Source organism: Polypterus senegalus, chromosome 18, assembly GCF_016835505.1.
Source record: "Polypterus senegalus isolate Bchr_013 chromosome 18, ASM1683550v1, whole genome shotgun sequence".
NCBI classification, from domain to species: domain Eukaryota; kingdom Metazoa; phylum Chordata; class Cladistia; order Polypteriformes; family Polypteridae; genus Polypterus; species Polypterus senegalus.
In genome coordinates, this window is record NC_053171.1 from 148,095 (window position 1) to 290,411 (window position 142,317).

Sequence of the window (142,317 nt, forward strand, 5' to 3'; positions counted from 1 at the left end):
AGCCTGGATCTCATAGTCTATCGTGTCAAAGGCAACTGTAAATCCAGAAGCATAAGTAGTACAGAGTCACCAGAGTCCACTGTTAAAAGAATTTCATTAAAAACCATTAACAGAGTGGACTCAGTGCAATGGTGAGTTTTAAACCCAGACTGGAACATTTTCAGAATTGCATGTTTGTCCAGGAATGACTTCAGTTGGGTGTAGATGACTTTTTACAAGAATAAGGACATAACAGATAGCATGGAAATAGGCCTAATGTTTGACATAACAGAGTGGTCTAGATCCATTTTTTTCAGCAGAGGTTGCACAGCAGTATGTTTAAATTTTTTAGGCACCACACTAGAGGTTAAACTACTATTAATTATAGTAAGAATAGATGGACCTGAGGTAGAAAAGACCTCCTTAAGAAGTTGAGGAGGGACAACATCAAGGGCAGAGCCCAGATGGTTTCTTTTTGTTTGATGCCCAACCTCTTATATGGCACTTTATCAAATACTTAATAAAAGTCCAGATAAATAATATCAAATGCTTGACTTTGATCGTATCCTTTTGTTGCTTTCTCCTAGAATTCCAGCATGTTAGTAAAACATGGCCTCCCTCTTCTGAACCCTTGTTGACTGTTCAGTAAAATTCCTGTTCTTGCCATCTGTTGCTCAATCTTCTCCTTGATAATTTCTACCATTAATTTACCCATGATGTACTTTAAGCTTACTGGCCTGTGGTTGCTTGGATTTGCCAAGTCATCCTTTTTATCTGCCGGCTCTGGTATGTCTGATTGCTTTTGTACCACCAATATTTCCAGCCTATATAACAGTCCCCAATGCTGCACTCCAGGACTGTGTCTGTGATATATATTGGTTTCCCTTCATTAGTTGACTTCAGCATGAAAGAACAAATCAGAATTACAGGCTGACAAAATGCTAGGCTGTAGCCTTGTGAGTCTGAACTAAATTAGGCAGATCCAATAGTGGAAGTGTGGATACTTTGTCAGCCTGAAAAAACTGATAAGGAACCTACAAATGTCACACATAAAGTCCAATTGAGAAATTAGCTGAATATACAAAAGAGTGGACCGACAGTAAGTGGTACAACTGTGAGCACAAGTACAGCCGATACAGGTGAGTCAGTTAAATAATAAAATAGGTACAGTGTAGCCAGTCTGAAATTGAAAAAGAAAAAGATTTGTTATTAGGCAGCATTACGTTAACAGTGAAGAAGCCTTATGGAATGAGACAAAGAAAACCCAATTCAGGAAAGAAGAAACATAAAACCGCATTGGCTAAGAAGTCAGCCAAAGACCAGAGAAGCAGAGAGCCTTCTGGAAGAGTCCGAGGTCACATGACAGTTTCTATAAAGAGATGCATTTTTGAGAAATCAGACGTTAAACTTACAGTAAACTGCTGTGATTTGTGAGTAAATCTAATTTAAACTCTGTGATCACAAGAATAGAAAATGTCTTCGACTAGAAGTAAGACTCTTACCTGATATTTGTAACTGTAAACGGTTACTATCTAATGAGTAAAGTATTGCTCTTTTAGCTTGGCACCAGTAAAACCCGCTGTGCGAGAGATGCACAGGACTGATGGTGAACATGTGGTTAGTTTGGTTTACATAGGGTACTCTCTCGTTGTTCCTGTACAGCTCATATGTCCACCCAAAAGTATCTCCATCAACATGACAGTGCAGATTGACCTGGTCTCCTTCAAATATCCTTCCGTATTTATTTACTGAAATCACTTCAAGGTGGGAGGTCCTCTCTGAAAATGAAAAGAAAACAGGATGAGAGTACAGGGGTCAATGAGAGGAGAAGAAAATGATGAAACCCGATAAACTGACCAAAATGGTGAAGCTGATCTTCTTGCAGTATTTCTAATTGAAGTATTTAACACTTTACCTCTACTTACAGACTCTTTAGAAATCTGCTCTTTAAATTCATATACAGTAAATTATTAAACAAGAAGCCATCAAACTTTTCAACAAGTTATACCTTCCTACTGAAAAGGCAAAATACGTAGAGAATGCCCCTCTATTACGCTATGCACACTTGACAGTGAGTGACCAGTCCTCACTACTTGCTCACATACTCAGCCTGAGCTGATGGAGTATGAGGAATGAGATGAATCATCTCTGTGGTCATCACACTGGTGCACTCTGTCGTCACACCTCCTAGGCTTTATCAATGTGCTCAGTGACTGCTTCAGTTACAACAACATTAGAAGAATCTACACAGCCCAACAAAGCTTGCCAGTCCTGTCCTCTTATTTCTTTTAAAGAGGTTTGAAAGAACCTAAAGTCCTATTGTCTACAACACTAGTTGGTAGCTTCCTAATGTTTGTGCTAAATTTACCCTTAACAAGTTTCTAACTATGGCCCCGTGTTCTTGATGATCTCATTTTAAAATAATAGTCTCGATCCACTGTACTAATTCCCTTCAAATTGTAAACACTTCAATTATGTCTCCTCTTAATCTTCTTTTCCTTAAACTGGAAAGGCTCATCTCTTTTAATCTTTCCTCATAACTTATCCCCTGATGCCCTGGAATCAGCCTAGTCACTCTTCTCTGGACCTTTTCTAGTGCTGCTATGTAATTTTTGTAGCCTAGAAACCAAAACTGCACACATTACTCCAGATGCCTGCGTTATAAAGGTTGAGCAGAACCTCCTGTGACTTCTACTCCACACATCAAGGCGCTATACAACCTGACATTCTGTTAGTATTGTTAATGGCTTCTGAACAGTGTCTGAAGTTGTTACCATAGACTCCACTACAACTCCTAAATCCTCCTCATAAGGTGTAATTTTGATTTTCCGACCGCCCATTGTGGATTCAAACCTGACATTTTTAGTTCTTATGTGTAATACTTTACATTTACTGGCATTAAATTTCATCTGCCACAAATCTACCCGAGCCTGTCTGCTGTTCAAGTCCATCTGTAATGATTCAACAGATTCTTGATTATCTGCCAATCCACCTACCTTTGTTTCATTTGTAACCTTACCCAGCTTGTTACTTAATTTCCTATCCAAATCATTTATCCATCCATCCATCCATTATCCAACCACTATATACTAACTACAGGGCCACGGAGGTCTGCTGGAGTCAATCCCAGCCAACACAGGGCACAAGGCAGGAAACATACCCCAGGCAGGGCACCAGCCCACTGCAGGGCACACCCACACATCAAGCACACATTAGGGACAATTTAGGATCACTAATTCACCTAACCTGCATGTCTTTGGACTGTGTGAGGAAAGCGGAGAACCCAGAGGAAACCCATGCAGACACGGGGAGAACATGCAAACTCCATGCAGGGAGGACCCAGGAAGCGAACCCGGGTCTCCTAACTGTGAGGCACCAAATCATTTATATATATTAAAAATAGCAGTGGCTGCAGCAGTGACCCCTGCAGAAGATCACTCTAAACATCACCCATTTCTGATCAGTTCCTCATATCATGAAAGTGTGCTTCCTGTGTCTGAGCCAATTCTGCTCCCATCTACACAGCACACCCTGAACTCCTCCTTCTTTTAGTATAATGCCCAACCTCTCATGTGGCACCATATCAAATGCTTTCTGAAAGTCAAGATAAATAATATAAAATGCTCAACTTTGGTCGTATCCTTTTGTTGAGTCGTCCTAGAATTCCAGCATGTTAGTAAAACATGGCCTCCTTCTTCTGAACCCATGCTGACTGTTCAGTAAAATTCCTGTTCTTGCCATCTGTTACTCAATCTTCTCCTTAATAATTTCTCCCATCAATTTACCTGTGATGTACGTTAAGCTTACTGGCCTATAGTTGCTTGGATTTGCCAAGTCACCCTTTTTATCTGTCAGCTCTGGTGTGTCTGATTGCTTTTGAAACACTGATATTTCCAGCCTATATAACGGTCCCCAATGCTGCACTCCAGGACTGTGTCTGTGATATATATTGGTTTCCCTTCATTAGTTGACTTCAGCATGAAAGAACAAATCAGAATTACAGGCTGACAAAATGCTAGGCTGTAGCCTTGTGAGTCTGAACTAAATTAGGCAGATCCAATAGTGGAAGTGTGGATACTTTGTCAGGCTGAAAAAAAAACTGATAAGGAACCTACAAATGTCACACATAAAGTCCAATTGAGAAATTAGCTGAATATACAAAAGAGTGGACCGACATCAAGTGGTACAACTATGACTGCAAGTACAGCCGGTACAGGTGAGTCAGTTAAATAATAAATTAGGTACAGTGTAGCCAGTCTGAAATTGAAAAAGAAAAAGATTTGTTATTAGGCAGCATTATGTTAACAGTGAAGAAGCCTCTCTGAAAATGAAAAGAAGACAGGATGAGAGTACAGGGGTCGACTACACGAAATTGTGGAATAAAGATCACATATCTCCATTACTTCTACAGGTTAATCTATGGCCTGTCATATGCTGGACTGCTGAGCAAGAATGTACTCTGTGCTTAAAGTGTAAACTGCTTTTTAAGAACTTTTGTTTTTGTGTTAAAATAGCTGTATGACTTATTAGCCATGAGATGACTTATGACTTATGCCAGAAAGCAAACAAGCACACACTGTAAGATGCTGTTTAGGGACTGTAAGGGTTTTTTGTTCTCTCTCTCTGGATTGCAAGCAGAGAACTCACAACTACTCACTTGTTGCTAATAAAAAGTATTGATTCATTTATGAAGCTCCTGTCTTCCTCAGCGTATTTCTTCCACAAAACGAAGAGCAGGAAACAGAGAGGCAGTACTTCCTCGTCCTCCACTTGACATTAGTAGAGTTACGGGGCATCAACCTTCCCATAGTAAACTCTCACCATTCAACAGTAAGCGCCTCAAACTTTCTGAGTATAAAGATGGAGACTTTACTCAGTACTGATGAAAGGTAATGTGGATAAGGATTTGAATTTAAAAATTTCCACTGCCAGTCTTACAGAGTGTGATTTTATATAGCACATGAAGGCAAACTGAGACTTATTGCATGAAAGAGCTTTATACAAATGCTCAGGCGATCACGTTACTCTTTCTCCTGGTAGAAATAATCAGTCTCAGAATTTTAGAAATCACTAAATTTTTCTTGTTGAGCTGAACATATAGTGATAAACTCAGCAGCGCAATCTTGGGTATGTTAAGTAGTCAGATTACTATACTACAGTATTTAAAGTAATGAACAACCTAATGCAGAAGTTAGTTTATTGAAGTAAACATACCTGCATTATTATTATTTTTCCAGCAGCACTGGGTGTAAGGAAAGAAGATAACGTAGTGGTATGCCGCTTCTTTGCAGGGCTCAGGTAAGGAGCCAAGCAGAAAAGAGTGTGCTACATGCAATCTGGTAACAGAAACCTATTTAATTTAATTTTTATACAGCTATTTTCTATAATTATGTTGAAACACTATAATCAGGTGATACAGTGGCACATTTTAATGATTTTTAAAGGGGAAGGATGTTATTTACCTCACAGGACATGAATAACTAATCATATTTATAAAACACAAAAATATTGTCACAGGCTTCAAGGTTGTTTTTGGATTTACGGTGGTCAATGATCTCTTTTCTGGGGACTTTAATGACATCTGAGCATTTTGCCAAAGAGGAACTGCAGTAGTGTACTTCAGCATGTACACTGAGTTTTTACGAGAATAGGTTTCTACCTTATCCTGGTTTTGTGTGTGCATGTAAATGCACTGATTGTGAGTCTGTGTTCCCCCTCTGTTTCAGAGAGAAAGAGTGGGGATGTCAACCATGAAATTTCTTTGCTATTTAAACAAATTTTGATTGTTGTGTTAATACTTGTGATTGTCAAGACACTATATATCAATCAAAGCAGACAAGGCCGGGTTTATACTTCATGTGATGTGATGTGTGCACCTGTGGATGCTACTTTTATACAAGCAGTGTACTATTTATAATGGTGATCATAATTTAGGTAAATCTGTAAAATTCCAGCAGGTGGCAGTGCGAGATATCATCACGGTGAGAAAACAACATTCAGCTTCGCTGTGTTGTGAAAATGGATGTTTATTGATTACATCCATCGGTCCAGGGAGATGCCAGTTCCAGCAAGCATCAAGAGCGAGGCAAAAAAAATCCCTGGATAGTGCATCAGCTCATTGCAAGGTGAAAACAAGCACACACATAAACTAGTGTCATTTTAGCAGTACCAAATTCCTAAATTTGCATGTCCTTGAAAGGAAACCAAAGCACACTGTGGAAACCCACCAGACCAACTTGCAAACTCGTAGCGGGGAACACCAGGGATGTGACTCTCTGTGACGCAGCAGCAATACTGTGCTGCCACCATGCCACCCACATATGTGTAACTATTAATTCAAAATTAACCATTTAAACAATTTATCTGTAAAATGTAACTTACATGCTTTAAAACATTTCGTCATGAAAATGACATGAAGTATAAATCTAAGGATTCTAAATGTGCAGATAGCTGAAATATCATAAATTTAATATGTTTGGTGTGGCAACTGCTGCCTGCTGCAGTCAGCACTAGAGTAACTCCTAGTTACATGTAGCGATTAACAACTGGGTCAGTTTAAAGATGATGTTTATGATCTTCTACTTTAATGACAAAATAAACTACAAGATTAAAGTCGAGATTTTCAATTTAATCACGAAATAGACTACTTTTTTTCTTCACTGTGACCCTAATTTTCTTTTCTCTGTGGTTCAAATACGCTGCCAAGCATTCTGAAAAAAAAAAAAAGACGTCACAGAAGATGCTATGTGAGACCTTTAAAATGTATTGCGTCATTGCCTCTTTTTAATAGCCAGGTATCTTGTCAGTCTTGCGGTGGTTCAAATAAAGTGCTGTGTTTACTGTGTGAGGACCAGGTCCCCACAAAAGATTATGAGGCAATCAGAATATGCCAAGTATGTTTTTTGAATAAGTGAACTGCAGAGAAAGCCTGACCATTGCACAGCAGTAGCAAACTGCAACTTAAATGTTGATGTGTTTGTATGTGTGAATTGCTGGTTTGTAGCTCTGCAAAAAAGCGTGAATCTGCTGCTCGGTCTGCACAAATAAAAGTAAAACATTAGTGTCTTACTGGGACTTTCATTTTGTTTTTATTATTATTATTTTATTCTTTTATTACTGGTGGTAAAATTAAAGGCAACATAACATGTGAAATGTGTATACTGCAACACAACAAGAAACATGAAAACCAACTCCTTAATGTGTGCAATGTTGGAATATGGTTTTCTTCCCTGAAATGTAATTAATCTGGGAAGTAGATGTTGTTAAATAAGCAGGATTCAATCAGGGAAGAGCCACACAATTAGCATGAACTAATTAGTGAGCAATTAGAGTATACATTTTCAAAAAAACTCTTCTTAATCCATTCATACTGAGCTGCTGTTTTGAGAAATATAGGCTATATATATATATATATATATATATATATATATATATATATATATAAATATATATATATATTTATATATACTGCTCATAAAAATTAAAGGAACACTTTTTAATGAGAGTATAGCATCAAGTCAATGAAATTTCTGGGATACTGATCTGGTCAGTTAAGTAGCAGAGGAGGTTGTTAATCAGTTTCAGCTGCTGTGGTGTTAATGAAATTAACAACAGATGCACTAGAGGGGCAACAATGAGATGGACCCCCAAAACAGGAATGGTTTAACAGGTGGAGGCCACTGACATTTTTCCCTCCTCATCTTTTCTGACTGTTTCTTCACTAGTTTCACATTTGGCTACAGTCAGGGTCACTACTGGTAGCATGAGGCGATACCTGGACCCTACAGAAGTTGCACAGGTAGTCCAACTTCTCCAGAATGGCACATCAATATGTACCATTGCCAGAAGTTTTGCTGTGTCTTCTAGGACAGTCTCAAGGGCATGGAGGAGATTCCAGGAGACAAGCAGTTACTGTAGAAGAGCTGGAGAGGGCCAAAGAAGGTCCATATCCCATCAGCAGGACCAGTATCTGCTCCTTTGGGAAAAGCAGAACAGGATGAGCACTGTCAGAGCCCTACAAAATGACCTTCAGCAGGCCACTGGTGTGAATGTCTCTGACCAAACAACCAGAAAAACTTCATGAGGGTGACCCAAGGGCCCCATGTCCTCTAATGGGCCCTGAGCTCACTGCCCAGCAGCATGCAGCTCGATTGGCATTCGCCATAGAATACCAGAATTGGTAGATGCACCACTGGTGCCCTGTGCTTTTTACAGATGACAGCAGGTTCACCCTGAGCACATGACAGAAGTGAAAGGGTCTGGAGAAGCCATGGAGAACATTATGCTGCCTGTAACATCATTAAGCATGAGCAGTTTGGTGGTGGGTTAATGATTGTCTGGGGAGGCATATCCATGGAGGGTCACACAGACCGCTACAGGCTTGACAAAGGCACCCTGGCTGCCATTAGGTATCAGGATGAAATCCTTGGACCCATTGTCAGACCCTATGCTGGTACAGTGGCTCCTGGTGCACAACAATTCCTGGCCTCATGTGGTGAGAGTATGCAGGCAGTTCCTGGAGGATGAAGGAATTGATACCATTGACTGGCCACCACACTTTCCTGACCTAAATCCAATAGAACACCTCTGGGACATTATGTTTTGGTCCATCTAATGCCACCAGGTTGCACCTCAGACTGTCCAGGAGCTCAGTGATGCCCTGGTCCAGATCTGGGAGGAGATCCCCCACAACACCATCTGTCATCTCATTAGAAGCATGCACCGATGTTGTCAGGCATGTATACAAGAACACAGGGGCCATACAAAGTGCTGCGTACAATTTGGAGTTGCTGCAATTACATTTTGGCAAAATGGACTAGCCTGCCACATCATTTTTTCACTCTGATTTTTGGGGCATCTTTGAATTCAGGGCTCTGTAGGTTGATCATTTTCATTTCCATCAAACGATGTGGCATCCTTTCGTTCCATCAAACGATGTGGCATCCTTTCGTTCCTAACACATTACCCAATCTATATCAGTATAAATATCCAGGAGGATTTCTTTTTCCCATTGAGATCTGATGTGTTTTCAAAGTGTTCCTTTAATTTTTTTGAGCAATTTATATATATAGTGTTTTCAAAAGTCTCCATTTTCAGGGTTTAAAAATGCTTGATAATGTAAACGAAAGGAGAAAATGAAGACTACTGACTGTGTTTTCAAATGATTGTGGACATGTTTTAGTGTTTTGCTTTTTTCTGTGATGTAGATTCTTTGTGAGTGAAAACGTAAGCCAGCGCATTGTATTATAAATCTAACTTGATTAATTCTAAATGAGCAACAAATAACATAACAACAGTCTTGCAGCATGCAAAAATACAATCATGGCAATGCTATGACTTGAGTCACCACTTCATGGAAATCTAGATCTCTTACCTCTGTCAATGATGTGATTATCAAAGGCTGTCAGTTCTAGAAAAAAATAACACAAAATAAGAGCAAGACACATGAAAAAGAGAAAACGGAAGAGGATTGATTGATGCTGCATATGTCAGGACTGTTTAATTTTCTTTACCCTTCACTACTCTAAGCCAGTTCATGAGATGACAGAGCTGCTGATATCAGGGGTATTTTCTGTCCTGGTCTAAAGATCACAGGGTTAGGCAGGGTGCTAAATTAAAGGAGTAAAGAAATGAAGTAATGCTACAGGGAAAAAGTAAAAGAAAAAAAAAAGTACAATTCAGATAATGTGCGACGTGTCATCTCTATGTAAACCTATGGTGCACTGGATACTGATTTACACCTACTGCATTCATGCAACATCTAATCAAGATAAAATAAAAGAGCAACCAAATCCAAAATGTAGAGTTAATGCCAAAGAGATGGCACAACTGACACAAAAAATGGTCACAGACTACAGAACCCTGATATCTTTACAATAAACATTAGAAGACCTGGATTCCATCCATCCATCATCCAACCCGCTATATCCTAAGTACAGGGTCACGAGGGTCTGCTGGAGCCAATTCCAGCCAAAACAGTGCACGAGGCAGGAAACAAACCCTGGGGAGGGAGGGCGCCCTCCCACCTCAGGCACACACACACACCAAGCACACACTAGAGACAATTTAGGATTGCCAATCCACCTAACCTGCATGTCTTTGGACTCTGGGAGGAAACCCACCCAGACACGGGGAGAACATGCAAACTCCATAAAGGGAAGTGAACCCAGGTCTCCTTACTGTGATGTAGCAGCCCTACCATTGCCCCACCGTGCCACCCTAGACCTGGATTGTAGAAAAGTAAATATGAATGGAAGACATTAGAGGAAAGCAAAAATGTGGAATCAGACAAACTACTGAGGAATCTAAGTGCATTGATATAATAAACACATTACACATCAAAATGAATAAATATGACATCTAGACTATTTCAGTTCTCTACACAATTTACAACACAAATCTGCGTACTCCAAGTTTTAAGAATCTGATTTTTATTTCTTTTTGACATACGCATCTTATGGGTGATTTCTGTATTTTTATGGTTGAATGCATGCAAAGTTTTATAAATAATAGTCATGCACTTGAAGTGAAAGTGTTATGACAGAATGGAAACCTGGATTATTGTAGTCATGCCTGACAAAAAAGTAAAACAGAATTTGATAAGGAATTGTTACTTGCAGTGGAAGTGTCACCACAGAATATAAATCTGGATTTCTTACCTGTAGTTCTGGCGTAGGGCGTCACTGACGTTTTGCCTGGAAAAAAGAAAAAGAGGTTGTAAGAATAGACACGTGAAAAAGAAAAACAAAACTGAAGAGAACTGCTTAATGCAATATGTATTAGGACTAAAAACTTGGATTATTGTAGTTATGCCTGACAAAAACGTAACACAGAATGTGAGAAGGAATTGTTACTTGTAGTTCAAGTGTCACCACAGAATAGAAATCTGGATTTCTTACCTGTAGTTTTGGGGTAGGATGTCACTGTTTGACATTTTATTCTCTCAGTGAAGTTTACGTGGTATAACGCACTTGCCTCTCCCTCTCTGAGTTTATGGCATTTATCTTCATTCTTTTCAGAATGGCAGCAATGAACGCAGTGGGTGTTGTGGCTGATGCCTGCTCAGAACTATTTGTTGTACCAGCATTCAAAGATACGATGTCCCGTGACCACTATCAGACTGGACAAAGGCAGGACCACAACAACAGACAGCTTCTTCACAGCACTTTCGCTGGCTAATAGACTGCCCAGCACCACAGCACAACTCTGCTTGGCACCAGAAGTAAAATGTGACTTCCACCTGCAGCTATAGTCACTTTAGTACGCAAGCACTTTGCAACGCTAGTGTTTAGATCTGACCGTGTCATGATAATGGTGTATGTGCCCAAAAAGAAGAAGTCTTTGATTTTAGTCTGTAACAGCCGGCGTAAAGTTTTGAAACCTGTAAAAGACATAGTTGGACGGGTATAAGCAGACATACAAATGCTGGTGAATCATGATTCATGGAATCTTGCTGTCACTTCAATTTTTGTTATTCAGTTTTATTCTTGAATAAAACCACACTTGTTTCATTATACCTTTGCAAAAGTGTTTATTTTATATTCCAGTAACCACTTGAATGAGATCAAATCTGTCCTTTGCGTCTTCTCGCACACATTCATACATAAAAAAGTCACTATTTGAATACACAATGCCATGGAGTACAGGCAAGACTGAAAAAAAAACGTCTAAATGACAACTCATGTTCAAATGCATAACATTTTCAAATAGTGATGTTTTTATGTATGAATGTGTGCGTGCGAGGCTTCAGGGATTCTAGTATTAAGAAGCACATAGTGTTTAATACACAGAACACATAGAATATGAAGCATTTCATGTGCTATTTTATTTACGATGGGATTTGAGAAACTCTATTAAATTAAACATCGATTTTAAGATGACGTTTACATTCTACTTTAATGATAAAATAAACTATGAGATGAAAGTGTAAATTTTGAGATTAAAGTCGACATCTTTAACTTTTTTCTTCAATGTTTCCCTATTTTTTTCTTTCGACTGTACCTTATTACTCCTTTTCACAGCAACTTTGATTTCTGACAATTTCTTAATTTTGGGCACTGTGCAACTTTCTGAACTTGAACTTTTGGGTGTCTTTGCCACTCAGAATCACTCAATCAACTTTCTTTTGTTGCTTATACCACTGCTTAAGCTAACAAATAGTACATTTTTCCTTGCATCCACTTCGCATTTGCTCAAATTCTGCTTTGCTTTTCCCCCGTGCTTTTGCCATTGTCTTTTCACAAAATGCTGAACTTAAAGGTCTATTAATATTGATTTGCATATTCAAAGGGGTGTAATTCTGGTGGAGGTCAGGTTAGGATGGCAGGCGCATGCACGTGCATTACATTTCATGCTGACCGAGATTTATGAAGTGGAATTGTGTGGAAGTTGGCTTACGCACGGTTTTGTGCATCTCAATTTTTTTGTGAGTACGCACATTTCCACTGTTGTCCATGCGCCATGTTTTACTGTGAGTTCTACGCACATCGTTATGCATGAGGCCCCAAGTCTCTACAAAAGAATATGGGGCAATCATTATATATCAGGTATGTTATTTGAATAAGAGAACTGCAGACAAAGCCTGACCATTGCACAGCTGTAGCAAACTGCAACTTAAATGTTCTTATATTGGTTTGTATATGTGAATTGCTGGTTTGTAGTTCTGCAAAAAAGCATTCATTTGCTGCTCGGTCTGCACAAAAACAAGGAAAGCATTAGTGTTTTACTACTACTTTATTATTATTATTATTATTATTATTATTTTATTCCTTTACTATTAGTGGTTAAATTAAAAGGCAACCTAACATATTAAATGTGTGCACTGCATTGAACCAAATATAATGAAGCCAGGAAAATGACCAAAGGCTTAAGTATACAACATGATGTATGCATAATACATATCTGTTTCTTGGGCGTTTTCACAAAAATATAGATATTTATTTGTCCCCATTAGAGAATTAAAACTTTACAGAAGGTCAAGAAAAAAAGAAAACATACACACAGTATTCTCAAACTTGCACATTTGAGTACCACCTTCTGGGTTCATCCATTGTAAGCAATACCACCCCGAGATAAGAAGGGGCACTTTCGTTAAAGGTATAGTCTCTTTCTATTCCCACAGCACCGAGAAGATGACCCAGTGATGGTAACTAACTCTGCCTCTTCTGTTTCAGAGAACTATAAATTTGAGGCTCCCGAAAGGTGGCAGCTCATTTGGATGAAAGCTCAGCCCAGAGCAGAGGTCTACTCCAGTCCTGACACACCGTTACAGAAGGCATTGCAACCCTGTGTAATAACTTGCCTGACCATATATATATATATATATATATATATATATATATATATATATATATATATATATATATATATATATATATATATATATATATATATATATATATATATATACACATATATAAAATACAATTTTTATAAACCATTGCTGACCGCTTTCTTTTATGTTTGTCATTTTAGTATCATGATGTGGCACTGGGTGCCATTGTATTTGGAAAGGAAAAGTATTCTGACATCCTGAGAGAATTGGAATCAACAGAAGGAAACACTCTGTTGTCAGATTAGATGGCTCAGGTTAGACTTTACTGTATAATGACTAGTGGGTGGGTGGTCAGTTTGTAACGGCTGACTCCTTACCCAGCCGGCAGCCACACTACCAGGTCCTGTGACCTAGATAAATTACTGAGGGAAATGTAAATCTACCAAGATGTACCCCTGACAAATAATATTTTCCCCCAATCGACAGTTAAACACAACCAAACAATATCAGAATGTAAATCAAGTGCAGTAATAGATTAGATGAAATAAAATTTAAAATACAATAATACAAAACCCCGGCGTAATATACACACATTATATGCTGTGTGTATATATATATATATATATATATATATATATATATATATATATCTCCACCAGACTACCAAAGAGAAAGGCAATATATATACAATAATAAATCCTCTCTTGTCCCTGCACACGAATAACAAACACACAATACAAATAATGACAACGAATGATTACTGAAATTATAATGAACGTGAAAATAAGTCCAGGTAAATAACTGTCCAAATTACTGATAGCTGTCCCAAAATGTTTGTGTTCGATTCAATGGTGGAAAATAATGTCCAACCCCGGGGTTTCCAGCAATGAATGTGTTGCAGTAATCCGGCCGAGTGAGAAGCAAACTGGAAAAATGTTGCGATGTAAATGAAAGCAGAAACTGATGATCTATTGAGGTTAGGTGAATCTCCTTCTCTCTCCTCTCTCTACTCTTCTCTTTCTCCTTCCCATGTAAATAATAATGAGCTGGATATAATGGAAAAAGCTCCGGTTCTGATGTTTCCAGGGGGTCCCTGCCTCCCTGCAACAACTTTCCCCATTTCTTCTTACGGGGGCGACATTTAAGCAATCACATACTAGTTTAAATGGGGTGATGTGACGAGATGTGACAGGGTGCAAACACAATAAACAACAACACTTATGTGGCCCCGCTACAAGATGTTTCTAAGACTCTGACCTTGTGATTGACTTTCTCTGTTATAATTGATTTTATACCCTCCAGTGTGTTTTTTCCTCCAGGTATACTGCTGACTGGAATGGTTTTCATCCTCTCCTCTGTTGTTAACTTTTTCGTAGTTCAACAATGAATTAATGGACATAAATTGCTGAGCCCCATATATGTTAATCAATTTTAAAGCATTTTGTTTCCGGTAAGTTTGCAAAAAATCAGTGTCTTTATGAGAACCATCCATCCATCCATCCATCCTCTTCCGCTTATCCGAGGTCGGGTCGCGGGGCAGCAGCAAGCAGAGGCCCAGACTTCCCTCTCCCGGCCACTTCTTCCAGCTCTTCGGGAGAATCCCAAAGGCGTTCCCAGGCCAGCCGGAGACATAGTCCCTCCAGCGTGTCCTGGGTCTTCCCCGGGGCCTCCTCCCGGTTGGACGTGCCCGGAACACCTCACCAGGGAGGCGTCCAGGAGGCATCCTGATCAGATGCCGAGCCACCTCACCTGACTCATCTCGATGCGGAGAGCAGCAGCTCTACTCTGAGCCCCTCCCGGATGACTGAGCTTCTCACCCTATCTTTAAGGGAAAGCCCAGACACCCTGCGGAGGAAACTCATTTCAGCCGCTTGTATTCGCGATCTCGTTCTTTCGGTCACTACCCATAGCTCATGACCATAGGTGAGGGTAGGAGCGTAGATCGACTGATAAATTGAGAGCTTTGCCTTACGGCTCAGCTCCTTTTTCACCACGACAGACCGATGCAGAGCCGCATCACTGCGGATGCCGCACCGATCCGCCTGTCGATCTCACGCTCCATTCTTCCCTCACTCGTGAACAAGACCCCGAGATACTTGAACTCCTCCACTTGGGACAGGATCTCTCCCCAACCCTGAGAGGGCACTCCACCCTTTTCGGCTGAGGACCATGCTCTCGGATTTGGAGGTGCTGATTCTCATCCCAGCCGCTTCACACTCAGCTGCGAACCGATCCAGAGAGCTGAAGATCACGGCCTGATGAAGCAAACAGGACAACATCATCTGCAAAAGCAGTGACCCAATCCTGAGTCCACCAAACCGGACCCCTTCAACACCCTGGCTGCGCCTAGAAATTCTGTCCATAAAAGTTATGAACAGAATGGTGACAAAGGGCAGCCCTGGCGAGTCCAACTCTCACTGGAAGCGGGCTCGACTTACTGCGGCAATGCGGACCAAGCTCTGACACGGTTGTACAGAGACCGAACAGCTCTTATCAGGGGTCCGGTACCCCATACTCCCGGAGCACCCCCACAGGATTCCCGAGGGACACGGTCGAATGCCTTTTCCAAGTCCACAAAACACATGTAGACCGGTCGGGCAAACTCCCATGCACCCTCAGGACTCTGCTAAGGGTGAAGAGCTGGTCCACTGTTCGCGACCAGGGCGAAAACCACACTGTTCCTCCTGAATCCGAGGTTCGACTATCCGGACCCTCCTCTCCAGAACCCCGAATAGACTTTTCCAGGGAGGCTGAGGTGTGATCCCTCTATAGTTGGAACACACCCTCCGGTCCCCTTTTAAAGAGGGGACCACCACCCGTCTGCCAATCCAGAGGCACTGTCCCGATGTCCATGCGATGTTGCAGAGGCGTGTCAACCAAGACAGTCCTACAACATCCAGAGCCTTAAGGAACTCGGTATCTCATCCACCCGGGGCCCTGCCACCAAGGAGTTTTTGACCACCTCGGTGACTTCAGTCCCAGAGATGGGAGAGCCCACCTCAGAGTCCCCAGGCTCTGCTTCCTCGTGGAAGGCATGTTAGTGGGATTGAGGAGGTCTTGAAGTACTCCTCCCACCGACCCTAGCGTCAGTGAGGTCAGCAGCGCACCATCCCACCATATCACGGTGTTGACACTGCACTGCTTCCCCTCCTGAGGCGCGGACGGTGGACCAGAATCTCCTCGAAGCCGTCCAAAGTGTTCTCCATGGCCTCTCCAAACTCCTCCCATGCCCGAGTTTTGCCTCAGCAACAACGAAGCAGCGTTCGCTTGGCCTGCGGTACCTATCAGCTGCCTCCAGAGACCCACAGGACAAAAAGTCCTATAGGACTCCTTCTTCAGCTTGGCGGCATCCCTCACGCGGTGTCCACCAGCGGGTTGGGGATTGCCGCCACGACAGGCACCGACCACCTTGCGGCCACAGCTCCGGTCAGCCGCCTCAACAATAGAGGCGCGGAACATGGCCCATTGGACTCAATGTCCCCACCTCCCTCGGGGCGTGGTTGAAGTTCTGCGGAGGTGGGAGTTGAAGCTACTTCTGACAGGGGACTCTGCCAGCCGTTCCCAGCAGACCCTCACAACACGTTTGGGCCTACCAGGTCTGACCGGCATCTTCCCCACCATGAAGCCAACTCACCACCAGGTGGTGATCAGTTGACAGCTCGCCCCTCTCTTCACCCGAGTGTCCAAGACATATGGCGCAAGTCCGGCGACACGACCACAAAGTCGATCATCGACCTGAGGCCTAGGGTGTCCTGGTGCCAAGTGCACATATGAACACCCTTATGCTTGAACATGGTGTTCGTTATGGACAATCCATGACGAGCACAGAAGTCAAATAACAAAACACCGCTCGGGTTCAGATCGGGGCCATTCCTCCCAATCACGCCCTTCCAGGTCTCACTGTCATTGCCCACGTGAGCATTGAAGTCTCCCAGCAAAGCGAGGGAATCCCAGAAGGTATGCCCTCTAGCAACCCCTCCAGAGACTCCAAAAGGGTGGATACTCCAAACTGCTGTTGGCATATGCACAAACAACAGTCAGGACCCTTCCCCACCCGAAGGCGGAGGGAGGCCACCCTCGTCCACGGGGTAAACCCCAATGCACAGGCTCCAGTGGGGGCAATAAGTATGCCCACACCTGCTCGGCGCCTCTCACGGGGCAACTCCAGAGTGGTAGAGAGTCCAGCCCCTCTCAAGGAGATTGGTTCCAGAGTCCAAGCTGTGCGTCGAGGTGAGTCCGACTATATCTAGCCGGAACCTCTCGACCTCGCGCACTAGCTCAGGCTCCTTCCCCTTCAGGAGGTGACATTCCACATCCCAAGAGCCAGTTTCTGTAGCCGAGGATCAGACCGCCAAGGTCCCGCCCGCCACCACCCAACTCACGCTGCACCCAACCTCCTTGGCCCCTCCCATAGGTGGTGAGCCCATGGGGAGGAGGACCTACGTTACCTCTTCGGGCTGTGCCTGGCCGAGCCCCATGGGTGCAGGCCCGGCCACCAGGCGCTCGCCATCGAGCCCCTTCTCCAGGCCTGGCTCCAGAGGGGAGCCCCGGTGACTCGCGTCCGGGCAAGGGAAAACGTTGTCCAAAGTTTTTGCTCTTCATCGGAGGTTTGTTGAACGCTCTTTGTCTCATCCCTCACCTAGGACCAGTTTGCCTTGGGTGGCCCTACCAGGGGCATAAAGCCCCGGACAACATAGCTCCTAGGATCATTGGGACACGCAAACCCCTCCACCATGATAAGGTGACGGTTCAAGGAGGAGGTCTTTATGAGTACTCATTATGAAATTAACAATTTGTAAAGTTTGTACTCATACCTACCTGTGAACCTGTCACAGCACTCTGGGCCTGCACTCAGTAAAGAAAACAATAAACTGAATTTAATGGAATTGAATGGATGTTTCTTAAAAATGGACTCACCTGAGCACAATTGACTTTTGCCTCTTTTTAATGGCCAGATATCTTGTCAATCATGCAGTGGTTCTAATAAAGTGTTGTGTTTACTGTGTGAGGACCAGGTCCCCAGAAATGATTAAAGGGCAAACAGCATAAAGTGAGAGCATCTGTGTCAAGTATGTTTTTTGAATTAGAGAACTCCAGTGAAAGCCTGACCATTGCACGGCTGTAGCAAACTGTAACTTAAATGTTCCCACGTCATTTTGTATGTGTGAATTGCTGGTTTGTAGTTCTGCAAAAAAGTATTAATCTGCTGCTCAGTCTGCACAAAAAGAAGTAAAACAGCATCATACTGGGACTTTCATTTTATTATTATTCTTTTATTATTAGTGGTTAAATTAAAAGGCAACTTAACATATTAAATATGTGTACTGCATTGATCCAAATTTAATGGAGCCAGGAAAATGACCAAAGGCTTAAGGATACAACATGATGTGACTCACGTAACCGACAGACATTTGTTGGCTATTCTATAATATTCTTGTGTTGTTAACTTTCCGTAGTTCAACAATTAATTAATGGACAGAAATTGCTAAGCTCCATATATGTTAGTCAATTTTAAAGCATTTTGTTTCCTGCATGTTTGCAAAAAATCTGTGTCTTTATGAATACTCATTATGAAATTAGCAATTTGTAAAGTTTCTACTCATACCTACCTGTGAACCTGTCACAGAACTTTGGGCCTGCATTCAGTAAAGAAACAAATAAACTGAGTTTAATGGAATTGAATGGATGTTTCTTAAAAAATGGTGCACTGGAGCACAATTAACTTTTGCCTCTTTTTAATGGCCTGGTATCTTGTCAATCATGCATTGAGGTTCAAATAAAGTTCTGGACCAGGTCCCCACAGAAGATTATGGGGCAATCAGAATATGTCAAGTATGTTTTTTAAATAAGTGAACTGCAGACAAAGCCTGACCATTACACCGCAGTAGCAAACTGCAGCTTCAATGTTCCTGTGTTTGTATGTGTGAATTGCTGGTTTGTAGCTCTGCAAAAAAGCATGAATCTGCTGCTTGGTCTGCACAAAAAGAAGCAAAACATTAGTGTCTTACTGGGACACTTTTATTTTGTTTTTATTATTATTATTTTATTCTTTTATTATTGGTGGTAAAATTAAAAGGCAACATAACAAATGAAATATGTATACTGCAACACAACAAGCGAAATGAAAAGCAACTCCTTAATGTCTGCTATGTTGGAATATGGCTTTCTTCCCTGAAATGTAATTAATCTGGGAATGAGATGTTGTTAATAAACAGGATTCAATCAGGAAAGAGCCTCACAATTAGCATGAACCAATTAGTGAGCGATTGGAGTGTACATCTAAAAAAAACAAATTCTTCTTAACCCATTCATACTAAGCTGCTGTTCTGAGAAATATAGGGCGCTGGAATGTGTTTTCAAAAGTCTCAAATTTCAGGGTTTAAAAATGCCTGAGAATGTAGATGAAAGGAGAAAATGAAGACTACTGACTGTGTTTTCAAATGAAAACATAGTATTGCAGACATGTTTTAGTCTTTTGTCTTTTTCTTTTATGTATCTGTAGTTTCTTTGTGAGTTAAAACATAAGCCAGAGAATTGTATTATAACTCTAACTTGATTAATTCTACATGAGCAACAAATAACATAACAACAGTCTAGCAGCATGGAAAAATACAATCATGGCAATGCTATGACTTGAGTCACCACTTCATGGAAATCCAGATCTCTTACCTCTTTCATGGTTGTGATAGTCAAAGGTTGTCAGTTCTAGAAAAAAGTAACACAAAATGAGAGCAAGACACATGAAAAAGAGAAAGCTGAAGACGATTGATTGATGCTGCATATGTCGGTTCCTAAGCCAGTTCATGAGATGATAGAGCTGCTGATATCAGGGGTATTTTCTGTCCTGGCCTACAAATCACAGGGTTAGGCAGGTTTAGGGTGGTAAATTGAACGAATAAAGAAATGAAGTAACACTACAGATAAAAACCAAGAGACGTCTAATGCGTGACGTGTCATCTCTATATAAATGCCCAAATGGTCATTGACAGAAAAACCTATGGTGCACTGGATACTGAGTTACTGAAAAGAGAAACCAAATCCAAAATGTAGAGTTAATGTCAAATAGATGGCACAACTGACACAAAAAATGGTCACAGACTCCAGAACCCTGATATCTTTAGCATAAACGTTGGAAGACCTGGATTGAAGAAAAGTAAATATGAATGGAAGACATTAGATGAAAGCAAAAACATGGAATCAGACAAACTACTGGGGAATCTAAGTTCATTGATATAACAAACACATTGCACCTCAAAATGAATAAATATGACATCTAGACTATTTTAGTTGCCTACATGATTTTCAACACAAATCTGCGTACTACAAGTTTTATGAATCATGATTTTTATTCCTTTTTGACGTATGCGTTTTATGAATGTTTTGTGTATTTTTATGGTTGAATGCATGCAAAGTGTTATAAATAATACTCATGCACTTGAAGTTAAAGTGTTATGACAGAATGGAAACCTGGATTATTGTAGTCATGCCTGACAAAAAAGTAACACAGAATGTGATAAGAATTGTTACTTGCAATGGAAGTGTCACCACAAAATATAAATCTAGATTTCTTACCTGAAGTTCTGTTGTAGGAACTCACTGACGTTTGGGCTGGAAAAAAGAAAAAGAGGTTGTAAGGATAGAAACGTGAAAAAGAAATACAAAACTGAAGAGAACTGCTTAATGCAATATGCATTAGGACGAGTGCGTCTTCAGTAACAATTCCTCCACCACCACCCGCACTGAATAGGAATATTCTGCAAAAACAGAGATATTAGATGGTGTCCTTCAAACTCATAAAGTCACCATATACTTTCTGATTCATGTTGAATAGTCAATCAAAGCATTTTAAGTTTTGATAAGAAGACCAAAGCAACTGACAGAAGGGAAATTTGCATGGAGATGAACGTGAGACCTGCGGAATGGAAACCTAGATTTCTTACCTGTGTGCTGTGGGGGGGGGGACATTACTGAAGTTGTGTTTGAAAAAAAACCCCACAAAATGTGAGGAGGAAGTGTGAAATGGAAAAATACTGAAAAGAATTGCTTGATGCTAGATGAATCAAGACTCGTGGGTTTTCAGCACCCCCAACCAGCTAATTCATGAGGTGAATGACCTACTAATATCAGGGTCATTTTTGTAATAGCATAAAAATGATAGGGCTGGGTAGTGTGTGAAATTTAAGGAAATAAAATAATTGAGTGACTTTAGAAAGATAAAGACAAAAGACTGCTAATGTGTGCTGTGTCATTTCTGTACATGTGCACCAGCTGGTCAACGTCAAATGAACTGTGGTGCACCAGATACTCAAATACTCCTGCTGCTTTTATGCATCAAAAAACCAAGGTAAAACACAAAAAACAAATGATTGGTAAAATGGAGAGTTAACATCAAATAAGATGGTACAGCCAACATAAAACCATCGTTACAAACTGCAGAATCCTGATATCTTCAGTCTAAATACTAAAAATCCTAGGGGTCCAGAATAGTCAATATAAATAATGGTAAAGACAGAGTCATGAGATGGTGTCCAACCAGATCAAAAAACTATGGATGACATTAGACTAAAGCAAGAATGAACAGTCAGGCAAACTGTAGGAGATTTAACGTCCAGCCACTATGAAGTTTCTTATCCATACTGAAGAGTCAATTAAAGTATCATAGGATTTGATAGGAAGACCAAAGCTACTTATAGGAGAATAATTAAGATGGCGAGGAACTAAAGACCTGGGGCTTCATGTATAAACGGTGTGTTCACACAAAAATGTTGTGTACAGCTGTTTCCACACTCACGATGTAGTGTATAAAAACTAAACATGGTGTAAAGCCATGCACATTCTCACGGCAGCATCCCCCCTTGTGTACGCACGTTTCTGCTCAGTTTTGCAAACTGGCACCACCCAGCATTGAGGCAGTGCTACTGTTCCTGTGTGGTTTGCGCTTCTTTTTTAGATTCATAACCATGAGGTGGGCTTCATCAAATACACTGAAATTAACCTCATATCATTTATTACCACTGTGTCACTGTGCCCCTCTATTTAATACATACTTTAATGCATTTCATCATGAAAATAATATCAAGTATACATCTTAGTATTCTAAAATATTCAGAGAGCTGTAATATTATGAATGTAATGTAATCTGTGTGCAGTTCAATGCCTGTACCCTCCTGTCTACAAAAGAGAAAATCTGTTTAATACTAGAATCCCTGAAGCCTACGAAAAAACTCGTAATCCCAACCCATCTTAAATCTCTTCGAACCTCTCCATCAGCATCTTTTGTTTCGTAAATGTGTTGATCAGCACAAGCAGCAAGTAGCCTGCTGTTGCATCGCCTTGACAGAGCTCAGCTCTTCCAACTCAAGTCAAGGCTCCTTAAGTGCATGTGAGGTTGTATAGGGTAAATAATACAGTATACAGTAATCACTCACTATATCGCACTTCGACTTTCGCGGCTTCACTCTATCGCGGATTTTAAATGTAAGCACATCTAAATATATATCACGGATTTTTCGCTGGTTCGCGGATTTCTGCGGACAATGGGTCTTTTAATTTATGCTACAGGCTTCCTCAGTTTGTTTGCCCTGTTGATTTCATACAAGGGACACTACTGGCGGATGGCTTAGAAGCTATCCAATCAGAGCATGTATTACATATTAATTAAAACTCCTCAATGCTATAAGATATGCTTCCTGTGCGGTGCTCGATTGTTTGCTTGTCTCTGCCTCTATCTCACCTTCTCTGAAATTCTCTGCACCTGACGGAGGGGCTGTGAGCAGAGGTGCTGTTTGCACAGAAGCTGTTTGCCTAGTGGATACCGACACACCTCTAAGAAATGCCGCTTTATCGCGGTGCTTTCAAAAGCACACTTATTGATTTTTTGATTGTTTGCTTTTCTTTGCCAGCGCTCTCTCTCTCTGAAATTCTCTGCTCCTGAAGAGAAGATCTATTTGCATTCTTTTAATGTCATCTCTGTCTTGTCATGGAGCACAGTTTAAACTTTTGACTAAAGGCTGTTATTTCATGTCTAGAGGGCTCTAATAATGTTAACAGAGTGGTAGAGTTTATAAGGGCTTAAAATGTATAAAAATAACTATACAAACATATGGTTTCTACTTCGCGGATTTTCATCTATCGAGGAGTGATTATTGTATCGTTATTTGGAATACATGCATTTCTTGTGTGTTCCGTGTCTACAAAGATCTATGTAAGTGTAGGATGAAAGGAAATGCGAGCAAAAAATGATGAACACATACTTAAAGCAGAAACTTTTTCCATGTTATACTAATAATGATGTGAAGTATATAATGTGTAAAGACTTTAGTCCAAATATCAAAAAAATATGTGCGCCTTCATTCAAGAACATAACCAAAGGAAAAAAAAGCATTTGATTTAGATCCCAATTGACAGCAGCTTATATATATTCTTGAATGGTGCAGAGGTAAGATCCGCTGCCTTATAGTGCATAAGTCCCGGGTTCAAGACTGGGTGCTCCACGTTGTGAGCTACTGTTATTATTATTACTATAATATAATAAAAACTTACATTTGATTTGAGTCTGTAACAGCCGGTGTAAATTTTAGCTATTTGTAAAAGTTAGCTCCTGTTTTGTTATTATTCAGTTTTATTCCCTCAGTTTTGTTTACCTGGTAAAACAAACTAGCCTCTCCCTGTCTGAGTTGATGGCATTTATTTCCATTTTTTTCACAAGAGCAGTGATGACCACAGTGGTTGTTCTGGCTGATGCCTGCTCAGAACTCTTTGTTGTCCCGGCAATCAAAGATACGTTGTCCCATGACCACTATCAGACAGGACAAAGGCAGGAACATAACAACAGACAGCTTCTTCACAGCACTTTGGCTGGCTAGTAGACTGCTCTGCACCACAACGCAATTCTTCTTGGCACCAGAAGTAAAATGGGACTTCCACCTGCAACTATAGTTAATTTAGTACACGAGCAATTCGCCACGCTAATGTTTAGATCTGGCAGTGTCATGCTAATGGTCATGGCACACACATTCCTACATGAAAACGTCATTATATGAAAAAGCTATGCCATCGAGTACAGGAAAGATTGAAAAAAATAAACATCAAATGATAACTCATGTTTAAATACATAACATTTTCAAATAGTGATGTTTTAATGTATGAATGTGTCTGTGCATGGCTTCAGGGATTGCAATGTTAAGATGCAAATTGTGTTTCACACACATAGAACACATAGAACAGGGCTACTCAAATATAAATTTGAAAGGTCCACTTACTAAGTTTCCATTCAGTCTGAGGTCCGGAAAAGTGACGGTCAAATTCCAAATAGAGAACTCCAAAAAAAGGCAATCCCCAAACTTTAGAACTATACACAAAAAAATGACATTGTAGGCCTTTTAGTGTGAAAGGTGACACCTTCTTTGTGCCACCAGTTGTTTGAACTTGGGCATAAAAGGTGTGAGGGCAAGGCGGAGGCACTGATGTAAATGTTCATTGGTGAGGGTGTTGCGGTATGTGTTTTTTTACCATGTTCATAGTGGAAAAGGCAGATTCACAGCAGTATGTTGAGGGAAACATTGTAAGAATTTGAAGGGCCATCTTCTGCAGGAGAGGAACACCTGCCGCAGTAACCATCTCCACGTATACTGTTGATTGGAGTTTTTTTTCTTCCTGTCCTCTGTTATTAACTTTCCATAGTTCAACAATTAATTAATGGACAGAAATTGCTGAGCTCCATATATGTTAATCAATTTTAAAGTACTTTGTTTCCTGTATGTTTGCAAAAATTCTGTGTATGAGTACTCATTATGAAATTAGCAATTTGTAAAGTTTCTACTCATACCTACCTGTGAACCTGTCACAGCACTCTGGGCCTGCACTCAGTAAAGAAACAAATAAACTGAATTTAATGGAATTGAATGGATGTTTCTTAAAAATGGACTCACCTGAGCACAATTGACTTTTGCCTTTTTTAATGGCCAGATATGTTGTCAATCATGCAGTGAAGTTCAAATAAAGTGTTGTGTTTACTGTGTGAGAACCAGGTCCCCACAAATAATTAAAGGGCAACCAGCATAAAGTGAGAGCATCTGTGTCAAGTATGGTTTTTGAATAAGAGAACTGCAGTGAAAGCCTGACCATTGCACGGCTGTAGCAAACTGTAATTTAAATGTTCCCACGTCATTTTGTATGTGTGAATTGCTGGTTTGTAGTTCTGCAAAAAAGTATTAATCTGCTGCTCAGTCTGCACAAAAGAAGTCAAACAGCATCATACTGGCCCTTTCATTTAAAACAGAATGTGATAAGGAATTGTTACTTGCAGTGGAAGTGTCACCACAGAATATAAATCTGGATTTCTTACCTGTAGTACTGGCGTAGGGCGTCACTGATGTTTGGGCTGGACAAAAGAAAAAGAGTTTGTAAGAATAGACACGTGAAAAAGAAAAACAAAACTGAAGAGAACTGCTTAATGCAATATGTATTAGGACGAGTGCGTCTTCTGTAACAATTCCTCCACCACCACCCACACTGAATAGGAATATTCTGCAAAAACAGAGACATTAGATGGTGTCCTTCAAACTCATAAAGTCACCATATACTTTCTGATTCATGTTGAATAGTCAATCAAAGCATTGCAAGTTTTAATAAGAAGACCAAAGCAACTGACAGAAGGGAAATTTGCACGGAGATGAACGTGAGACCTGCGGAATGGAAACCTAGATTTCTTACCTGTGTGCTGTGGAGAGGACATTACTGAAGTTGTGTCTGAAAAAAAACGACAAAATGTGAGGAGGAAGTGTGAAATGGAGAAAACTGAAAAGAATTGCTTGATGCTAGATGAATCAAGACTCGTGGGTTTTCAGCACCCCCAACCAGCTAATTCATGAGATGAATGACCTACTAATATCAGGGTCATTTTTGTAATAGCATAAAAATGATAGGGCTGGGTAGTGTGTGAAATTTAAGGAAATAAAATAATTGAGTGACTTTAGAAGGAAAAGTGATATTCAGATAAAGACAAATGACTGCTAATGTGTGCTGTGTCATTTCTGTACATGTGCACCAGCTGGTCAACGTCAAATGAACTGTGGTGCACCAGATACTCAAATACTCCTGCTGCTTTTATGCATCAAATAACCAAGGTAAACCAAAAAAAAAACCAAATGATTGGTAAAATGGAGAGTTAACATCAAATAAGATGGTACAGCCAACACATTGTTACAAACTGCAGAATTCAGATATCTTCAGTCTAAAAACTCAAAATCCTAGGGGTCCAGAATAGTCAATATAAATAATGGTAAAGACAGAGTCATGAGATGGTGTCCAACCAGATCAAAAAACTATGGATGACATTAGACTAAAGCAAGAATGAACAGTCAGACAAACTGTAGGAGATTTAACGTGCAGCCACTATGAAGTTTCTTATCCATACTGAAGAGTCAATTAAAGTATCATAGGATTTGATAGGAAGACCAAAGCTACTTATAGAATAATTAAGATGGCGAGGAACTAATGACCTGGGGCTTCATGTATAAACGGTGTGTTCACACAAAAATGTTGTAGACAGCTGTTTCCACACTCACGATGTAGTGTATAAAAACTAAACATGGTGTAAAGCCATGCACATTCTCACGGCAGCATCCCTCCTTGTGTACGCACGTTTCTGCTCAGTTTGGCAAACTGGCACCACCCAGCATTAAAGCAGTGCTACTGTTCCTGTGTGGTTTGCGTTTCTTTTTTAGATTCATAACCATGAGGTGGGCTTCATCAAATACACTGAAATTAACCTCATATCATTTATTACCACTGTATCACCGTGCCCCTCTATTTAATACATTCTTTAATGCATTTCATCATGAAAATAATATCAAGTATACATCTTAGTATTCTAAAATATTCTTAGAGCTGTAATATTATAAATGTAATGTAATCTGTGTGCAGTTCAGTGCCTGTACCCTCCTGTCTACAAAAGTGAAAGTCTGTTTAATAATAGAATCCCTGAAGCCTACGAAAAAACTCGTAATCCCAACCCATCTTAAATCTCTTCGCACCTCTCCGTCAGCATCTTTTGTTTCATAAATGTGTTGATCGGCACAAGCAGCAAGCAGCCTGCTGTCCCATCGCCTTGACAGAGCTCAGCTCTTCCAGCACAAGTCAAGGCTCCTTAAGTGCATGTGAGGTTCCTGGAGTTGTATAGGGTAAATAATACAGTATATCGTTATTTGGAATACATGCATTTCTTGTGTGTTCCGTGTCTACAAAGATCTATGTAAGTGTAGGATGAAAGGAAATGCGAGCATGAAATGATGATCACATACTTAAAGCAGAAACTTTTTCCATGTTATACTAATAATGATGTGAAGTATAGAATGTGTAAAGACTTTAGTCCAAATATCAAAAAATATGTGCGCCTTCATTCAAGAACATAACCAAAGAAAAAAAAACATTTGATTTAAATCCCAATTGACAGAAGCTTATACATATTCTTGAATGGTGCAGAGGTAAGATCCGCTGCCTTGTAGTGCATCAGTCCTGGGTTCAAGACTGGGTGCTTCACATTTTGAGTTGTGAGCTACTATTATTATTATTACTATAATATAATAAAAACTTACATTTGATTTGAGTCTGTAACAGCCGGTGTAAATTTTAGCTATTTGTAAAAGTTAGCGCCTGTTTTGTTATTATTCAGTTTTATTCCCTCAGTTTCGTTTACCTGGTAAAACAAACTAGCCTCTCCCTGTCTGAGTTGATAGCATTTATCTCCATTTTTTTCACAAGAGCAGCGATTACCACAGTGGGTGTTCTGGCTGATGCCTGCTCAGAACTCTTTGTTGTCCCGGCAATCAAAGATACGTTGTCCCATGACCACTATCAGACTGGACAAAGGCAGGAACATAACAACAGACAGCTTCTTCACAGCACTTTGGCTGGCTAGTAGACTGCTCTGCACCACAACGCAATTCTTCTTGGCACCAGAAGTAAAATGGGACTTCCACCTGCAGCTATAGTTACTTTAGTACACGAGCAATTCGCCACGCTAATGTTTAGATCTGGCAGTGTCATGCTAATGGTCAGGCGCACATACATTTGTACATGAAAATGTCATTATATGAAAACGATATGCCATCGAGTACAGGAAAGATTGGAAAAAATAAACATGCAATTGATAACTCATGTTTAAATACATAACTTTTTCAAATAGTGATGTTTTAATGTATGAATGTGTCCTTGCATGGCTTCAGGGATTGTAATGTTAAGATGCAAATTGTGTTTCACACACATAGAATATGAAGAATTTCACGTACTACTTTATTTACAATGGGATTTTAGAAACTCTATTAAATTAAACATCGATTTTAAGATGATGTTTACATTGTACTTTAATGACAACATAAACTACAGTGGAAATTTTCTGATTAAAGTCGACATTTCAAGCTTTTCTTCCTCACTGTTTCCCTATTTTTTTCTTTCCACTGTACCTTATTATGCCTTTTCAAAGCAACTTTGATATCTGACAAGTTCTTTCTTATTTTGGGCACCATGCGACTTTCTGAACTTGAACTTTCAATTGTCTTTGCCATTCAGTATCACTCGATCAACTTCCTTTTGTTGCTTATATCACTGCTTAAGCTAACAAAAAGTATTTTTTCCTTTCCACTTCGCATTTGCTGAAATTCTTCATGTTTCCCCATGCTTTTGCCATTGCCTTTTCACAAAATAGTGAATTTCAAAGGCTATTTATATTGATTTGCATATTCAAAGGGGTGTAATTCTGGGGGAAGTCAGGGTAAAATGCAGGCGCATGCACGTGCGTTACATTTCACGCAAACCGGGATTTATGAAGTGGATGTGTATGGAAGCTGGCTTGTGCACAGTTTTGTGTATCTGAATTTTTTTGGGCATACGCACATTTCCATTTTTGTCCATGTGACGTGTTTTAGTGTGAGTTGTACACGCAACCTTATACATAACGCCACAGGTCCCCATTAAAGAATATAGTGCAATTATTATATATCAAGTATGTTATTTGAGTAAGAGAACTGCAGACAAAGCCTGACCATTGCACAGCTGTAACAAACTACAACTTAAATGTTCCTATATTGGTTTGTATATGTGAATTGCTGGTTTGTAGTTCTGCAAAAAAAGGCCTTCATTTGCTGCTCGGTCTGCTCAAAAACAAGGAAGCATTAGTGTTTTACTATTACTTTTTTATTATTATTATTTCTTCCTTTACTGTAAGTGGTTAAATTAAAAGGCAGCTTAACACATTAAATGTGTGTACTGCATTGATCCAAATTTAATGTAGCCAGAAAAATGACCAAAGGCTTAACCATACAACATGATGTGTGCATAATACACATCTCTTTCTTGGCCATTTTCACAAAAACATAGATATGTATTTGTACCCATGGGAGAATTAAAATGTTATAGCAAGTTCAAGTATGAAAGAAAATTGAACTGCTTGCAAGCAATTAAGAGTTAAAAACGCTTTGCTATAATGGCAGGTTATTCATACAGGCGTCTCTCATAGGACAGGTTGCAGTAAGCTGACAGAAGAAAACCTTATTTTTTAGGAACTTGTCTGTTAGACACAGGAAACATGGCTTTTCCTTCTTTGTGGCCCTTCTTGACACCAAAAAGATAAAGTTGGCCAATTTGCGTAATAGAAGATGAAACGCTTAGATGAGAGTTGTTTCAAAAGTAAGTGGGGAGGGAGGAAGATTAATATTAAAAGCAGATTGAAACAGGGGAACTTTGCTCTTCTGCCTGGCAACATGGAATCCACGTACTCATCTGTGACTGAATAAAGGCTGATTGATTGAACTATTCCTGTCTTCCTCAGAGATCTCCTTACACAGTTTATTTGGCGCCTGAACAGGGACAGGTGGCGGTTGCAGGCTCCAGGTCAAAGTCCAACGGTGGGGATCCACAGAGGACCAGCAAAATAGTTAGACTGGTGGGACCAGCTCCAGGAAAAGTTAGGACTGGCTCTTTCCCGGACTAGGAGCCATGAGCCTCAGCTCCCCTCCTGCCAGAGAACCCAAGTGAAGGTGCAAATTGCAGACAGGAACAAAATCGGTGACCGGTGAGTACAACTGCTCTACTGTCTAGGAGAGTTACTGGGGATGTAATGATAAGAGCGCCTCTTGGAATGAGACGGAGTCCTAAGTAGTCTTGGAAATAGAAGGGAGAGGTGGAAGTTTAGTAAAAAGGGAAAGTACCTCCCGGTTGGGGGAATCACTAAAGTAAAGGACACTGGGCAGTGTGAACTGTGAATTAGTGAGGTGCTGGGAATGCTGAGTTAGTGTACTCCCTGGAACGAGTTCAACAATTAATTAATGGACAGAAATTGCTGAGCTCCGTATACGTTAATCAATTTTAAAGAACTTTGTTTCCTGTATGTTTGCAAAAAATCTGTGTGTGAGTACTCATTATGAAATTAGCAATTTGTAAAGTTTGTACTCATACCTACCTGTGAACCTGTCACAGCACTCTGGGCCTGCACTCAGTAAAGAAACAAATAAACTGATTTTAATGGAATTGAATGGATGTTTCTTAAAAATGGACTCACCTGAGCACAATTGACTTTTGCCTCTTTTTAATGGCCAGATATCTTGTCAATCATGCAGTGGTTCTAATAAAGTGTTGTGTTTACTGTTTGAGGACCAGGTCCCCACAAATAATTAAAGGGCAACCAGCATAAAGTGAGAGCATCTGTGTCAAGTATGGTTTTTGAATAAGAGAACTGCAGTGAAAGCCTGACCATTGCACGGCTGTAGCAAACTGTAACTTAAATGTTCCCACGTCATTTTGTATGTGTGAATTGCTGGTTTGTAGTTCTGCAAAAAAGCATTAATCTGCTGCTTGGTCTGTACAAAAAGAAGTAAAATAGCATCATATTGGCCCTTTCATTTTATTATTATTATTTTATTTTATTTTTTATTATTCTTTTATATTATTCTTTTATTCTTTTACTAGTAAAATACCCGCACCTCGCAGCGACGAAGTACTACCATAACATTTTTATTAATCAGAAAAGTAAACCTTTTTAAACTCAGGGAAAATATACCAATAATTATTTGTTAACGATATATTTTCATGCCAAGTTGTCAGTTCGGCCCTCCGGTTGTAATATGACCAAGCTGTGCACTGAGCTTACTCTTGAGCATGCAACGTACAGTTGGCCATGTGAACAGTAATCTTGTTTAAAATCACACAGCTTGGATTGCTGCTGTCATAATCGGTTTGAGTTTCATGGTTTGTTTCAATTATATTAGTATTTGCAGGACTTGTTGTGCTGAAGTGACATTTGGCATCTGTCAAGCGTTGTAAGCATACAACCGGTTTCATTGATAACTTCACATCCAGCTTTTTGAGAGTTTAAACATTCATAAACATCAAATTGTCCACTACTCAAATCGTCACCTGTAAATCTAAGATGTTTAAGAGGCATTGGCAGTTCTCCAAATGTGTAAAATATTTGGCCATTTCGGTACACTTGAAAGACAACCGAAGAATTCAGCGGCAGCCATCAACTCACATGCAGAACCATAGGTGAAGGGCTTAAGCTCCTGTGTAGTATAATAATCTCTTGTAGCCATCATCAGTCCACACCTTGAACCTGTCCCAGTCATTCAATACATAAGACACAATGTTCCTCCTGATATCAAGAGTGAGCCTGATATGGCCGTGCAATATGTAACACAGAGAATGGAAAAGGCAGGTGCCATCTCCGGGCATGGAAACCACTCGGTAAATGACAGTTCTTTGATCGATGGTGATCACCTCGATAGAGATGTTAATGGGGTTACGGTTGGAATGATAAAGGAAATGGGTACCTGAACAATGTAAAGTAAGTCTAAAATACCTACACAATAACTATAATCATAATAAACGAACAATAAAACAGCGGAGACGCCGTAGATTAAATAAAAAGGCTGCAGTTATCAGCAGGGAAACTTGAATCCCGTGGCGAAGCAAGGAAGGGAATTAAGAGACCAGAGCGACGGACAGCCTCATATAGGCACGCAGCCAACAACTTGGGAGGCGTGGGGATGGGGGACCCAATGCCGCCTCACATGGCGACCGAGTTGCAGGCTATGGACGTATATATGTACGTTAGTAGGATTCAGTTAGCGTTGGGAACCCGCGTACCAAATTTCTTAAAGATGGGCCCATAGGTAACAAAGACTGTTGGAAAGTTCAATATGGCGGCCGACAGTGGCGTCATACCACCAAAATAAGTACGTACTGTACATCGGTTTTCGGTTAGAGCAGGGAAGCCGTCTACCAAATTTCGTGAAGATGGGGCCATAAATAAGAAAGTTTAACATGGCGGACGTTATCGACTTTTATGACCGTTACGCGTTGAATTTCTAAATGAAACCTGCTTAACCTTGGTTTAGTAAACTGTAAGGAATGAGCCTTCTAAATGTCAGCCTTCTACCTACACGGGAAGTTGGAGAATTAGTGATCAGTGAGGGCAACAAAGACCATTGGAAAGTTCAATATGGCGACCGACAGTGGCGTCATACCACCGAAATAAGTACGTACATCGGTTTTGATTAGTGCGGGGAAGCTGCCTATCACATTTCGTGAAGATGGGGCCATAGATAAGAAAGTTTAACATGGCGGACGTTATCGACCGTTATGACTGTTACACGTAGAATTTCAAATTGAAACCTCCTTAACTTTTGTAAGTAACCTGTAAGGAAGGAGCCTGCCAAATTTCAGCCTTCTACCTACACGGGAAGTTGGAGAATAAGTGATGAGTGAGTGAGTGAGTGAGTGAGTCAGTCAGTCATTCAGTGAGTCAGTGAGGGCTTTGCCTTTTATTAGTATAGATTATTAGTGGTAAAATTAAGAGGCAACTTAACATATTAAATGTGTGTACTGCATTGATGCAAATTTAATGAAAATGACCAAAGGGTTAAGGATACAACATGATGTGACTCACGTAATCGACAGACACCTGTTAGCTATTCTATAATAATCTTTGGTTATCCAACTACTGAGCAACCTACATCAGTTTCAGATACTCCAAATGATTCATACCATTTAGGATGTAGAGCAGGGTGTGATCAATAGACTATCAAAGAGTACACATACACACTTAATTTGGAGAAGCAATGTGGACTAATGTTACACAAGAGACGGGTGCATTTGTTACCTTTTTTTTCACAGCTGTATTTCAGAAGAATGACAGTAGATAAAATGATGCAATAACATACATAAGTACAGTAAGTCTTAACGTGAGATTTGAACAAAGTGCTTCTTAATATTTGCTTTACAAAACACATAGTAAGTGGTTTATCTAGCTGATCTAATTTGTGGTAGTCTAGGACATGACTTATCAGTTACGCTCTCCCTGGCGCTTCTTTTAGTCTCAGCTATTTATTGACTGTTGTGACTTCTTAGCTCTTCTGAAGTGAAATGTTAATAAATAGTGTGTCTTTTTTTTCTGTTTTGAAAAAAAGAAAACAGAAAAGTCATTGCTGGGATGCACATTCTAGAATAAGGCCGCATAAATTTAATAAAGAAAAATAAGCCAATTGAAACAGAACCAAAATGTTTTGTTTCCTGAGAAAAAATTATGCAGTTGTGAATTATTTTATAATAAACCAATTACATAGTTTTATGGCATCCATATACTTATAAGTATGCTCAGAGTTTTCATGTTGAAGCTGCACAGTGCACAGAAACTCTTCTGCTGGTCCTTAAAAGCCTTTACTCCTAGGCTCCCCACTGACTTCAATAGTTTTGTAATAAGTGCATTATGGTGTTTGCACAAGATTCAAACTTTATATTTGTGGCATTATAGCCTTAAACAAAGTACAGGCAGTCCCCGGGTTACGTATGAGATTGAGTTGGAACAGGTATATTATTTTAATAAATGCTATAACCAAGTGCTCTGCCAATGAATGACGGAGTTTCACCTCTCTCTGACTTTTTTATTATTTCTACTTTATTTTCTATGGTGATGATTTTTCTCTTCTTTACTGTATCACCAGCACTTGCATCAGATTTGTGTTTCAGAGACATTCTTGAAGGGTGAAGACAAAAGGTTAAGATGAGCTCTTGTGCACAGTACTGTACATGCTATCACAGCAGGAAGGCACCCCTCGTCAGCAATTCTGGTGTACTGACGAGAGACAACTTCCTGCTATGTACGTAACAGTACAAGCAGGCATGCTATTAAGAATGAATGGGGGCAGCGAGGGGTGATTCACCACTCGCCCACCACACAGTCACCTCCACTTGCATACTGTATGCTGCCTGCAGCATCAGCCCACTGAGAACGAACAGGGTGCGGCTAAAGGCAGGTAGTGTATCGCCCACCACTGCCCCCACTCAACAGACAGCCACCCGAGGCACACTACAATGCTGCTCCCCACCGCCCCATTCATCCTCAATGGCCTCCGTTCAGCCACAACCGGGTCACCACTTACAGCATCACCATCCGCCCACCGAGAACAACTGGGCAGCCTATGGTGGGACACTATAAGGCTGTGTGGTGGGCAGGCAGTGAAATGCCCCCCTGTGCCCCATCCAGGCTCCATCCAGTCAGGAGCAGAAGCTGCGGCGGCATGGTGGGCGGGCAGCGAACCACCCCGTCAAGCCTCCGTCCTGCACACGAGTGCTTGCCACGCACCCAGCCACCCACTGAGAATGAATGGGGCCTCCACCGCCTCATTCATCAACCGAAGTCGCCCGAGGGACATTACACTGCGCAAGCAGCAAAACCACCCCCACTTCAGACACCGATTGCAGTGTCCCCATGCCGGAGATGACAGTGCGAAGTTACTGTGGAGCCTGCGTCACGTCCCTCAGATGAAGGGGCAGTAGCGGCCCCATTCGTAAGTCGTATGTCGGATGTCCGTACTACCTGTAATTCATTTTTGAAATAGCACAATCAATTGTAAAATGAGGCAATTAAAATCAAATTGTGGTGGAAATTATGTAGAGAAGAATAAAAATTAATCATAATAATAAGAAGAGGAAACTTAACAAGTCCTTGCGTTTAGTGGACTGGAGTTTAAAGTAAAAATTTTAACATCTGACAGCTATTTCTGATACTTTAAAAACTACATTTAAAAAATAAAACTCTGTGACTGAGTGAAGGAGGTGAGATCAGTTATTGTGTGGCTGTGAATTAAGACATATCATGGGGCAATTCAAGTGCTACAGAAAATGGTAGCAAATTTATGAGCTGTACTGTAAAGCCATGAACATGATTCACTTTGATGTACACATCCATTGCCTACGTTTCTTCATGGCAACAAACTTAGATGTTTCCTCTGGAGAAGTAAGCCTCTGGCTGTTTATACAACACTCATATTGACCGTGGGGGGAAAAAACTGAAGCCTGCTTCTTCTCAAATACATCTAGAAATTATTTATTTCCTAGAGTAAGAATGTCAGTAGAAAAACAGTGAATTACAGGTGGAGATACATAAAAGAAACAAGACGATCAGCACCCTGCTCGTTATGTAATGGCCTCTCTAGTGGACCAGTTTAGAGCAAGGGAATGTTTCTGAAACAATGAAAATCCAATTTTTTTTTGGTTCAAACATTTCAAAAACATAAAATGAAATTTTGCTCATGTCAAAGACATCCTACTTGCAATTGAATGGCAGAGTTTGTAAACTCAATTAAATACCCCACAATCGACCATATAACAATAAAAGATATATGCAATTTTATTTTTAACAGAAGCTTAGAGATATTAAATGTCTGCAGCCATCTGGAACACAAAACTATTTGTAGAGTCTCAATCAATCAATCAATCAATCAATCAATCAATGGTTTTTCCCAGTTGATTCTGGGGTTTGTCAGGGGTGTGTTTTGCTGTATTTATACAATTCATTGATTAGATCACAATTCCAAGGAATTCATTACATAATCAGAAAACTTTTAATATGATTGGTTATACCCGGTTTCTAACAGAACATTGCAAACATGGATACATTACATAACCACCATTAACCCTGTCCACTAGGTTGATTGGGAGAATGTGACTTTTCAAGAGTGTTAAAAGTACACTCCGTGCACAGGTTGCATGTTCATTTTTGTTTTGAACTATATGCTTCCTAAGTTTGCCATCAAAAGGAAACTTAGAGCATAACAATAAAACAATGATTAGGCCTTAAAATATAACCTGTTTTATTCTATAGAATCACTAAAATTCATTTATTATAGTGAACGATAAAATAACAGCTTCAGCCTTAAAGCATAAGGTCAGAAGAATATGAGACTCACCACCATCTTATATAGGGTGCTGTCATGCCATCATAAACCACACCTATGTCACCAGCGACAACTTTTGTTTTCTTAAGTAACACCACCAGATAGTGAAAAAACCAATCCAAAATAATTTTGAAATGATATTGTCATCATTTCAACAAAGTAAATATGTAATATGTAATACTTGCAAAAAAAAAAATTGATCTAGATATTCCAACATGAGGACTGATTACAGTTGTCACCTCAATATATGCACTTGTCAAATTAAAATGAGGGATGCAGGGGACCAGGCCTATTAAATTAACAACCCTAGACAGTGCCAGTCCATCACTAGGCTTGCACACTCAAATTCCCTAACACACTGATCCACTTTAAAGTCACCAGTTAACCTAATTTGCACATGTTTCCGGATGTAAATGGAGAACGGGACTAACTGTTATTAATACCTTGCTGGGAGAATATGCAATGTCTACATAGCCAGTAAATCCATTAAGGCCTGAGAACTGCCCATATTTGCCACCCTGTACCTGTAAGGCAAAATGTGACTCTGCTTCATTAGGAAAAACACAGCATACAAAACTTGTACTCTTACCAAAATAATAAGCTGAGGTCACCTTCAGCCCTGTAAAAAACAAAAAAATAAAAATGACATGAGAAAAGGAGAAAACTGAAGAGACCAAGTTGGTGCTCAATGTACAACATCTGCGAGGCTTTTAGGACTTTCAAAAGTATATGTGAGGAAAGAATTGCTGATGTTGGCGTTAACATCAGGCCTGATTGGTCCAGAAAGGGGTAAAATTATTAAAAGAAAGCAAGGTGGTGCCTTCTGTAAAAGAGAAGTGAGTGGCTATAGAAGGTTAAAAGTCAGCCAACTGACGTTTTGTATCTGAGAACTTATTTCTGCAAATGTGCATACAAAGTTGTTTTATAATACCCTGGAAAGGGCGCCGTTTACAATTCATGTTTCTATGTTGTTAATTGCACCCAGTTTAACGACTGATATACAAATTGTGAATTTTAGAATCATACAAACTTTGTATTTGTGTTTTTATGTCTGACATTTTTAACTGAATAGACATCATCAGTTGCAATGATGGAGAAATTAGCTTTGCAATCAGTAACAATTCTTATTACTTGCCTATGTTTTCTACAAGTTATATTTGACATTTAACAATAGGACTGTATCTTAAACAAACATTTTACTTTTATGATTATTTTAATCATTAAAGTTTTTTTTTTTTTTGGTTAGGAATTATTACAAAACTGACACGAAGTTCACTTCGGCCAAACACAAACCCTGTTACTAGAGTGAGATTGAGAAAACAAATTTAAAATTTACTTGCCTACAGTGACAATGACCTGCTCTGTTCCATTACATTAGTGGATAATAAAATCTCTAAAAGAACCTATTCTTCATTATTGCATACAGAAGTTGATATCACACTTCCATAAAGACAACATACAGACCATTTTTGATTTCTTCTCGGAACTTCTCCTCAGAGCTCAACTGTCTGCTGTAATTTTATCTTGAATTTTATTGCCATGCAACACCATTACTAGGAATTTCTCTTGGAGTTCCTTTCCATACCCATAACAAGGTACACATAATTAAACAACCCACTGTACAATACATGACACCGTCACAACAATATATGCAGTAATAATGAAAAATGTTTGCACAAATATAGTATAAAAGAATATAGTAAAGTAGAATTGTACACTAGTAACATATCAAACAGGTCCTTATAAAATAGCACAAAATAAACATAATTTAGATTGGATGGAGGAGTTTAGGAATCGGGAGAAGACTGTACATTTAGTATTATCAAGCTATTTAAAAAAAAAAGTAGATATCTAATTGAACAAGACAAAAATGCAAACATTACTGCACATTTGATTTTATGTTTATTTTTTAATTTAAATTTGTATATAAAGTAGCGAGGATAAGAGAATTTCAAATAAACCATAACAGAACCTCACAGCCTTTGATGAATGATTTATATTTAACAGAGTTAATTAGAGTTTCTTTAACTATGAAGGGGTGATGACATACACCTCCTATAAAAGTGAGAGACAGTAAGAGAAACACATACTGTAACATTTAGAGGAAGCACATGATGAACTTTTTATCTCCCTGCTCATTTTTTCCTTCTTTTTTGCATAAAATCCTCCACGAGGTACCATTATAGGGTCATGGAGACGTGCTGTTTTAGACCAAGATTGGACAAAAAGCCCATGACAGAGTACACTCATACACACAAATTTGTACTATACCCATTTAAAATCATTTTCTATATTAACATGCATGTCTCTTATGTTAGCTTCATATGCAGTGACTGAGCCAGGAATAAAAGTTGGTGTCTGGAGTTGTGGGTCAGCAATAGAAAAAAGGTGTCACTTACAGCATATTTTGGACAGTAAAATCCAATTCTTGTGAATACTGGCATATTTCTCTATTCTCGAGTGATATTTTACACTTTAATGTATGTTGCTCATCACAAAAGTTATCTGCACTGCTCAAAACCTTTTTACTGCTTTATAAGAACCTCCATTGCAAATTAAAAACAAATTGACTCCCAAATCTCTCGCACCTATTTGCTGTGTTATTTCACACCTTACATATGATCAATTACAAATAATTGTCATTTATTCATTGAAGATAATTTTTTACTACTACAAATTCAATTTAAACATTTACAATGAAAACCCATACTTACAAAGTAGGAGGTAAAAGACAGAAGTTTGCATCCTGCACTTGTCCTCAAACAGATGTTAACACTACTAATGTACATATATAATAAGAATGTCAGCGATTCAGTCACACTATTTATGCTTTCAGGAAGTGATCATTATTAGTCTGCTTCTGGAGAGAAAAACAATTTGAACACATTTCAATTTCTGAATAAGTCATTAATTTAGTCTTCAAATCAAATCAATTATTTTTTTTATTATTTTTAAGTTATATATACAGTACAATATGAAGTGAAATGCTTAATTGCTCAACTCCAATGATTATACCTTTAAGAAGAAAATAAAAGGACAATAATAATAATATTAATAATACATGATTTAAAAATCCAAAATCATAAACAGAATTTTACCTATGTGATAAATAATAACTAAATTAATTATGTAATACCATAATTTAAGAGAGATAACAATAGGGCATCATGTATTTCTCGACTCGTTCCTTAACATATGCTGGCAGACTGTGGGCAAAAGCTCTTCCTCACTCTCTGTCAATTGGACTTTAGGCAGCCATAGCATCTACCTGACTGCACCATCGAAAAAAGGTCACTATTGGGATGGCTGGTATCATTGATACAGTGTTTCCTCGAAAATAAGACAGGGTCTTATATTAATTTTTGCTCCAAAAGATGTGCTAGGGCTTATTTTCAGGGGATAGCTTATATGTATTCATGTACAACAATATATATTTATCCAAATACAGTCATGTCATCTTCTTCTGGAATATCGTCATAACTCTCCACATTCAAACCCTGAATTCCAGCCTGAATTTCTTGCTACTCCAGCTGCTTTTAGGAACTTCCAGGATTGATGTGCGTGATTCGATGTTTAATGAATGGTTCGATGTGGTGAAGCAAAATGTCGACATACAAATATTTATATATGGTGCTCATACTGTATATATTTAAGCGTCGCATATTCCCCAAAGTAATGATACGATACGTTTTAAACGTCTGTGCTGTCTGTTTTTTTTTTTTTTTTGCACCTTTACAGTACCATCAGAATGTACAGCGGCGTATTTGAGCCACAGAGAAAAAAAATAAGGATATAATGAAAATGTCTATTTTGTGATTAAAGTGGAAATTTCAGCTTTAAACTCGAATTGTCCTCTTTAATCCCGTAGTTTAGTTTATCATTAAAGATTGTCATAAACGTCATCTTAAAACCGACCCACTTGTTAAATCGCTACGAGTTTCTGGGGCTTCCTCCTGACCTGACAGCAATGGCAAGCAGCATCGCCACACAGAACACATTCAATTTATAATATTCCAGCTCTCTGCACATTTAGAATTCTTAGATTTATACTTGATATCACTTTCATGATGAAATACTTTAAAATATGTATGTTACATTTTACAGATAAATCGTTAACATTGTTTAAATAATGAGTACTGCTAAGAGCAGTACTAAGTAGCAATGCTGTCTTGCAGGGAGTCACGTCCCTTGTGATCCCTGCCTGGAGTTTGCAAGTTTTCCTGGTGGGTTTCCACAGTGGGCTCAGTTTTACATCCAAAGACATGAAGGTTTGGGGATTTGGTGAAGCTACAATGACGCCAATGTATGTGTGTGCTTGCATTCAACTTGTGATGAGCTGATGCCCTGTCCAGAGATTTTGTTTCCGTCTTGTGCCGATGCTCCTGGAATGGGCGCATCCCCAAATTGATCGATGTAATCATTAAACATCCTTTTCAGAGATATTGTGGCAAGGTGTCCTTGGAATTTAATGGATGTTCCGGGCACATGTATCGCATCTTCTGCGCCTTACTTTTCAGCTGGCAATCTAGACTAGAGCCTATTTTTGGGACAGGGCTTACATTACAGAGCAGCCTGAAAATCATACTAGGGCTTATTTTCAGAATAGGTCTTATTTTTGGGGAAACACGGTAATTTTCTTTGCCCTGGTCCAGCATCGCTTAGTGTAAATGTCGTTGAAAATTAGGGAGTGCACACCCAGTGATGCGTTCAGCTGACCGTACCACTATCTATAGTATCTTTTGGTCCTCTTGTGTGCCTTTCCCATATGTGGCAGTGATGCTTCCTGCCAGAATGCTTCGATGGTGGATGTGTAGTAGTTCTTTAGTAATTGAGAGGGAAGCATGCAAATAAATGAGGTGTCCAAGCAGGTAAAGACATTATTGTTGTGACTTGTCTACCAAGGTGTCTTCTGTGTTTGGACCATATTAGGTCACCTATGATGTGGACACCAAGGTATCTAAACTATCTGCCATCAGCATTCTCAGCTTCAGAGAAGTTGCACTTGATTTCTTGGGTACAGGAACAATAGTGGACCTTTTAAAGCATGTTGAAATAACACACTGGATTAAGGAGAAACATCTCATATGAAATATTCTGAAACTTACTTGGCTGCTTTGTCTTTTGACATGATGATTCAGTATAGACATATATTTTCCAAATTCTTTATCTCAATTGTATATACGTGGCCAACTCTAAATTTGGCCAAAAAGGGCTGGTGTGCAAAAGTGTGTCCTATGATGAACTGGCATTCTGTCCAGAGCTGGTCCTCCCCAGGTGTCTTATGCCACTGTATCTTAACAGTTGGTTATACAGTCAGTTATGACCAGCCAGTTGAATAGGGAATACAAACAGGTACTGCACATGGTGTAGAAACAGAGGAATCATCCCATTCCACATACAACCTTTGTAGTCCCTTAGGGTGTTTGTTTAGCAGGGTGTACAACTGAACTACTGCTGCAGGAAATACACATGGACAAGATTGAATACTTTGCACATTTTCACCAAATCAACTAATTATCCTATGCTTTTACAGTTGGGTGTAATCTTATTTAGTGATTTTTAATCACCATATACAATTTCTTGTATTAGGAATTTGGCAGTTTTCGCATATCCCCAGTTATTATCCAGTGAGTTTTTTGGGGTCAGAGCGGAGGGTCAGCTATTTGTGTGGTGCCCATGAAGCAATTGCAGGTTAAGGGCTTTGCTCAATGGCTCAACGGAGTAACATTCCTTCTGTCACTGGCAACCTTTCAGTTACCAGCCCAAATCCTTTAACCAAATAGCCACCACTATGCCTACCATACTAAACGTATAGAGACTTGTTTTTTATGATTTATTTCAAACACTTTATTATAACTAGCAACTGTCCATCTTTATAGTGGTTTACCAAGAAGCAACACTACACTTCTGGTAAGAGTACTGAACTTCCTCAAAGCACAGTTTCATGAACACCCGATATCTACTTTCTTAGGTGTCAATCATGCCATAAATAAATGGTAATGGTTTTCGTGATCGGTCAGATTAGAAGTTGTGGTTTATCTTCAAAAATATTTTTTTTTTCAAATGACATTTGTTTGAAGGATTAGTTCATTTTTAATTATACTCATGTATCAATTAGCAAACTTCTCATGCAATACCTTTCACAGAACAAGGGCCACCTTAAACTGCTTTACCAAAAAGTTAATTGTAACTCCTCAGAAGTGTCAACAGTACCTCACCTAATTAGGGGAAAGAAGGGAAAAGTTATAAATAACTTTTTTTTTTTTTACTAAATAAATAACTCTAGCTGAAACTTAAATAGGTAGTACACAAGAATAGCAAGCAGTCTTTGAGCCGAAAGAGAGAGCAGGTGATACACATTTCGACAACCAGCAAACCAGCTGGCAGTGATCCTGATGGACGTCTTTGCACCAAGTAAGCATTCCTTCATACTTCAAATCCTCCACCATTTACCAATTTCAAAGAAATCAGTTGTCTTTTGTCTCAGTGACTATCGTCCTGTAATGCTCACACCCTTCATCACCAGGTACTTCATGGGGCTGATCATGGAGCACGTAAAAACACTACTCTCTGCATCACATGACCACCTGCAGTTTGCCTACCACTCCAACTGGTCCACTGAAGATATTATCTGCCCTTCATCTGTTTTTGTCTCACCTGGACAAGAAAACACTTACATTAGAATGCTGTTTATTCACTTCAGTATTCAATACCATAATTCATCAGAGCCTGAGAGGAAAGGTGAAATTGCCGGGTTTCAGTTCTTCTGTTGGTATCTAGATTTTGGATTTCCTGGGAGAAAGACCATAAATAGTCTGCATCAGCAATAACATCTCAAGCATCAAAATGCTGAGCACTGGAGCCTCCCAGGGATGCATGTTCAGCCTACTTTTGTTCACCTTGTTCACTTATGACTGTACATGACATACTGTTCCAGTAGCATTGTCATGTTTGCTGATGTCATGACAGTAGTGGTGTCATAGTGGCAGAGATGATGAGTCAAAGTACAGCATGGAAATGGAGCAGCTGGTAGAGTGGTGCAAGTGCAACAACTTGTCTCTCAATGTTGAGAAAACTAGAGAGATGGTTGTTGATTTCAGGAAGACCCACTCTGCCCACACTCCACTTTACATAAAGAATTCTGTACTACAGAGTGTGAAAACCACCGAATTAATGTGTGCACATGTTGGGGGACTTGACATGGTCTATTAAAACTTCCTTCTTGACCAAACAGGCACAGCTAAACTCCACTTTCTGCACTGGCCAAAGAGGTAAAGATTTCCACACCATACACTCAACACATTCTACAGTGGCACCACTGAAAGTGTCTTAACCAGTTGCATCACTTTCTGGTATGGGAACTTTAATAGTTCTGATCACAAGTGTGCACTGCAGAGACCACCATCAGGAGTTTTCCCCCTTCCATCATGGACATGTTCACAAAGCACTGCATCTGAAATACTGTCAGCATTGCGGGGCATCCCTCCCACCATTCCCACAATCTCTTTTCTCTGCTTCCATCTGGCAGAAGAACCAATACTGCCAGACTGAACAACAGCTTCTTCCCACAGGCAGTCAGTCTCCTGAACACAATAATAAAATAGAATATACAGTAGAAAATGATGGTGGGGAAATGTAATAGAAATAACAATACAAAATCATAACAAACACAAAATGAAATGAAATGTGCAAGACGAGTGTAGAAGCGGAATCTGCACATTGCAAAATCCCTAAATAATGACACCTCTAATACTTTATTCGTGACACAATTGGGTTCTCCTCTAAAATTGTATTAAATCTTTCTCCCCATATATGTTTTCCTTTCTTTGTGTGACTATACATTTTTAAGGATTTTATTACCTACTTACTTTGATTTGGTGACTTAAAAAAGATTTCCCACTCCCAAACCCATTTGTCTTGTGTCTGTGTCTTGTTTCCCACAGGCAGTCAGGCTCCTGAACACAATATCACCACCCGTGCCTGCATGGGCACCCTTATCATTGTCTCGTACGTAATTATTGCTCTGTTCTTTTGTATTCCTTGGCAATAGTACATCTCCCATCATTATTAACCAGTAATGGCACAGAATACACTTGACTTGTAGTTTCCATCCTCTTTCTCTGTATGTTTGCCAGTCATTTGCTCAGAGGTTGATGCACTTGCAGCTTGCTGGGCATCTCTTGTTTTCTCCACTCTAGCGTCCTGCTTCTTCTCTTTTTCCATCAGCACCTTTCACTGATTAAGGCAGTGTTTGTGGTGCAATTACTTAGTCCTTTTTTTTCTTCATTTTTTTACTTAAGCTGGCACTTAAATGTTCAATCTGCCTCAAGAATGATTTAAGATACGAAGAGGCAGAGGAAGTGACGCCAAATGTGGTAGGGATGAGAACGGAGCCAATACGCATGCACTGCACGACCACACTGCTGGCCGCTGCCAAGAGTTGATTTGACAATGAAATAAAATAAAAACAAAAAGAGAAATAAAAAATCATCACCATGAAAGCAGACAGTAGAGATCACATAGTATTTGTGTACCAAATTTCAGGTCAATAGGTGAAACGGTTTGCGAGCTACAGGTGATTTAAAATCCTGGAAAGAAAAACGGACAGCCACGGTAGCATATTATATAAGAAGAATTGCTGTTTGTCAAAATAATTTTGATTCATCAGAGGTTGTTTCTTAATCTACATTCCTTAATGTAAAATGAATCACCCTATTGCATTGTTATATTTATTTTCTAAATATTACATTGTGGTACTGAAAAACATCATTTCCTACCACCACATACTGTACCAAGATATTTGTATAGATGTTGGCTCGACTTGACTTTTATGAAGAGTTTACTACTTTTTTATATTTTTGCACAACAGCACCATCTGCTGGGACATTAGGGATAGCGCTCCATTGAACCACTCTAGGTGCCTGTAACAGTGAAATATGATACGACTGTTGATCTCTAGTGGATGAACACTGAGATTGCTGAACACCACCTCACTGTAGTCATAGTATTAGCAATTATTGTTCCTATATTGGAATGTGTACCGAGTACAGTGTGATACTGAGAATAAATTTACCTACCGATGTTCATGGTGTAGAATGAATTAAGCAACCACACCGTACCTGTAAAGCTCCTTGAGTTATCTTCTCTATAGAAATTTGTTGTGGAAAGATTAAAGGAAGCAGTACATACTCAAAAGCTCTCACTTCGTATAAACTACATTATATTTCGCCGAAGAAATTTTGATCAAAACAGCGGCCATGTTGTGGGACTGCACAGTAGCACATCGGTAGCTCATTCTATGATGCTGAGTGAGTCATTTTACCTGCTAGTGCTCCCACTTTAGAAATAAGAAACTCAAAATTCTCAGCTTTGCCAGCTCTGTCCACATCACTAATCCACTGTATGACCCGAGTAAGGCTCTTTACCTGTCAGTGCTCAAACTGTAGAATTACTGAAACAGTTACACTGCTCCATTGAAGCTCTTTGGAATGGCATTCAGCAAAAGGCATTATATAAAATCTCAGTAATGCCCATTCGGTTTCAGACTGTGACTAATTCCTTGACCCCGAGTTATTTCACTTGTTTATTCTCCAATTGTAAAATATCAATTTAAAGCAATGACACTATGGCTGTGTACTTGTAAATTACCTTGGGATTCACATTCACAATGGAGTCTTGTTCTGTTTAAAATCAGAGTATCACTTTAGTTAAATAGCAAGTTCAATTAACGTCAAAGGTAGAGGGAGCAGTGAAATTTTTATCTCCATGACTGATTTAACATGCAACAAATGGCTCTGTGGTTAGCGCTCTTGGCTCATGGATCCCACATTCTCTGTTAAAATTCTATACCCAGTCATTGTCTCTTCTCGACTTGTCTTTGTTTTTACTCCAACATTATGATTTGATTTAACTAATGATTCTAAAATTGCCCGATGTGAGCATTTGTGAATGAGACCTACAGTGGACAAGACACCCTGTTAAAGATCAGTTCCTGTCTTGTGACTTAGTGCTGCTGGGTTAGGCTACAGCTCTTCATGACCATTAAGATAGGTTGAGAATTTTAGGTTGTTTAGGTTATCTATTGGCTACATCGTGGGATTACACATCAACAGATTGTTAGGCCCAACAAGTATTGCCTCACAGAATGGTGCTGTATGAATCACCTCATCTACTCGAAGTTCTAAAAATAATCGCTTAGAGTTCATTCAAGCACTATAACAAATCACAGCATTTGTACTTCCGGTCTCACCATTGTATGGTGAGTTTCTCAACTGAGTCTTTCCATCTGGGTTCTGGATTGTAGGCATTCAGAAATAACTACATAGTGATTGTGACACTCCTTCGCTTCTTAAGATGGGGCTCGTGTAAGGGGCACCATGTAAAATGACAGGAGTGTGGTGTCAATGTTTGCCCCAACATGGAGTGTAACACTGTCTAAGAAACTTTACATTACTTCTTTTCCTTTTCAAGCAATAATAATAATATGCAATTATTGCACTTTGTCTGCGTTTGTAAAGCAATTCAGTACAGAAAGGTGCTATATAAAATAAAGAGTGTTTGTTTATGTTGTACACAACAATGACCGAGAAAATTGCTTTTAAAATGCTTTTGGTTTTAACAAAGAACACTTTTCAACATAAATCTTTAGTAATTTGTAGTTCACAATTAAAAGTAAACTTGGGGCTGATAAGAGAATGACCAACCTGTGAAACAAAAAAGAATCTGTGGATTTTCCATCCTGGTTTATTTTTCTGAACAGTTGGTTTCTATTGTATTCCAGATGTGATGTCGCTCAGGCCATTGTTGTGGTTGAAATCGTTTGGACATTATTCTCTTTGTTTTTGTGCCTACATCCCTACTCCCTCTGCTGGCTTTACGCATTTCTCTGCTTTTATCTGTCAATATGTGGTTTGAGGCTATGCTCAGCCAATCAGATTTCCTTCTGTTTAGTATGGAGACGCCCAGTCCAGGGTTGGTTATTTCTGTTCCATTCTGTACCTCTTAACCTCACCTCTGTAATAATAATTTAATGTTTTAGCCTGGCTTTTTCCCTGGCTTAAGATAGCATTCTTATTCTACAGTTTTTTCATTTTCATTTGTGCAAACTCCACACAGGGAGGACCCGGGAAGTGAACCCAGGTCTCCTAACTATGAGGCAGCAGCGCTACAACTGCGCCACATTGCCACCCCAGTTGTATTTCAGGAAAGAGTTAATTGATTCTTTTTTTAGTTACTTTATCAGAGTTATTTATCAAATTTTTGTTCCCTGAATAGTTTTGTTAAAATAATTTATATATATTGTGGACTGGGACCCGGACACAGGCAGACGGACAACATAGTTCCACCCCACACTGTTTATTTACAATATATTTACAAATCTTTTGTGCACTCATACACCCCAGTGCCTCCAGCACCGATTCCCCCAATGTCCAGGCCTCACTCTTTCAGTGCCTTTTTCTTGGCCGCCTCCCGTCTTCTCTCCAGCTCTGTCCTCTTCCACCCGACATCCACTGCTGACTGGAGGGAGATGGCCCCTTATATGGGCTCCAGCTGCTTCCCGGCAATCAGTCATGGCCACACCCCAGTGTGGCGGAAGTGCCGGCTGCGCACCCGGAAGCCGCCCGGGTGTCCCCTGTTCTCTTCCCCCCAGCACTTCCTGGTGTGGCGGAAGTGCTGGGCTCCAGGGTTCCTCAGGCACCTGGGCGCCGCCTGGCGGTGGCCACGGGCCCCTACAGGGTTGGGCTTCCAAGCCCTCTACCCGTGGCCCCCAGTACAACCAGGGCGATCGCCCTCTTGTGGTCTGGAGGAGGCACAAGCCCTCCTCTGGTCCTCCTGGGTGTCCCGGCCGGGCTCCAGCCCTGACCGGGTCCCACACGGGATACTCCGGCATCGGGGTGCCGCCTGGCGGTGGCCACGGGTCCCTACAGGGCTGGGCTTCCAAGCCCTGTACCCGAGGCCCCCAACATAAGCAGGATGGACGCCCCCTCGCAGTCTGGAGGAGGCTCAAGCCCTCCTCTGGTCCTCCTGGGCGTCCCGGCTGGGCTCCAGCCCCGGCCGGGGACCACAATATTATATATATATATATATATATATATATATATATATATATATATATATATATAAGGACTTCATTAAATACACGCTTTTTAACAGAACTTTACATCTTGTAGCTAAAAGTGGAGACCAAATAAGCTTCAGTGGCTTAATAGTTTTCATACACAGCAAATTCCAATTTAAGGGATAAGGAGAGTCTGTGACTAATTATAGTTCAAAATTCTTAAACATAACATTTTTAAAAATACCCGATAGAGAGTTAAAATATCCATTGAAGTCTCAAAGTAAAATCATTGGCTGCTTTGGCTCATGACGGAAAACAGGTCTGGAGCTTTTCCTGATAAATGATAGTGTCTGAGAAATATTCCATCCATCCATTTTCCAACCCTTTGAATCTGAACACAGGGTCACGGGGGTCTGCTGGAGCCAATCCCAGCCAAGACAGGGTGCAAGGCAGGAACCAACCCCTGGCAGGGCGCCAACCCACTGCAGCTGAGAAATATTGAATCATTATAATGTGTAGATAATGCCGCTGTAAGGTTTTTCTTTATTGCTGGAAACATATTTGTTCACTCTGTGCTTACACAGTGACACTTGCAGTATTAATTTAATATTACATTTATTTTTAGATAAGTGTCTTTTTGCTTTTTTTAAACTTTTATGGCAATTTCCCTTAGTCAGAGAGAATGAACTCCGGTACCACCACATGTCTCTCCTGCTGTTTACGTAGCATACTCAGGATCCTTAATGCCATTAACTGAGGCTGTAAGATGAGTAAAAGAGGAAAATAAACTAAATAAATAAGCTAAAGTGACCCCTCACAGGGGAAGTTCAAAACAGTGAACTAAACCTTTACTGAAGTCATAAAGAATATTCTCTGGTTTAAGACAGATTAGTGTGTAAATTATTTTCTCTGCAGAAGATTTTGAAGCTCATGGAAGTCAAAACTGATCAGTCTCAACAAATTTCCTTGAAGAATAAGTGTGCCAAATTTCAAGAAAATCAGTCCACTGGGAGCTGCGTTGTTCCTTTTGGACTGACAGAAAAACAGACAAATGTGACAATGACAATAGGTGTTACTTGCGTTATATGTGAACACAACTAAAAATCGCAGACTTCCCAGGCATCATCTCTTTGTGCCCAATTAATCCAGAGAGCCTGATCAGCCGACATTGAACAGAAGTTACAACTTTCTTTGGTTGGGTTAACAGTCCACCAAAAGGCACACAGATGCCCTAACTTTATCAAAGACGTCTGATTTCAAATTTACTTAAAATGCACTGTACAGGACTCAAAGAAACTATTAGGTAGAAACAATAGTCACCATGGGCCACATGCATAACGCTGTGCGTAGAATTCACACTAAAACATGGTGTATGGACAAAAGCAGAAATGTGCGTACGCACAAAAATATCCAGATGCATTAATCTGTGTGTTCGCCAACTTCCACATTCTTCCGCTCCATAAATCCCAGTCAGTGTGAAACATAATTTACATGCATGCACCTGCTGGCCCACCCAAACTCCTCACAGAATTATGTCTCTTTGAAAATGCAAATCAATATAAATAGCCCTTAAGCTCAGCGTTCTGTGAAAAGACAATGGCAAAAGCTCAGGGGAAAATAGAAGAATTTCAGCGAATACCAAGTGAAGGCAAGGAAAACGTACTATTTGTTGGTTAAAACAGTGGTATAAACAACAAAAGGAAGTTGATCGAGTGACATAGAGTGTCGGAGAAACTCGAAAGCTCAAGTTCACAAAGTCGCACAGTGCCCAAAATGAAAAAGAAGTTGTCAGATATCAAAGTCACCGTGAAAAGGCGAGTTGTAGCCCACCGTCTGAGTGTCATATAAAAGCTTATTAGGGTACAGAGAAAAGAAAAAATAGGCACACAGTTGGAAAAAGGCTCGAAATGTCAGCTTTAATCTCGAAATTTCCACTTTAATCACGTACTTTATTTTGTCATTAAAGTAGAACATCATAAACTTCATCTTTAAATTGTTCAATTTACTAGCTTTTCAAATACCATTGTAACTAAAGTAGGAAATGCTTTGTTTTGTATATGTTCTTCTATGTGCTCTGTGTGTGTGTGAATCACTACGTGCTTCTTAAATGGGCTTTCTCTTCCTCTGACAGGACACAAAATACATTTCGTTCGTGATATTACAGCTCTCTTAATAATTAAAATACTGAGATATGTACTTGGTATCATTTTCATGATGATAGGAGTTAAAGCATGCTATTAAACATGGGAACACGGTGGCGCAGTGATAGTGAAGAGCTGGTGCCCCGTCTGAGATTGTTCCTGCCTCCCGCAAGATGCTTGCTGCGTCGTGTGCGACCTTCGATTAAAAAATTTATTGCAACACTACTGTCCATTTCAAATGTACTAACCTCAAATTCCTGTCCTTACTTTACTTTCTCCAAGTAACCAATCACCACACAATCAGCTCTGCAATAGATATTAAGCCATCTATAAGCTTAGAACGCAGATTCTTCAAAACTTTTAAGGAACATTGAATATCTTTGTAGTACATGTTTAATTATTCCATCCGTCTATCCATCCAGGGTCACGCCAGCCGCAGCGTGAGGCAGGAATAATCCGTGAATGAAGTGTCAGATCATTGCAAGCGCTGCACCACTGTGTCCTCACATGTTTAATTATTAAAAATATAGATTATTTAAATGATGTTAACATTTTATTTGTATAATATAATAAACATATTTTGCTGCATTTCATCATAAAAATGATATTGTCATCATATGTAAATACGCGCTTTATAAAGTGGCTCAGGTTGTGCAATATTATAACTGTATCGCAAGTTTACAGTGAGGTAATTGTACTAATAAGTACAAACAGTTCTACAAGGAGTACTTGATGGACTGATTGAGTGCATTTATAGTTCTTGGGATGAAACTGTTTCTGAACCGTGAGGTCCATACAGGAAAGGCTCTGAAGCGTTTGCCGTATGAGAGCAGTTCAATAGACAGCATGGCTGAGGCAGCATATACTTGATACTGCATACCGATAATTTTACAGTTAAGGTATTTGGAATAGTTTGGCCATTCCATGAACCATTATATTGTTACAGGTTAATTACATTCAGATGCCTTAAACTAATAAACAATATACAGTTAATTTCAGTGTAAAGCCGCATCAGGGATGTGGATCTAAAAAAGAAAGGGAAACCACACTGGAATAAAAGCACCGCTTTGGCGCTAGGTGCTGCCACTTTGATAAACCGAGCGGAGAACTTGGGTACAGCAAGCATTTACCTGGCATGAAAATGTGCGTGGCTTTGCGCCAAGTTTAGGTTTTACACATCGTGATGTGAGCGTGGAAACATGCTTACGCAACATTTTTGTGCATACACACCATTTATACATGAGGCCCCTGGACCTTTTTCTGAGAAAATTAAAGGGTCCAAAGTGGGTGTACAGCATTGCTAAACCCTTAATTAGCCATGTTTCTTTCTTTCCACTCCAAAAACAAAACTGCATGTAAAATGAATTTTAGGCCAATGTTGCAAAACTGTATGCAAAGGAAAACTCAGGTGTTTTGCTCTTTGCTTTGTATTATATTTTATGATTTTATATATTTGTCTGTAGTGCCTAACCTATAGACCAAGCGGAGGTGTGGTGTTACATGTTGGTCTTGACTGTAAAGAAGAACTTTTTGTACTCTGTGCATGAGATACTAAATCTGAAATGAACTGATGAAGCTATGTTTTTATTATTACCATGCTTGTTTTTAACTCACCTGTTTGTTGTCTGGTACAAATTTTGTAATCGATATTTAACCAATTTCCTATTGTCCAAGTGACTTGCAATTTTGCACACTTACTCACTTCTGACGACAATGCAAGAATCAATAATCAGTTTCACCAATTGGTCAATTAATTCATGTTAATTAAGAAATGAAATTTTCATATGAAGAATAGTTCAAGATTTCACCAATAGATGGCACTAGTAACATATAGAAATATTAAAGGAAGTGTTAAAATATTGATTACAAAATTATACTAAATCAAACCCAAGACTAAAAAGTTGAAAATAATATATATATATATATATATATATATATATATATATATATATATATATATATATATATATATATATATATAAATACTGTTTAAAACCATGCTTATATTAAGTTAAAAAGTGTATTAAAAAGTAAAAAATAAGTCTCTCATACATTGCTCGTAAAATAAAAGCGTGGACGCTTTTCATCAATCAACATTCAAAAAACACTTCTTAAAATCTTAGCAAAAGTGCTTACCTTTTATTTTACGAGTGATGTATGAGTGATGTATGAGAGACTTTTTAGTTTTAAGTACACTTTTTAACTTAATATAAGCATGGCTTTTAAAAAGTAGTATATATATATATATATATATATATATATATATATATATATTATCAAAGCCAAGCCTTTTAGTTTTTATAAAGCCAATCTAAGGCAAATCTAATTTTACAGTTTGAGGCCAATACAGCATTATGATTTGTGGCTATTTCAAATCAGACTTTAAGATCATCTTAATAATATAATCAGACGCCCCTATGTGAACTGACCTGTAGTGATCTCTATGAGACAACACCCCAGCTTTGCCCCAGGCCCAATCTACTGTAGATTCTTTCCACAATGTATGGGATACTTTCTTATATGGTCATTGAATCATCTGACCTACCAGTGATCAGCTTGTAACAATAAACCCTTAGTTTTCGGGCACTATTTATAAAATCACAGTATCAGTCGTTCAGGGTTCTCCCAACATGCTCTGCACTCGAGTCCGTCCATCTGCCAGTGCTCCAATTGCAGGTATTCAGAAATAAATGTATTATTAAGGCTCTCAAGATGTAAATATCATGTAAATATCACAATGCCATTCAAAAGTATTACATGAACTCGACAAGTTTCCAAGTGCCTTCCCGTGTTCTTGATGAAAAATGTAACATAACAGCTGGGATCCACTGTACTAATTCCATTCACAATTTTAAACTCTTCAATTGTGTCCCCTCTTAATCTCGGTTTGTTTAAACTGAAAAGATTCATCTCCTTCAATCTCTCTTCATAGGCCACACCCAGGATTGACAATGAAACTAATGAAGCTTAAACTAATAGAGGACGGTCACCTAAAAATTTATGTGTCTACTGTATTAGAAGGAGTTTTTAAAAAATAATATTAATAATGTACTGTAGTTCAATGCAAAATAATAGTTAAAATAAAAATAAAAAGTTTTTGTGTAGGCTAGCCATAAACGAAAAAAAAAAAACATTAAACTTTTGAATTTACAGTCTAAATATATTTCATTTAAAATAATTCTACATAATTTAAAACATGATTAACATTTATGACAGAAATTAAAATGTTTATTAAAATGATTTTATCAAAGAAATAAAAGCATGCGAGGGTTGTTTGAGAAGTATAGTAAAAAAGCAAATTAAACACAGTTTTTTTGGATAAATTCGCTTCAAATGACTATACAACATAAATAACGCGTCACTTCTGGCAGTGAAGATGATAACAGTGGTTACCCAGACCTTGTTGCTTGTTGCGAAGGGGCCACCATATAAGTTCTACCTTCAAGGTCCCAGAAATGTAGGTCTGCCTGCCACTGCTCCTACCACTTAGTCCCAGAATCAGCTGGTCACACTTCTCTGGAGTTTTTCTAGTGCTACTTTGTGTTTTTGTACTATGGAGACCAGAACTGAACACAGCACTCCAGATGAGGCCTCACCAGTGCATTACAAAGGTTAAGCATAGTCTCCTTTGACTTGTACCCCACATATCAGGGGTGGTATGTAACCTAACATCATATTAGCCTTCTTGATCTCTTCTCCAGTATTTCTGGGTATAGATAGTGATGAGTCCACTAGGACTCCTAAATGCTTCTCATAATGCTGACATTAAATTTCATCTGCCCAAGCCTATACTCTGTCCAGGTCCCTCTGTAATTACTTAGCTAATTCTACACTCTCTGCCCTTCCACTTAGTTTGGCATCATCTGCCAACTAACCCAACTTATTGATTATATTCTTGTCCATATAAAAATGCAGTGGCTCCAGCACTGATCCCTGAGGGCCCCTACTCTTAACATCACCTAATTTGGAAAAAGTTACACTTACCATAATTTTTTGTTTCCTGTGCTTGAACGTAGGCGGAATGGTGGCTCAGAGGCTAGGAATTTCCACCAGCAATCGAAAGATTGCCAGTTCAAATTCTGTAAAACACCATAAGTGACACTACTCCATTGGGCCCTTGGGCAAGGCCCTTAACCTGCAATGCTCCATCCTGGGTATGATGTTAATCTGCATTTAGCCCTTCAAGCAGGTCCTCCAACATGTGGTTGGTGGCAAGATTGGCACTCCAGCCACTGTAAAAAAAAAACTCACACTCTTTTGTGTGGTGCTGAGCTGTCACCCGTTGAACATCTGCACTTGGATCTCAATCTGGGTGGTTTGTTGTGTGGTGGGTATGGCAACACGCTGAAATCAGCACATGCTCCCAACCTCTGTGTTTGAACCAATCTCGTACCCACCTACAGACCATGTTCTGAATTCCTACTTCTTTTAGTTTGATCACTAACCACTAATGTGAAACCTTATCAAAAGCTTTCTGAAATCATTATAAATACTGTAATATACATCTCTCTTATCAAATTCTTTTGTTGCTTCCTCAAAGAATTCCTACATGTTGGTTAAACATGACCTCCCTCATTTGAACCCATGCTGACTGTTCCCTAACACTCCTGTTCTTTCCATGATCTGTTCGATCTTCTCCTTAGTAATTCCTTCCATTAATTTAACTGTAATGGATGTTAAGCATACTAGCCTATAGTTACTGTGATCTGCCGATTACCCTTTTTATACAAAGGGATAATATTTTAAAGCCTCTAGTCTTTAGGAATTTCTCCAGTGTCCACATGTTTATGAAAATTGTGCACTGAAATACCCTCCTTATCACTAACCTCCTTAAGCACTTGAGCGTAAATGTTATCTGGTCCTAATGATTTGTTAGATCTCAGCCTATTTAATCTAAACTGTCTCTCTCTACAAAGTTTCTGTTCACACAGAGAGCCACTGAGACATGGAATAAGTCACAAAGTAGTGTGACAGTAGAGTAGAACTTCAGAGACCTTTAACATTCGACTTGATCTCATTTTAGAGTAATTAGGTGAATAGGTCTAGTGAGCTGTTTGGGCTAAATAGTTTGTTTTCAACAAAACTAGGGGGCTTTGCTTGCCCACCCCCTCCCATCCCCCCGCTTGGCACGCTACGCTCCAGCCATTTTGCATCTCTACCACTCGCGTTGTCGGCTGGGGTCTGAACGCATGCTGAGGAGATGCAGTCTGATCAGCTGCTGTCTTTCTGCTGCTGCTGCCTTGCTGCGTGTTCTGCTTGTCTCGCTGCGTGTCGATCATTTAAAAGCCTGTACAGCAGCTGTCCTTTTATCTCACTGCCTTGTCTCGCGTGACGTCAAATTATCTTCCGAGAAGATGATGTATCATCTCCTTCCAAGCCTTCCAAGATTTTTTTTTAATAATAGAGAGATTATTCCAATGTTCAGTTGAAGATAAATAAGACATATTGACGTTCTTCAGACATACATTAAAGTGAATGCACTGTTGAGCCTTTTTTGAAAATATTGGTGGTGTTGATAATTGATTGTGACTTAAAGTACCGATTTATAGTGAAGTCTGCCACAAGAGAAGTTCAATGGAAATAAACAAAGACAATGAAAATGCAAATCACAGTATCATTTTATTTTATATGTCATGTCATGTCAAACAAAACCAAAAAATTTAAAACTATCCTGGAAAAAAGTTATCAGAGAAACTAGAATACATATAAATTTTAGTCCTACTTACTAAACTACAGTAAAACAATTCTGTAGAGAAATCTAAAATCAAAATGCTTGTAATTTGTAGTAAAGGATGAGCTTATTATAGGTAAAATGAAATCTCTCTAACTAGCCACAGTATATAATGAGAAAAAACATTTAGGACTTTTGCACTACCAGGGTGATTTTTGTAAGTTTGCATAAGCAGAGATCTTCACGAGCCACCACTAGTATAAAGAGCGCAAAATGTCAAAGAAAGGAGAGACAAAAACTCACGTCAGGTCAATAAAATGGTTAAGTTATATAATGTGGTGAAACAGAGATTCTTGTTGGCAGCAGCACCCTGAGTATCTTCATATCTTAGCTTGAATAAGATGTGATCACTTTTGTTGTGTTGAATGGGTTTAGTCTCAGCCAGTGTTCCTTGCATTGCTCTGTTTTTCCTTTTGAATGCTTCCATGTTAAAAACATCGAGATGGGTTTAACTGCAGCCTGAAATACCTATGATGTAGTTCAGGTAATGCCTGAAACATTAGCCACGAAATGCTCTTTGAGTCAGATAATCCTCCCACAGCCCTAATCTTAACCATAGTGTAATCCAATGGGCATTTCGTAACTGATGTTGAGGGCATTTTTGTGATGTTGGGGCATTACATGCTTGACCTCATAGGTACTGCGTTCTATAATTACATTCTGTATGGAAATACCACACAACCAGCCACTCCATGCAGATGAGAACAGGCCAGCTTGGTAAACCACAAATAGAAGACAAGCAGAGGTCTGTCAGATGAAGACCTTGAGGTAGCTTCGGCTTCATAGATGTGACACAGGAAACCACAATCTGTTTACTTCTGTCAGCCAAAACAGAAAGAGAGATAAAATCAGTCAGACACAGTGACCAAGGGAAGGAAATGTGGGTGGCGGTGAGCAGTGATGGAGTGATAGTTGTTGTTTTACTGTCAGCTTTTACATTTATTAAGGAAGTGAGCTCATTTTCATTCTCAAGCTGTTATATTTCACAAAATCTTAACACCATCACATTGTTTACCCTGATATGTATAAAAAAGAAATAGCAGCTCAGATTTATGTGGTTTACCAACTGCTTATTGATGCGAAGCTTAAGGAAATCACCAGACCTCTTTGTGGTTAACCAAATATTGAAGTCAATTACCTTGTCTTTTCTTGGAATAACTGAAGCATAAAGAGAATTTGGATCAGCAGCAGGGGAGGCACCTGCAAAAAAAATGTGTGTTCATTAGCAATTCTCAACAAAGATAAAAAGTAGGACTGTGGAAAACATTTGGAATACCAAAATGGTTCGTTCGGAGAGGAAAAGTGAGGGACACACTTGAATAGTGCCTATGGGTGGATGCTATCCCATTGCATCATTAGCATTCTTTCTTCCCTCATTTCTGTTTTATCAGTCCGCCCCCCACTCCATTCAGTTTGTCTTATCCGTGATATATTTAATTTGGGGGTAAATGACTTTTTTGATGATACTGGCATTTTGCCTGCCTGGGTAAACAAATTCATAATACTGTGCTCATCCATGACTCTTAAACAAATACTAAAGAAAGGAATTAATAACTGTAAAAAAAGTAAAAGCAGCACTTCGTAACGTATGCCGTTAATTTATATTGGGAAGCAAAATCAGCCTACAAGATGTTAAAACTTCAATGTGAATTGTAAGATGTATAAGAGCCTGAGGGCAACCATTAGGAAGGATATTAGGAAAGTTAAAACACAGTTAGAGAGGAATATAGCAGATAAGGCAAAATATGAGCCAAAGAGATTCTTTCAGTATTTTAGTAGTAAAAAAACAGTCAAGGAGGAGGTCAAGTGCATCAGGAATATTAAAGTGGAATTAAAAAAATACAAACAGTGAAATAGCAAATGCTCTAAACTCACATTTTTCTGAGGTCTTTACATATGAGGAAGTGGATAATCTCCCAGCAGTAAAAGGGACTACTAAAGAGGTATTGAGAGATTTGGAAATTGTAGAGAGAGAAGAGCTGCTTAGATTAAATATGTTGAAATCAAACAAATCACCAGGACCAGAAAATATTTACTCTTGAGTTCTTAAGGAGGTTAGAGAGTAGACATATAAATCTTTGACACATATTTTTAGGAAGTCACTGAACATTGGCGAAATTTTGAAGGACTGGAAAAAGGCAAATATTATCCCATCATTTAAAAAAGGTGATTGGGCAGATCCAAACAGCTATAGGCCAGTAAGCTTAATGTACATCAAGTCAAGTTGGGGAGCATGCACTAGTACAGTGCGTTGCTGCACCCACTACACAACGAAACAACTCAGGATCCCGGTTTGCAATCCCTCAGGCAGACGCACGGTCCAGTCCCACCCTCCAGAAATGACCCTCTATCTGCTGCAGCCAGGTGTTACGTGGGCGACCCCTTGGCCTGGTCCAGCCACGGGTCCCCAACAAAGAGGATCTTATGGGCCAGATCACCCTCGGGAAAACGCGCCACATGGCCGTAGTGCCGTAAGTGATGGTCCCTCACAATGCAGGTAATGTGCCTCATTCGGGACTCCATGAGCAACCGCTCATTCAACACAAAGTCAAACCAACGGTACCCAAGGATTTTTTGGAGAGACACAGTACCAAAGGAGTCCAGTCTTCATCTCAGGTCACTGGATAGCGTCCATGTCTCGCAACCATATAGCAAGACAGGAAGCACCAGGACTCTAAAGACTTGGACTTCGTCCTTTTGCATAGATATCGGGAGTGCCACACACCCCTTTCCAGTGACCTCATGACCCCCCATGCTCTCCCATTCCGTCTACTGACTTCATAGGAAGAGTCACCAGAGACATGAATATCACTGCCAAGGTAAGTAAACCTCTCGATGAGGTCTACACTCTCTCCGCAAACAGACACACTGCTGATGGCTGTTCCTAAGAGGTCATTAAAGGCCTGGATCTTGTTTTTTTATCCAGGACATTTGCAAGCCCAGACACTCAGGCTTCTCACTCAGTCTCTCAAGTGCCCCGATCAGAGCCTCCTTTGACTCTGCGAAGATCACAGCATCATCAGCCGCTGGACCCCCATGACCTTGCCCAACACCCAGTCCATACAAGCATTGACCAGAGTAGGAGCAAGAACACACCCCTGACGAACCCCAGAATCAACTGGAAAAACACAGAGGTTCTGCCTCCATTCTGCACAGCACTCACAATACCAGTGTACAGGCCGGCGCCATGATATCCAGCAACCTTGAGGGGATCCCGTGAACCCTCATGATGTCCCACAGGGCAGCTTGATCAATTGAGTCGAACACTGTGGGCAAGAGTTTGTATAAACCATTCTTGTTTATGGCAGACCAAGCAGTGGAATGGTGACAAACATTTTGTGTTATGTTTGTTAGCAGCCTGTACCACATTATCAGGGGTCTGTTCCAGAAAGCAGGATTAGTGTGAAATCCACTTAAATTATGTCAGAAAACTGGGCTAATTCAGTGGAGAACACTGGAGAAAACCTAGATTTGAACTAGAATTACATGATCCATAAGGCCAAAGATGTCAGTAACTCGCTAATCCTACTTTTTGAATCAGGCTCAGGATTTGCCTGTTCCAGAAGAAAAGATTTCACAAAGTCTGGCTCAATTACTGGGGCAACCAATGCTCTGAAACTAACCTGCAAAAGAACAGGTTTAACATGAAGGATTAATGTCTTGCAGTCTCAACAATTAAGGAGATGAGCATCCAATCATTAGATCAAAGTCTGCTAATGTCCTGTCAGAAATACTGATCCCAGCTGCACTATTGTACTGTTGTAGTTTATTGGTACATTACAAGTTCAATCTTCCTCACCAATTTAGTCTTACCTGTGGCATTCTTCAATTTGATATCTGAGTACATCACTTCTGGGGATGCTTCTGGCATTTCCTCTATCAAAGTAAACAGATTCAGATTACTGCATTCAGAGGCAAATCTTCATGTTATAAAGGAGTTAAAAAATAATTAATGACTCAAAAATCACATAGAATCATATTTGGACACATTAAATGATGAATTACAGTAGAGGGACGCTTTGCAGTAAATTTTGCAGTTAGTGTCTTTGTGCATGGAAAAGGTCAATCAGCCTGATGGGCTATTTGACTGAAGTAGACCCACCTCTCTTCTTCATTAATTTTTCTTTTACAAGGTCAGAATAAACAACATCATCATGGGACTCTACAGCAGCACCTAAACAACAGAAAAAAAGAAAACATTAAACAGCTACTTTATATTGCAAATTTCAGTGTTTTAGATTTCACAGAACGTATCATAGATAGCTCTTATAATATTCAGGGTGTTCCTCATCACAGTGTATAATGTAGCCACATAATGGTGCCTATTAGATACCCTGATTGTCCACTTCATTAGGTCTAGTAATCGATTAACCCCTGTCAGTCATGTGACTTTTGGAAATTCCTGGTTTTACTCTCCCTGGATTCCATCGGATTTTGCTTCTCCATAAATGCAAGAGTGACCCGGTAATCTCCCAAATCAAATACTTTCACTCATAAAACACTCATGTTGTGTAAGGTGTGGATTTTCTGAAAGTATATGTAAGATGTATCCAAGTCCAGCTCCACTAGTGTATTTTTTTCCTGGAGGGAGTTGGGTTGTTGGTCTGAAAATATCAGTGCAGTGTCAGGACCAAAACTCTCTTTATGTAATCTTCACCTCTGCCTACTTAAAGACAACGTGTTAACAAATTCACAATTATGTGTAAAATAGAAAACAGAGCACTGCCTATCACAACTATCTCCTAAGTGTTAGGTCAATTACTGCTCCTCTTTTTGGACTTTCTGGGATTGCTGGGTGTCCTGGTTTGGGCAATCCTCAATTTTTGAACTGCACACTGTTTCTATTATATTTTAATTATGTTATTATTTTGCTCATGTAAAAAAGGATGAACTGACATTAGAAAACTTTAATGAAAGGCATTGCAAAGATTTTTCTTGTACATTCTTCCCGTGTTGTACTATTCTGTGTTATTCAAATAACAAGTTGATAGTGGAGAGAGAAAAGAATGGAAATAATAACAAATGCCACAGAACCCATATTAATTAATTTATAATCTGTGAACTAGATATTACAGAATTAGTTTACAGTTTGAGAAAGGAAGGACTGAGGAGGTAATGAAAAGATCAAACACTTTGATCAGAGTCATTCGTCATAAGGATAAAATTTCTAGTCAAATGTGTTGAATGTCACATGTCCAGAAACCCCATGGGTGCATTTTAACAAATAAAGGGAAAAAAGAAGATGAGAAAGACAGAAGGGCAACACAGGTCAGAGATCAAGAGACGTGGGACCATCTGATTTGGATGTCAGAAAACATAACCTGCGAAAAACACCAATTGCTAAGCAAAAGTCGCCCAGGTCAACATCTATACCAAAGGTACTGTAAATGGGAAATTAATAACGACAATTAAAAACTTAAGAATTCAGTCCAACAGGGCTGCTGTTTATAAGAGGCAATAAGAAGAAATAACAGACCTGTAAGAAAGAGAAAATCACTCTCACCTTTGCTCTTGTCCATAGGAGGGTCCACCAGCTCAGAGTACAACTTGCCTGGATCTTCTTCTATAGAATGGAGAAAGCAGGAGGTAACAGTTTATTTTATTTAAATTTCTACCTTCATATTCAATAAATAATAAGATGCAACTTTCTGACATACATTTACATTGTGGTTAATTTTGGTTTAGGTGATTAATATTAAAATTATTAATGAAGTTTACTTATGACCAAGTAAATCCACCTGGATTACTTTTGTTTTCATTATTTTAATTGAACGTCGACTTAATAACTAACTAGATGGTTAGGCATAGCGAGGGGCAAAGTCACGGTTTCATTGGTTAAAATACATTTTAAAAAAATGAAAGAGGCGCAGACAGGAGTTTTTATTTTTCTCTTCTCCACTGTCAACTGGACATATCTCTGCAATAATATTATTGGATGTATAGTATTACAATCCTTTGGTGTTTAATACTTTATTTAAGCTAAGCTGTACTTCTATGTGTGTGCATTTTGCAGTTTGTCAAGGATATTACTGAACTTGTTCTAGCACTCTGAACCTGCATTTAGTGAACATCTTGAGTTAATATGACTTGACACGGCGCTCCCAGCACAGTGGCACAGTGGTAGCGCTGCTGTCTCACAGGTAGGAGACTTGGGTTCGCTTCTCGGGTCCTCCCGGAGTTTGCATGTTCTCCCCTTGTCTGCGTGGGTTTCCTCCCACAGTTCAAAGACATGCATGTTAGGTGCATTGGCAATCCTAAATTGTCCCTAGTGTGTGCTTGGTGTGTGTGCCCTGCAGTGGGTTGGTGCTCTGCCAGGGGTTTGTTTCCTGCCTTGCGCTCTGTGTTGGCTGGAATTGACTGCAGCAGACCCCCATGACCCTGTAGTTAGGATATAGTGGGTTGGATAACGGATGGATGGATGGCACTCCCACTGACTTGACTGAAAGACCACCATGCTCATTTATTAACTAAAAAAGTGTGCAGCTTAACTTTAATCACTTTATTGGATGGAAGGTCGTTGATCCCATGTACCAGCTGACACACATGCGTGTCAGATGGTCTCCTTCACAGCTCTTCCAAGGTAAACACTACCATCCAGGGATACCAGGGGGCAAAATCAGTAACCACCTTATCTTCTTTCCTACCCATAGCCAAGAGAAGCCATCCAGTGAGGTCAGCTGACCAGACCAGGAGCTATAAAAAGAGGGCACTCGTGGAAGGTGGCGGTTCACTTGGAAGACGACCCATCTATGGGAAGGAAGTCCGATGACAAGCCTGGTAAACCTAATTAAATGCTATAATAGCCAATGACTTATTTGATTTGCTTCGTTTTTGCTCTGTTGCACACTTGCTCTTTTGTTCTTTTAGCAAAGAAGTAAACTGGGTAGCCTGGTTGGCACCTCTACATTTCACCTGAGTTCCTGTGGCTACTAATGGTCGATGACATAGCAAAAAGACAGTGTTTGTAGTCTCCTGAGAAAGATCCAGGTGCTCCATTCTAGTATGGAATGAAAAAGTACTCGGGGTGGGGTAAAAGATGGCAAAGAACTAAAAGTGGAATCAAAAATGGCCTTAGAGAAAGAAAGAAAGATTTACTCTTGCAGTTAGCCTGGAGCAAATGTACTTTCATTTAATTAGCAGTCTCAGGTGGAGTGGGGCAGACGCTGGTGGGGGGGGTTGTTTGTTTTTGTTCTGCCATAGACCAAAATCATTTATTTTTATTATTATATATTTGTAATAAATATTTTGTTTAAGTCATTTATCTGTGTTAGTATTTCTTAGTATAAGTATTTGTATATGTGCCTTATTGATGAGCAACTATCTTTTTCTGACCACATTTCTACTGTTTCTTGTTCTTACAGGTTCACGCTGTACAATATCCGCAAGATCAGACCTTATCTATCGGAATATGAAGCACAACTTCTGGCAGAGGCTTTGGTCTTGTCACATCAGGACTACTAGCAGGAGTACCCACATGTGCTATCAAGCTTCTGCCGATGGTACAAAATGCAGTGGCCCATCTTGTATTTAACCAGCTGAGAGAGGCACATGTACCACCTCTCTTCTGGTCGCTATATTGGCTCCCTGCAGAAGCACTCATTAAGTTCAAATCCCTGATGGTGGCCTACAGTTTTCTGCCTATTTTCCCACTTACCTTCTCTGTCAAAAGTTCTTGAGTGTGTTGTAGCTTCCCAACTCACCAACTACTTAACTTCTAATAATTTGATGGAACCCTTTCAGTCTGGTTTCAGAGCACAGCTAAGCTGTGAAACTGCTCTGCTACAGGTAACCAATGATTTGCTTATAGCAGCAGACTCTGGACAAACCAGCATATTAATTCTGTTAGGCCCCAGTGCAGCATTTGACACTCAGGTCAGACATGACATTCTACTGTCCAGAATGGAGAACATGCTGAGTATCTCTGGCACTGCCCTCCAGTGGTACATGTCCTATCTGACTGATAGGCAAGAGTTTGTTATTCTTGGTACCAGCAAGTCCAGTTCAGTGGCAGTCACACAAGGAGCTCCTCAGGGCTCTGTCCTCGGCCCTCTTCTCTTCTGTATTTATATGCTTCCCCTTGGCCATATTATTCGTAGCTATGGACTGAGTTCTCATTTTTATGCAGACGATACGCAACTCTATTTCAATGTTAAAAGTGGAACTTCATCAGAGATTTTCCAGCTGACAACTTGCCTCAGTGAAATTAAAACCTGAATGGAGCAGAACTCTTTAAAATTAAATTGCAACAAAACTGAACTCCTGCAAATTGGGACTAAAGTGCAACTTAATAAAATGAGCTCCTTCCCCGTCCATCTTGGCGGTGATCTCATCAGACCTGCCTCTACTGAAACATTTTTGATTCCTCCCTTTCTTATTCCACCCACATAAATCACATTAAGAAACTTTCTTACTTTCACCTACATAACATATCCCGTGTTCACTTCTTCCTCTTCTTTTCTAATGCTGAGAAACTTGTCCATGCTTTTATCACATCCCGCATCGATTATTGTAACTCCCTACTGGCAGGTGCCCCTTCTAATCTTATATCACAGCTCCAGTTGATTCAAAACTTGGCTCCAAGAGTCCTTATATGGACCAGCAGCAGTGAGCACATCACACCCATCCTGCTTCACCTTCACTGGCTCCCTGTGTCTTACAGAATTGAATATAAAACCTACAAAGCTTTAAACGGCCTTGCGCCAAACTACATCAGTGACCTTTTCCATTACTATGTGCCTGTCCACCCACTAAGGTTCACTGATTCTGGTAATCTTGTTGTGCCCAACACTAATCTACACTCCATTGGTGAACGGGCCTTCCGCTGTATAGCGCCCAGACTCTGGAATGACCTACCAAAAGTAATCAGATCCGCTGACTCCATGAATTCTTTAAAAAAACAACTCAAAACTCATCTGTTCAGGAAGGCTTTTAGCTCTACTTGACTTTATTACCCTTCTTTCAGTTTACCTCTATGTCAAGATGCTCATGTAACCTGTGTGTGTGTGTGTGTGTGTGTGTGCAGACCATCAGTTATGTTGTCTGTTAGGCTTTTCTCTGAGTTTACTATCATAATCTTCTTTATTAATTTATCTGGTTTAGTACAATGCTATATACTGTATACCCTGCCGTTCTTTCCTAAACTCTGTGAAGTGCCTTGAGCAAGGGAAAAGACGCTATATAAATAAAATGTATTATAATTATTATTATTATTACAGAGTAGTCAAAAGTCTGCACCTGTGTACATGGAGACACTGGTGAGGTGCTCTGCTCCTTCCCCGACCACTCAGTTCTGCTAATGAACAGCATCTGGTGATGCCACTTCAGCGTGGTATCAAGCCTCAATCCAGACTCTTTTCCTGTGTAGCTCCTAGTTGGTGGAACAAGCTGCCCACCTCCATTCGTACTGCTGACTCTCTCAATGTATTTAAGAAGTAATTGAAGACCCATCTGTTCTGTGATGCTCTAACTAATTGAAGAAAAAAAAAACTTTGCTCTGTGATCTTTGATATTGTTGGTTGATTTATTGTTACATTATGTTTAATTTCTTTATTGATTATTAATGTATGATTGTAAATTTTTTAGCTATTATATCTTTTCACTGTTTTGGAAGACTGAGGTCAAGTGCGGGAGAACTAGGAGATCATAGCAGCAGTTGGTCAGGAAGTCTTCAAATTAACAGCAGATGCCAAAGGTCAGAAGACCTTGTAAGTGTTATGGGGGTTCTGGGAGAAAATGATCATTGAGCAAAAATAAAAGATAAGCTTTGAAGGGATTGATAGAGAGGTATTTGAAAAAAATAGGAGCTTGCTACTCAAATCAGAGAGCAAACAGTCTGAAAATATTTTTAAATTGAATTCATTTTTTATTTTCCAGGAATTTCTCTTGGTGACAAGAGTAAATACACTAAATAGTACAATACACAGTGCTAAGATGGGGTCATGTAGAGCCGTATATACAGCTGTAGCAAGTAATGTTATACCGCACAAAAACAAAATTTATAAAACAATTTGACGATGCAGAATTGCACTCATGTCCAGTCATACAGCATATCATGTACGCCTTTACATAGTAAATATAATTTTGAGATCAGGGAGAAACAGACATGAATCAGAGACTGGGTTTAACCAGAGTGACTGCAGTAGATAAGAAACTCTTCATGTATTTAATACTTGCTTTTATTGACAGGCGAATGTCATCTTTAATTATATTTCCAGCACATTTTATGACCCGTGATGTATGTAGGTTCTCCGTAAAGTCCAGATTTAGGCTTACAATGTTTTCTGCTGACTGAATGACACACTGCAATTTATGTTTTGAGTGAGCAGATGCATTGACATGCCATAGCGCAGTGATTCTTAAACTGTGGGTTGCAAGATATCCGTAATTCGGTCACAGTCAGTCAGCTAAAATTGAAGTGAATGAGAAAGTGTTTCAAAGAGTTACATGGATGAAACAAACCCCTCAGATGCTGTTTGTTGGTAATTCTTGAAGAGGGAAGACCCCCAAACCAAACCTCCCACCTTCCCCCAAAGGGAATAAGACACGACATTCGTCAGTAATTCTCCAAGCAGCAAGAGTGATTTTTGGGGGAACAGCAGCTGTTCCATGGAAAGTACGGGTCACAAAGTGACGCATTGGACAAAATTGGATCACGAGAAAAACAAAGTTTGAAAACCATTGCCATACGGTTACAGAAAAAGTAAAGATGCTTTCAATTGAAGCACGATAAAACTGGACACGGATTAAGACAGAGTATAGAAGGCTACATTGTGTTTAGGGGTTATCTATAAATTCAGGGACATAAATCATTCATGGACCAATAAGGACATTGCAACTGTTCTGGAGTTTTGTAGGAAAAACAAACCCCTTTAAAACAATTATAAGTCTTAGTCTGCAACTTGGGATGGGCTTGAACTGCTGCTGATGATAGTTAGAGAAAAGCTCACAGCCGGTGGACTTGACAGGCCTGAAATGCAAGAGCCAAAAGATAAAGATAGATGAAATCAAATAGATAGATAGATAGATAGATAGATAGATAGATAGATAGATAGATAGATAGATAGATAGATAGATAGATAAAAAGAGGATGAGCTGTCATGGCATTAGAAAGCAGAAAAGTGAGGCTGCCACTCATGTAACAGATAATGACACGTCTTCTATGGGAAGGTCCAGATGGACAGCAATGTTTTATTTTCTATTTCTCCTTAATTTTGAAATTTGTGTTCTAACATTGTTGCTTTTTGCTTTGAATCTAGTTGAGCAAAGTTATTTTTCCCAAGCAAAGAAATGATCAAGAACTTTAGAACAATTCCAGGTCATCTTACCCTTTGTATAGCATTGGACTTCAGCATGAGCGCATTAAACTGTAGTATGTTATGCCTAGAAAGTGGAATTTAGCTGGGAGTCCCATTTGAGATGATGTGTGTCTTTATGGGTTAGAAAAGCCTCCTGAAAGTCTTCCCCAACAAAACATGTAACTCGAGGTTTGTTTTTGTCTTCTGAGGTGTCAACTGAGTATACCTGCATCTTTTAATTCTAATATACATTAATACATTTTAACCCAAAATGTCAACTAGATATTCCTAAGTATGTTTCACAATAGTCATATATGCACTTTACTGTTGCTGCTTAATATTTACAAATCAGTGTTGGCCCCCTGAGCCAGTACACGTATAAACTGATATAAATTCACCCACCTTCCTTATTAAATGTATCGATTTGTTGAGCTCCTCCATTGCTGGTAATCACTTCCTCCTCTTTCTCCATTCTACTACGAGAAACAAAAATCATAAAACAGAATGTTAATTGATTCTAAACTGCATTTGTAATACAGAGAGAGGACAAGGACAGGCTGTTTGCCATCTGCTCTGTGGGCTGAAGTGTGTTTGGCCTCTAGGGGTCACTGCTGCACTGCACAAGACTTTATGATTCTCTGCCATTTCTTTTTGATAGCTTAACAAATTCAGCAATCAGTTACTTGCTTTTAGAACGGATACTTGCAACTGCAAGAAGTGCTGTGTTTACAACAAATCCAAATCATATCCTGTGATATCATCTACTGTTACATTCTGCTCCTTACTTGTAAAAGTTTTATTTTTCTACTGTTTTGAGGATTTTGTTCTGTGTATTGTATTGTATTGACCCCCTTCTTTTTGACACTCATTGCACACCCAACCTACCTAGAAAGGGGTCTCTTTTTGAACTGTCTTTCCCAAGGTTTCCTCCATTTTTTCCCTACAAGCGATTTTATGGGGATTTTTTCCTTGTCTTCTTAGAGAGTCAAGGCTGGGGTGTTGTCAAGAGGCAGGGCCTGTTAAAGCCCATTTTGGCACTTTTTGTGTGATTTAGGGCTATACACAAATAAATTGTATTGTATTGTATTGTATTGTACATGGAGCTTGAGATGCTTCGTAGAAATTTAAAACAAACAGTCATTCAGTGTCAACAGGAATAAAGTAATATAATATTCATCAACCTGTTCAATACAATTAAGTATCACATGTGGCCAGAGCATATCATGGCAGCACTGGGTGAAAGGAAGGAAGCAGCCCTGGCCAGGGTGACAGTCCATCCAGGGCCCACTTATATGCAAACCCATTTAGGGTACTGATTTTTCATGAATTGTCAAATTAACATTGTTGACAGTCACCTGTTGTAATCATTTTCCATTAACAAGCAGACAGAAAGAAAGACATCATCAAGTTAACACCAGTCAGGAGCACAGAAAAAAAAATGAAAGCATGAAGAAGCAGCTTGTGCTGCATTTGCAGGTGTATTGACTACTCTAAATTTGTGCAACCTCCAGTAATCTGGCTATTGTCACATCAATTGCATCTTCACTAAATCTTACTGGAGTAACAATGGAGTAGCATTATGGGTAACATTTTTGATATCGAGTATTTACCAGATTTTATCTGACATTACAGTACTTAACCAACACATGGGTGAGGATTTATTACCACCATAAAGACCTCAGGCCTTCTAAGATTGTTAAAGGCTGCTAATGTTAGTCAACATATGAAGTGTTGCACTGAGGACACGTTTGTAGATGTCACTGACACACTCAGGTGGTTCTCTGCTTACAAGTTAGTGATTGGCTGAACTGCAGAAAAGCACCAGGCAAAGCAACTTCGACATCCAAAAAGAGCAATCAGCTCTGATGAACTTCAACTGTTGGTTCATCTTTATTGGCAGCTAACATTAATAACTTAGTGAATGCCTTATTGTTACCTGCTCTCTTTGGAAGGACAAAATGCAGTTTAGACAAATTCATAAGTGTAGGTGATACATTCACATATTCATTTTATAAATATCTGAATATTCAGTTTCATTTTGACCCTGTATTTACCGCACTATGTAAGTTTATTAAGCACGTTCAGTAGTAGTAGTGGTAGTTTTTAATCATTATTAGTAGAAGTATTTTATATGTTAGTAGCAGTATTAGTTGTTGTATTTTATATTATCTTTATTATAAGTAGTAGCAATGGTTAAAAATGAATTAATTAAAATTGTTTTTAATATAGTGCTGCTGCCTCGCAGTTAGGAGACCCGGGTTCGCTTCCCGGGTCCTCCCTGCGTGGAGTTTGCATGTTCTCCCCATGTCTGCGTGGGTTTCCTCCGAGTACTCCAGTTTCCTCCCACAGTCAAGAGACATGCAGGTCAGGTGCATTGCTGATTCTAAATTGTCCCTAGTGTGTGCTTGGTGTTTGGTGTGTGTGTGCCCTGTGGTGGGTTGATGCCCTGCCTGGGGTTTGTTTCCTGCCTTGCGCCCTGTGTTGCACCCTGGGATTGGCTCCAGCAGACCCCCGTGACCCTGTAGTTAGGATATAGCGGGTTGGATAATGGATGGATGGATAGATGTTTTTGTTGTTGTATCACACGTCACAAGTGATACTGTTGACTATATCAAGTAACAAAAATTAACAGCACAATGTTACCTTGTGCCATTATTATTATTATTAATATTATTATTATTAATTACACCTTAGTTTATAAAGGAAACAAATCAATTTGTATATCATTGACATTAAATACCATTAAAGTCCAATTCTAAGGATTACTTACTGGCTTGCAGCAACCCTCCCAGTTACAGTTGCATTTGCTGAGCAAAGTTTTTCTAAACTTCAGCTGATCATAATATACTCAAAGTCATCTGCGGCACAAAAACAATGAGGAGCTTGGCTATCATCAGCACCAACTCAGACCTGGCACAGACGCTATTGTCTGTTGATCTCACAGATGTCTTTGCCTCCATAAAATATAGATGTGTGCTGTTGTGATATGCAACAAAGAGACTGAAGAGACCCCTAAACATTCAATTTCAAGTTTTGATTATTTGCAGTTGATGTTAAAAGTTATAGCTAAGTTTGAACTTTGTACTTCTTTGCTTATTTATTATTAATTTTTATATATTTATTGTTCAAATTAAAGCTGTTATAAGAAATACTAATGTAGTGGATGTGTGTTGGGCCCAAAGAAAAGTCCGCTTAAGGTTCCAGTTTGGCTGAGTTTGGCACTGCCTGTGGCCCCCTGTGATATAAATCTCTATTTATAGACATTAGAAAGACTCACCTGATTGTTTTACCTCCAATGCCTGTATCAAAAAAAAAATAATAATAAAACAATTAAAATGTATTCATTGTAAAGCAGAACTACTGATGAGCACATTAAATGTGGACATCAGGAAATACAGCTAGGGAAACAATAAAGCCAATTTCTGTCTTCTCTTCCTTTTGTATCTCCTATAATCTTCTCCTACTTGTATCTTCCTGCACTAGACTTGCTTGCAAGCTGTTGAACTAAAGTCCCTTCCATCTCCCTGACCCCTTGATGCTCTTCCCCTCCAAATGCATTTTTATTGACACACTTTGACCCATTTCTTCAGTCTCTCTTTCCTGCACTCAAGTGAAATGCTGGCTTGGTTAACAATTTGAACAATGTAGTGCAATCAGTGACCCCCCAGTTTAATGCAACTGTAAGTGCTGTCCACTCACCTCTAGTCCTGTGGTATACAAACAGCAACAGCAGAAGTATTAGAAAGCCCAGACTGAGTCCAACACTGAGATAAACAATGGTAAGAGGGTTGTCTGGGGAGAGGGAAAAAACATGGGGACACCATGAGAAGAATCGTTTTCTGGGCACATCATTTTATGCATTGATTTAGTTATTTAGCTTATGGCCATATCCAAGGGAATTCCTCTGGGTGCTCTGGCGTCCTTCTCATATCCCCAAGGCCATGTATGCTAGGGTATTTGGTGATTCCCAATTGTTCCTGCACTTTTGTTTGTGTATGTGATTGGGTTTTATATGGGCTTGTGCTCTGCCTAGGGCTAGTTCTTGGTTTGCAACCACTTCTGCCAGATAGGCTCCTGTCTCCCTCCATCATATATTAAGCAAACTGTTATATTAACATAAAAACCAAGAGTACAGGCTGTGGTGACAGTCCAACACTTTTTATCTCATTCTGATGTTTCAGATCTTGAATTTGAACTTAAAAGTAATCTTTTTTTTCTGTGATATGATTTACAGAGCTTTGTGCGTCCATAAAAATTATGTCCAAAAAACTTTATCAATTTTTACCCTTGAAACACCCACACATCTTCATTCATACTGGGAATTAGCAATTAGAGTGAGAGACATTTAAAGGGATCAGGCGATCAGTTTTTGTCCTGTTTAAGTTAAAGGGTCTTTAAGGCCATATTGAATGAGATATTTGATTTAGTGGAAAAAATGTCAGACTTGAGCATAAGGAACCTTATGTTAAATAGATGTTTCCCATAAAAGGATAAAATGTCTGAAGAAATCCGATCAGGGCTTGGGGAACTACTTTTCGCTCATTGACTGAGAGAGAGAAGTCAAGGATAAAATCGTATGTATTATTTAGCATTTGAAGAACCACTTCATCTAGGAAAGAGTTCATATTTGATAGAGAGGAGCTAATTATTTCAAAGAAAAGCTCTGAATAGATTTAGTCTGAACAGAGGAAACTCTATTTTAGTACAGACTATCAGTATTTTGTGATCAGGGTCTGTTTTGTAACAATGTGTACATTCTAAGGCTGTGAGATGTTTTTGGTTTTCTGGCTAGTCAAGTGGGCTACACCATTTCTTTGAACATTAGAACAATCTGGACAAAAACAGGTCGACAAAATTCACCAGTCCTATCCACTTTATTCTTCCAAAATGACATCAGATCTCATTTTGAAGGTCCCTAAATTCCTACTGTTTACCACATTAACTGGTCACTTATTCAAGGTGTTTATGGTTCTCTTTGTGAAAAAATTGTGTAAAATTTACCCTTCACAAGTTTCCAACTGTTTTCCTGTTGTTCTTGATGAACTAATTTTAAAGTCTCGATCCACTGGACTAATTCCCTTCATAATTTTAAACACTTCACTCTTAACCTCCTTTGCAAAAGCTATAAAGGCCCAGATCTTTTAATCTTCCAGATAATTCATCTCTTGCAGTAATGCAGTCATGGTTGTTTCTAACACTCCTTTGTCCTTTTTGGACACTGGAGACCAAAACTGTACACAAAACTCCAGATGAGGCCTCACCAGTGTGTCATTAAGCTTCAGCATAATCTCTTTGAACTTACACTCTACACATCATGGTGCTACATAACTGAACATTCTATTGCCCTTCTTAATGGCTTCTGAACAAGATTCATGAGAGACTGTGAAGTCAGAAATTAAATATTTACTGTAATGACATGCCACTTGAAAGCTGGTTGATTTACAGAAGTCAGTTTATCTAGTTTTAACTCGAGTTTTTGATAGAAGCCAACAATCTTCAGCAAAGGCAAGTTAAAATTCCAACATCCAGTCTTAGAGAATGCAAAGAAAAGGGAAAGTGAAGAGAAAACTCATTTGTGATCAGTGAGATGGTAAGAAATCATCTAGGAGTTTAAAATACAAAAGAAAACAATTTAGGTGTGAATATGTAATCACTAAGATGACGATCATGGTGGGAGGAAATCAATGAATACTGTTTGACAATGGATTGTTGAAATGGAATGTCAATGAGGTTATGGTCAAAAGTGAACTAACATAGGAAGTGAGCAAGATTATTATAGTTAACCAAAACTAAAATCAAAACTGAAACTATTACTAAAAAAAACATTTTTATTAAATGAAATAAAATAATTAACAAAATTAAAATGCAAAAATAAAACTAAACTAAACTATTAAAGTAGCTGGAAAGACTAACTGAAATAAAAGAATAATTTACTAAAATATTTGTTAGTCTTTAGTGTTTAGTCTTTAACCCTTGTAACTTTTAACTCTAAAACAGAAACTAATCGACCACGAGCCGCCCACATATGTCCATCCGGTGAACAGCGGCTGGTGACGGAGGGTGGGCGTTCACTCAGCATTTTCAGTGACACAGCAAGCTGAATTAGGCATGTAAGACGAGTGAAATACAAAGCGATCCACTGTGCCGCCTTTGTTTACGCTTGTTATGTATCAAGATGTAATTCAAATGCCTGAAATCAGAATGTGCTGCTCAACAAAACCTTTACCGTATGGACAGAAAAATCACAAGCAAGTAACATTTCAGTTTATTTCTCTGGTGCTTGCGTTCTGTTCACAATAATTCACCTCCCACTTCATACAGGAGATATCCTTTTTGTAAATAAATAATTGAGAGACTGACTAGGTCATCATACAAGATCAGCATATTGTTACTGAACAATCATTTTTGCTTTAAAAAAAATCGTTTAACAATGAAGCGATACAAACATTGTAAAAGTCCTGAGTTAACAATGTTTCTACTGAATTATGGGTAGGTAGGGGAAGAGAGTCTGCCAACTGGTGAAAAACAAAGCCTACTAATGTGTTTCTGTATTAATTCTATATTTATTAATTTATCTCTTTTTAGTTTATATTCACACCTCAAAATACCTGATACTGTGAAAATAATCCAGTAGCAGAATTATGTTTTAAAATATTTGTCCCATTTTTTAATTTTTCTCTCTTTCTCTCGCTCTCTTAAAATAGATAGTTGAAATATCATACTGTTTTTGTTCTTAACATTAGCCATATCATACATATTGCATACCAGGGATTTTTCCTGCCTTGCATCCAGACCTGCTGGGGTAGGCTCCAGGTTTCCTGCAATCCTGTTCTGGATAAGCAGGTTTAGATAATGCATATATTGTTCCTAATCTCAGATGCTGCTTCTGTCATTTTGTGCCCGTCTATACTCCTATTATATGCTCTTGCTCTGCTCATTATGGGTTTACTGTTCTTATGCATGGACTATTCAAGTCTCACTGCCCTTAACCTTTACCTTTAAATGCGTGTTTTTCTTTATTTCCCTCAGTACAGCTAGGTGGGGTCTGCACACTGATTCAAGCCTAAGAGCCCTGTTCTTCCTAAGCCCCAATGATTTTCATGAGCACACCTGTCAGGACACAGTACAATCTATTTTCTAATTTTTTATATCCCTTCAGGCCTGCAGGTGGTAAAACTCTGTCTATAAATTCTATGTACCTGAGATGGAATCAGAGATCATTATGGATAGTAGAAAATAACAAAGCCCAGTATGAGTGATTTTTGAATGCAATATTGGTGGCATTAATTGTAAGGACATTTTCTTGGAGCAGGATATGTTGTGTGCTGTAGACATTTAGTGTAACAAACCCTCAAACCTTAAAATTTACATAAATTTCATTACAAATTGGCCTATTTTGGGTAAAAACAGGAAAAGTTGAAAAGTGTCAACAGTCAGCGCACATTTGTTCAGCACAAATGACATAGAAAATGTTTTAAAAATAATAAACTTGCATAAAATTGTTCACATTCAGTATCTGGTTTTGATTCTGCTTGTTTTTATCAGACAAAAACAAAACCAGATAGTAAACCACGTAGTGTTGTAAGCGTCCACTAACATTAAACTTTTATCATATTCAAACCCACTAAGTGTACAGTTTTGGTTGTGACTCAAAACTAAACTCCATAGTAGCTCTTTCACTATGCCATAATTACTAAAACTGAAACTAAAGATATAAAAATAAAATAGAAATGTCTTTGTGAAATAAAAACCAAATTGAACTAAAAATATATGATGTAGAAAAACTAAAACTATACTGAATTTCCAAGTAAGGTCAGAAACAATATAGAAATACAAACTAATATAGCAAGGCAAAATTGTAATAACCCTGGAAGTGAGCGAACTGAGGGATGTGTTAGCAAATAACAGAGCCTGCCATGAGTGCCTGAATCGATTGTTTAATTTGTAAATTATCTTGAATCAGAATAAATACTACTGCCATTAAGAAACGTGCAGAAGAGGACACTACTATGTAGTAATGCTTCATTTTACCAAGGTGAGGCACTTGTCATGAAAGTTTAGACTCTTCCAAGAAATTGTTATGTAGACTTTACTGCTGAGAAAGTCAAGGACACTTTATCTTTTAATATTAAGTCCAAGAACATGTACATTCCAGATAACAATATTCAAGTTCACCATTAGGAAGATTTAAATAAAGATTAAAGGACGTGAACATTGAAAAGAGAGGGAGAAAGAGATAGGGGTAAAACCATGTGCCACCCAACAAACCCCCAACACAGACACTAGCCAGACATGACCCAGTTGGTTGCTCACAGGGATCCCTTCATAACCCAGCTTCTTAAAGGGAGGAGTACCACTCCTTTCCACCCATCCAATTTCCACTACTCTGACTTAAGTGAAAGCCACCAGAGAAGTGTCAGCCATCAGTACGCTGCTTAAGTCTACACAGACAAAACAAAAACCAAGAGGACATAAAATTAATTCTTATTTGAAAGCAAAAGCAATGCCCCCATCACCTACCTTGATAATCTTCAACAGGGGCATCTGAAAACCAAGAAACAGAAAAAATGTATTAATAACAACTTAAAAGCATTAACAACAGATGCAGGAACAAAAACAAACAAACAAAAATGTCCTGAGAGAACTGCAGGCCAGCAAGGATAGAAAAAGCTGGAAGCCCAAGAACTCCAGAGGTTGACTAACAAGCGACTGAGCCTGTGGACCTTCCCATCTGACCACAGCAAAGATGAAGTGGCCCAGATGATCAAATGAAAAGGCAATGCCTTCAGGAACATAATGTACACCATTCTAGCAGTTATTTAAAGATTTGTTACTAATGCAATTTAAGATCTATGTAGTTTTATGTCATACATCGATTATTGTAACTCGCTGTTGGCAGGTGCCCCTTCTAATCTTATATCACAGCTCCAGCTTATTCAAAACTCGGCTGCAAGAGTCCTTACTCGAACCAGCAGCAGTGAGCACATCACACCCATCCTGCTCCGTCTTCACTGGCTTACAGAATCGAATATAAAATCCTACTAATAACCTACAAAGCCTTAAATAACCTCGCACCAAACTACATCACTGACCTCCTCCATCACTATGTGCCTGCCCGCTCACTAAGGTCCTCTGATTCTGGTAATCTTGTTGTGCCCCACACTAATCTACACTCCATGGGTGACATAGCAGCATAGCGCCCAGACTCTGGAATGACCTACCGAAATTAATCAGATCTGCTGATTCCATGAATTCTTTTAAAAAACAACTCAAAACTCATCTGTTCAGGAAGGCTTTTAGCTCTACTTGACTTCATTACCCTTCTCTCAGTTTACCTTTCTGTCAAGATGCTCATGTAACCTGTGTGTGTGTGTGCTGGACCATCAATTCTGTTGTCTGTTAGGCTTTCTCTGAATTTACTGTCTTAATCTTCCTTATTTATTTATTTGCTTTGTACTATGCTAGATACTGTATACCCTGCCGTTCTTTCTTATATTCTGTAAGTGCCTTGAGCATGGGAAAGACGCTATATAAATAAAATGTATTATTATTATTATACATTATCCATGGAACAAGCTGTCATTTTTAAAAATTCTATTTTGCATACAGATACCAAATATATATTTAACCTATGATATTGCATCCTATAAAAACAGATTAACAGCTGCATAAAACATTTGGTTATTTCAGTATTTAATCACAAATTATTATAAAGTTTTTGCTTTGTTGGTGTCCCCACTTCTTGGGGCAGACATACCGATTACCTACAATTTAACTGGCATTTTAAACAAAGAATTTGTTGCTTTTGAATAAGACCATTTCAATATGTTGGATTTTATATTTTTGATTTTTGATATACTTAATTCCCCAATAGGAAATTGTATTTTTGCATGACCTTTTGGGGAGTCAGAGTGCAGGGTCAGTCATTGTACATCACCGCGAAGCATTATTCAGGTTAAGGGCCTTTCCCAACGGAGTAGGACTTGATACTGGATATATATGGGTGTATGGTAAATTTTTAATTAAGCATTTGTAATTTAAGTTTAAATTAAGAGAAACAAACAATTATTTATATTATAGTTAAGTTGTGGAGTCAACCTTTTTTGGAGCTTTAAAAGAACTAGGGCCAACTAAAAAGATGAAAAAAACAGCTATCAATATTTGCTTGTAACAGTTACACATGAATGAATATTACTGATGGTATTAAACAGTAGTGAGTTCTGTGAGTTAAATTTGACATCAACACAAACTAGCACAAAGTTCAATTCTGAAGTAACTCTTGGGTTAACACACAGGAAAGTTAGATGAGCCTAAAAATTAAGAAGCCCTAATAGAATACTGAGCTTATGATGAAGAAAACTGAATAAAGCTTTGTAACATTTTCTTTGTGATTTAACAATATTAAAATCAAACCTTTTTGCTCTACTTAGTTGTGTTTTTTCAAGTAAGCAAGTTGATGCCTGCCATGTTAAATGACTTTTTTCCTACCTTGTACTTGAATCTCTATTTCATTGCTGTATGATTTCCCTCCTCCTGGTAATTGCACAGCACACCCGTAACTCCCACCATGGCTTTCATCAGCCTGCTTTATGCTAAACACTGCAGATTTATTGTTGTTCTTCACAGTCACATTATTTCTTTGGAAGCTGAAGGTGAAGTTTAAGGCAGAGCTTTTACCCCCAGTCCATGTGCAGGTCAGGTTAAGGGAGTCTCCCTCCTTCACAGAACTACTAGGAGACACTGACAAAGTCACTTGCAGAGCTGGAAAGAGACCATGGAGAGAATTAGTGTGTGAAAGGCAGGAGAAGGTCAACTGAGAAGATTGACTGATGCAGGTCTTCGGTCATTCCAGTCTGGTTGACAAAAGCAGAGGAAAGAGCAGTTAAACGTTAAAAAATATTTTTAATATGTATTTTTTAATGTGTGTACCCTTTACCTTTGTAAGTATATTTGATTTCTTCTCTTCAGCAGACTGGATTTGATCATTGGCCTGATTATTTTGTGGAGTTTTGTCCCAGAGCTTTCCTTCCACATCTCAAAAAGTACAGATTAGGTTAATTTATGGATCTAAACTGATACAATATGAGTGGTTCTTGGTGTGTGAGTGGACTATGATTTAGATTAAACACTACAGTGTGTCACACATGTGTGATTGGGAAACAACTGAAAGGCCTTAAGAATAGTACTGCCACGCCAGACCAGGGGTTGGCGAGCTGCACTGACTCTCTTTCTCAGTCTTCTGCAGACCACCTACGGGAAATCTCAGTAGGTCCCGGCACCAGTGATTACGTCACTTCCGCTTCTGCCGACATGGGTGATGTCACTTCCACTATTGAAGACGTCACTTCCGGTTCCAGGCCCAATGGCGTCACTTCCGGTCTTGGGCTTTAAAGCCGCCATCCTTTCATATTACATTCAGTTCGATTTTGGACTAAAACCTGTGAACATCACAACTAATTTCAACCTTTTTTGCAGCCAAGGCACAATAAATGGGTGGCTGTCCTAAACCTATTTATGTCTGTGGTCTGCTTTTGTGACAAGGGTTGGTTCATACCCATTGCTGCTGAGCTATCAGGACTCAAAAACTGAATTAACAGGATTTGGTAAATGGGATAGGGAAAGAGAAAAGAAAACAGTGCTTGAAAATGCCTGCCTGTTAAACTAGAACACCTTGACTTCACTTGCAACAGCACATTTAAATTTGAAAATGAGATCAAATATAGCATGTAACTTTATATTTTGTTATCCGATGACAGTTACATATGAAAAATCTTATTTCTTTTAATTAGGTAGTAACCCATGACTTCTCCTTCTTATGGCTTCCCCTGTAAGTGGTTGCCACAGTAGATCATGTTTTTCCAAATCTTCCTGTCCTCTGCATCTTGCTCTGTTACACCAATCACCTTCATGTCCTGTCTCACCACATCCTCTTTTCCTCTTGCCTGGCAGCTCTATCCTTAGCATCCTTTTCCAGCATCTCTCCTCTGCACATATCCAAACCAACGCAATCTCACCTCTCTGACTTTGCTCCAAACCATCCAACCTGAGCCAATCCTCTAATGTACTGGTTTCTAATCCTGTCCATCCTCATGACAACCAATGAAAATCTTAACTTCTTTAGCTCTGCCACTCCAAGCTCTGTCTCCTGTTTTTGTTCAGTGCCACTGTCTCCAACCCATATAACATAGCTGGTCTCACTTGCGTCCTGATGACCTTCCTCAGGACAGTCTTCTCCACCCTCTCCACCCTCTTTGCACTCTCTTTTTTCACTTCTCTTCCACAATCCCTGTTACTCAGTACTGTTGATCCCAAGTATTTAAACTCATCCACCTTCGCCAGCTCTACTCCCTGCATCCTCACCATGCCCCTGACCTCCCTCTCATTCACACATGTATTGTTTTGTTCCTATTGACCTTCATTCCTCTCCTCTCTAGAGCATATCTTCACCTCTTCAGGGTCTCTTCAACCTGCTCCCTACTCTCGCTACAGATCACAATGTCATCAGCAAACATCATAGTCTACGGGGACTCCTGTCTAATCTTGTCTGTTAATCTGTCCATCACTACTACAAATAAGAAAGGAGCCGATCCCTGATGTACAGGTAATCCCACCTCCACATTGAATGCATCTGTCACTCCTACTGCAGACCTAACCATTATCACACTCCCCTTGTACATATCCTGTATAACTCTTACATACTTCTCTGCCACTCCCGACTTCCTCATTGAATACCACAACTCATCTCAAGGCACCCTGTCATATGCTTTCACTAGGTCCACAAAGATAGAATGAAACTCCTTCTGGCCTTCTCTATACTTTTCCATCAATACCCTTGGAGGAAACATCGCATATGTGGTGCTTTTTCCTGGCATGAAGCCATATTGCTACTCTTTCCCATAACATCATGCTGTGCCTCATCAATTTTATCCCCTTATAGTTACTACAGCTCTGCACATCCCCCTTATTCTTAAAAATTGGTACCAGTACACTTCTTCTCCACTCTTCAGGCATCCTCTCAGATTCCATTAAACAACCTGGTTAAAAACTCCACTGCCATCTCTCCTAAATACCTCCATGCTTCCACAGGTATGTCATCTGGACAAACAGACTTCCCATTCCTCATCCTCTTCATAGCTGTCCTTATTTCCTCCTTGCTAATCCGTTGTACTTCCTGATTCACTATCTCCACATCATTCCACCTTCTCTCTCTCAGTCTCTTCGTTCATCAGCCTCTCAAAGTACTCATTGAGACCCTCCTCGCTTGTGAGTACATTTCCATATTTATCCTTTATTATCCTAACCTTCTGCACATCTTTTACAGCCCGGTCCCTCTGTCTAGCCAATCAGTACAGGTTCTTTTCTCCCTCCTTAGTTCCCAATCTCCCAATCTCTCATACAGCTCCTCATATGCCTTTGCTTTAGCCTCTCTTTACATTACACCATATCTCCTTGTACTACTTCTCCTTGTCTACTTTCTGCATCTCTCTGACTTTCCCCACTTCTTTTTCACCAACCTCTTCCTCTGTATACTCTCTTGCACTTCTCCTTTCCACCACCAGGTTTCTTTTTCCCTCCTCTGTCCAAAAGTCATGCCAAGCACCCTTCTTGCTGTCATTCCTACTACTTCTGCTGTAGTTGCTCAGCTATCTGATAACTCTTCACTGCCACCCACTGCCTGTCTCACCTAAACTCATCCTTGCAGTCTTCCTTTTTCAACTTCCACCATTTGATCCTTGGCTCTGCCCTCACTCTCCTCCTCTTCTTGATCTCCAGCATCATCCTACAGACCACCATCCTATGCTGCATAACTACGCTTTCCCCTTCCACCACTTTGCATTCTCCAATCTCCTTCAGATTGATAATCCTGCATAGGATATAATCTACCTGTGTTCATCTTCCTCCATTCTTGAACGTCACCATATGTTCCTCCCTCTTCTTAAAATACGTATTCACCACTACCATCTGACCTTCTGCATTCCTCTCCTTGACACCATACCTACCCATCACCTCCTTATCTCCTCTGTTCCCTTCACCATCATGTCCATTGAAATCCGCTCCAATCACTATTCTCTATCGCTTGGGTACACTATTCACCACTTCATCCAACTCATTCCAGAAATCTTCTTTATCATCCATCGCACACCCAATGTCAACAAAGAAAGTCATAATTCTGTAGCAGAAAATTACATACAACTGAGATTTACCATGGCTGAAGCTGAGGACCAATTACAAATACTATACATTAGGTTTCTAAAAGCACGGTCCCACATTGTTATTTGTTATGTACATGTAGTGTATATCGGGAAAAGCTTGGATATAGAGAGCAATTAGTTGAAATAGCTTGGGTGCTCTTTTTCAATGAAACTATGTCAAGGAACAACTCTGCCAAAATCAAGTGAGAGAAGGGAAAAGCATACGAACATCATATTACATGGCACAATTTTGTGCAAAACTGCTGATTTGTTGTAAACCAGAGTAGAACATAACCATTGATGAACAGTTATTCACTATGAAATGGTGTTGTGATGTGAAATTTTGCATACAAGTTGATAAATATTGTGTATGTCTTTATTTGTAACTCAGGCAAAGCCATGTAATATTAGCGTTGCATTAGTTTAAAAGCATTTATGTTTACCCCCTTTTAGGAATGGGTCTCTTTGAATTTTACAATAGGGTTGTGGGGGGAAGTGCCTCAGACTAGTTTGGTAAATGTTCCTCTGCTAAAGTCTGTCTCTCAACCCCCACACAAAGCCAGCCTGCCCAACTGCCAAGCTTTACCTTAACATATGGTTTGGGGTGCAGGTGAGAAGGTGTTCTATCCCCCCATTGGTCTGAAGTAAAGTATGGCTGTTTGGAACTGGCATGTATCAGAAGCCTTTAAGTACCATGACGTCCTATTGGCTCTAGGGGTTGGACAGAAAACCTATGAATTTGCTTGCTTAACCACACTCTCTCTCTTACCAAACTGATGAATGACCATCTCACACCATGAACTGAAAAGGACAACACAATGAAGAGCACAGCTCGGTAGCCATATTGAGACAGGCATGCAGCCTGTTCTGAAGAAAGCTGATCACGAAGGATGCCTTAACTAGAGACATTTTTAAGTAACTAACAAGTCTGTGTGCCACCTGAAACTACACATCAACATTAATCAGGTTGTATGGTTGCCAATATTCAAATGTACTTTGTATATTGTTATTAATTAATTATGAATATTACCAATAATACATTGTTTATATTGTAACTTAACTCCTGCTTGTCTTTTACTACACCTAATTGCCTGAGGTTAAAGATGTAGAAGAGAAGGTGGGGAGAAATTATATGGTACAGTACCTTATAAACAGTGGTAAGTGGTAAGATTTGAGGCATGCTGACAAAGTCTACATATTAATAATACAAAAGAGGAAAGTAGAGCAATATATTACTCTACCAAGACGAAACAAATGGTGATGCCTTTTCACTCAGTATAATCAAAGCTAGCAAGTCTTGGATCAAATTTTGAATAGCTGATGATGTTAACAGCAAATATATATAAAAAGCAGTTTCCTGTGTGGGGAAACATCCTAGTGGACCTCAGAGGGTTGAAGATTGTGTGGTGATGCAACTTGTTGAGTCTTTCACAAGCAAGAAGGGATAAATGTCACTGTTGACAATATATTCATGTCACTTTCTATGATAAACAAACTAAAAGTCAAATCTCCTTCGTACCATGAAGAAAAGGGGACAGGAGCTAAACCCCATACACATCAAAAGATGGATCCACTGTGCAAACTGCCATGGCCTCTCCCAACTGACTCAAACAATTTGTGTGGACTGCTGATGCCAAGTGTTTTGTAATCAGCCAACATGTCAATTTCTGTTTTTATTTAACAAAATAAAAATTATTTAAAAACAACATCAAGGCTGACCAAAGTGCTGGGTAATAAAAACCCAACATATCAGACACACAATAACCAAAGGGTAAATGAAACAGAAACACATAAACACATAAGAGGTGAAGAGATTCATTATAAAAAGTATACAGGTAGACAACATATCATAATATGTATTTTTTGAGCATGCTCAAACACAGGAACATATGTTGGTGTAAAAGTATAACAAAACAACGGGCAGATGGGGAGTGTCTGATTATTGCATATAGCGCCGAAGTTACTGCTCTTTACCATTCTCTCCTCTGCATGCCCTGGAGTACAAAAGAAACAGAATACAGACGCGCTATAGCTCTGCGTTGTACCAAAGCCCGATCACCTCGGAGTTTGCATCATGTCTTTGAAACAAGTAAAAGCGTCTGGTCTGCTGACCTGAGAGAGTGAGACGGTAGATAAGGGTGCAACAGTTCCGACAAATATAATGGGGCAGAACCATTAAAGAATTTAAAAACAAATACAAGGATTTTAAAATGGAATCGAAAACGAACTGGAAGCCAGTGAAGGGAAGCCAAAATCGGGGTAACATGCTCATGCTTTCTTGTGCCAGTTAGAAGTCGAGCAGCAGCATTTTGCACCAGCAGTAGGCAAGCAATGGAGGCCTGGCTAATTCCAAAAAGAAGCACACTGTAGTAATCTAGACGAGAGGTTATAAAAGCAAGTATCACTGTTTCACGGTTACGTTTAGACAAAACAGGCTTGATTTTTGACAGCCGCCTCAACTGAAAAAAGCAAGATTTTACCACTATGTTCAAATGGCTATCAAGTTTTAAAGCGGAATCCATTTTCACACCTAACTTTTTGATCATGGATTTCTCAAATTGAGCCACAGTGGAAAGGTCGATCCACGGGGTCCCGCTGGTGCCATTGGGTTTTAAATAGCATGAGTTCTGTCTTATTCTCATTAAAATTTAGAAAATTTAATACCATCCAACTCCTGATGTCAATAAGGCAATCAAGCAGGGGAAGACAGAACAAGGACCAGGGCGGTTCAGAGGGAAATAAACCGGACAGTTGTCTGCATAAAGATGAAAGGAAATACTGTGTTTCCGGAAAATAGCGCAGAGTGACAGCAAGTACAAGGAGAACAGAAGAGGTCCAAAGATGGAGTCCTGTGGTACACCCCAGGTAAGGGCAACAGAGGTGGAAGTAAAATCATAAATGCTGACACAAAAACTTCTATCTGAGAGATAGAACCTAAACCATTGGAGAGCTGAACCCGTGATGCCCACCCACTGTTCTAGCCTGGAGATGAAGATCTCATGGTCTATCGTGTCAAAGGCAGCTGTTAAATCCAGAAGCATAAGTAGTACACAGTCACCAGAGTCCATTGTTAAAAGAAAATCATTAGAAACCCTTAACAGACAGGACTCAGTGCTGTGGTGAGTTTTAAACCCACACTGGAACACTTCCAGAATTGCATGTTTGTCCAGAAATGACTTTTTCCAAGAGTTTGAACAAAAAAGGTAGCTTGGAAATAGGCCTAAAGTTAGACATAACAGAGTGGTCCAGACCCGTTTTTTTCAGCAGAGGATGAACAACATCTGTTTACATATATACAGTATACTATGAAATATATAAGTATGATGGTAAACTTTAAGCTGCTTAAATAGAAAAATGTGAGTTTCACTTAATTTATATGTGCCCAATAAATTGAAGGTTGTTATTTTGTTTTTAACAATTAAATGTTGAAGCAATTTTATACCAAGCAGCAGTGTGATGCTGGAATCTTTATGCTAATGTTTTAATTCAAAATTTAGGAAAACCAGAAGTTGTGTAGCAAGAAATTATTTATTTTTATGTTGACTCAAGCTATATTTGTTTGTCTATCGTTTTTAGAAGCAGGGCAGAAGGAATGCACTATTAAGAAGCTGAACTAATGGGCCACAGTGAGAACAAAAAGAATACACGCGACCCTTGCCATGGCATCAGCAGGTATAATACTTAAAGATGTGTGGTGTTTCTAGTGTTTAAGAAAACTATAATACATTATTTTTGTATTATTTGTCCGGATCTAACTCCCCAGTTTAATAAAAATATAACATTCCAAAATCTTACATCTATATATTTTGTGAGTAACTGACAGCTAGCCTACCATTGCAGGACTCTGCTCTGTTAGAGCTAACAGTATGCTATACATAGTATAATCACGCCATGGTCAGACTTTCATCTGATTCTTTCTTCTCTGCGTTCCTATTCTGGAGTACATTAGAATTTTTATGAAAATGTGTCTAAAGCTGGGCTTCGACAGAACACACGGTTCTCCATCTTTCTATTTCCCTGGCACAGACATGAGAAATCTGTATCTGATGGTGACTTTAAAGACGTTAAAGTTCACCTGCCGTTCCATACATTAAACCAAGCATAGGTCTGAATTTGTGGGGAGTGGAGTGTAACAGGTTGAGTATATCTGTATAGGTCAAGTAGCCTCTGTAGGCCATTGTTATCATCCCGAAATGCCACTTTACACATCAATGACACTCCTCTAACTGAATATCTGAGAATACAAAAACTCTCAGCCAGACAAGTCATAAAAATATTTTCTTATTTATTTAAGCACTCACCAATTACAGTATGAGAACATTTAAATATAAGAATATATAGCATGTGTGTAAAATAAGGTCAGTCAACTTTGTTTCTAGCTGTCAGTAAATAATGGGTAGCATCCATCATACAATTTAGTAAAAGTTATAAAAATAAGCCTTATAATTTGACCTGTCACAGAAATTCTGCCTGCTTCTACTTTCTTCAGATGGTTAATTGATTTATCTCAGTATTCCTATTATTTATATTTCTTATTCAAATGTACAGTCTTTGTCCAAACTTAATTCACTATAAACCTAAAAAGAAACTCTGCTTGTCACCATTTAGGAAAACCAGTTATAGTGCTTAGCAATCACCTTTATTAGTAACATTTCTTTTCTTTTCCTGCTCTTATCCTAAATCGCTGTCACATATACTATATCAAACCACACATTTTAACATCTTCAGCTAAGGAGTTTCAAACCCACTACAGTATATTACTACATTTTATAAAGCATGCTTATTTGTTGTACAAAAATGAATGACTTAAAATATCTGTACTTGCTTAATGCATATCAAGCCTGAAAGGGATAACGTTTAGGTAGACATTTCCTTTGTATGCACTCTTCTGCTTTCACATGCAAATGTAAGCCAACAATCAGAAATCTACTAAATGCTTTGGCTTAACAGGTCTGGATGTTCTTGTGGTCCATCATTTTTCTTATTTACTTTTGGAGTATTCTGATTTTTATGCTTGTTTTCCTCCCTTTTAGACATGGTGTGTTGCCAATCCATTTCAGGTCCTTAGCTTGACCTTTTATGGCTGTTGACCAGGATGGCCTGTCCTCTTCATCAAAGGCACAAAGAGTGTGTATGTGTAAATGATATTCAGTGATCACAGTAGAGTACATCACCAACTAATTTATTGATATAGGAATACAGAATGATGATAGTCCAGTGGGCATTTTCTTTCCTATGGAATAAAAAGGAAATAACTGTTGGGTATATAAAGTGATCATGAAAAGTGACAAAGATCATTGTCAGTAATGTAATAGCCTTCAGCTTTTTCTATGTGACAGGTACGTTTGAAAGGAATGTCTTAAAGAATGTCGCATATGGTTTATATCTGGAAAAGAAGAGTGCAGATGCCTTCTCAGATACAGTATCTAATTACTCCCAAACAGAATAGATTCACATTATGATAAACTGACACATTTGGTCTTTCTCATGTCTGGTTATTGAGGTGGGAGAGATTTAGCCTGCATGAAGTCATCACAGAATCGGATGACATGCAGAATCATGTGAACAGAACAGAAAATGTGAAACTGAATGCTGTAACCTGAGCACTGAGCAGGAGGTTCTGGTGGGGCAGCTTGGTGCAAATGGTACGAGCCGCGTCACGTTTTGGGAGCAAACATATGGGGCATTAGAAAGACAAACTAAAGTCATCAATCAGCACAGACAGAGACATTGCTCTGTAGATGAGATGGCTGCACTCAGTTCTCATGGATACCTGCACTAAATTACTTTTTTGTGTGTAACAGTCAACTGCTTATGGTCACTTTTTTTTTTTTTCTTTAGAGTCCTCTTCCTTTCTGCCTCCACGTCACACCAGTGCCTGCCCGTATGACTTTTTGTTTTGCAGGGCATGTTTAGAAGCAATTATCTATCACAGTTGCATTTGTTTGTTTTGGTTGGTATTACTATATATTGTTTTACCCACAAGATGGCGCTCTAGGAAAAGTGTTGGGCATACCTGCTTTTAAACCCATCATCTTAAGTGTCCTTTCAACTGGTACGCCCCTGCCAACTCAACCTAAAAATCCCAATTGGCACCTCTTTATTTACCACACAGGAACATTCACAAAACCTAAGAAGAAAACATCCTCCAGTGCTTTACACTCTCCTGTCAGAACGAAGAAGTCTAATTTTCTAGTGGTTACCATCTGAAAGTGTATTATTGTGTACTTTGATGCGCTGAGTCTCCGTTTCACGTATTGCAGTTTTAAAGGATAAGCAAATGCAAGAGAACTGAGAATTTCCAAAATGTTTTTTAGAGGTGGGCTGCTTTTGCACAAATGATAGTCAAGTCATCAAGAACTTCTGTTTTTATCTGGAAATTCTGTCAATGTCAAAAACATGCATGAAGAGCAACTCTCATGTTAATTACATATGGTGATTAAAATCAGTACATGGGGTAAGAAAAAATTCCTTTACTCATTTCTAAGGGTACTTCTCATCTGTAACCAAAATTTCTTGTGCCTGTCGTTTCCAGAAATAGACATGATGAGACCCGGGTTCGTTTCCCGTGTCTGCTCTGCGTGGAGTTTGCATGTTCTCCCCGTGTCTGCGTGGGTTTCCTCCCACAGTCCAAAGACATGCAGGTTAGATGCATTGGCCGTCCTAAATTGTCCCTAGTGTGCTTGGTGTGTGTGTGTGCCCTGCGGTGGGTTGGCGCCCTGCCCGGGGTTTGTTCCCTGCCTTGCGCCCTGTGTTGGCTGAGATTGGATCCAGCAGACCCACGTGACCCTGTAGTTAGGATATAGCGGGTTGGATAATGGATGGATGGATTTATATATAAGAATTTCCTATTTAATATTATGTTTTGATAGACTTTTAGTCTACCTAGACATTTTGGTACTTGTCTATCTATAAAGTCGCAGATTGTGTCATGAGTTATACTATTTATCTGTATGTTTATTGGTGCAAACTGATATTTTTCATTGCTCTGTTATGCAAATTATTCTACCTGTCATAAGCAACAGCTCCGCCATTTTAGTCAGTCTTGTCATCATGAACCAAGACTTTTATATTAAAGCTGCATTAGCTCAGATGTAACAAAGGATGTCCATATTGGAGCCATTACAGTGGTGATTATAGTGTCTATATAAGATCATTTTGTTAACAGTTTTATGTAAATATTCCAAAACCATAAATACATGGAATATTTTTCCAAGAAGTGTAGTAAACATGAATACTTTGGGCATCTTTAGAGTGACACTTGAAGATGTTTCAAAAAAGTCGGGTGAATATAAATTGATGAGTTGTGTTAGGCTGAATGGCTTTGTCTCCTCTGAATGTCTGCTAAATTCTTTTTCATGCAGGAAAACAATTCAAAACAATAAAATAAATATTATTAATAATAATAAGTAATTCAGTACTTCCACTTGTCCACTTTAAACCCACTTAAACTAGTTCAGTTTCACAGGAAAGTTCATTCAAATGGGTGGAAGATCATGGAAAGAATAAAAAAAACACTGAAAAGAGCCTAAAAAAGGTCAGGAAGGTATCTGAATGTACTCAGGTGTAGACGGTCAAGAAAGTTCATATGCAGCTCAGTGAGGTCAGTGATTTAACATTAGGGGTAGGAGAATGAATTACATAATATAATAATACAAACTGCAGCCAATTTAATGTACGAGAAATAAAAGGTGAGTTGTCAGACACCATTTAAGATGAATACTGAAGAAGTTCAGCAAAGAAAATCAAGGAAAAGGCTTAAAGAGAAGGGGAGCCACAAAGCTACAGCAGGTAACATGATTTTATTCAGCAGCGCACATTCAGAAGGACCCTGAGACCCTCTGGTTGTTTCCGTAAAGAGCTTCACAATTTAGAGGCCTGACTGGAAAACCTCTGTAACCTTTTGTACTCTTTGTGTTAAGAGATTTTACCTCTTAAATACAGAATACAAGAATTAAAAATGTGTTACATTTGAGACTTTCTTACCTGATACCTCTAACCGCACAGTAGTAGTTGGCAAGTTAAGCTCTTGTTTTACAGCTCGACACCAATAATCCCCTTTGTGTGACAGATTCACAGGACTGATAGTTAAGGTGCTGTCATTTTGTGCTTGAAAAGGATATCCACCTTCTCTATTGTAGAACTCATATGTCCACCCAACAGGATCTCCATCAAGCCGACAGTGCAGGCTGATCTTGTCTCCTTCAAATATCTCTCCATCTGGCTTCAATTCAAGTTTGACTTTCCTCTCTGAAAAAGAAAACATGTCAGGATACGAGTACAGGGGTCATTTATTGAAGAATGCAAGGCAGAAATGATTCCTCACTGCCTCATTCTCCTCATCTACTCCTATTATAAACTATAAAGGCCAGCATCACTGTGTTAAAGTCTCACCAGCAGAAGGTAAACCCACCGTCACCCTGTGAACGTAAAGCCTGAACTGAAAATGTGCAACATGGATCAGGATATGAATCCAAATGATTCTGCTTCCGGTCCTACCAAGTGTATTTTATTTAGTTCAAAGAAATACTGTGAAGTTTACAGAGACACAGTTTCAGTGTAACCTGAAAGACCACCTTGTGTTCCTCCATTCAGCCAAGAATAAGTGGGCTGAATCCAAATTTCTCTAGGTTTTGTGGTGTGCTTGGGTCCATTTTGTTATTTGACTGTCTGGTCAGATGTCACTCCTAATCACTCCTACAATGTTTTACAGAAGTCCACTCAGAATGGACAGTGGCATTGTGTACTTGTTTCCTTTGAAATATCTCAGTTCTAACTGAACTTCCATCCAAGTGGATTTATTCCGCTGTCATCCTCAGATATCGAGGTGCTGTTGTGGTCATCGCCCTTCTGTTCTGTGACTCCAGCTCAGTATGACTTTGTGTCCAGTATGGTAAATTTTTCAAAACAGGAATTGCACAAAAACACAGCATTAGAATAATAAAGAAAATGTAAAATTAAATCTTTCTATTTGGATTGTAGGTGAATCTTCACATTTTTTCTGACTTCTTAAACACAAGGGCAGAAACACTGGACCTGCAATTAAAAGTAATCATCTAGAGAACATGAACTTCATAACGGGAAAGACAATTAACATAAAAAGTGACTCTAAGCTTCTTATTAACAAGAACATCTTAATAAATTCCGTAGATGTGTGGAGGTTTCAGCTTTGCTTGTTTATTTCTTTGCGTGACTCCAGTGAGCTTAAAGAAAACGCAAACAGAGAAACAGGATGTGTGTCACTTTGCAGTCGTATTCTGTTCAAATCAGCCATCAAGCTTAATATAAATGAATTAAAACTTCCCTGCTTTAAAGCCACAGAGTAGTCATGTGAGAAGGCAGCCCCTCTGGTGACCCCTCTGTACTACACACTGAGTGACTGCTGCTTAATGCTCATCTCTCTGTAGTCACAAACTCACCCATCACAGTCAGTGAGACAGGTTCACTGTAGACGTTATGGTTATCATCGGCTCTTTTAACACCACACAGGTACTGTGTGCTGCCAGCCTGAGTCACTGTGACTTCTTCAATCTGCTGGACGCGTGATGACACCTGCCCATTTTTGTACCACACATATTTCCAGCCTGTAGAGTCACTCTTGTCACTATCAATGCTACACTCCAGGGTCACTGTGTCTCCAACATACAGTGGTTTCTTCTCCTTACTTATCTTCAGTGTCACCTTTGGCTTTTCTGCAGGGAAGAAGAAATCAGAATTACAGACTGAAGCAGAGCTGACAGAAATAAACACACCTGCTGCTTTTACACTGACAACTGAATGATGTTGTGCATTATTGCTACATTTTAAAATATTTATATTATTGAACTTACAGCAGCTTCCCAACCAACTGCAATGGTATTACCAACCAACTATCATTTTAATATGAGTTATACAATCCAATAAATGAAAGTCCATAGGCTAACTGAGGGAAGTTCAAAATAAAACAGCTGTCACAAAAAAGAATAAGTGACTGCTCTGGAGTGGAATATCTTCAATTTTTCAACTGCAGATTGTTTATATAAACTTATATATTAAATTAACTAGTTATTTAGCTTAAACCAAAATTAACTGAATTTACAGAACTTTAATTACAGGCATTGCAAACTTCCTTTTGTATTGTACCAGTAATTTATACATTTGTTCCAGTCAGTTTCTTTTCCAGTTATTTTATGACCTAGGAATGGGAAACTGTTTTAATTAAGTTTTATCCTGCAAACGAATGGATGGGATATGACAAGGAATTACCAAATTAATTTACAGCTCAGTAAAGGAAGGAGCACAGAGGTACTTAAGAGATCAATCACTTTGATCAGAGTCATTCGTCATCGGGACAAGACATCCATCCATCCATCCATGTCACATGTCCTGAAACCCCACAAATACATTTTAACATATACATGGCTTGAAGGAAAGGAGAAGAAACAAACAACAACAGAAGGACAACATCAAAGATGATGAGACACGAGGAAATCTGTTTTGGACGTCAGAAAATGTAACCTATGGACAATAACAGTCATTAAACCAAAAATCTCACAGGACATGAAACCCTTAACACTTTTAATTTTTAGTAGGCTTTTCTAAAACTGTTTATATCCAGACTTTGATATCTATTTTATTTTCTACTATATTTTCTTATATTTGGTTTTGTTATACATTAATAAATACCACATTGTTTTTTATATTTTTTATACTTTGTCTTTTGTTGAGAGTGATTGAAATGATAAATGGGTACCAAGTGTGAGTTAGATAGCTACTGTCTCATTCACAGGACTTATCAAGGCTATTGAGGTTGTTCCTCAAAAATGACAACAACTAAAAGCAAGAAATAGTTTGGTTAGTAAGTGGCATAACACTAAAAGAATTGACCTTTTATGTGTGTTGTGATGTCACCTACGTGTTTGTTAGAGCTGTTGATAGTGAGTCCCTGTGTAGAGAATCTTATACAGAATGACTGTCAATTGGCACCACCCAAGGATTTGTGTGGATAGGATTGCTATGTGTATGAGTGTTAATCTTCAAGAGAGTAGATGAACCTAATAAACGTTCCTGGTAAGACTCACAAATTTCAGGTAATATAGTGGAGAAAATAAAAAGGATAAAAAGGGTTTATTATGAAATGTGCATCCAGCCTGTAACATATATTTATTTGCCATTCATTTCATTGTTTTATACAAGGCTGTCATGGTGGCACTCTGGTTAATGTTGTCACTAACACAAGAGGCCAAACCAAATAGAAATTGCAAGAAGCACAATAAAAAAAGATTTCTTTTAAGTATTTTTTTAGAATGTTTGTTTCTGCAGATTGGATAACGAAAGGAACCCCAAGCTAATCTTTTATCCCGTTATGCCAGTTACGCACAGTCATGACCCTAGAAGCAACACTCCTTGCAATGTTGGAAGTGGCATCAATAATGGCTCTCAGAAAGGTGGTGAAAAAGGGCTTAAATTAGCGTTCAAGATGTTAAAAAATACCAAATTAATTTGCACGCATCCTAATCATGACAGATGCAAACTGGAAAAGAAACATCACTGGAAAATGAAAAAGAAATTCTGACAACTGAAAATCAAGATTGAAAGTGAAATTGATCCTAGTGTGCAATGCTTCATACCTGACAGAAGAGTGACGTTCACTTATTTTTTGTGTTTCAGTCAGTTTTTCCCTTGGCTTATATTTATTTGCATTTTTTTGCTGACACCACTTCTGTGAGATCTCTCTCTGGCAATGTATTGAGCGGGGGACGAGGATCCCAGCCGTAGTGCATTGACTTTGTAGTGGAGTCTTTTTGCAAGTGTTGTTTTTTTTGGATCTACTAGTTTTATGATTTATTCGCTCTTTGTATTCTGCTCTTTGGATTCTGCTCTTTGGATCTGATGTTTGGACTTAGTGATTCTGGATTGCCTTTCAGGCAACTTCCTTTTGATGTTTTAAACATTTGTATTTAATTTTATACTTTGTTAATAAATGTATTCATTTATAAAGAACTTTGGTAAGACTTGTCTCTAAAATCCAAAGTTTGATGGCTTCTCTCCCTTGCAAGACATTTTTTAATTATATTTTGGGACTATTTTGTATTTAGAACTCTTAAAGCCACCTCAGTTTTGCTGGACCTGAGTAGGCCCAAGTCTGCTGGTAGTATTTGGGAACTAACTACCTTGGATGGGCTAGAGAAAGTACTGGCCTGCTCTTGCAACACTTTTTGGAGGCCTAATACCCATACCACCATGCTTGTGATTCCATCTCATAATATTTATATAATAAAACAATCTTATTTGACTATTCTCAATTAGACTGAGGTCAAGAAGGTCACTTTGTTCCTTGCAGCCCACTGACTCATCGTAATATGAACACAATTTTATGCATGTATTTTTGTGTTATTTAATTTTTCATTACCTATAGAGCTTTGGTATTAGCTTTATTATTTTTTGATGTCTTAATTTTCATTTTGTAACATATCCTGTGTTGTTCAAATGGCCATATGGTCTTGCATGTGGCATCATGGAACATTACTTATAAACACGGTGGTGTTCATACTTTCAAGTTATTCCTCAGTGGATACAAAACTCTCTCATTTGTAACTATGCTAGTCACCTTCTTTTTAAGAAGGGTCTACTGTTAGGTTTGGTTTCAATTGCTTCAGTTTTTGATTATGACTCTGCTTTCCACTCTGGTTGCCCAGATTAATTTTGTCTTATGGTATATTTGACCCTTGCCTTCATTTTTTGATTACTTTTTTCACATTTTAATCATCTCCTAGTCTCTTTTCACGCATAATAATCTTTGACTTCCTATGTGTCATAATACAGAATTGGTGATTCTTATTGACTCTCATTGATTGCTAGAGGAGAAAGTGCTGACTTTCTGTAAGCACCACTCATTACTGTCCCTTTGATGTTCATCACACATTTCATTTGGTGTGATTTGTAATCTATGCTAATAAAAGGCAAAGCCCTCACTGACTGACTGACTGCCTGACTGACTGCCTGACTGACTCACTCATCACTAATTCTCCAACTTCCCGTTTAGGTAGAAGGCTGAAATTTGGCAGGCTCATTTCTTAAAGCTTACTTACAAAAGTTAAGCAGGTTTCATTTCGAAATTCTACGCGTAACGGTCATAACTGGAACCTACTTACATACATATATATACGGCCATAGCCTGCAGCTTGGTCGCCTTGTGAGGCGAAGTTGCGTCCCCCATCATCACGGGTCTTAGCTAACATTAAATAAAGCTGTGGACATTGCAAGATCGCACGAGATAGCACAAGCACAGCTGAGAACCTTCGATACATGTACTCCGAGCAGCTCACGTGAACTGACTGTGAACGCAGTATTCATAGAACAAGCAAGAGCTCCAAAGAGCGCTGAACAAAAAACGCATTACACAATTGAGAAGGCAGCAAAAGAATATGAAGTAAGTGACGCATACAAGCAACGACGAATACGATATTCGCGAGATACAAGTTTAATGAGAAGACGCAGGTATAAATGAGACTTTTGATCACTTTGTAACGGAGTTAAAATTGCTGGTGAAGGAATGTACTTATGCAAACGAATAGGAAAGCAAGGTGTAAAGCTTAAAATTAAGTTCATAGACACACTGCTGCTGGCGTTTGTCATGCCTAAGACGAATACGATATTCGCGAGATACAAGTTTAATGAGAAGACACAGGATATAAACGAGACTTTTGATCACTTTGTAACGGAGTTAAAATTGCTGGTGAAGGACTGTGCTTATGCAAACGAAGATGAGATGGTCAGGGATAGACTAGTGTTTGGCACAAACTCGGCAAAAGTGCGAGAGAAACTTTTAAGTTCCGGGTCTGAGCTAACATTAAATAAAGCTGCGGACATCGTAAGATCGCACGAGATAGAACCTTCAATGCATGTACTCCGAGCGGCTCACGTGAACTGACCGTGAACGCAGTACGCAGACAAAAAGCAAGAGCTCCAAAGAGCGCTGAACAAAAAATGCATTACACAATTGAGACGGCAGCAATAGAATATGAAGCGACTGACGCATACACGCATATTCATAAGTTCACCTACTGCAGAAACAAACGACACGGTGGAAAAAGTCAATGTCCAGCTAAAGGAAGACAGTGTAAAAAATGTGGTAAATTGAACCACTTTGCCTAAGTTTGCAGGACTGGGAAAGGTAAACCCGTGCATGCAGTGTATGATGTCTCCGATAAAGAGGAAGACGAGCTGTTTATTGATGCAGTAGGACAGGAACAACCCTCTGAAGCTGAACAAGCCTTTATAGACATATCAATAGGAAACAAGGTGTAAAGCTTAAGTTTAAATTACGTTCATAGACGCGCTGCCGCTAAATATTCGCAGGCAAATCCTCAACTTAATACCGGGAATGCCTGTTAAACATCTTAGATTCACGAGTACCGATTTGGGTGGTGATCACTTCGATGAATGAAACCTGTTATCTTTACAATGGTTGACAATGAATATGAGATGGTCAGGGATAGATTAGACAAACATGGAATATAACTTGAACACAACACATCCTCCAAATACGAACCTGATTGAAAGAAATAATGATAATTAAATCCTTGATAACAGCAACAAAACAATTACATTGACAATCATGTTACGTTATTTTTAAAATGTTTCCTTTTCTTTTTCATAACTTCTTTAACACACTACTTCTCTGCTGCAAAGCGCGGGTATTTTGCTAGTCTATTAATGAATTCCTGATCTACCCCTTCAAATATTGCAGGATATGTGTTGTCAAAGATTTTTGCTTTATCTCTGTTATCCTTCACAAGAACAAAAAAGATAATAAGGTGTTTCAAATTACCCAGCTTCCTTTATGTAATTATTTTGGACAGGGATTCTCAGTTTTTTGCTTTAAAATTGGTTATAATTTAAATTTTTCTTTTGGTTACTGTCCCGAACTTGAAGCGACAGATGGAATGGTTCAAACAAGACTATTTAAGATGCTCTACAAACTTCCTGAATGGCACTCTTGCTAATTAATGAATATTAATGAATGCATTGGTATGTGCTGTTTCATTCACTAATAAAATATGTCAAACTTTGAATGTTTTAATTCTCCATTGGTGCATTTTACTTCAGAATTATTGTCCCTACCAAGCTTGACAGAATATCTGCCTAGGTTGAGAAGCAACTGAGGTACGTTCTAGAGCCATCTATTGATGTCAGGTGCGTCTGCCAAGCAATTTGAATATCACAGCCATAAAGCAGCGCTGAAGTTCTGAGAGAGTCATCACCTCACCAGTGCAGTGTTTGGTAAACTTTTTTTCTTGTGACCCAATCTTGCCATTGTTAGTGTCTTCAAGACCCTGTCCATGACATTGCAGTTGACAGTCACAGAGTTGGGGGTTTTCCATGGAGAATTGCCACAGACAGTCATAGTGGAGCAATGTTGACTGCTAAACAAGCCTGTGGTGACCCATTGTGAGACTCTTCACAAACCATATGCAAACCTTTCCCAATGAATACAACAGTGAGTCATGAGGCTACACAATCGAAACTATGCCCTTGTAATATCCATCTGAGAGTGATTTCACTGAACCTTGAACCACAACATACATTGGTCCTTATACTGTTGTTAGCATACTGGTTCAGTAATCTTCAGATTATTTTCAGCTACATCACACATTTCATGTATTTTGCAAAATAAATCAATCTATCTATCTATAGGAGAGATGTTCCTCCTCCCTGATTCAGACTGATAGGGAGAGTGAATGAAGTGCAAAGCGCTCTGGATTCACATCATTGTGGGTCTCAAGTATTTTATTTGGTCCATCGCCATGTCAATGACCCCAAAGATCACTCCTGGGTACACAATCCAATCAACACATTTGGAGTTTATACATTTTTTTTTTTCTCTGTTATAATGGTGTGGTTTGGAAACATGTAGGACATACATTTAGTCTTATTTTTTAGCCTTGTAATTTATTTGTCGATTTTCAAAATTTTTGCTGTATTTTTACATGTTTACCACACTGCCATTTTGTGTATCATTTTTGTTTATGGGTCGCCTCCTTTTTTTTGGCTGTTCTGAGTTTTTTTGCTGTTGGTAACAACTGCTGGAAGTGACTTCATGTAACGTCATCAGGCTGCCAGATGGTGAGGAACTGCTGCCAATTCTCTGTTTGCAAATAAATCTGAAATATATTTTACAGTGCTAGTTAGTTATTTTTGTTGGATAAAAATGATTCTTTGACATTAATATTTATGTTAGTTTTTCAAACATTGGCAATTGAATTGATTTTTTGTTTTGGTTTTCACCTCCATACTTTCCTGACAACATTTTCTCTCATTTCCAAGTCCATCCTCACATTAATTTAATCTGATGTGTTAATTAGCCATGGTATAAAAGCTGGGTCAATTATCCTATACAGATTCAGATTTTACTCATATCTGGAATGCAAATTGAGGCCATTAAGAAAATGTCATACATTTTGTGGATTAGAATTGAAGATTGGAACAACTAGATGTCAATGTTAGGGCATTTAAGTATCTAAACCAAAAGTTTATTAAATGATGCTCATTAGAGGGGAAACAGATTCCTGATTAAGGATAGGAAGAATCAAAACCAGTAATTGTTAATTAAAATAAAAGAATCACCATATTTAACCTGACCTGGGTGAGACGTACAGCCACCAATACATTAGACGTCTACTACCTGTGAGAAAAAGATGGCAGACTTAAAATGCTCAGAGATGGATAGAACTTAAATGCTGAGCCAGTCATGAGAATGAGCAGGGCAATCCAGCTATTGGTTAGATAAGGACTAGTCGGCTGCTTGGTCTGGACATGGAAGAGGATTCAAGGATTGGAATTTGTTGGCTTCACAGACACATTCAATTTATGTAGCTGCTAAACATTTGTTAGGTTCAACAGAACCCGAACAAATAACAGAGCAAATAGGCATGCAGTGGCCCCATGTCGGCAGACTGTGAGCAATATGGGCTTGGAAAATCCCACAGGCCCAACGTGAGGGCTGCTACAAGGGCACCCCTAACAAATAATAATAAAAATAATAAATGTTATATACTGTATATATAGCAAGCTTCCTTAATGTCCCAAAATGGGTTAATCGCTGGCAGGATAAATCTAGTAACAGATTCATCCTTGGATCAGTGCTTGTGTGGTAATGTTGGGCAAATGTCATAAGGACCCTTGTAGTTCTCTGCTTTTTAATTTTGTCGCAGATTAGTATTGTTGGTAGATTTTAGACTTTGATTGTAGAAGTATAAATAACAATTTTAATGACTAAAAAAATGTATTGTTTTTATATTTGTTGAAATGGCACAATTATATATATATATATATATATATATATATATATATATATTATTCGTAATATTTTCTTGTTCAAGGAAAAGAAAAAAAAAACTGGAATGGTACTAATAGATTAATGATTTGTAAGAATAAAGAGTTCAAAGCCACATTAGTGTGCATGTTCTCCCCATGTTTGTGTGAGTTTCCTTCCAGAGTCCAAAGACATTCAGGTTAGGTGGACTGGTGACACCAAATTAGCCCTGTTGTGTGTTGTTCACTCTGTAATGGCCTGGTGGCCTGTCCAGGGATTATTTCTACCTGTGCTCATTGCTTGCTTTGATAGGCTCCAGCTACCCCACAACTCCACCCTGCTATAATTGGTTACTGAAAAAGGATATATGGACCAGTAACGGATGGATGTTTTACAGGCTCCTGATTAAATATGGCCTCCCTTGCTGTTGGGCCAATGTTGCACCGATGTGTGTGAATCCCAATTGTGCCATTTGTGACTGACCTCATAGGACCTGCACTGTCCCAGTGTCAGTTTGTTTGCTGAGAATGAGAAATGGTCTGATAAAATTGAAAAATTAAAACAACAGGAAATCCTTTCAGTCGAGTCACTGGACCACCGTGCTGCCAGAGATGCTACAGGGGGTGCTGCTTGACAAAATGAGCAGAGGACATTAAAAAGAATTCAGACCAATGCCTGTGATAAGGAGCCACATGACCTGAAAGGATGGAAACCAAAATCAAAAAATTAAGCCCTTCATTCGGTCTTTCCAGCAGGTGCCTCAGATTAAAAATAGTCTAATTTATGCCCGTTTATTGTATTCTTAAATAAAACAACAGGGAGAGAATTGTGACTTCCAGCTGATAGGATGTTTTTTATGAAAGAGTTAAGAACAATGTGGGACAGCAACACAAAATCATAGTGTGTGCTAATAATGTCATCAATTTACAATTCCACAAATACTGGCCTTTATGAGCAAAATAACAGAAAAAACTGCAAAAACAGAACAACATTAATAATTACAGAAACTGAAACTGAGCTTTCAACAGATGTGGAACAGTAAATAAGAAAGTTGTATGAATTCAGAGGGAGATGGTGCCCTGAGTACTGTTACAGTTATATACAAATTGGGAAAAAATAATAAGGATTCAGAACTGAGAAGAGGAGAAAATGATTTGGATTCGGAAACACTGAAGGAAGCAACAACCAGAGGAGGAGAGGTGAGTGCGAGACTTGGACTGAGTGTGGAAGTTTATTTACAGAATGAAAAACTTCTCTTACCTTCTTCATTCTGGGCCGAGGGCATCACTGCAGTCAGGCCTAAAAAATAAGAATCGGAAAAAGAAGTGTGAAAAAGAATAAAATGAAAAAATCGAATTGATGCTCCATGTATCGACCCTGATAAGTTTCATGTGAGATAGGAATACAGTTTTGTTGGATTAATATCAGTCTTTAAATAAAAGGGGGTCTGGAAGGGGGATGAAGGTCAAAATAGAAAACAAAGAAGTGATTTCATAAAAAAAAAGAAAGTAACAAAATGTGTGAGGTTTAGACCCAGAAAACTGACTTGTGACATCCCAGGACTCATTTCTACAAAAAGGCATGAAGGATTACTTTTAGAACAACCTGCCCAGGCTGCTGGTTGAGTCCATTTACATTTACTGTGTGAGTTTTCTAATAATTATATGCTACATTCACAATAGCAGATTATCTTGATTTATGATTACTAGAAGAAAGTAGGAGCTTCTATACCGGAATCAAACAAAAAAACTTCATAGTTGTGTTTTTAAGTTTCTTTAATGAACACACAGTCCACATTCAAGTTACAGCCTATTATTATAAAAAATATAGACACTGGCTATGTCATCATTTACAGTTTTCAATCTTTATTACTTTTGACTACTTGTGTATGTTTTGCTTCTAGCAAATTGCAAAACACAGCCAATATTTTACAAATTTAGAGTAGAATTGTGTTTTAATCTGTGTCTTCGTTATTACATCCATAATTATCGTTTTTTCAAGAATGACACTAGCACTGCTTCTCTGAAGAAGCTACAGAGAGCCTGTCAGGCCAGAAAAGAGCCTGTCATTCCTTTATGAGACTTGGAAAACAAATCTGACATTCACTACTCTTCAGTGGTCTCACCAGCCCTTTGGTTATCTCCATCTTAGCTCATCAGGTGTACAGTGGAGTCTCTCAGGCTGAGTAACACTCTGGTATGGCTCCCATTCAGCTCAGGGCCACTGGCCACCACAGAGCATGATGAAGTTGGCTCTTAATATTACTGTCACACAGCTTTGTTTTGTGCAGGATAAAACACACACTGTTATAAAAAAGCTAACAGCATTACAAAATATCTCTGCCTATCTACAAAGTTTTTTTTTTTTTTTCTCTTCTCCTTTTCAGCACTGTTGTTAGGACATTTTTATCATTTGGTCATAAGGTTACTCAAGAGTTGTTTGTACTGAAAACTACCTGAGCAGACCTGAAGTGTCTCATATTCAGTCTGAAATTGTATTTAACGTAGGATGTTATAGTGATTGTCTGTTTTTGACATTTTATTACTGATACAACAGACATTCAGGTGAGAATTTAATTGCTCTGTCTACATGTGACAGTAAACTTGAACTTGACCTTAAACTTAGATGAGGAAAAGCCCCACAGTTCTGGTGTCAAAGCCGGTGACATCTGTACAGATGAAAAAATCTTTTGCATATTAGATTATATGTGAGATGCTCTTTATCTGAATGTATGGCCACAAAATAGACAGATGAGGACATTTCTTCTGCAGAGGCCTATACAGTAAATCAGCACTTAACATTCTGACTTATATAAACTGTTAGTGGCTGTGAGGCTGTCAAATTCACACTGTTGTAAAATGGTGTTTTGGTTATTTTATTTAGGGGACCCCAGGAAAACAACCAGCCTTGACTCGACCCATACACACTCATATAGGCAAGTAATACAGTGGTTAATTTATATAAATGAAAAAGAACATATTGAATAAACAGTTAAATAAAAACGCAATTGAACAAATAATACATACACAAAAACTCACCCGAATAAAACCCAACAGTGATAACTAATTAATTAAACAGAGTGTGAGATTTTTGAACTCTTTTGAGGCCCTCCACAACGGGACAACATGCCGAAATGTGATTGACACGTCTGTTGAGGGCTGCTTGTCCATCGCCGAGGCAACTGCAGATTTACAGAACCTCGCAGGATCACAGCCCCTCGCAGGTTTGCAGCACCACAGAGGCGATAGTAAGCTCACCACCTCCTTGCGCAACGTGTCTGTCACCCGACAGGTGATGCAGGTAACATTATAATTTGGCCACTGACCTGACCCGGCCCTGTCCGTTTGCTGTGTCTGTGTGTAGTAAAGTGGTAGCTCCCCATTGAAATGAATAACCTTGCTTTTCCTGTTTCAAGTTGAATAAAGCTGGTTTTCCTGAAGTCCTTCGACTCAGCCATGTCTTTTGGGTGTGAGGCAGTGTGTTACTCACTCATCACAAGAGATACAAAAAAAATCCCTCAAGACGATACTCACTAAATGATAAACAGTAAACACTCACAAATACAGTCCAAAATACAGTCCAGTTTCACAGGAGTAACAGATGAAATGTCCAAAGTGAATAACAATCTGGAAAAGATGTAAAAATCAGTTCTACCATGATTCTGAATATCCAATGATGATTTGTAACAGATGGAGCGTGCTCAGTGAATGATGACATTCAAACCAGATGAAACTACAGGACACCAATCCAGAAAAATTGTAATCCTTAAAGTTTCGGGAATTATAATCCAAAAAGAATAGCTTGGTACAGCAGTGAGAGTGAGGAAATGATATCAAAGATGACTGTAATAATCCATGCTGACTTCTTGCGGCTTTCTTTAAAATTCAGTGCCTCATTTTCTTAATCCCAGCAGCCCCTGGGTGAACAGCTGAAGCTGCATGGTGGCACGGCAGTTCCGAGGCTGCTAAGAATTCAAGTCCTGTCACATAGTGCTGCTACAAACTATATTTTTATTTATTTTTACACTATAAAAATATGTTGAGTTATAATAACCACAACCATTTGACACTTTTTTTCTTACTCTTGACACCAAACTAATGTGTATGTGAAAACTGTCTTGTGTGAAAACAGTGTAAAGTAGAAAAAAATACATTTACATCTAAAGAACACTTCACTTATTCCATCACAATTGAGTTAATTTTAATCGTTATCCTAAGACTAATTCAGAGCATCCTTTACTGTGGATGCCTTGGATTATCTATATAGATTGCAGTAGTTAAACCCCTGCTCAGAAGAAATAATCTCTTCAGACTAATTTCTAGTCTGCCATTTTTAAGTAAAATTCTAGAAAAAGTAGTTTTTTGGCAATTGAACATCTTTTTCAACAATCATTCTCTTCCTGATAAGTGTCAGTCAGGTTTTAAAACCAATCATAGTATAGAATCTGTACTGGTTAAAGTAGTTTCTGTTCTTGTTCTACTACACCTGACTGAAGCATTTGACACCATAGCCCACCCTGTTATTATAAATTGTCTTAGACGATGGGTGGGCCATTCCGGTGTTGTATTAAATTGGTTTCAGTCTTACTTAACAGGCAGAATATACTTTGTAAGATGAGGTGATTGTAGTTCGGAGGTCTATGATATCGTATACGGCGTACCTCAAGGATCTATGCTGGGTCCGCTGCTTTTTTCAATCTACTTGCTTCCATTAGGCTGGCTTATCTCAAAACACAAAGAGATCTACCACAGTCATGCAGATGACACGCAACTTTATTTATCTATAGCACCTGATGACCCTGACGCTCTGAGTTCTCTGACCCAATGTCTGTTTTGTATTTCTTAATAGATGAGTCGTGACTTCCCTAAGCTAATTAAGGAAAAAAACTGAAATTTTAGTTGTTATGAAAAATGGAAATAATGAGTGTATTGGGAATAAACTTGATGTCTTGGAACTAAAAGTCATGGTGGAGGGTAAAGAATTTAGTTATAATCTTGGACTCTGACGTAAACTTTAACTCACATGTTAACCACATTACTAGGATTGCATTTCTCCATTTAAGTAACATTGCAAAAGTTGGACCTCTTACAAAATTTGAAGAGGCTGAGAAATTAATTCAAACTGTTGTTTTTATTTGGTTAGATATGTGTAATGCAATCCTTACTGGTATACCTATGAAAAACATCAACCAGATGCAGTTAGTCCAGAATGCAGCAGTAAGAATCTTCACTATAAAAAGAAAATCTGAGCACATCATTACATTGTCATTACATTGGCTACCCATGTCCTTTAGAACTGACTTTAAAATAATACTCTGGGTGTATAAAACCCTAAGTAATTTTGCTCCTTCCTTTATCTTGGAGTGCCTGTCCAATTATATTCCATGTCGCAACCTTAGATCTTCTACGTTTAAATCTAAGAGCCAAGTATAAAAGAATTGGTAAGGCGGCCTTTTGCTGTTGTGCACTAAAACTCTGAATTCCTTTACCAAGTGACATACGCCAGGCTAAAATCCATCTTTTTACTTTCTTGTATACAATGTATAGAGAAAGTATTGCAATCGTCCTAAACTTTGATGTTGAGATTTTGATGAATCTTGACGTTTTAGACCTCCCTGAGTCTGAAAATACCATTTTTGGAATTATGTCTGTGTGTCTGTCTGTGTGTGTGTAAACACGATAACTTGAGTATGCTTTCATTTGGGTCAAACAAATTTTGCATACAAGTATTAGGTACAAAACATAGATTTCTATCAACTTTTGGGCTAGTTCTGCTAACCGGAAGTAGCACTTTACCTTTTATTAATGCAGCTGCAGAGTCTGATTTATTCACCTTTACTTTAATAATAATTGTTCAATATATTATTAATTTGATTTGATATTGATGGTTCTTTAATGTGCATAATATAAAAATATAATCATTGTCTTGCGGTTTACTTCTCAAATATCCATCCCCATATTTGAGTATATGAGAAAGTCTAGGGGAGACGACTCACGATTTTTTAATTTTTCTTTTTCGTAGCTTCAGTTTAGTTCTACTCTTAATAAAGTCGATATGCATAAAATGATCATTATTTTCTGCGAATCATTATTAACCTTTGCTTCTCTCTTTTTTCTTTTCGATACCTCCATGGTGGCATTCTACACCAGAACCACCTGATCCAAGTCCTGTGCTGCCTCAATGAGTACACACAACGACTCGTCACAAGGCCTACTGCATCGACTTTTCTAAGACAGCACTTCCCATACTCAGTCTTGGGACACTCATGGGGCTGCAGGTTTTTGTTCCAACCAACTTCTGTTTTTAATTTGGTTCCTAGCCTAATGTAGTGAGCTGTTACCATTTCTACATTTTGCAGTCAATGAAGAAATTACAAATGTAAGCATATTAATACATTTTAATAAAAATTAAGTAATTATATGTGGAGTAATTGAGTTGAGTTGGAGTTGAGTAATTAGTGGGTCTATTGTAGCAGTTGCAGCCTTTCATCGTTTAATGTTGTTCATCCAAGTGTCTGCTTGGCTTGTTTTCAGTTGTCACTATTAGGATACAATGAAGGGCGCAGACTACACAGAATTAGAGAACAAATAATAGGAAAATAACAAAACAAAGTTAAGCAGTTAAAGTTATAGCAAAAAATAAAAATATTTCTAATGTAAAAAACATTCTGCTGTGCTTTTCTGAATGTAGAATAGAAGAAGAGAAAAAAACAGACAAGCTAACTAAATGAGATCCGTTATTATCAGATATCAACACTTATTGTGAATCTAGCTGGAACAAAAATCTGCAACCATAGGAGGTCTCCAGGACCGACTTTGGAACCCACTGCTCTAAGACTCATCCTAAAAAAATAATAAAAACTGACTTAAGAACATTTATGTTAGGCAGAATGCCCACTGGGGGCTGGGTGGTCTTTTGGCCTGAAGCCCCTGCACATTTTGTTTTTTTCTCCAGCTTGTAATTTTTTTTTTCCTGTCCACCCTGGCCACATGACATTATCATTGAGCCATCATTTTATATATTTAAAGACTTTATTTCTATCATTTCTATTTCTATTTTATGTAAGTGTGCATTAGTTGTTCATTTGTGTATACTATTTATTCATTATTATTCTTATCTAAATTCTTTCTTTCTTTGCATGTAATTATGTCTTTGACATGTTGTAAAGCACTTTGAGCTTCATCCTCTGCATGAAAATGTGCCATAGAAACAAATGTTGTTCTTATTGTTTGTCTTCAGAGCTCCAGCACAGCAGCAGTACCCGGTATGCCCGGTGTGCCACGTCCTGTGCATGTTTGATGGCTCACTCACTCCATTTTGTTTTCTTCAGCTGATTTCTCCTTTCCTTTTCTGTAGGTTGCCCTTGTTGTCTGCATTACACAGTGAATCTTCTCTGCACTGCTTCACTAAAATGGTGCCATGTTACTTCATCACAAGGTGGAAACACGTTCACCTGTTTCACTGAAATCTTTACTGGTGTGTCCCATACGTTCTCCTCCATGTCTCTCACAGCAGCTTGGTCTAATACCCCACCCCTCAATAGCTTTGTGCTTTATTTGTACTATAAACTCTATTTTATTAATAAATACAACGTTAATCCTCATTTAAAATACTGTGACCCATACTTACAAACCAGTAGGCAGAATTCAGAGATCTTCATGCTGCACTTGTCCTCAGTCAGAAGTGAACACCAAAGATACACATTTGAACAAAGTCAGCGGCTGTTTGCAGTTTTTACATTTTCAGGAAATGATCACGCTGATGATCACACTGGTCGGCTTTGAATGTGTAAAGATTTCTCAATGACACCTCCTCATTTCATGCTTCCTGTTTTTAATGTTTTGAAATACACTTCAGGATTGCACAGTGGGTAGTGCTGCTGCCTCCAAGCTGTAAAAAATACAAATCGACTGCTGCCCAGTTCACAGTCGAGGTGATCCCTGCAGCCTCTTGTGTCCTCCCACATCCTTGCGTGTGTTTTAGGTTGATGGGTGACTTTAAAATGGGCCAACCAGTGTGAATGTGCTAAGCACTTTGAGCTACTTTTTGTATGAAAATGTGCTATATAAATAAATGTTGTTGTTGTTGAGTGTGCCCTGTGATTGACTGGCATCCTGCCCAGGGCTTGCTCATCCTGATGGCTTTGTGCTACTGTGTCTTAAATGATGGTCACTCTCAAACACATAAGCAATGTAAGCAGGTGCTGCATCTGGAGCACATAAATAACAGCCATTAAATTCACAAGATATCTTCGATTTCCTGTTTCCTGTTTCCTGCTGCAGGTTATTTCAGTCTAAACTATTTCTACAGAATTACAAGAAGTGGCACTGCTTGTAATGACAGACAGAAGCGAGTCCATTTTTAGATATCTCAGTCTTGTCATTTGCTTCTGTGTTTATCTGTCAAAAAGCTGATTTCCAATTCAAGTCAGTCAGGCAGACAACTCATCTGTAAATTTAAAGAACGATGCTAAAATGTTTTAGGTTACGATTATTATTTTTTTTTCTGATGGTCACCCAGTCACACTCCTCGTGATGCACACTCATCTTCACCTTGTAAGATGTTTTTTTTCCCACAGTCTGAGAAACATACCACTAGGACTCTCATTACTGATTAACAAACATAGATGCCAAATTTCATCAAAATACCAAAACGAAGGATATTTTTTATGAGATTAGGCTGTCTGATTTTTTTAAGCAGTAATAACTAATCAGAACACAATCAAGGCTTGGAGTTCTGGAGGAGAAAGAAAATGGTTTGAGTGTGGCAGACTGCTGATTGGAAAGCCCAGCAAACGGTGTGACAAAACAACACCAAATGGAGAGCGAGATGGAAAGTAGAAACGTACCCTGGGCTTGATTTTACTTCCATGTGAATAGAAGTTTGGTGATGCGGTCAAAAATGTGCTGTCGAGTTAAATTCAGATTGCATCCTATGATGTTCAAAATGTTGGGAAGAGCAAAGGGTTTATATGAGTGTGTGTACGGAAACCTATGTACAAAGACAACTTCTGTAAAACATAACTTACTTTGTTCAATCATGTCGCATCTTGATACAGGCTCCAGGGTTATTGCTTTTGGTCCAGTGCTTATCTCCATATCCTCCAAAAATGGTTTAATCTACTGTAGTATTTGTTTAATTCAACCAGGATTTTTGCAGTCTGCTTCATTTAGTCATAGGACCAGGCCTATTGAAATGCAACATTTTTTATAGGAGTAGTTTTTAAAATACATAATTAATTTAAATATACATGTTTGCACACCTGGAGGCGCACACTTGACATGCCCTGACCCTCACAAACTCAAATAAATGTATAAGTGAAGACGGGTGACAGCTGGACTGCACTACCAGAGCACGTTCTGAATGATGAAGAGAAAGAAATGAACAGACAAACACTTAAGGACACCACAACAGCTCTTTTTATTTGGCCCAATGTTTTTAGTTTCTAATTAAATATTATTCAGGTTGTTCTCTCCATTCAATTGCTTCTTCATTTTCATTCTACATTTATTTGTGTATTGTCACACACGTGCGCATGGGAGGCAGCTAAAGTGCTTGAGGAAGTGGATGTGGCAGAGTGCACTGACCAGAGTGCTGCAGACCATTCACGGGAGATCCCACCTGGCCCTCTTGACGTCGCTTCCGGGCTCGAGCCTATGGTTGAAGACATTCCTGAGCCCGACCCTTTTGATCTCACTTCTTGTCTTCCCCTTTAAAAGCCTCCGCCTTTTCCCTATTCCCTCAGTTTTGTTTAGAACTTGGTGCACAGCAGTGCTATCACTTAAAACTACAACTTGCAGCCAGGAAACCAAATATACAGGTGGCTGCCCCAAACCTTACTATGGCTCTTTGTGGCCTTTGTGACAGCATATAATCTCTCTCTATATAAAAGCCGAATACCACTGACTCACTCATCACAAAATATCCTGAAACATGAAGACTTGGGACTTGAAATTTGGAATGTAGGTTATTCTTGGTCCATAGGTGCTCACTAAGAAACAGTTTTAAAAATTTCATGGTCCAAGCGTGTTCTGTCTGCATGTATTTCATGAGAGAATTACTTAACGGATTTAGATCTGGTTGTTTTCTATAATTTGCTTGAACTTTCCGGTTGATTTTGCAACTTCTGTCATTGTGCTAAGTACCACAGTTCTCTTGCGATAACAATGTATTTATGCAAATTCAACAGAGTGACTGTGGGCTGAGAGCAGGGGGCCAGGGCCTTCTTCATTCACTCGCCAGCCTCTGTTTAAGTTGCTCTACCTCTTACCACATGTTGGGGAGTACCTTCCCGCTGCTTAGCTAGTGATACCTGTTTGTTCAACAGACATTATCATCTACAGATTGTTAAGAAGTAACGTTTGGCGTTTTTGAGAGAGAGAGATCAGAGCTACATGTGTTTTAGAGGGTAGCTGCTGATTACCAGTGATATCACGGCCATGTGCTTTTCTCCCCATGTGGGGAACGCTTTCCCGTCAGAGCTGAATACGATCAGATATAGTGCCAACATCTATTGATTTTTAAAGTTTGTCCTGTTTCATTACTATGTGGGCGAAGCCATGGGGTACAGCTAGTAATTATATAAATTAACATACTGAATTGAATAGTTATCCCTTGCATTAAAGGAGTGTAGTCTTGTAAGAATAAAGAGTCAGCTCTGCACTTTCTTCTATAGTTCCTTTGTTTTCCAAAACCAGTCCAACCTGCACTGCTAATCCCTGCATAAGTGGATATCTACTAATGCTCTTCGGGCCCAAGATTACTGTATATTTTAAGTTTATCACAATAAATATGATGCAAAAAGTTGAGTGAAATGCAACATAGAATGATCACTATGTCAGCAAATCACGTGTGTGAGGCTGGCTGCGGAGATAAAGACACATGGTGTCCACCAGACAAAGTTAAGCAGCTTCTTAGTGAAATGTAACTTTTTACAAAATGTAGTTTATATTTATGATGGTAAAGGACAAAAATGATTAATATTACAGATACAAATGAAATCCAACAAAACACTAAGCACAAAACGATAAACACTACCGACACAGTTCAGTTTCACAGATGCTGACGATGGTGGTGTAGTTATGAAATGAAATCCCCTGTGAACAGCCTTCTGAAAGTTATGTCCTATCATGATGCCACTTTAAGTGAAGATTTGTAGAAGTTGGGAGCGCTGGACTCCTTTGGTACTGTGTCTCTTCGGAGACTCCTTGGGTACCACTGGTTTGACTTTGTGTGGAATGAGCGGTTGCTCATGGAGTCTCGAATGAGGCACATTACCTGCATTGTGAGGGAACGTCAGTTACACCACTACGACCATGTGGCACGATTCCCAGGGGGTGATCCAGCTTGCAGGATCCACATTGTTAGTGACTGGACCAGGCCAAGGGGTCGCCCATGTAACACCTGGCAGATAGAAGTTAATTCCCGGAGGGTGAATCTGAACCGTATGTCTGCCTGGGGGATTGCCAACTGGAATCCCAAGCTGTTTTGCCTTGTGCTGGGTATGTCAACACACTGTACAAGTGCATGCTCCCCAACTTGACTTGACTTGGAGTGCTGCCCAGACGAAGACGTTTTCTAGCCAAGAATGAATCTCATGAATAACCAGGCACAGGATAAGAACATCAATCCAGAGAAAGTGTGATCTGATGGGTGTAATTGTAATCCAGTTGTGCAGTAAATCATTGACAGCATCAACTGAGATCCTGCCAGTTTTTAATGTCTCACTTTTAAAACCAACTCCCTCGTCTTGTTTCACCCAGCAGCCCTCTCGGCAACTGCTAAAGCTGCTCAATGATGCAGTGCTCCAGGGGATGCTGGGATTTGCAGTCCATATAAGAAGTGCTGCTACAACATCACCTACGATTTTCCACAATAGGTCACAAAACATACAAAATAATTATCATTTATATATTAATGACAAACATGTGAATAGGTGTATCTACAGATTACAAATCACAGGGGCTGACCTGTATATTTTTGTACACTACAGTCAATTGTATTATATTTTAAAAGATTCTGTTAAATGTTTTTCTACCAGTATCACCAAAGTGTAATTCTCATTAAGTACTACAACGTCTATACCTTTATCTTCCAAAACAAACAAACAAAAAAAAATAGTCAAAATTTCCCCTACGCTGTTCAGAGTTTCATCACAGAGCCTATGCATTAGTCAGCGTTCATTAAAATGACACAGAAGTGTGTAACACAGACAAAATAAAATGAAACCAAGGACAAAAACACTAAAAGACCACAATAAACATGACTTAAACATTAAAAACTGTAAAATATAAAAAATACAGATCGGGCACATCAAACAACTATAGTCCAGTAAGCTTAATGTGCATCACCAGTAAATTAATGGAAGGAATTATTAAGGAGAAGACTGAGCAACACCTGGCAAGAGCAGAGTTTTACTGAAAAGTCAGCATGGGTTCAGACGAGGAGGTCGTGTTTTACTAACATGCTGGAATTCTATGAGGAAGCAACAAAAGGATATGATACAATATTATCTATCTTGACTTTCAGAAAGCATTTGATAAGGTGCCACATGAGAGTTTGGGCACGGAACTAAAGGAAGTGGGAGTTCAGCGTGATGTTTTAGATGGGTGCAGAATTGGCTCAGACACAGCAAGCAAGAGGGTGATGGTGCGAGGAACCTCATCAGAATTGGCCGATGTTAAGAGTGGTATCCAGCAGGGGGCAGTGCTGGGGCCTCTGCTATTTTTAATATATATAAATGATTTAGATAGGAATATAAAGAACAAGCTGGTTAAGTTTGCTGATGATGCCAAGATAGGTGGATTGGCAGATAATCAAGAAACTGTTGAATCATTACAGAGGGACATGGACAGCAGACAGGCTCAGGCAGATTTGTGACAGATGAAATTTAATGTAAGTAAATGTAAGTATTACACATAGGAAGTAAAAATTTAAAATTTGAATACAAAACGGGAGGTCTGAAAATTGAAAGTACACCTTATGACAGTAGTTCTCAACCTTTGGGGCGCAAAGTAACAAAAAGGGGGCGCGAAGAGGTGAAAAAAAGAAAACAAGAATCAAAAGTATGAAAAAAACATCTGTTGAAACCAAAACAAATTAACTTAAACTACATTCTGATACTAGAACAATAAATATAGAGTTTGATAAATGTCGTTAAAAGTTAAGTAGGTATAATAAAATAGGCATCTACATTTCAAAAAAATACTAGGGGGGGCGCGATTAAAACTGTTATAAAAACTCAGGTCGCAAATACTTAAAGATTGAGAAATGCTGCTTTATGAGAAGGATTAAGGAGTCGTAGTGGACTCTAAGTTCTCCACTTCCCGACAGTGTTCAGAAGCCATTAAGAAGGCTAACAGAATGTCAGGTTATATAGCGCCTTGATGTGTGGAGTAGAAGTCACAGGAGGTTCTGCTCAAGTTTTATAACACACAGGTGTGGCCTCATCTGGAGTACTGAGAGTTTTGGTCTCCAGGCTACAAAAAGAATAAAGAAGTGGTAGAAAAGGTCCAGTGAAGAGCGGGTGGTCTGTTTCCAGGGCTACAGGGGATCAATTATGAGAAAAAATTTAAAAAGCTGAGTCTTTTCAGTTTAAGCAAAAGGAAGTTCAGAGGAGATATGATTAAAGTGTTTAAAATTATGAAGGGAATTAGTCCAGTGGATCGAGACTATGTCTTTAAAATGAGTTCATCAAGAACACGGGGACACAGTTGGAAACTTTTAAGGGTAAATGTCGCACACACATTAGGAAGTTTATGTGCACACAGAGAACCAAAGACACAGAGAATAAGTGACCAAGGAGTGTGTTAGACAGCAGGACTTGGTGTTGTTTTGGACAGTGGATATGAATGGTGAGCTTTATGGAGCTGAATGGCCTGTTCTCATCCAGATTGTTCAAATGTTCCAGTTTTATGTGTGTTCATGTATAGCATGTATGCCTATGTCTTTACATATGATGAAACATGATGTTTTCTCTTTTAGTTGCAGAACTATATTATTTTTTTAAATTGCGTATTGTGCTCTGAGTTTCTAAATGGGAGTGCGTTGCTAGAATAACTAAGCTGAATATTCCATAGATGTTAGAAGAATATCCTGACTGCTGTAGAGATACAATTTCCCAAACTTTCATGAAAGCAGGGAAAGTCATCAGTAGCCAAATTGCACTGGTCAGACTGATCCAATATAATATAATCAGTTATCTTGCTACTGCTGGTCAAGAAAAACACAAACATGACAGCAAAAACCTGCTCAGAACCTCACCTACTGATGAATGCTGGTAGAAACATACAGAGAAAACCCCTGGGAAGTCAGAAGCCTGAAAACCCATGTAGAAACTCATCAGGCTGAAACTTCTAAACACCTTTAATACAACTAAAGAGAATGGGCTTCTTTCTGTCACACTAATTGACCGTCAACCTTAAAACAACTGAAGATTTTTATTGCATTTCACAATAATTTATCCACTGAGGGGTGTAGATATGTTTTGAAAATTATTAGACTCACCAACTGTGTAAAAGAACTGAGCAACCAGGGAGTTTAAGTCTTCTGCTAGATACACAAGCACAGTCTGCCACTTAGAAATGACGGCATGCCTCCTGACTTCAGATGTGCTGAAACCTCTGACCATGAAAACAAGTCAATGGTTGGCATTTGCATTAATTTATGCTTAGCATTTAATTTTTTTTTTCTTCTTAGACTCTAACTGAACTTGCTGTTACAGGAAAGTTTCATATTCTGCCCATTACCAACACAATTGTCCCACCCCTCCCCCCCAAGATTTTCACTTCTTGAATTTAATCCTAAAATATTTTGCACTGAAAAAGGAAGTAATCCTTTATTGCAAATAGAAACTGAAGCCTTGTAAACACCAACATCATCTTTGATCACAAAGTAAAACCAGTCAGAAGGAACTCGAACAAGTTAGATAGATAGATAGATAGATAGATAGATAGATAGATAGATAGATAGATAGATAGATAGATAGATAAATAAATAGAAGACCCAGGGGCGTACAGCTCCCCAAACACCCGACACAACAGTCACAGACACCAATCTCTGCAATACAGACATTTATTTTCATTGAGAAGCACTTACCCTCACTCCCCACTTCAGACCAGTACAAATAGTACACATGAATTAGGCACCAATATACAGCACGTTTCTTTTCTTTGTCTCACTCCTTCAGGTCACTTCCTCCTCTTCTCTTCCTCACACGAGTTGTCCTTTGACTCTGGCTTACTTCTGTGAGGTAGTTGGCTCCCTTTAAGCTGCACCAGGGAGAACTACAGGTGGCTCATTAGGAAGGTCTGGAATTACTCCCAGGTGTGGCGGAAGCCTAAAGGGCTCTGCTGCTCCTCCTAGCAGTATCCCTGGAGCCCAACAGGGCTGAGCCAACCAATACCAATACCCTGAGGGGCTGTTATACCAAGGGGGGCTGCCACATAGCAGTTCAGAGGAGATAGCACCATTCATAAGTCATTAATCCCTGTCCTTCCATTAGGGTTGGGTAATGGCACTGGCTGTGATTTGTCACAATAGATGGATAGATATGAAAGGCACTATATGATTGATTGATTGATTGATTTGTCTCTGGGGGAAATTTGGCTTTTTCCAAAAACGTTTTAAAAAAATGCCAAATTTATGGCATATGCACACTTTGGTCTGAACAAAGAAGTAAATTAAAAATAAAGAAAACTTCTGACTTTACAGTTATAGTCACTATGAGGCATTATGCAGGCACATTGCTTTTGGTATAAAGGAGCCCCAGTAGTGTTTCTTCACACACTTCTGCTGAATGATCTTTGGCTGAAAGTCCTCAGTGTTAGTGTGTCACAAAGTTGATGTGTGGCTTTGTTCATAATGGCACTCAGTTTTGTTTTAACTCTTTCTATCCTACACGCTAGGCTGTTATTCATCAATTTGAGCCTGTATCTCTCCCTTTTTTTGCCAAAGTAATAAGTCACCTAAAACCAACGACTTGTCCACTAGATTTTGTTCCCACTCATCTTCTTAAAGATGTTTTTAAAGTGGTTGAGCCTAGTATTTTTGGTCATTAGAAATAGTTTTGAGACTTTGTTCAGCCCCAGCCTTTTTTTTAAATATGCTGTAGTGCAGCCTTTAATTTAAAAAAAAAAAAAAACAGATCTGGACTTTACCGACTTGTCAGACTTCAGACCCATCTCCAGGACTGTCTGTTAGCACCCTTTAGAATATCTTTCAGGGAAATTATTGAAATATCCATGTAATAAAAGACTAACTGTTCTACCCATCTAAGACAGGTTGATATTTAAACAATCAGCGTAGACCTCATCATTAAAATTTGCAGGGCACCATCTTTGGAATGTATTTTGTCATTCCAACAGATAGTACATCACAAACATTTGCAGCAATAAAATACAATGCGTTTGTCATTACGATAGATGGCACATCACGTTTATAGTAATAAAATGCACTGAATTTAATTAAAAAATCCAGTTACTTCTGAATAATAATTAGCTAACTGATTGACTCGTGTCATCACCCTAGTATGGTTTTTCTTACATGAAGAAGAAACGTTTTTTTATCTTATCTTATATGTTTAGTTCTCATTGATTCTTTGTCTTTCCCTATCCAATTAAAGAAAATCAAACTCACAAATGATCTTCCTACCAATATAAGAGGTGATCCATCCATCCATCCATCCATCCATCATCCCTCAAAGGTGTGCCTTTGCAATCCTTTCTCTTTATTGACCTTGTGTAGCTCATGACAGGCACACCATCCTGTTCCATTCACACATTGAATAGCTCATGCACAGATCAACTGCCAGTTGCTTTTTTTAGGCATTTTATGGCTGTTGTGGAAAAAACTTTCCTCCATCTTCAAAGGAATTAGTCATGGAGCCCAGATGAGAATGCAGAACAAAGGTCTCAGTCCATGGAGTGAGTAATCAATCAAACAATTCATCTTCTTTTGTACTTTACTATTCATCATACATAATCTAATACATCATGTCATCACACTCTTAATATGCAGAACTTCATCATCTCCTCCAATCAACTAAAGCCACCAATAATTTCTGACTCATGTTGATTCTCCCATTACTCTGAATGCTGCTTCATTAAGACACCCCTCTTTTGCAGATTGTCCTATTCATCTTAGCACCCCTTCATAGGAGGGGTGTATGGGCTTTGCCATCTTTATCCCTGCTTTCTGGAGGGGTGTCCGTTACTCATGTACCTTGGTAGCTTCTCTAAGATGAAGCAAACACCTCTTGAGCTTAAGCCTTCAGTTACATTTAGTTAACCCTTGAGTTCCTTCAGTCCTTTACCCTATTTGTTTAATAATTCAATCTGTTATAGTTTCATATATATACTCTGTGGTCGAATAAACGTCACAAAGTACAAAATAAAGATTTGTGGACCGTCCCCGTATATTGTCGTCAGACAATAAGAAAATGAAATGATTCAAAGCCTTGTAAAAAAAGTACAATGAACAATGAACTGTTTTCAAAATGGCTGTTATATAGGAAGCAAAACACATGTGACAGGAAACGGTTGGTAATATGGTGATGTGGCAACAGGATCCAGAAGTGGGGTGTTTTGTGGGGGCCGGAAGTGACGTCATCAATGGTGGCCGGAAGTGACGTCATCGCGACCATTTTGGAACCCGGAAGTTGCAGTATTATTTTCCTTCTAGTTTTCTGTTGATGAGAGAAAAGAGTTCAGGTAAGTACCACGTGACAACCCCTTATCTCGCGATGTTTTACTCACCTTTAGGCTGTTTGACTGCCTCCTAATCGCCCATGTGTGACAATTTATAATAGATTGCAAAAGATTATTATTTATTAAATAAAAATTCCATGTAGCTTATAGGCTCAAGTATGTCCAAACACAGTCACCTTTGCCTTAATGGTCTGATGCAGGCTAACTTTTCACATTCTGAGTCCATCCTAAAGACTGAGGGGTGGTGGGAGAGGGGATTGGTTAGGTAAACATCAAAGCACATCACTGTTCTCATTAAAAAAATGTCTCCTGAAATACTAATATTATATTTGCTTTGCCTACCTTATAAAATATTTATCAATGTATATACAGCGTATATACTGTATCACTCAAACACAGCATGAGAGCAAGTCAGAACAACAGATGCTTGGTGTGCGCAAAGAGGTACAAGCAGCCAAAGAGAACTTTTGCCCTTCTGCTCCATGGGAGGTTTCTGTCCTCCGTGAGCATTTCATTTTGCATTTTGGTGTGACAGACGTACCACCCCAGTCAAACTGCCAACCTGCCACTGTCCGCAGAGTGGGTCACACTGTGCCTCAGAAATGAGAGCCCCACAAGTAAGGTGGTGTAAATCATGTGACATGTTCTTGTTCATTACTTCTGGCACTAAAAACTGTTTTGAAACAAATCGCTCGAAGGTGCAGTTTTGCCGTTAGGTCTGTACAATGGACAGAACAAAATGGTGAAAAGTGCAAGACTGTAAGTGATACAGCTTGTTCTATAGTAATAATCTGTTTTTATAACATTTTGCCTTGTCATCATATAATAATATTTTAATTTTATAAATCCAAATTTTTTGATTTCAAAATTGTTGAAAATTGCTAAGGAGCATGAGTTATAGTGCCAAAAAACTAAGGAGGGCAAAGCTCAAAGGGTTAAAATACTATTAACATTATAATACTATAATACTAATGACAGGATCAACCTAAACATTAAACTGGCAGTCCATCATGCAAGTGACCAACTAAAATGCCAGCTGCAGGGCAGCCCTTGAAAACATCAAGTCAGCCAAAGTCACATACTGTATGAATTCTAATGAATGTGGCTAAAGTGAGTGGACCTTATAAGGACAGTAAGCCACCTAAGAGATGGATAAAAAGAAGCAGAATCCATTCATATAAACTTTATAAGGACAGTGAGCCCCTAAGAGAGAAGTGTCAAGAGAATCCATTGATAGAGACCTTATAAGAATAGTGAGCCCTAAAGAGACAGATGTAAAGAGATAAAATCCATTGGTATAACCTTTATAAGAACAGTGACCCCATTAGCGAGAGAAAGAGATCTAAAGACCTTATAAGGACTTTAAGCCCCCTAAGAGACAGATGTAAAGAAATAGAATCCATTGGTACTAAGTGTCGGCCCCCCATTATAATTTAAAATGGTGTATGCCAACACGCAAAGCATCAGCACCAGTGCCCAGCAACACTTCATTACAGCTGTCATTAAAGTATGATGTAGTCACCAGGAAACGAAAAGGGGAATACAAGGAGACCACAATAAACATTAAAGACATGTGAAGGTGGGCAAACATTAAGTCTAAAAGAAGCACATAAACTACTTCCATATCTTCTATTTTTCTGTGAACCTTTCAGAAATGGCTGTTTATGGAGAAGAAAATGTAAAGTAGCTAAACAGAACAGACTTATAGGTTAAGAAATGTATGCAATTACCAAAACACTGGATATAGACTAAAATTCTTAAAAATGGCCCCTCTATTGCAAAATGATTGAGAAGTAATTTAGATGTGATGGTCCAGTACATTAGCGAGGTACACAGAGATGATTAACGTTTGTGTACGACTTGACAGGATGTACACCTGTATGCAGGTGATGTGATGTGTGCAGTTTATAAAGTCCCAGTTAATAAATTGTCCATCCTCCTTAGCCTTTTTTTTTTCAACATTAAAGCAGCCACCCTGTTAGACATTTGTGAATAGGACATCTTCAGGGCTTATGCAGTTAAGGTAATACCACCCCAGGGTACTGGTTGGTAATGTGCTTATGTTATGTCCTCGCTTTTCTCACCCCCAGTCTGAGGCTTGTCATCTTTCCATAATTGTCATATGAACCAGTCTGATTCCTCGCCTACAACCAGTTCGCCTCAGGTGACCCTACCAGGGACAACTGATCTGGACAACATAGCTCCTGGAGTCATTGGACTACACAAGGCTCTCCATTACGATAAGGTGGTGATTCACAGAATGGGATTCCCGGATCATGGAGTACCAAATGTCTAATAATAATAAATACTGTTATTTTCTTATTTTAACAGTTTACCTGCTCAAGTCAAAGGTACTTATTAAAAAACAAACAAACAAGAAAAAAACATTCAAAAATGAGAACAGGCTGGTTATTAATAATGCTGTTCACCAAGTGTTTCAAAATACCATCACTTGACAGTCTAACAGATAATCACATTTCTTCTTTTAGCCTCACTACTTTACAGTTAGTTCCAGTTTGCTGCACTTCCCCACATGAATCATCTCCTTACTTATTCTTGCAAATGACGTATGTGAGAATCGCAGGAGGTCCTCAAATTAATGAGGTGATGACAGCACAAGAGCCTTAACTCTCAACCAGCTAGTCAAAGAATCTGAGCTCAAAGTCTTCCTGCTCCATTTCACTGCTTTACATTTATCAGACTGATGCCATAGGAGATAAGTGTCATCCATTCATCCAAATTCAGTTCATTTTTTTCTGAGGTCATGGAGAAGCAAAGTCTGTCCTGGCAGCACGTGATGCAAATTTGGGAGAATTTCTAAAAGGGAAAGAAGCCTTGGAGTTCCTACAAAATCACTTATAGTAAGCAAACAGTCAGATGAGCAAAAGGGACAACCTGTGGGACATTGTGAGAAGGTATAATCACCACAGAATCTGAAATTAATGTACTGTATATACAGCAGGGAAAATAAGTATTGAATGCATCAACATTTTTCTCAGTAAATATATTTCTAATGGGGCTACTGACATGAAATTTTCACCAGATGTTGGTAACAACCTCAGTAATCCACACATACAAAGAAATCAAAACAAACAAGTCCATAAATTAAATAGAGTAAGTAGGGGTATGTGAAAACTGACACATTCCTAATAGAAGAAAATATATATGGCGATTAAAAGATTAAAAATCACTAAAAAAAAAATATATATAATAATCCCAGCGAGCACTGAGTACAAAGCAGGGACAATCCCTGTACAGGGCACCAGTCCATCAAAACAACATTTATTTATATAGCACATTTTCATACAAATAATGTAGCTTAAAGTGCTTTACATGATGAATAAATAAGAATTAAAATAAGAGAACACTAATTAACATAGAATAAAAGTAAGGTCCAATGGCCAGGGAGGAAAACAAAACAACAACAACAACAAAAAAAAAAACTCCAGAAGGCTGGAGAAAAAAATAAAATCTGCAGGGGGTCCGAGGCCACGAGACCACCCAGCCCCCTCTAGGCATTCTACCTAACATAAATGACCTCAATCAGTCCTCATGGTATTCAGGGTTCTAATGGAAGAATTTGATGATGACGGTCATATGAACTTCTGGCCTTTAATCCATCAGTTTATGGGCATCACGGTGCTTTGATTAGGTGGTGATGGTGCAGATCACCACCACAGAAAACAGGAAAAAGAACAGAAGAGAAAGTAGGGGTTAGTAGGGATTTCAGAGCCAACATTAATGATAAGGATAATTAATTGAATGTACAGAGTATCAGGATTAAACTAAAATGAAGTTATGAGAAAGCCATAAAATGTAAATATTAAATATATATTAATATATTATTATATTAAATATTGTGACAGGCGCCTGGCGTCCATGCCCAGCCGGGACGCCCCTGCATACTGTATTCAGGGGGAGCAGCCCTGGAGAGTGCAATACCTCCCCCTGGACGCTAGATGGCCGCCCCCCTGGGCTGGTGTAGTACCTCGGTTTCCCACAGGGCTCCCTGGGAGTTGGGGGCAGCCCTGTTGGGTCCCGCAGGTACCGCCAGGGGGTGCTGTGTTTGGGACAAGTGTGGACAACAGCTTCATCACACCTGGAAGTGCCTCCGGATCTTGGTGATCAAACACCTGGAGCACTTCCAAGTGACCTATAAAAGGGAGCCAGCAACCACCACTCATCGGCCAGAGTCGGGTGGAGGAGGATAAGGTTGCGAGGTAGGAGTGGTGGTGCCAAAGAAGAGAAGAGAAGAGTGTTTGTGCTTGTGCTGTACTGGTGTTTGGGACTGTGTTGTGGCTGGGGGGAGTACGGGGAAGACATGCCCTCCGGCTGAAGAGTAATAAAAATCCTTTTATTTTACACGTGCCTCCCATGTCCAATCTGTGTCGGGTCAGGCGCTTTATAGTGCCTTTCACAATATACAGTGGTGTGAAAAACTATTTGCCCCCTTCCTGATTTCTTATTCTTTTGCATGTTTGTCACACAAAATGTTTCTGATCATCAAACACATTTAACCATTAGTCAAATATAACACAAGTAAACACAAAATGCAGTTTTTAAATGATCGTTTTTATTATTTAGGGAGAAAACAAAATCCAAACCTACATGGCCCTGTGTGAAAAGTAATTGCCCCCTTGTTCAAAAATCACCTAACTGTGGTGTATCACACCTGAGCTCAATTTCCGTAGCCACCCCCAGGCATGATTACTGCCACACCTGTTTCAATCAAGAAATCACTTAAATAGGAGCTGCCTGACACAGAGAAGTAGACCAAAAGCACCTCAAAAGCTAGACATCATGCCAAGATCCAAAGAAATTCAGGAACAAATGAGAACAGAAGTAATTGAGATCTATCAGTCTGGTAAAGGTTATAAAGCCATTTCTAAAGCTTTGGGACTCCAGCGAACCACAGTGAGAGCCATTATCCACAAATGGCAAAAACATGGAACAGTGGTGAACCTTCCCAGGAGTGGCCGGCCGACCAAAATTACCCCAAGAGCGCAGAGACGACTCATCCGAGAGGTCACAAAAGACTCCAGGACAACGTCTAAAGAACTGCAGGCTTCACTTGCCTCAATTAAGGTCAGTGTTCACGACTCCACCATAAGAAAGAGACTGGGCAAAACGGCCTGCATGGCAGGTTTCAAGACGCAAACCACTGTTAAGCAAAAAGAACATTAGGGCTCGTCTCAATTTTGCTAAGAAACATCTCAATGATTGCCAAGACTTTTGGGAAAATACCTTGTGGACTGATGAGACAAAAGTTGAACTTTTTGGAAGGCAAATGTCCCGTTACATCTGGCGTAAAAGGAACACAGCATTTCAGAAAAAGAACATCATACCAACAGTAAAATATGGTGGTGGTAGTGTGATGGTCTGGGGTTGTTTTGCTGCTTCAGGACCTGGAAGGCTTGCTGTGATAGATGGAACCAGGAATTCTACTGTCTACCAAAAAATCCTGAAGGAGAATGTCCGGCCATCTGTTCGTCAACTCAAGCTGAAGCGATCTTGGGTGCTGCAACAGGACAATGACCCAAAACACACCAGCAAATCCACCTCTGAATGGCTGAAGAAAAACAAAATGGAGACTTTGGCGTGGCCTAGTCAAAGTCCTGACCTGAATCCAAGTAAGATGCTATGGCATGACCTTAAAAAGGCGGTTCATGCTAGAAAACCCTCAAATTAAGCTGAATTACAACAATTCTGCAAAGATGAGTCGGCCAAAATTCCTCCAGAGCGCTGTAAAAGACTCATTTCAAGTTATCACAAACGCTTGATTGCAGTTATTGCTGCTAAGGGTGGCCCAACCAGTTATTAGATTCAGGGGGCAATTACTTTTTCACACAGGGCCATGTAGGTTTGGATTTTTTTTCTCCCCTAATAATAAAAACCATCATTTAAAAACTGCATCTTGTGTTTACTTGTGTTATATTTGACTAATGGTTAAATGTGTTTGATGATCAGAAACATTTTGTGTGACAAACATGCAAAAGAATAAGAAATCAGGAAGGGGGCAAATAGTTTTTCACACCACTGTATATATATATATAAAAATAAATATAGCAACCTTCCATGAAGTAACCTCAAAACACACCGTGTAAAGGAAACAAGAGTACAAATTACACCATCAAAATAAAAATACAAATCCATTAAATTCTTTACATGATGTTTTGCAGGAGAACAAATGTTGAAGATCCCACAAAAGTATACATGAAGTGATGGGAGCCGAGTAACAGTACAAAGGAATGAGGAGTGGGATCAGAACAGAAGATTCAAACACAATACAGATGAGAGAAATTTTATTTCTGAAATATTTAAAAGTGACTCTCCACAACAAGATCTGTTTGGCAATCGAAAAACATAAAAGAAAGTAATTCGTAATCATAAAAATAAAGTACATCATTTAAATTAATATGCACTTTTAAAGGCAACAGTTTAAATTATTTTATGTTATACATACTGTTTATAAGCATATTTCATGGCATACAAGGTTAATGAGAAGCTCAAAATGATTAACTGTAAAGCTAAAAGCATAACAAATATTTTAAAAAGTATAAAATCACAACTCATATTCATTTTTTAAACTTTCTTTGCACATCACAGGGTCCATAGCAAGCCAGAGAGAGTGAGGAACCAACGCAGGAAGGGACGGCAGTTCATCTTCAATGCAGTTGAGAAGAGGCCACTTTCAAAAGCAGAAGTGAGCCCACAGAAGACCCTGAGGGCTCATTGATGTGACACCAGATGCCTCCTTGTGTTACTTCTGTTAAATGAAAAAGAGAGATAATACATTGAGGGACAGAAAGAAGAAAGTGTGACTAGGGGAGTGTGGCACCAGCAGGAGGATGTCAGAGCTTTTATGTTTTCTGATGAAGTCAGAGCTGACTTCACTGCAATCGTAGAGCTCTGTTTTATTCCCACTTTGCATTATCACAGCTACAGTGTCATCCATAATGTTTGGGACAAAGAAACATTTTTCATTGATTTACCACTCAGCTCGGCAGTTTAAAATGATAAATCAAACAATTCAGAGGTGATTAAAGTGCACATTGCAGACTTAAACTTAAGGGGATTTACACACATTTCGGTCACACATTTTTTCTACATGGTCCATTTAGTTCAGGGCACCATAATGTTTGGGACAATTGGTGTTTATGATTCATCAGGTGGCTTTCATTGCTTCATAAGATACTTTTAAAAGATACAACTTGCTTCTACCCTTTTCAGTCTGTAGTCGGTGTTCTTGAACATGAGGACAAGAGCTGTGCTAATGAAAGTAAAAGAAGCCATTATAAGGCTGAAAAACTAGAATCAAACCATTGGAGACATCATGAAAACCATAGGATGACCTAAATCGACTGTCTGGAATATCAAGAATGCTTTGGTGAGCTCAGTAATCACAAAGGGACTGGTAGGCCAAGGAAGACCACCACTGCTTATGACAGAAGAATCCTCACTATGATACAGAAAAAGCCCCCAACGCCTGTCTGACAGATCAGAGACAGTCTTCAAGACTGATGACCGATGTGTCAGAGATGGCTATCAGCAGGATACTTCATGAACAGAAATACAAAGGCCACACAGGAAGATGCAAACCACAAAAACAGGATGGGCAGATTACAGTTTGTGAAAAGGACTTAAAATAGCCTGCAGAATTCTGAGAAAAGGTCTTGTGTACAGACAAGACAATGATGGACCTGATCAGAGTGATGACAAGAGCAAAGTGTTTAGACAAAAAAGGAACTGCCCAAGATCCAAAGCAGACCACCTCGCCTGTTAAACACTGTGGTGGAGGTATTATGGCTTGGATAAATATGGCTGCCAGAGGTCCCGACACACTTCTCTTCATTGATAGAATTACTGATGGCAGTGGCACAATGAATTCTGATGTGTGTAGAAACATCTGATCTGCTCAATTTCCAGTAAAAGCCTCCAAACCCATTGAACGCAACTTCATCTTACACCAAGATAATGATCCCAAACATACTGCTGAGGCAACACATGAGTTATCAAAGCTAAAAAAAAGGAAAATTTTGAATGGCCAAGCCTGTCACCCGATTTAAATCCAACTGAGTGGGCCTTCCATTTGCTGAAGAGAAAACCTAATTGAACAAGCACCTGAAACAAGGAGGAGCTGAAGATGGCTGCATTAGGGGCTTGGCAGAGCATCACCAGAGAAGGTTCTCAGCACCTAGTGATGTTTGTGAATTGCAGACTTCAGGCAGTCATTGCATACAAGAGTTACTTGACAAAGAACTAAATAAGATGGCTTTAAAGATCTGTCTTTGCTGTCTCCAAACATTATGGTGCCTTGAAATGGGGGGATCGCGTAGGAAAAGTGTGTGAACGAAATGTATGTAAATCCCCTTAAATGAAAATCTGCAATGTGCACTTTAATTACAACTGAATAGTTTGATTTGTAATTTTAAACTGTGGAGCAGAAGGGGAAATCAAGGAAAGATTAAAAACGTGTCATGGTCAAAAACATTATGGAGGGCACTCTATATATACAGTATATATGAACCAGGAGGGATTCCTACAACTGACTTTGCTTATTATAAGAAGAGGTACAAGAACAAACAGGCAGCTGGGAAACAGTGGTATGTGTTACTGGTGTTAATTAAATATCAAAGTCAATTACCTTCTTGTTTCATGTGAGAATTTATTCATAAAGAGAAAAGGAAGAAGCAGCTGGGGAAGCACCTGAAAAAATCAGATATGTTCACGATCAACTGATAATTAAGGAAAACAAAACTGTGAAAAATATCTGGTATTCCAAAACTTGATCTGGCTTATTAATAGAGGGCAAATGATGGACACACTGAAGTGGTGTCCGGTGAGGATGCAGGCCAAATTGTCCCATGCTCATTCTTTGCACCCTCAACACCCCAGTTTCCTTTGTCGGTACCCCAGGCTGAACTTTCTCACCTGAAGAATTCTTGAATTTCATGCCAGAGTACACAACTTGTGGGGAATTTGACAGCATTTTCCCTACCAAGATACACATATTAGGAAACTAGCATGGTCAACTGCAAAACTTAAGAAAAGGCTTAAATATAATAAATGATCACACCATCATAAGATTACAGAGCAAAATTCCAGAAAGTGAACACTTTGTTACAACTCCTGAATTTGGTGTCTGGATTACCGTGAAGCAGAATCAGCCTGATGAGATGAAAAACTGAAGTCGGCTCACCTTGTTTTTCATTTGTTTTTCCTTTTATGATTTCTGAATAGAGGACGTCACAGTTAGATGCAGTAGAACCACCTGAAAAAAAAATGAAAAAGTTAGGAGCACCAAATACGCATTGTTGAGCCCACCTCAGGCATGAACCCACACTTCATACTTTTAGAGTTCAGATTTGTGTAAAGGACTGTTATAATACTCAATGCGTCGACTGTCACAATTTATGAGGGTAAATAAAAAAATAAATAAATACAATTTGAAAATTACGAGGTAACCACACTAGAGTAGTGCTGATGCAATACAACACATTTGCAATGGCTTATGGGTAGTTCAGACGCACACAGTGGTGCACTTTCCCCTTGGGATTAATAAAGTATCTATCTATCTATCTGCTGTTAGATTAGTTGAAGCCAAGGTCAAATGAACATGGACGCTCCACTGTGGGATTGCATCATTGTTGAACAATGTGCTGTAGTGAGATTTCATTGGGCAGAATGAGTTAAACCTGCTGAAATTCACCGAAGGATGTGGGCTCTGTATGGAAGTTCAAGCAGCACGACTCAACAAAATGTTTAGGAATTGGTAGAAAAGTTTAAAGAAAGAAGAACAAGTGTAACCGATGAAGCTCGATCTGCTCAACCATCAACATCACGCACTCAAGCCATCGTCAAAATGGTAAATGTCTTCATCTTGAGGAAACCGACAGATCTTAGCTGCACATTTGGATATCAGCTATGGATCTGCATGTGCCATGTGCATAATGACTTAGGGTACCATACAATTTCCACAGGATGGGTACCCAGTCAGCTAAATGATCTTCACAAGCAACAGCGTGTGGAAGATGTGACCAAATACAGACTTGCTGATCCATGGCAACAAACATTCGTATGTAGTGGCTGCAACGGTGAAGGCAACCGACAACTGTGGTTTGGACGTGTTCCACATCCCCCTTGCAGCCCTGATTTAGTATCATGCGACTATCACATCTTCAATCCACTTAAAGATGCTCTACATGGTCACAGATTCATCTTCAATGATAGGGTTATGGCAGCGGTGCAGACCATGAATTAGGGAGCAACAGTCCCAAGGAATTAAGAAGTTAGCAAAATGATACAAGAAGTTCATCAACCTGCCAGAGAGACAATGTGGAGAAGTGATAAAATCTGTTATGGTCATCTGCTCAGTGTTTCCAGAAAAAAAGGGTAAATTGTCTTTACTTTTTGATTTTCCCTCTTAAAATGGGACCACATGAAGGTTTAGACTACTATAAATTTCTGATTGATGGAGTGAGATAGTTGACCTTCTGACAGGTTCTCCCATCTCAGCAGAAGCTCAGTTTGACCAACCTTTGGGCTCTTGATCACCTCTCTGCCCAAGACTATTCTTGCCTGATTGCTCTGTTTGGCTAAATGGAAAACTCTTGAAAGAGTCCTGTTGGTTCCAAACTACTTTTCATTGAACAAATATTGAGGCCTCAATGCTCCTGGGAACACTCAAAGATTTAGAAATGGTTTGATCTCCTTTGCCTTAATCTATGCCTCACCACAATTTGATCATGGAGGTCTACAAAGAGCTCCTTGGACTTCATTGGCTTGGTTTTTGCCTTGACATGAACTGTGAATTGTGAAACCTTCTATACCTACTAGACTTTCTATATAGCAGCAGGTTTTCATTCCAACCATCTTCTTAACTCAGTGGTTCTCAATCTGTGGGGCGGGCCCCCCTAGGGGAGTGCGAAGTAACAAAAAGTGGGGCGTGAAGATGTGAAAAAAAGAAAACAAGAATCAAAAATATGAAAAAAAATCTGTTGAAACCAAAACAAATTAACTTAAACTACATTCTGATAGTAGAACAATAAATATAGAGTTAGATAAATGTCGATAAAAGTTAAGTAGGTATAATAAAATATGTATCTACATTTTCAAAAAAATGTTGGGGGGGTGATTGAAACTGTTATGAAAACTCGGGTTGCAAATACTTAAAGGTTGAGAAACGCTGTCTTAACTCGTGACCAGTTTTTTCTGCTAATTAACTTTTGCCTTAGTTTTAATTAACTTGACCCAGGCCCCTTAATTGTTTCTTTTTCCTTAATTAGCAGCCAAACAATAATGACACACAAAACAAGCCACCACATGACCAGCTCACCTGTGCCCATCACACAATATCTGAAAATAAAGAAAGGTGAAGGTCTCAGTAAGGCTGATCTCTCAGGTCATCAAAGCTTTTTGACGATGTTCTTAGAAAAAGCAGAAAACCAACAGTTTTGGAAATATCTGCTGTGGCAGAATGAGATCAGCAATAAGCTGTGGAATTAAATAATTGGTGTCTCATTAAGAAACGTTTTGGAGTTTGAAGCCCCAATTTAGCTGGTCATCTGTCGGTCCGTTTCACTTCATTTAATGAAGAAAAGAATCAATTCAGATGACTGAATCCTTAAAAACAGGGCTATTCAAATGAAGGGAAACAAAGTTAATTAACATGGAAACCTGGTCAATGATTGGAAAAGGGTTAGAATAAAAACCTGCAGCCACTGCAGCCCTTCAGGCCTGGAGTTCGACACCCATGTTCTGTACACACAAGTGTCTTTCTAAACGAAGTCCAATCAATTCAGTTTGCTACAGGTAGCCTCCAATCAAGTTCTCGGCACGTGTCAAGGAGACCTGAAGCAAACAGGAGGTCCAATCTAGAGTGCCACAGCAAAGGGTCTGAATACTTCTAGGCATAACAGATTTCAGTTTTCACTTTTAATAAATTTGCAAACCTTTCTGAAAACATGTGCTCACTTTGTCATTATAAGTTGTTGAGTGTAAATTGATGGGCAAAAATGGCAAATCGATCAATTAAAAGTTAAATCTACCGCTCAGTAAATTTTGCAGAAAACGAAGTGGTCTGAATGCTCAACTAGTAGTCTTTTTCACACACCGGGGCTGGGAAAATCCTTGAATCAGCCATTCCAATAATTGACTGGATTTTGTTCAGTTACACATACTGGGGTGAATCGAGCTTGATAGCTTTAATGCTTAAAAGGTCTCTTTGAAGGTAAGAGGAGGGAATTCCGAAAGGATCAAAAATGACTGCGACCACAGAGAGGACATTTTTGTGTTTTGGTCTGAAAAGGAGAAAGAAACCCGGAGAGCAACATGGTAAAATGTTGGATATGTTCTGCTTGTGTATTTTAATTTTTATTTTGCACAGTGGACTTGAATCACAAATATACATTAAATATATCAACAATACCATGGATGGGAAGCTTTAGAAACCAAAGCCAAATACTAAGAAGCAAGGATGCAAGCATGCATGCATCTGCATATCTTGTGTTTCACAAAGCTGCAGAAACCTGACTTTCCACAAGATGGCACCAAACTCCCTACCACATCACCACAGCTTCACTGCTAGCAAACTAAGCCTCTGATTACCTATATGAGCTGTAAAGCAAGAGGTGCGTGACTGTGTCTGATGTCATCTGCTATCAGAAATATCCTCCATTAATAGTTCACCGATTTCAAAATATCTTCAATTTACTTACACTTTACATATATATAACTCTGCAGAAATAACTTCCAGAAAAGGATATGGTTAGACATTTGAGGCTCTCATGATTTAGTTACTTGCAGAAATATCTGGTACTCCAGGACATTTTGAAGGCTTTTGCAATTTTATTCATTTCTACACTGAAACTGGGAAATTCTCATAATTTATGCTATGTTGTGTTTCATGGCAAACTATAAGTTAACTAATAGTTGAAGGCGGCATGGTGGAGTAAGAGTTGTGCTAAAAAAACCAATAACACGCCAGCCTGCATGTTTTAACTGTGGAGGGCCATTTCTTCACCCAGGATGATGTCCTGCATGTGGACTTATTATCCACATTCCAACTGTGTTAAGAACAAATATTTTGCCAAACGTTTTAGGTTATAGTCGAAGCAACACAAATTTTGGATGTCTGAGCCAGAGGACATGGCAAAGTTAATACTCTTCACTTTAGCAAACACAAGGAGGAAGCCAAATACCCTTTCACACTAACTGACCCAACCAGAACAACTCCTTTAAATACACCGCAGCACACTATTTGGATTAATGAATTTCCTGCTGATGTCTTAGTGGACACTCGTGTTTCTGTAAATGTCATGAACTTCTGTACTTTTCAATCCATCCCAGATACTCCACCTCTACAACACACCACAAGGGCCTGAACAGAGAGAAAGTGAAGGACTGGAAGAGAATGGAGGGTTAAAGTGAAGAGAGAATAAAAAGAGAGCAGAGGCAGGATCATGGTGGAGCTGGTGCTGTAGTGGGAGTGCAGGCAGTTGGAACTGAAATGGCCCTAAGAAGAGCATGTGTATGAGTGCCTGATGGGTAGGAGCGCTCCGTGAGAGCAATGCAGGGGCCAGGAGTGAGCAGATGCCCCGAGATGTCTCACGGGTACCTATGGGAGCAGGGCTTGTGATCTGGACATGCCAAGGGAAACAGTGGGGCACACATCAGTAAAAAGTTAACTACGCCAGTCGGAGAATGTCTCCTCATGCTGAGAAGACCTGAGAAGGGTAAGCAGAGGAGACGTCAGTACAGACGGTGGTACCAGAGGCTCACTTTGGTTGTTTTTTAGAAGATGGATTTCTTCTTGGGTTTTTAACTTCATTTTAATGGATTATTTATTGAATTTTTAACCTCCACCTGGAAGACTGTTTTCTATGAGGATTATTTATTTATGTATGATGTCTTGTTTCTAACAGTTACTCACAGATCACATCAGCCCTGACCCTTATGTCAGCATTTTTGTCCTTAATTTATAATCACCAATGAACAGGGCCAACGTCCTGGACCCAAACCCTTCATCTTTTGTTTCTTGTCTTCATTATAATGTTGAATCAGTTTTGTTCACATTAGGATATAAGAAGAGTTTGAAGACACATGGATTACTGCAGTAAAGGTAAACGTTTCAGTATCCACAATGTGTAGCAACTAGGCGAGTGATAAAGAAGAAACGCACCTTGATGGACTTTAACTTCAGAATACACTGCAGCAGGGCTGCTGTTCACAGGGGGCATTCCTGAAAAGCACAGAGAGACGTGAGGCGGGTGAAAATCAGCAAACTTTGTAAAAAATGACAACGTTAACACACTAACCTTTTTTCTTAGTTTTGGGAATGTTCACCAGCTCAGAATAAAACACTTCTGTTTTTGATCCTGTACAATGTTACAGATTTAGAAAGTTACATTTTGTTTTACTTAAAATATTAACATTCATATTCTTTACATAATTAAACAAAGCGTGTCGCGGTAAAATACATTCTGATTTAATGTAAGATAGCATTCTAAAATCTATAATCAAATACAGGAAAGCAATGGGACCTTTAGGGTTCAATATACAAACTACACAGAACATAAGACATGTATACATCCGAAATGCCTGGGATTCAATAGGATTTTGGGATCCTTGCATATACATAATGAGATATCTTAAGAACACCCGTGACCAGCTATATTATGAATAATGCAGATAATTCATATCATTGAAGTGTTTTTATAATATGCATTGACGTAACTGACTGATTAAACCTCAAAAGCTGATGAATATGATGCACAGACTCTCTTTGAATTCCCTTTTAAGAGGGCCAATGCTGCGTATTTGCTCTAAAGAACGTTTTTGGTTTTTCATTAGTTTGTCAGTGAACTGGCCAACAGGTTAGCAATATCACTCCATTTTGCTTACTGTGCTAAAAGCCTTTAACTGGCACTACATTATGCTTTTGTATGGTGTAGGTGTACACACATAAAACATAACATATCTCTACTAACATAAAAAGGCAATTTGCAGCAGTTTCTTGTTTTCATAATGTAATCACAGATGTTTAGTAATCTCTTGTGTGCTCTGTTGCGTAGTGCACCATAGACTCCTCACAGACGGGTGGCGCTGTCTCAATGTATCAGCCAATGAATGTCTGCAGCATCTCTAGTGCATATGTATGAGACTGATTAGCATAGTCCATATATATTGCTGTTTTAGCGTGGCAGCCAAGCGGAGTTCAAGGTGCGTTCACATACGCACATTTACAAGATGATTGTTATTTCTAAAGGCTTAATTACATAGAAATGACCGTATGCCAGAATTTATAAATCTGATTTTTTTTTTTTTTTGGCGTACACATATTTTCATACTCAGATCTAAGGAAAGTTTTATAAATGAGACATCTGGGGTGGAATTATCCATTTGTGGTGTCAAGTGAGCGCTCAAAAAGTTTTAGATTTTTGAGCATTTGGATTAGGAATGCTCAACCTATAGTATAATAATTCTCAAAACAAAAAATAATATTTACAAGAAAGACAAAAAGAAATTAATAAACAAAATAATATTTAACAACATCTGAGCAAGGTATAAAACCCTGGCTATTCTATAATAGTTTTAGGATATATTACCGTGTTAGCCATTATAAATGTAGTTAGAAGTCAAGCAAAATGCCACCTTTCATTGGCTAACTAAAAAGATTACAATATGAAAGCTCAGGCCCCTTCTACAGGCAAGATGTAATAATAATGTAATAAGGGGCTTGAGTTGCCTCGAAAACTTGCGTATTTTAATCCTTTTAGTTAGCCAATAAAAGGTGGCATTTTGCTTGACTTCTCACTATAGAGAAGCAAAAAAGTCAATCATCACATTCTCTTCAGAAAACATATTGCATTCTAGTACCATTTAATATTTAGTGACTCTAAGATTTCATAGAACAAAGGCTGGACAGAGGGGTTTTAAACACCATCACTAATAAAGACGTCAAGATATCACAACTTCCTAGTCACTGAGAATCGTGTCTTGAAGACCCGAGCTCAAAATAGTGGTGATCATCAAAAAAAAAGATGGTATGGTGGGAAAATGGTTAATAATAAATGAATGAATATTACTGATTACGTGATAACAAAATGAAGGGAAACTAATAAACCTCAAGACATAAGGGATCCAGAAAAAAATGAACCAGCTGTGAGAAAACAAATCTTTATATTAATCAAAAATGAATAAACGTGCAGTATGTCCCATTCATGATACCTATGGCTGACACTTGTCAAGTCTGACACGAATATAAAGGTGAAGGTGCTCTATAATACTACAGTTTGCTTTATATCTGCCCATATAGCAAAGAATCTAAGGTTTAGGTTTAATCTGAAAAGCAAAGTGTTTACCACGATATTATTAAATGTAAATGGAACCCTAGAAATTTTTTCAAGAATGTGGTTAACTTGACTTCTCGTCTTCTTTTTCTTTTTTAGCTTGAACTTGGCTTAGCTTACATTTTATCCAAGTATATTGACTCTTGTGTAATTGTATATTTAGCTGATACATGCATTTATTGAGTGACAAAGTGGCACGGTGGTTAATGTTAATGCCAGCATAGTGCATTCAGATCCAATGTTGTCCATGTAGAATTTATAAATTCTCGCATTTCTGTCTGAGTTTTCCTTTCAAGTAGTTTGTTTTTCTTATTTCATCCTCAAATAAGTGTAGATAAGGCTTTGACCTGTGTGCATATCGGAGTGTGCAAGACTGAGGGTTGCAGTGAAGTGACCCCTTCGGTCAGCTCTACCAGAGTGTACTGCGGCCTCCTGGAGTGGATTAAGCAAGAAAATGTTATGTGCGTGACTATGTCTGCAAAAGTTGTCCTTCATTATTTGCAAATCTGCCTAAACACTCTGAGCCGACTGTATTTAGTGAAAAATATCAGAAGAATAAATTCAATTTATTTTTCACCCTTCTCATTTATTGCCTCCATCTGGACAGCCCCTCCGCCTGGGGTATTCACATCCATTCTTTTATCTTTTCTCCTACAATAAATATAAATAGAAATAAAGTCAGACTTCATTTTAGAACACACAGCGGACAAGAGTAGGTCATGGTAGTCATCTACTAAAATTACAAATGACTCTTCTTATTTTTAGCCTCTTTTTTATTTACCAGAATTCTAAACAGACCAATCAGTGAGTCCTATTTGGTGTTAATGTCTGTAACCACAAGAGCTTGTTGTTTTTCAGACAGACCTCAACGGGCTTCTTCAAAGTTTAAAATATTCAGACATCTCATGGTTCTCATTTCCTAACACTCTGCAAAGTAAAGGTAGAAATTCTGCAAAAGCCAATGCATTCAAATGTAAAACAAGACAAGCTGCATGCATTTTGGTAGCAAACAGACACCAGCAGATAGTGGAGGAGAATTGTGAGTAAATCCCCAAAGTGGTATTATTCGGGAATTAGTTAGGTAGCAGACTTATACTATGAAATCTAATCAGAAAGTAACAAACAGGAGCTCATTTACTAACCATCATATACATGGAGTTCTGAGCGCCTTATCAAATGTTTATTTCTAGGAATGCATTCATTGATATTTATCCTTATAAAATAACTGCAAATTAGGTGTGGACAATTGTAAGGACATAAGAAACATCTAGGAAGTGCCATTTGAGTCACCTTTTGTAATCCAAATGTAAATAATCTCAACAAAAAGAACACTCGATGGTGTACACAGATAATGGAAGTAAAATAAAGAGGAGTCTTCTTGACATCTTCAATGAAAATCAGCTCAGTAGAGCGGACCATCTTTGGTATGTCTGTGCTGCTCGCAGTTTAGGTTCCTATATGAGACACCATTCATTGGAGCGTCTTTTGTAGTCCACCGGCCATAGGGGGCGGAGTCAATTGCCCTCAGTGGGCATCTCCTTGCTGCTACGAGTGACTAAAGAGGCAACAATGTTAGCAAATGAGCCCCCTTTTGCCCCAGGGTGGTATTGCATACTTTCCTGGAATGTGATCCTCGGACACGCATGCACAATATAGAATATGAATGAACCTGACGTATCTTAAACAGTTTATGTTTGGTGCGATAGTGGCCTGGGTGGCTAAAAGGGTGCAGCACTAAATATTGTGCCACCATACTGCTCAAGAATTTGTGCAATAATTCTTTTAATTATTGTCTGTTAGGATTTAGACATAGCTTAATCTCTTGTTTTTTTTATTTTGTATCATATTGATGTATAAAAATGACCGCACGCTCATTTTTGTTCTTTCTTTTGGATGATTGTACTAAACGGGGTGTCCTGTTTGGCACAACAAATTCTCTGGTCTTTACTTACTGCCTCCACCCTTCATTTTTGGATTATTTGATGATTGCTATGAAAAATCAAACTGTATTGAACACAAACGCCCACGTTGTCAGTCACTTTAAAAAATGTAAAGCTGCAATTAACTAAATATGCACAACTTTGGAATCTGGTAGAAAAACTGGAGTGTCTAAAAGAAAGAGGCAGACAGAAATAGAATACGTAACATCTTTAGTCAGATGACATTAACTCAGTGATCCCAAGTGACCTTGAAGATGAAAAACTCACCTGGCCGTTTTACTCTCAAAGCACGGCAAACCTGCAGTATGAACAAAAGACAAAAGGATTTTGAGGTGTCCCGTAACATCCAAGAAATCTAAAACCCCCTGCATGAAGGACCAGCCAAATGGACACACTGGTTTTACTGCTAAGTATGCACTTTACTGGTGAAGAACACAATAAACATGGAGATTCGCTGAGGTCAGGCCGGCATAAATAAGGAGTGTGAAACGTTACATCCAGATTCTGCCTTCTTGTCCTTTAGTATCTCCTACAATCACCTCTTCTTTATATCTTCCTACTAGGATCTCCTGACTATAAGACCCTTCCACCTACCTGGCACTCAAAATATTTTTTTTATTGAAACTCAGCCCTCCAATGTCTTAAGTGTCTCTTGCACCCAAGTTCAGTGTTACCTTACTGAGAAAAAGGGACACAGCAATGCAAACAGCGCCCCTCAGTGGGGAATGAGGGTAATGTGCTGTCTACTCACCTCGAGTCTTGTGATATACGAAGAGCAGAAGTATCAAAAGAAACAGAAAGGATCCAACACAGCCTAAAATAATAGGGAGACTGGATGCTGGAGAGACACAAAAATCACAATGTCACCGTGTGAACACGCTTTGTATTTTATATACAGTAACCAAATATTCATCTCACATTGACAGTCTTGCATTCATGTATTTAGCTTGTGCTTTTTTCCTTAGCAACTCTTGAATCAGTCTTCTAAACTTTTTTTTTTTTTACATTTTGATATATTTTGGATTTTGAAGTTTTAATATTATTTCAGGTATTCCTTCAGTGATAAACAAACCTCTGAGGACTAACCCCACCTATAAAGGGTAACCAGCTAATTTGGGGTTACAGCAAATGACAAGAGGTTAACTGAGAAAGATATGACCGGAGAGAAAAACGAAAGCGGAAAATGAGAGACAAAGAGGACTGTGAAGAACAACCCAGTCCTCTGGATCCACTGGGTCACTCAATGGCCGCTCCTTTTGATGGCAGTATAGTCGATAAACGCATTTCACATTACATTGCTCATCATTATCTCAACTGCTCAATAAATGCTACTCTTTATTTTTTACTTTTTATTGTCTATTCTCTACAAGCCGTAATAAGAAAATATTGACTTCAAGATAGTGGATAACACCTAATATGTGTTTTTTGCAAAAGTTATAAACGGATGCATATTATTTACACAGTAAAGTAAGAGTTATGTAAGCTCAATTTATCACAGATTAGCCAAAACCAATTAAAACATCAACCCCACATAGAAGTGGAAGAGGAAGAGGAAGAAGAAAAAGCTTAACTATAGGCTTAAATTATAGAAAAATCTTTCTTTAAAATGATGGGATTTTAGGTGAACTTAAAGAATAGGGAACCCTAAAAGACACTGTAGTGGGGTATAAAAGTTGAAACATAATATTGAGTCTTTGTGTTTTATTTCTCAGAAAATGTAGTTTTTAAGTGAATAAACTGTGTAACCAAGACTATAGTGCTAGCATTGTCACATAACGGAAAACTAGCATACAGTTGTGCTTGAAAGTTTGTGAACCCTTTAGAATTTTCTATATTTCTGCATAAATATGACCTAAAACATCATCAGATTTTCACTCAAGTCCTTAAAGTAGATAAAGAGAAACCAGTTAAAAAAATGAGATAAAAATATTATACTTGGTCATTTATTTATTGAGGAAAATGATTGAATATTACATATTTGTGAGTGGCAAAAGTATGTGAACCTCACGGATGATCAGTTAGTTTGAAGGTGAAATTCGAGTCAGGTGTTTTCAATCAATGGGATGCCAATCAGGTGTGAGTGGGCACCCTGTGTTATTTCAAGAACAGGATCTATCAAAGTCTGCTCTTCACAACACATGTTTGTGGAAGTGTATCATGGCACGAACAAAGGAGATTTCTGAGGACCTCACAAAAAGGGTTGTTGATGCTCATCGGGCTGGAAAAGGTTACAAAACCATCTCTAAAGAGTTTGGACTCCACCAATCCACAGTCAGACAGATTGTGTAGAAATGGAGGAAATTCAAGACCATCGTTAGCCTCCTCAGGAGTGGTCAACCAACAAAGATCACTCCAAGAGCAAGGCGTGTAATAGTTGGCGAGGTCATGAAGGACCCCAGGGTAACTTCTAATCAACTGAAGGCCTCTCTCACATTGGCTAATGTTCATGTTCATGAGTCCACCATCAGGAGAACACCGAACAACAATGGTGTGCATGGCAGGGTTGCAAGGAGAAAGCCACTGCTCTCCAAAAAAAACATTGCTGCTCGTCTGCAGTTTGCTAAAGATCACGTGGACAAACCAGAAGGCTATTGGAAGAATGTTTTGTGGACGGATGAGACCAAAATAGAACTTTTTGGTTTAACTGAAAAGCATTATGTTTGGAAAAAGGAAAACACTGCATTCCAGCATAAGAACCTTTATCCCATCTGTGAAACATTGTGGTGGTAGTATCATGGTTTGGGCCTGTGTTCCTGCATCTGGGCCAGGATGGCTCGCCTTCATTGATGGAACAATGAATTCTAAATTATAGCAGAAAATTCTAAAGGAAAATGTCAGGACATCTGTCCATGAACTGAATCTCAAGTGAAGGTGGGTCATGCAGCAAGACAACGACCCTAAGCACACAAGTCGTTCTACCAAAGAATGGTTAAAGAAGAATAAAGTTAATGTTTTGGAATGGCCAAGTCAAAGTTCAATCCAATCGAAATGTTGTGGAAGGACCTGAAGCGAGCAGTTAATGTGAGGAAACCCACCAACATCCCAGAGTTGAAGCTGTTCTGTATGGAGGAATGGGCTGAAATACCTCCAAGCTGATGTGCAGGAATGATCAAAAGTTACTGGAAATGTTTAGTTGTAGTTATTGCTGCAAAGGGGGGACACACCAGATACTGAAAGCAAAGGTTCACATAATTTTGCCACTCACAAATGTGTAATATTTGATCATTTTCCTCAATAAATAAATGACCAAGTATAATATTTTTGTCTCATTTGTTTAACTGGTTTCTCTTTATCTGCTTTTAGGACTTGAGTGAAAATCTGATAATGTTTTAGGTCATATTTATGCAGAAATATAGAAAATTCTAAAGGGTTCACAAACTTTCAAGCACAACTGTAGCTATAAAAAACAATTACATCATACTGTTAGGACAGATATAGGAGGTATAGTGGGTGGCTGGGGCCCTTCCCCGGCCGGGATGTCTCCATGCTGGAAGGACTGAGGGAGGAAGCATGGCCAGAGCATTATCTCCCCCAGAGTGCTAGATGGCAGCCCTCCTGGGTTGCAGTGGTGCCTCAGAAGGCCATGGGAGTTGGAGTTTGTTACAGCTCTGTTGGGATCTGTGGATGCTGCCTAGGGGTGTTGCACCCGGGTGCCTTATAAATTACTCCGAGAGCCAGAGTCGGGAGGAGGAAGACAAAGCTTGCCAGGAGGAGTGAAGGAGTGGAGGAGAAAATAAAGAGAAAGAGAAGAAGAGTATTGTGTTATGCTGTGCTGTGCCTTAACAGTGTTGTAATGGTAAGAAACAGGTGAAGACGTTTCCCACAGGAAGAAAAATAAAAATAAAAAAAGTGTGCCTTGAACTTGTGTTCCACACCTGTCTGTGCCGGGTTTAGGTGGCGGTGTGCCCGCCTGGTGGTCCACAGGAGGAATACAGTTTGTCAGACACAGGTGAATGATGACAAGTATGAGAGAACTTTAGAAAAGGGATCCACTAGATCTGCTATTCTTTTGAACAATTAGTTAAACAGATTGAGAGGAAGAAAAATGTATGTTAACACAGCATTGAATTCTGTTAGGCAAATAGGCGTGCTAATACACAGAACTTTGGGACAAATATATAAGTATACAGAAAACATTAGGAAGTGTTACCTATTTTGTTTAAGTTCAGATAAATTAACCAGTGTGTATACGCATGTAGGAAAATGTGAAATGGAGGTTTTGGGACTTTGGGGTCATTTAATTTGTACCTCATAATTACCTTAAAGTAACCTATGGTTTACAGAAGACTAAGACCAAGAGTAAGACCAATTCTCAGTCATCTGTTTTTGTCAGTTAATAACAAAAGCCACCAAGCCACAGTATAAAACAAAGAATCCATTTGTGAGAGGCAGACATACTTTCAGCTGTGAAGGGAGACGCAAATGAGACAGAAAATATGCCTGCTTATGGAAGAATGACGCGGGTTTTTAATATGAAAACAGCTACGACTAGCTATGAAATGAAAATGCAAGCGGACCAAGCCTGCTTCATTATGGTGCATCTTTTTAAGGAACACCTTGGTTGAATTACTAAATTGTCCCTAGTATGTGGTTGGTGTGTGTGTGTGTGTGTCTGCACGCCCTGTGGGGGGCTGGCGCCCTGCCCAGGGTTTGTTTCCTGCCTTGCGCCCTGTGTTGGCTGGGATTGGATCCAGCAGATCCCTGTGACCCTGTAGTTAGGATATAGCGGGTTGGATAATGGATGGATGGATGGGTGGATGTTTGAATTAAGGAGAATGCACAGTTTCCCTATCTCTCCTGGTCATACTGAGGCATAGCTTGCTGTTTCAGACACTGATTTGAATCATTCAGGTTGTGTCTTTTCTTCTACTTTTGACTTTTACCATTTAATGACTGGATTATCTGCAAATAAACTTAAGTAATGATTAAATGAAACTAGCAATATTTTCTCACTGAAACTTGCCTTGTTTATTGATATAATCTGCCCCAGTGTGTGTGTTTGAGTGATTCGTAATTTGTTTAGCTCTTTCAAAGGTAGCAATCTGGCCATTTTGAAGTGTTTTTTCTGATGCTTGTTTAGGTTTGAGTCGCACTCATTCTGTTAGAATTGTTCAGCCATTTCAGTGGTAATGAAATTTAAGCAAAACCTGCTAAAGTTTTGAAACAGGCCTCTGTTGATCTGTTTGATTTGTGCAGTCCCTTCAGAGGAAACAATAACACAGCTGTAGAATACAGGCATCTCTGTGGACCCCAAGTAGGGATGGAGTTCCCAGGGGCAGCAATAGGCCTTTGGCGCCTGTAAAGCTATTCTTGCTTGCACTGTTTTGAAGCTGACGTCACTGTCTTTGGCCACATTACATGATTTGATTTGTGTGCTTGAGTTATGAGTGACAAGTAGATGTCATGGGTTGTATGTGTAAATCAATGCTAATAATTTAGTTATTTAAAGTGTTAACTTGTCCACCAACATAAAAAGAACCTTCATGGACCTCTTTACAACCCAAAACAGGACCAAAAATAGATTAGAGATTCCAACAAAATGAAGAAAAGCAACTAATCATGCCTGGTTAATTATGACATTTTTCAGAGTTACTTAAACTTGCTAGAAATCAAGGTTTATTTCAGTTCTTCTGGTAGCAAAGACAAGTCAAGCAAGACAACCCCTTTTATTGGCTAATTGAACCGATTACAATGTACAAGCTTTCGAGGCAACTGAGGCCCTTTCTACAGGCAGGTTATAATCAATATCTTCTGGTAGAAATCTAAAGTGCTGAATGTTTCATCTTACCTTGCACTTCAGTCTCTGTTTCATTGCTACACTGTATGACCAAACATCTCTGGACACTTGACCGTCACATCTGTAAGAGCTTTATGGAGAACTTAGTCCAAAGCCAAGGGTATTAATATGTTGTTATCCGTCTAATGCAGCTATGACAGTCTGCACTCTTCTGGGAAAGCTCCCCACACATACTTTGGAGTGTGTCTGTGCAAACTGGTGTCCATTCAACCAGAGTATTTGTGAGGTTTGGTGCTTATGTTAGTCGAGAAGACCTTGGCTACAATTGGCATTACAGTTTATCCAAAGATGTTTAGTAAGTTTAAGGTCAGGGTTCTGTGAAGACCACTTGAGTTCCTCCAATAACCTTTATGGACCTGACTTTGTGCAGAGGGCTCAGTCATCCTAGAGCAAAAAATGCCTTCCTCAAACTGTTGCCACAAACAGGAAGCCTACAATTGTCTAATATGTCTTTGAATTCTGTAGCATTAACAGTACCCTTCACTGGAATCAAGGGGCCCGGGCTCAAACACTGCCATTATCTATGTGTTACAGTAGGCACTAAGCAGTCCAGGAGGTAGTGTTCTCCTTCCACCACCAAATTTGTCCATCAGACTTTCAGATAGTGAAGTGTGATATACATCAATTCAGAGGACATGTTTTCACTGCTCAAGACTGCCTGTCATTGTGCATAGAGATCTAAAGCTTGTGTGAAGTTAACTCAGATATGGAAACCCATTTCCTGAAGCTCTCAACACACAATTATTGCCTTTTGATGTTGCTTCTGGAGGCAGTTTGGAGTTCTGTTGTGAGTGATGCAGCAAAGGAGAGATGATTTTTACATGCCATGTACTTCTGCACTTGCCCTACTCTGTGACGCGGTCTACCACTTTGCAGCTGAGCTGTTGTTGCTCCTCGAACCTTTCAGTTCACAATAATGGCACTGACAGTTGCCCGGGGCAGATCGAGCAGAGCAGAAATTTCACGTACTGACTTGTGAGGCAACTGATTGCAGTGCCATGTTTAAAGGCATTGAGCTTTTCAATACAACCCAATGTTTGTCAATGAAGATCGCATGGCTATGTGCTTGATTTGATCCACCTGTTAACAATTGACGTGGCTGAAACACTCAAAAGTTTGGTGGGGTGTCTACATATTGTGGGCCATATAGTGTATACCATTCTCTCCCAATTCTATAGATGCCAGTATGATTTTTATCAGCCCGCTAGATGCTAAACACTGGAGGGTCACTGCTGTCTTCCCAGTCACATTATTTCTTAAGAAGATAAAGGCGAGTGTTGAGACAGAGCTTTGGTTCCTTTTCCATGCAAGCCAAAATTACCCAATGCCCT

General features: G+C 39.0%; 2 protein-coding genes across 3 annotated transcripts in view; both read right to left on the minus strand.

Moving 5' to 3' along the window:
- Positions 1 to 56,328: 56,328 nt before the first annotated feature.
- LOC120518830 (sialoadhesin-like) lies at positions 56,329 to 106,934 on the minus strand. 2 transcript variants are annotated; one of them, XM_039741821.1, is made up of 14 exons: positions 106,825 to 106,934; positions 100,456 to 100,494; positions 91,319 to 91,591; positions 89,886 to 90,149; positions 78,196 to 78,468; positions 76,228 to 76,251; positions 71,407 to 71,499; positions 70,985 to 71,006; positions 68,110 to 68,180; positions 61,917 to 61,976; positions 60,516 to 60,587; positions 60,227 to 60,289; positions 57,552 to 57,613; positions 56,329 to 57,231 (listed from the first exon to the last, which is right to left on the minus strand). In XM_039741821.1, exons 1-14 carry the CDS (start codon positions 106,853 to 106,855, stop codon positions 57,226 to 57,228), a joined length of 1,353 nt encoding a protein of 450 aa, XP_039597755.1. In that variant the 5' UTR covers positions 106,856 to 106,934; the 3' UTR covers positions 56,329 to 57,225. The 2 variants fall into 2 exon arrangements, with proteins under 2 accessions (XP_039597755.1, XP_039597754.1); XM_039741820.1 differs by having other exon boundaries at positions 68,110 to 68,183.
- Positions 106,935 to 123,285: 16,351 nt separating this feature from the next.
- Positions 123,286 to 142,317, minus strand: part of LOC120519041 (carcinoembryonic antigen-related cell adhesion molecule 1-like) — a 214,814-nt gene continuing 195,782 nt past the window's right edge. Inside the window, exons 5-13 of the mRNA XM_039742119.1 lie at positions 135,941 to 136,027; positions 135,457 to 135,487; positions 133,827 to 133,900; positions 131,216 to 131,275; positions 131,080 to 131,139; positions 126,100 to 126,171; positions 125,832 to 125,894; positions 125,545 to 125,606; positions 123,286 to 123,666 (exon numbers count right to left, since the gene is read on the minus strand). Of these exons, the coding sequence (XP_039598053.1) occupies positions 125,566 to 125,606; positions 125,832 to 125,894; positions 126,100 to 126,171; positions 131,080 to 131,139; positions 131,216 to 131,275; positions 133,827 to 133,900; positions 135,457 to 135,487; positions 135,941 to 136,027 (488 nt within the window). The 3' untranslated portion in view covers positions 123,286 to 123,666; positions 125,545 to 125,565. The remainder of the gene's footprint in view (positions 123,667 to 125,544; positions 125,607 to 125,831; positions 125,895 to 126,099; positions 126,172 to 131,079; positions 131,140 to 131,215; positions 131,276 to 133,826; positions 133,901 to 135,456; positions 135,488 to 135,940; positions 136,028 to 142,317) is intronic.

Bases quoted from the DNA above. Each gene is read 5' to 3' on its own strand.
- LOC120518830 (XM_039741820.1), bottom strand. From the start codon at position 106,855: ATGAAGATCTCTGAATTCTGCCTACTGGTTT. The intron at 91,592-100,455 runs GTAAGAGAAGTT...TCTTCCCTGCAG, and splicing joins CTCGGCCCAGAATGAAGAAG to AAAAGCCAAAGGTGACACTG. The intron at 68,184-70,984 runs GTGAGTCTTTCT...TGTTTCTCGTAG, and splicing joins ATTGGAGGTAAAACAATCAG to TAGAATGGAGAAAGAGGAGG.